The 128,036-nt window shown below is 44.1% G+C and overlaps 6 protein-coding genes and 3 long non-coding RNA genes across 42 annotated transcripts in view; 3 read left to right on the forward strand and 6 right to left on the reverse strand.

The window, feature by feature from the left end:
• The window catches only part of LOC127069741 (ras-related and estrogen-regulated growth inhibitor), a 6,976-nt gene extending 2,686 nt beyond the window's left edge, over positions 1 to 4,290 (reverse strand). For 2 of the 5 annotated variants that reach the window (XM_051007164.1, XM_051007161.1), the window contains exons 1-2: positions 3,817 to 4,290; positions 1,770 to 1,883 (exon numbers count right to left, since the gene is read on the reverse strand). In XM_051007164.1, the coding sequence (XP_050863121.1) occupies positions 1,770 to 1,866 (97 nt within the window). In that variant the 5' untranslated portion in view covers positions 1,867 to 1,883; positions 3,817 to 4,290. The other 3 variants (XM_051007163.1, XM_051007160.1, XM_051007162.1) reach the window with 2 other exon arrangements.
• Positions 4,291 to 4,475: 185 nt separating this feature from the next.
• Positions 4,476 to 7,010, reverse strand: LOC127069738 (uncharacterized). 2 transcript variants are annotated; one of them, XM_051007156.1, is made up of 6 exons: positions 6,435 to 7,010; positions 6,168 to 6,360; positions 5,767 to 6,094; positions 5,649 to 5,686; positions 5,279 to 5,580; positions 4,476 to 4,929 (listed from the first exon to the last, which is right to left on the reverse strand). In XM_051007156.1, exons 1-6 carry the CDS (start codon positions 6,478 to 6,480, stop codon positions 4,826 to 4,828), a joined length of 1,011 nt encoding a protein of 336 aa, XP_050863113.1. In that variant the 5' UTR covers positions 6,481 to 7,010; the 3' UTR covers positions 4,476 to 4,825. The 2 variants fall into 2 exon arrangements, with proteins under 2 accessions (XP_050863113.1, XP_050863112.1); XM_051007155.1 differs by having other exon boundaries at positions 4,803 to 5,580.
• A 101-nt stretch (positions 7,011 to 7,111) lies between these two features.
• On the reverse strand, positions 7,112 to 16,645 carry LOC127069730 (tyrosine 3-monooxygenase). Of its 2 annotated transcripts, XM_051007117.1 has the most exons (8): positions 16,520 to 16,639; positions 16,062 to 16,258; positions 11,981 to 12,092; positions 11,705 to 11,824; positions 11,563 to 11,622; positions 9,886 to 10,705; positions 9,058 to 9,421; positions 7,112 to 8,893 (listed from the first exon to the last, which is right to left on the reverse strand). In XM_051007117.1, exons 2-8 carry the CDS (start codon positions 16,125 to 16,127, stop codon positions 8,726 to 8,728), a joined length of 1,710 nt encoding a protein of 569 aa, XP_050863074.1. In that variant the 5' UTR covers positions 16,128 to 16,258; positions 16,520 to 16,639; the 3' UTR covers positions 7,112 to 8,725. The 2 variants fall into 2 exon arrangements, with proteins under 2 accessions (XP_050863074.1, XP_050863075.1); XM_051007118.1 differs by lacking the exons at positions 11,563 to 11,622; positions 11,705 to 11,824 and having other exon boundaries at positions 16,062 to 16,645.
• Positions 16,646 to 25,743: 9,098 nt separating this feature from the next.
• LOC127069739 (uncharacterized) lies at positions 25,744 to 33,130 on the reverse strand. The gene is made up of 5 exons (XM_051007157.1): positions 28,131 to 33,130; positions 27,699 to 27,816; positions 27,387 to 27,611; positions 26,952 to 27,184; positions 25,744 to 26,864 (listed from the first exon to the last, which is right to left on the reverse strand). The coding sequence occupies exons 1-5, from the start codon at positions 28,222 to 28,224 to the stop codon at positions 26,734 to 26,736; spliced, it is 801 nt and encodes a 266-aa protein (XP_050863114.1). The 5' UTR covers positions 28,225 to 33,130; the 3' UTR covers positions 25,744 to 26,733.
• Positions 33,131 to 35,634: 2,504 nt separating this feature from the next.
• LOC127069728 (probable G-protein coupled receptor CG31760) lies at positions 35,635 to 53,745 on the reverse strand. 9 transcript variants are annotated; one of them, XM_051007111.1, is made up of 18 exons: positions 53,721 to 53,745; positions 46,685 to 46,901; positions 45,938 to 46,174; positions 45,490 to 45,694; positions 44,125 to 44,359; positions 42,751 to 42,885; positions 41,833 to 41,980; positions 41,178 to 41,322; positions 40,945 to 41,077; positions 40,712 to 40,865; positions 40,520 to 40,629; positions 40,217 to 40,431; positions 39,992 to 40,157; positions 39,745 to 39,850; positions 39,521 to 39,664; positions 39,233 to 39,415; positions 38,758 to 39,030; positions 35,635 to 38,655 (listed from the first exon to the last, which is right to left on the reverse strand). In XM_051007111.1, the coding sequence occupies exons 3-17, from the start codon at positions 46,151 to 46,153 to the stop codon at positions 38,779 to 38,781; spliced, it is 2,547 nt and encodes an 848-aa protein (XP_050863068.1). In that variant the 5' UTR covers positions 46,154 to 46,174; positions 46,685 to 46,901; positions 53,721 to 53,745; the 3' UTR covers positions 35,635 to 38,655; positions 38,758 to 38,778. The 9 variants fall into 9 exon arrangements, with proteins under 9 accessions (XP_050863068.1, XP_050863067.1, XP_050863065.1 ...); XM_051007110.1 differs by lacking the exon at positions 53,721 to 53,745 and adding an exon at positions 53,687 to 53,703; XM_051007108.1 differs by lacking the exon at positions 53,721 to 53,745 and adding an exon at positions 53,150 to 53,643.
• A 2,888-nt stretch (positions 53,746 to 56,633) lies between these two features.
• Positions 56,634 to 101,152, reverse strand: LOC127069726 (dual 3',5'-cyclic-AMP and -GMP phosphodiesterase 11-like). Of its 9 annotated transcripts, none has more exons than XM_051007094.1 (16): positions 100,979 to 101,152; positions 92,016 to 92,120; positions 64,921 to 65,161; positions 63,415 to 63,793; positions 62,935 to 63,318; positions 62,586 to 62,834; positions 62,325 to 62,435; positions 62,133 to 62,230; positions 61,846 to 61,909; positions 61,248 to 61,483; positions 61,033 to 61,132; positions 60,477 to 60,731; positions 60,262 to 60,371; positions 59,734 to 60,139; positions 59,532 to 59,615; positions 56,634 to 59,420 (listed from the first exon to the last, which is right to left on the reverse strand). In XM_051007094.1, the coding sequence occupies exons 1-16, from the start codon at positions 101,112 to 101,114 to the stop codon at positions 59,241 to 59,243; spliced, it is 3,138 nt and encodes a 1,045-aa protein (XP_050863051.1). In that variant the 5' UTR covers positions 101,115 to 101,152; the 3' UTR covers positions 56,634 to 59,240. The 9 variants fall into 9 exon arrangements, with proteins under 9 accessions (XP_050863051.1, XP_050863050.1, XP_050863057.1 ...); XM_051007093.1 differs by having other exon boundaries at positions 100,889 to 101,150; XM_051007100.1 differs by having other exon boundaries at positions 99,965 to 101,121.
• On the forward strand, positions 84,384 to 97,787 carry LOC127069745 (uncharacterized). The gene is made up of 3 exons (XR_007783704.1): positions 84,384 to 89,074; positions 95,280 to 95,339; positions 95,398 to 97,787. It is a non-coding gene; the product is annotated as an uncharacterized LOC127069745 (long non-coding RNA).
• A 5,400-nt stretch (positions 101,153 to 106,552) lies between the features above and the next one.
• Positions 106,553 to 107,490, forward strand: LOC127069744 (uncharacterized). The gene is made up of 2 exons (XR_007783703.1): positions 106,553 to 107,065; positions 107,184 to 107,490. It is a non-coding gene; the product is annotated as an uncharacterized LOC127069744 (long non-coding RNA).
• Positions 107,491 to 108,674: 1,184 nt separating this feature from the next.
• Positions 108,675 to 121,600, forward strand: LOC127069742 (uncharacterized). Of its 12 annotated transcripts, none has more exons than XR_007783695.1 (14): positions 108,723 to 108,737; positions 109,333 to 109,384; positions 109,488 to 109,572; positions 109,745 to 109,895; positions 110,678 to 110,757; positions 110,838 to 111,657; positions 112,063 to 112,207; positions 112,549 to 113,368; positions 113,740 to 113,829; positions 114,008 to 114,093; positions 114,180 to 115,229; positions 115,323 to 118,783; positions 119,117 to 119,854; positions 119,934 to 120,185. It is a non-coding gene; the product is annotated as an uncharacterized LOC127069742 (long non-coding RNA). The 12 variants fall into 12 exon arrangements; XR_007783694.1 differs by lacking the exons at positions 108,723 to 108,737; positions 109,333 to 109,384 and adding exons at positions 108,958 to 108,973; positions 121,586 to 121,600 and having other exon boundaries at positions 119,934 to 121,432; XR_007783697.1 differs by lacking the exons at positions 108,723 to 108,737; positions 109,333 to 109,384 and adding an exon at positions 108,959 to 108,973 and having other exon boundaries at positions 119,117 to 119,176; positions 119,672 to 119,854.
• The last annotated feature ends 6,436 nt before the right edge of the window (positions 121,601 to 128,036 follow it).

The raw sequence follows: 128,036 nt of genomic DNA on the forward strand, positions 1-128,036 counted from the left end.
CCTAGACGTTTTTCCTCGAGGATAAGAACGAACGACGAGTTCCACCTGACGTCTTTCGAGTTGGAGCTTTTAAAAGCATCGACGATCTTTCGACCTCTCCGAGATCGATCTTTGTTTCGAATAGTAATTTAGAGTCGTAGTCGAATAACAAAGTCGAGCAATTCGCCTCGCGGATTCTTTTTCTTTTTTTTTTCCTTCGTTGAAAGATCGTCGATCGATTCGCTCCAATTTCAACGAACGCGTTCGCGCCCTCTTCGTTTATCTCGATATCTCGAGCTCGAGGAGAAAGAAGAAGCAGAGACCTAGTGACCCGCTTCGAGGTATACCACACTATTTTTACCTCGAACTCGAACCTGCCGCGGCGCCACAAAACCTTGCACGAGCGCTGCGTTAACGCCGAAGCGGCAAGGCGCGGCGCCTTTTCATCTCGAGATCGGGTGACAGCCTCGCGATTCGGCTCCGTCGACGATTCGTTCCTTGTTCCCTTGCCTCGTATCACTCTCGCGACATTTATCCCCTATCTCTCGAGCTTCGAAGAAAAATATTTCAAACTTTATTGTTTTTCCGACACGATCGATCACAGGCTCCCAGACCGCTGTTAGGATAGGAGAGTTTATCGGACTTTTGTTACGAGAGGTATCGGCGATAAAGAGTGAACTTGAATCTCCCCCCTCTCTCTCTTTCGTTATCATCTAAACGTAATAATTCTAAAAGGAGAAAAAAGAATCTTTGCGGCATATTAACAAAAAATGAAATGATGTCTCGAGCGGTCTATACTCGGGAGAAGAAGAGCGACCTTTATTACTTAATCTTTTATCGCTTCTCGTTAAAATACGATCCCGTTGAATTCCTTGTTGGAAAGGAATATTTCTCAAATTTCGTGCTCGCCAAAAGTACCCGCGTACGAGCTTGTCAAGACCTATTCACTTTGGACATAGAAATACGTAACGGTCGAAATATCGTAAGATCTTCGTTAGAAAAACACGAAATAGCGACGGACAAGAGTTCTCCGATGCGTGTTAATTATTCAAGTACATTTTCCGTGCACCTGTATAGTCGGCTATCTTACATTCTTACGATTCGTTGGAATTCGAAATAAAACATTATAAATAGAAGAAACGCGGCAGCGAGAGCAACCGTTGAGCCGAGCGATTATTTACTCGCCTACCTGTCTTTAGCACGTGCCATTACCAAAAATACACCCGGGTTGGCTGCTCTCAGGGTCCTCCGAGCTATCACGGCTTGTTTCTCGCTCTAGCTAACGTCGCAAGGGTTTTCGTCGCACTTGCACTTGAATCTGCTCATCCTCCTCTCGATCTCTCTTCGAGAAAACTGCGATCGAGTTTCGAGTTCGAACCAAGGATATATCTCGTATCTTTACGATCAATGCTCGAAGAATATTTTTAGGGTTTTCTTCGTCTTTGCGTTACTCGTCCATCAGACAAACTGTTAATTAATTTCGTCAAACGCGAAAACTCGTACGTCCCGCCTGCTCTTTTCCGCTATTAGTCCAAGGTCTTCCAAAGGCGCGCCAAATTCGCAAACGAGCGTCGTAAACGATCGTCTTTGCGGAAAAAAGAGTTTACCGATAAAGTCCGAACGAGCGAACGAACGATGTTCGAGGAGTCGTATAAAAACGCGTTCGACCTATCGAAAAGTTAAAAGTTAAAGTACCTTGCATTTTCGGTATTACGAAAGGGTACGTACACGTTCGTGTACATTATCGTCGTTTACTTAATTATTGCAAACAAAGTTAATTTCGTACTCACCGCTTTTTCCAACTCCGGGCGCTCCGATAACGGCCACCTTTACTTCGCACAGCGAACTCTTTTTCCTTCGGATACCCCTAATTGCATTTGACGTCATACTCCGTGCACTCGTCACTGCAAAGGAGAAAAGAAACGCGTCAAAGCGCGCGGAATCCTTTCGTTATCGTCGTTAGAAAGCGTCTCTCTAAAATGGATCGGATCGGCCATCGATTACCCATGCACGTTCGAACGACATTATTTTGTCTTTCGTAGAGAAGAAGAAAGAAGCACTTACTTATGTCGGGTCTTTAACGTCACGCTCTCCTCTCTCTCTCTCTCTACCCTTACAATTTTTATCTATTAAACTGAACTTTTGGAAGAATCTGTTGGACGATTCTCACGATTTATATCGTTATTTTTACTACCGCGTACGATACTTCCGATCGAAAAGAATCGAGTGGAGCTCAAACGCAAAGTTTCATGACAATCGTACCGTTAGTAAAGTAAATTTGTATCGATTTTATCGTCACGAACGTATACAGGAATCGATTTCGTTTTATCGACTTTATCTCTGAACGAGAATGAGGAGAGAGAGGACGCGGAATGACTGAAGAGTAAGAGGAGGAACGATCGTATCGATGACATTTCATACGATGTACTCGATCCCATCTAAGAGACTAGCTTCTAGTCCTTCTCTCGGCATTCCGTATTACGACCCATTTACAAGATGTTTCGTGTCTCTCCCATTCGAAATCGAAACGGAAGCAAGCTCGAGAGGAATATCTCGCGAAGGCGTTTGCTTCCTTTCTCTCTCTCTCTCTCTCTCACGTCTCTCTTATACACGATGCACGGTTTAAACACGGCGGCTCTTTTCCCAGGGCGACGCTCTGCCGGCCATCTTAACGACGCAGGGTGAAACGAAGGAGAACGGGAGGAAGGAAAAGAGGAGGAAAAGTAACGGAAGAAGGCAAGAGAAGAGCGGAACGGGAGAAGCAATTGGAAAAAGAGAGAGAGAGAGAAACAGAGAGCATGGGAGATCCGATGCGTTACATTAATAGAACGCTTCGCACATGTCTCGAGGAATCTTGAGAATTCGTTTCGTCGTCCAACAATGCGATGTCTCGCGAGAATATCATTCCCCGGAAATTTATGCGGGCCTCTTCCATCTCTCGCAGAATTCAAAAGGAGAAAAACAAAGAGAGAGAGAGAGAGAGAGAGAGAGAGACAACAATTTTACGAACACGAATTTACGAAACGTACATATACAACAAACGTATAGCGAAGGAAAGTCCAATATCAAAATACAAATAAATCGAAAAGATCAAAAGTAAGCCTACGATAAACATAGTCCAGACGAATGAAGTAAGAAAAATGTAATTAACGCGTAGACATTCGTATTATAAGTATTTAAACAGAAGAAGCTGCGATGTACCGAAAGAAATCGATTAGATACAACGCACGATAATACGGATTTGTAATTATATAAATGAGAATATAAATAAAAAAGAGATAAAAAGAGAAAAATATATCTAGAAAACGATCCATTTCCCTCAATCCTCGTATTTCCATGGCGATATTATCTTTACGGCGTACATAAGTAGGTACATACGTATCTCTTCCTACGATCTTCCTTCGTGTTATGTTCTCGAAAGAGCAGAGCGGATTTTCCTTGTTCGCGCGAAAAGTAAAGTTCACGCGAGTAGTCGCGCGTTTTCTCTTTCGCAAAGATGGTATCGCACGCTCCCATTCTTCGGGGACCCAAGAGTTCGCGATCTTGGCGGCGCGCCAATGGATCTAAGGAAATTTAGTATCGCTCGGCAGTCGATCGTGATTCACGCACCGAAAATCTTAATATTTGGAACAACGACTTTTGACTCGATACCGTCCGAGATATCGTCTCTGATTCATGCCGAGAAACTCGGCCGATCTCGGCGAAGATCTCGATCTCATCGGTAATTTTAGAATTCTATCGGAGCGATACTTAGGCACGTTTACGCCACGTTATACTCGCCAAAGATCGAAACCGATCGTCGAGCGGTTTCGTAGCTGCGTCGTTTCTGCGACTTACCGTACTTTGTATCGTCCTTTGCTGGATCGCAGGAAGCTCGTGGGAAATTCTCAGCTGAGATTATCGACGATTTCACAGAAAACGTTGACGTTGGAACGCGATCGGGGAAAGAAGAAGAAAAAGTACATCTTTCGGTGGAAGATGGTGCAAGAACGCGCGAGCGATGTTTCGACGAGCGAAAGTGGATCTCGGTCCCTCTCTCCGTCTCCCGATCTCTTTCACGAGTCGTTTGCGTCTCGTCGCGAGGTCCAGTAGCGTGTCACGTGTTTCCTGACAATTCCACGGGGACGGCGTTCGCGATCCGACGCGGTTCTTGGCCTCCGCTCGACTGTCTCGGCCCGTTTTCTCTCTTCGTTCGCTCGTCGCCGGAGACCGACGTCCTTTATTGCTCTTAAGCCACGAATACTAGGCGCGCGATAGCTCGCTTCCGGTAACTCGAGAGGGAGAGAGAGAGAGAGCACGCGAGTGGACGCGCGAACCAACCCTCTCGCCGATTCACGGAGTCGACTTTTCTCCGTTCGAGCACGTTCAACGCTCGCGCCAAAACTTTACGAGCGTGACGCATCCTCTCGCGTGGATAATTTTCACGAAAAACAAAGTTTGCTCTCGATCGAGCGAACAAATTTTGACCAAACGGAGCGACGCGCCTTGGTCGTTTGCTACGTTCTCCTTTTTCTCTCAACGTCGATCGACGAGTATCGGCATCGAGTATTTCTAACGTCGTGAAAACGATAGAAAATTACAAATTTTGAAAAAGTCCGTAAAAATATCTATTGTAGCAGCGCGTGACATAAAATTTGACAAGCATCGGAGAAATGAAAGCAAAGCGCGACTTTCGTCTGGTCCTATTTTTAATTTCTCGCGCGTGAGCGAGTATAACCTATGGCGATTGGTAAGGCAGGAGGTCGCGTTTATCGGCCGTAACCCGTTCTGCTTCGCGTTTCTTGCTAGAAGCAGAGCCACTCGTCCATGACGTCGCTGACTTTTTCGCGAGTCTCTTCCTTTCCGACTATTTTTCTTCCTTCCCCGACTTCGCCGAGAGACGTCGACAAGTTCCCGAACATCCTCCGAAGGTCCACTTTACGGCACGCGAGAAGAAGTTTCCCTCGGGATCTGAATAACCGACAATCCGATTCGTTAATCTTTCTCCTTTCTCGGGAAATTGGTTTGCCTCGTCTTACTTCTTTTATATCAGGAACGCGTCAACGCGAGAATATTTTGTTCGTTTGCACGCGCCTCTCTCCCTCCCTCTCCCTCCAACCCCGAACTCGCTTTACTACGATTCATTAAAAGATGACGATACCCCGTTGCATATCCGTCGTAATCAAAAAAGGAAAAAAAGAAAAAAGAGACTATTCTCGTGCGACGCATCGTCTCCCGTGCAGCGTTCTCGACGAGAATAAAGTTTCGCTGGAAGACGAGCTATGATATCCTCCGATCGTTCGCCGTGCCATCGACGTACTCGTCGTTGCTTCCTCGACGTCTCTTTCCTTCGAAAAGTTCGTCCCCGTCGCAATTTCATTTCCGCATTGAGAGTTCTCGTCGTCCGCTTCCGCTTCTAAACTGGTGTACGAGCTTTCGTTGTACGACCTCTCCGGTATCGTATCACCGTGCATTTGTCGTAGCCCCGACATTTGTCTCTTACGGACCGTCTCTCCTTCGAGATCGACGACCGATCTCTCTTCCCTCTTCGCGAAGAATTTGTTGTCCCCTATAATCTCTCGCAACCGATAGGTCGCGATGTCGGCGACGTTTTGGTCGAACCTAAACGAAAATATTGCGCGATCATTCATGTCCGTGACTCGGTGGAACAATCTTCTTCCTTCGCTCACCTGCCGCACGGCGAATCGTAATAATTCGTCGGTATATCCTGTAACAGACAAAAGGAGAATATCGTTCGGCGAAACTGTGCGCGCGAGCGAAAGAAGGGAGAGAAGCGAATGTATTAACCGTATCGACCGGCGCGTAATCTTCCTCGTACTCGAACGGGAATTTCTGACTCGGGTAGGAAAGATCCTCCCGATATTTAAGCGGATTGTCAACCGTGCGATGATCGTATTCCTTCTTCAGACGAACGGAACACACGTCGTTCCGAGTCGTAACGGCACGCCTCTGTTGGTATCGATTTTGTAGGAAAGGCGACAGCAACTCGAGGCAGCTCTCCGGTGGCCCGTCGTTCCCCATGAACTCGCGATAGCGTCGTCGATCCCGGCGACGACTTTGATACTTCCCATCTTGACCGAAGCGCCTCGAACGCGGTTTCGCGATCTCTCGATACCTGGAAAGTGATACGACATTCGTCGCTTGAGTAATCGTTCGAACGCGGCGGTCGAGCCGCGTCAAAGACCGACCAAGATGGCCCTTCGTTCGTCGAGATCTTGTTTTTCTCGCATGTACGCCTTCCCCGTTGATTCTCCTGCTCGTTTTGTAATCTTCGTCTCTTAACTCTCATCTTCTTTCGGTAATCACCGTCGGTAGCACGAAGCGCGAATTTCAATCCATCCGCCACGAAATCGATCAAGAAGCAACAAGCCTTTCGTACGTCTATGGACATATACGGAGATGTATATTTTTCAAACTCTCCTAAGTTCGTCGCCCCTTTTCTCTTCGCTACTCACGGGAACGAGACTCGGGCACGTAATAAAGCAGCACGCTGAGCAGCATGAAGGCGATCAGGGAAAGACGCTTGAGACGAGCTATCCAAACGAAGATGCGGAAGGTCTCGTCCGAATGATCTGGAAGCGAGAAACGAGGAACTCGAGATCGATTATCCGTCGCTTTCACTTACCGTCACCGTCATTCCACATCTTCGCGTCGGCGCATTCCAGCCCGACCGCGCCGAAAACGAAAGGCAGAAATTTCATAATCGCCTCGATGCTGTCGCGCCGCTGTTTTCTTATTTCTCTTTTCTTTTTCTTTCTCTCTTTTTTCTCTTTCCCCGGTTAACGTGGCACCATGCGCCTCCTTCCGAACCTCATCGTGTTTGCTGAAGGACAAGCGTTTACGAGAATACTCACCGAACGAATCGAGCTGACGTTTCTCTCCTTCCTTTCCTCGGTCATTCGACCGATCAGATTCGATAGTTTCCGATCGATCCATCGATCGCTACTCGCCATAACCTCCTCACTCGCGCTTGTTGCCAAAAGCGCTTATCGTTTGCATCGTTCTCGTTACACGATTCGTCGTTAGGAGAAAGCTCGAAACTTGTTCTCTTTATTCAAGATTGAAACCTTTAGCTGAGATTTTTCAACGGAATACATATGCGGGGGTACGCTTTGATTTAACGGACGACGAGTAAGATACACATCTTATATCTTTATTATGCTTCGAGTACTTTACAGTATAATACAAAGAAAATGCTTTATATAGCTCGACCATTTTGCTACGGCTTGACAAGTACGTAATACGCGTGCTGCGTACGCGTACGCACCTACGAGGGGATATTTGGTACGAGTTAGCAAGAACGCAAGATAGCGGTCGGTCGATGCGCAGGGTACACCAACGATAAGCGAAGATACACTAACTACGCGCAAGGGTTATGCTATATTTTTCTATTATGTAACGTCGATTCTTCAACGTCGGTGGATCGAAAGCTCATCTTTCTTCCTTTGCTTCCTTTTCCTTTGGTCTTGGCCGAAGCACCATAAGTAATATGCCTCGGCGTTGAGGACCGTCGACGCTTTGGAAAGCTCTTCCGAAGGATCGGTCCTATTTCGTACGCAAAAACGAACAAACAAAAAATAAAAAAAGAGATTTCGAGCGCGTTTAGTCTTAACTCTGCGACGCTTTTGTGCGAGGAACGACGGTGTTTCATCGAGACGCAAACATTGCGAAGTCGATAAAGATCTTATCGGCAAAGAAAACAAAGAAAGAAATACGTAATACAACGCATACGGTATTGTACGGTGGAGTAGAAATACGAGTATACGATAGAACGTAACAACGAAAAGTGTAGCCGGCGGGTACGCGCGAAAAGAAACCTCAGGTAGGATCGTCGAAGCTCGACGCTACGAGCTGCGCAATTAAAACGACTTTTCGCTCGAGATAAGTCGGACAGAAACGTAACGCGTGATTCCTAACGATCAACGGTGGTCTCGCCAATGAAACGGGGGTCTCGCTCGATCGAGACTTTTACCAATGACGTGGAAAATTAGATTGGCGTAGTCGACCTTCGTAGCGAACGTATCCTTCCTATTCGCACTCACTTTCGTTCGAGTATCCGTATTATAAGGACGTTAGTGTCCCAATTCAGTTCCTTTTCTTTCGCTTTAATGAATTTCCGTCGCGTACCCGGCTACGACTCCGCGATGAATTACGATTGCATCACTTTATACAAGAACGAGGACAAGCTCGACGCGTGGGACGGACGAGAATGATAGGAAAACAAAAAAAGATTCTTCGCCGTACCCGGAAGCTCTCCGAAGTAAAGGAAGAATCTTACGAAGCGCGGCGGGATAAACTTAAGGAACTCGAGAAAGTCCTAATTTCGATAACGATTTCTCTCTCTCTCTCTCTCCCCCGCCCCCTTTCTCTCCCATTTCCAATAACACATTCTGATCTCTTTCGCGAAACTTGGCAGCTTCGATCCTTTCGAACGTTACTTTTATCTAGCCTATCTGAAACAATGGCTAGGCAGATCGGTAGGTAATCAGCAAGAAAAACGGAGCAACGAGAATGCTACGGGAATGCTACGAGAGTGCAACGAGAGCGCAACGAGAGTGCAAGGAGGTTCCCTCTCGATAAAGCGTTCGTCGGACAACGTCTACGTGAAGCGCTATTTTCTGTATACGGTAGGTTAAGGATTAAAGAAAGGAAAAAGAAAAGAGAGGAAAAGGAAAGAAAAGAAGGAGGATAAACGTTCATCTCGATAATCGTGCGAAGTGAGAGTCGGTTCCTGAGCCGGTTTCTCTTACGCGGCAAAGTTACGTTTGATTTTGTCGATCGCGTTGGTAAGATGGGTCATGTCGGTATTCAGCTGCGAAAGTACTCCCTCCAACCTGTCGACCGTGTCGAGAACCTCGACGCGCTGCGTGTGTGGATTAAACCTGACCTCGAACGGCCGGCTCATGGCTGATACCTGAAACATTCGAGCGGAATGCTGTTTTGGTTCCGGCTCTTGCGAAAACGAGACTGTTAAGAGTAGGTAAACGAAACGTGTCAACGAAACGTGGTCGATCTTACGAACGCGTTTCGTGTACGGCATTGCATTTAATTATTCGATCGACGACGACGACGACTCACCCAACGACGGAACTTTTCCTTGGCATCTTCGAAACTCTCGGCGACGAAGTATATGGGCTGGTATTCCTGATCCTGATACTTTTGAACGGCTGTGGTCGATGGCTCGAAAGGTCGGTGCTCGCACTTGTCGCTCAGCGCATGGAGCAATTCGCCGTAAGCGGACAAGAGACCTGCTCCGTAAGCCTTCACCTCTCCACTCTCCATGCAGAGTCCAAATTCGACGGTGAACCAGTAGATGGTCGAGAGTTTTTCGATTTCCTCATCGGAGGCACCGAGCGAGGCCAAACCGATCTCTTGCGAGAATTGAGCGAAGCTTGGATCGGCCAGCAGAGGCATGTGTCCTAGGAGCTCGTGAATGCAGTCTCTGTTGATGGAAAAGGATAATGTTATTCGAAGACGACCCTCGGTCTCTCTCTCTCTCTCTCTCTCTCTCTCTCTCTCTTTGCTTTCCGACAGGGAGCTCGAACGATAGAAGCTACAAGTCGGTCGTTTCTCAAAATCAAGGGACGAACGAGAAAGGATAGTTCGCAACTGGGCGCAAGTGAGTTATCAACGACATCGTGTCGTTAAAAGCCAATTAGAGTTCCATTACCAGCTTACAGAAGCGTGGTAATTGCGTTACAGGACCTCCCTCCCATTCTCCGTTCGTCTCCCTCTCTTTTTGTACGCGTACACTCGCTGTACACGTACACCCACCCACACACACACACACACACATATATCGATCGAAGCTATCGCTGTCTCGTTCAAATAATAGCGATTTTATTCAGAAACATCGTACGACGTTCCCACCTCGTATCGTATCGTACGTAGGAGAAGGGTACTCACGGTTCAGGCGTGTGGTACGGACTGTTGATATGGCGAACGTATTGCGTGCTTTGGAAGACTCTAAAAGCGAGACTGGAAAGGAAATCCCTGGCGGTGAGCAGTCCAGCGGCTGGTCTTAGGGTGAATCCGGTATTCTTTTGCAGGAAATTGCTGACTTCCTGTAATTGCGGTATACGATGGCTCTCAAAAATCTTTTCCTCTTGGAGCTTCTTGAAGACTCTTTGATACTCGACGCAAGCGTGTTTGGGTACCAAATCGATGACGGTATTGAAGACGCGGGACCAAGTCTCGTTCTCAACCTCGGTATACGGGATGCAGGGAATAGGATCGCCGTACTTGTAGGCGAAGGCTATCTCGGCGATGACCTTCCTACGAGCGCGATATTCTTTATCGGCGAAGCCAGGATGGTTCATGTCGAGATCCGGCTCGTACTTTGTCATCAGATGATTGCAATTGTCGAGATCTGAGGCATGACGGGGGAACCACGGATCCCTGACGCTGACAGAATTGTCCGTGAGCAAAGTCATGCCGTCCAACGAGGAACTTTGCCTAAGATTTCGTATCAATTGAAGGAGACACTGTTTCGACATGTCGACCTTGACCAGGACATCGAATTGATGACCTTCCTTCTTCGACGGTCTCGATTCCACGTGAGTAACCGTACCCTTGAAATTCTCGATGGTCTTCAGGATCCTAGCGAGAGAGCTTATGCCTTCGCGCAAACGAAGGACCAGCGCGGCTTTTTGCACGACGTGCTCGCTCTCCGGACTCTCCGCTATCGCTTTCGCGAGCACAACTTCCTCTTCCGTCAATCCGGCATCTGTCGAGAACACAACTCTCTTTTATATCTCTCTTTTATCTTTTCGATATTTCTTTATTGGAGTCAAGCAAGGTTAAACGTTAAATAAGATTACAAGAATCGGAAAAAGAGAATAAAAATATCTCTGCGTTCTATAAAAGATTCTATCGAGAGATTCGATCATTTCCTATCCATCAAAGGACCGAGCGACCTTAATAGAAATTTCCCCCTCCCCCTCCTCTCTCTCTCTCGCTCTCTTTATCTCCGCCAGCATACTCGGTACCGTCAAGTGACAAAGCGACGAGCTATAATAATCGCGCGATTCGTAGTCCATTTCCGACAGAGTTTTCTCTCTCTCTCTCTCTCTCGCTTTGTCGTCAGCTGCAGCGGTGGGGGTGAGTGGTTGGAAAAGAAGTAAAGTGGTTCTCGTTGTCGAGCGCGGACGTGCCGACTTCGCGGACAGAGATGAAAATACGAGAAGGAATAACCGTTTTATACGTTTATAGCTCTCGAATGCCGAGTGACCTCGCAAGAACGTCGCGTCGCCTTTTAAAAAGGATCTCTCTCTCTCTCTCTCTCTCTCTCTCTCTTTCTTCGAACGATAATACGATTCTAAATGCACGAAGGAACTTGGAAAGAGTAGCGCTCGACGCAATTCACGCGAGCGAGTGTCGAGCCAGCACTTGACTCCACTCACTTTGGTCCGGTAAATATCCTCGACAATGACCCTCGTTTCACCCTCGTTTCACCCTCCATTTACCCCGACATCCTCTTTTCCTCTATTTCTTCGCTCGCTCGATCGTGCAAATTTCGCGATAAATTGCTAATATAATTTCTCTCAATTTTTTATTCTCTTTTTGTCGAAACGTCGCACTTACCGTCGTCGTAATCGTCGTCAGGCTTCCCTTCGCTGTCCGAGGAGGCCTCCGCTCTAGCTTCTGAAAGCGAGAAACGTAACGTGCTCATGCCAACGTGCTACGGACACATTTATTCGTTTTGTTTTGCTTTTTTTCTTTTTACCTCCTTCCTTGCTCGCGCATATCAGCGTCTCGCCCTGTTCCTCGTCGCTCGACGCGTCGACGTAAATCTCATCGTTTCCCTCTTGCTGCTCTTGAGCGGACAAAGGATCGGCGCTAGGGTCTGTTTAACGATAAACGCCAAAAACGTTGTCATGCGACATCGATGCTATTCTATTCTACTACGAGTAACGTTTGGGCGAACGGGGAAGAAAGATTCGAGTGCGTACTTAGAAAAAAAAGTTTAGAAAAAAAAAGAAAATCGATGAATGATACTTACCATTCGCTCGTTGCCGTGCCTCCTCGAGAACGCTTTGCTTGGTCTGTTTGACGACTAATGTTTCGAAACGAGCGTCGTCCACTAGCGAACGGCGCCGCGCTGGATAACCATTCTGCAAGAAATAAGAAAATATTTCAAACTCGAACGATGCGTCTTCGTAGAATCTTTGATTCTTATCGAACGACGAGAGAACGCTCGAAAAGGTCTTACGGTTCGTATCCACGCGAGAACTTTGTCGTCGAAAGACAAAAGTTCGTTTCAAGTCTCGATCTCAAAGGAGCGACCGATAACGAAGAGAGAACTAACGGAAATGAATTTCCTGGCCGTCCCCTTCCGGCTGTTGCCGAAGGATCGGAAATGAATTAATCCTGACCGTTCTAAGAAGCTCAAAGAGGTCCCTGGCGGCGAGTGATCCGCTTTTCTCCGGACTCGTCCTCTCCGTTCTTCTCTGATCGAGGAAATATTAACGGACCGATCGTACCCATCGGACGACGTTTCTCTCGAACGGAACGTACGCTTCGGAGTAAATCGATTTCAGTTTGGTTTTGCGCCACGATAAAGTGCATTGGCACGGTTTAAAGAAAACGTTTAGCAATCGATCGACGACGCTTGCTCTCGCAAACTGGGCCAAGTACTTTGCCGGCTTACGCCAGACCGTTGTTGCATCGTTGCAAGAACAGCGCGAGGGATCGAGGAGGACGAGCGCGCGTGGCCTGCACGCATTCATTTATACGATGCGTTTCTTACCGCTTACGGCCTATAACCAAAGCTATCCCACGTAATCCCTCGGACGAAAAAAAAAGAAGGAGATCGCGGAATGTCGCGTATGACCTTGAGCAATTGCACGAGCCCCGTGCTCGAGAAGAAAAACGGCCTCGGATCGAGCGATCACCGACGCAATAATGCCAGACGCAAATTAGCAGATTCTTTGCGAAACGCGGGAATGAGACGTTGTGTATCTCAACTCGTCGCTCCGTTGTAAAAATTCGTTTTATCTCAAGTCGAAAGGGTTTGCTCGCAAATCGCGAGGAAACGAAACGAAAGGAAATTTCAATCAGCGCGCGTTAAAAAATTGATCCCCGTCCGTGATGTCTCACGAGAGTCGGTAAGACGTGCCATCCCCGAGATCGTAATCGGGCACGGATCAACGCGATATCCCGCGATAATGCATATCTCCGGAGAGGAATAAAAACTGGCCGGCTCAAGGTGAGGCGAGATCGAGAAGCGCGAAAAAAGAGCAAAATCGAGAGAGCTAGATCGCGGTGACAAGTTGCGCGATCGTTATGCATAATGTATCTCGAACGTCGCCATTCGCACGGATAGATTTTTTTCTTTCGCAGAGCCGATATCCCTCGCGGAGAGCGAGAGAACAGAGGAGATCGACGAAAGGAATCCAATGATCGCGCCCGCGCTCGCGAGAACCGCTATTCAAATACGACCAATTAGCAGTCTCGAATAATTAGCATGCCGATGAAGGTGTACACGAAGGTGTGCTCGTAAACGTTTTAACGTCCATGTCCGGTATTATACTCCAATTTTTTTTCATCCGCTATCCTCCGCTCGCTTGTCGTTTTAACGCGAGACCGTCCCTCTCTCTATCTCTATCTCGCTCGCTCGCGCGCTCGCAAACACGTCGACGGACCAACGTCGACGACGTAAAACGTATAAAGGAGTAGCGTATTATGGGGAGCAACGTTCAGTGCTTATCTCTTCGCTGTTTTACAGTCCCCTCTCCCTCTTTATTCTCATATTTATAACGTATATTCTCAATTATAACGCGTCGAACGATTTTGCAACCAGGTATACCGAGCGGTCGCTGAATCGTGAAAGAAAAAAAAAAGAAAAGAGAAAATGAAAAAAATGAAAAAAGAAGAGAAAGAAACAACGAAGTCGATATCTCCGAGCGTACGTACGCGTGCTATCGCGACATTTCGATGGCAAAGATACATCGAGATCTCGATTGTAACGAGCCAAGGTCACGTCTTCGCGCACCCTAGCTCCTACCGGACACGATCCGATCGTAGCCCGATTCTACTCGATCCGATCGGGTGGCCAGATATGGGCGCGTGCAAGTTCCGTTCGAATGAGTCACGGGTCCACCACCGTTCTTGTCTCGTTATCGATAGTGCCGCCGGTGGTACGGCAGAAACCGATAGATCGCTAAAAAGAAACGCGAGTTACTCGAGTTTCGTTCGCGATCGCAAGAGCGTCTAATCGCTGGTAACGACGTTAAAGCCGCAGGCAGTAAGGTTGCACGTGAAATGTACGTACGTGTAGGTGGTTCGCACCTATCTACCACTCAAGGTCCGCCGTGTAATGACTAAACACGCGAGTATTAACGAGAACGCGTGATCCACGAACGAAAGGGACGTCGAGTCGCATCCGCCAAAGAGACTCTACAATCGCGTCCGCGATCGCGTCTACAATCGCGTCTACGATCGCGTCTGTAATCGCGTCTACGTTCGCCTCTGCGATCGCTAATCGTTCCTTTCCTTTCCGACGCGTTCGTTCTCTTCCAACGATCGTTACTTTTATTTTCTCATTTCCTCTACGGGCACTTAAGTTTCTTTTCGTAGGTCGTTCGCTAATTTCTCCCTTTGCGAACGACTCTCGTGGAAGGGAAAAAAAGAAAAAGAGCGAAACGTTCTACGAGGAAACTATCGATTTCTCGGTTAGTCGACATCTTTTTTTTTCTACTCATGCAAATTTATGCAACGACGGACACGGTCGTCGAACCAGACGGATTGATCCGACCGATCTACGTTTCCGATCTACGTAGGAAAAGAATCTTTCGAATTTTCCATTCTTTCCTCCTTTCGATGCTACTCGGTCCCTTTAATCGACGAATCGTAAAGTTTCGTCGACGACGATCGGAGGAGTTTTCTTTCTTCTTGTCGAAAGAAAGGACGATGGAGAGAGGAGTCGCGAATATCGTAATTGATGTCACGTGGTCGCAAGTAGAAAATTACATATAAACGTAGAATCGACGTTTCCTCGTAAGCAAAGTACTCGCGACCTTACGTAATGCATCCAGGCATCGATAAAATCTTTCTAAAGTCGAAAAGATTCGTCGTCGATCGAATAAGCTCGAAATGGACGGGTATATCGGTAGTTACGGTTTATTTATGGTTTGGTTAGTCATCGACGGAGATGGTCCCCCTTGTGCAATACGACTTTAAATAGACACAACGCCGAGATAATCCTTCCACGATAATCGAGCAACGAAAACAAGAGAAAGAAGGAAAAGAAACGTAGGCATCGTCGCTCGTATCGCGTATCGAACTCGTCAACGGTCATTACGCGTCGAACGCTAACGGACGCAATTTGTTTGCGTCAATGACGAGACCTTTGTAAAGATAATATCGAAATACGGTAAAAGGAAACGGTTTACGAGTTTTATCTCCTTTTGCCTTGCTTCGCGTAGCTACCTGAGTGTGCACGTACACGTATGCGCGTACGCACGTATATACGTACATATCGGAAAGCCGATTGCACGATCGCGATGTGTAACGCGTAACAACGAATAACTTTAAAGAAAGTCTTTCGAGAAAATAAAAAGACGAGATTTCATAAAAATTCCAGCGATAACGATCGTAGTAGGCTTGTACTTTCTCTACTCGCAGACCGTCGTCTTTTTTCTTTCTTCTTTTCTTCTTCTTCTTCCGTTTTCTTTCATTCGCGACGGAGCTACGCGCGAATTTCACTCGGAGAAGGCGGCGTGCGCGAGTATAAACGCTCAAAGAGCCATCTCTCGCGCGATTTTCGTCGATGCTTGCGAAATTTACCGAGACACGGCCGCGAAGAAGCGCAAGAGTCACGTAACCTAACGTTTCGATCCACACCCATTCGACGGGAATGCAACGTACGACCGAATTTACGCGCATTGAAATCTCCGAACCAACCGCTTCGAGGGATCGTTTCGACGTTCAGCGACCGTTTCTATCTAACGCGATTACTCTCGACTTTTACTCCATTTTTCTTTTTTGGATTTTTCTGAAAGAAAGATCGGCCGAACGAACGCGTTCTCTTACCTCGATATTCGATACCATCGTGTCGACGAAAGGAAATGTAGATCACTCACCTCGATGCTGTAAGACTTTTTAATGGCGAAGAGTTCGCGGTTCTTCTGAGCTGCTGCGACTGCCATTGCGTTCTTCAAACTCTCTCCTCTCTTCTCCTCGGAAAGCTTTGAAAACGACGTCTTTTTTCTCTCCCTTCGTTCGTCGTTTCGTCGTACGCGTGGCCTGATATAGGTATCAGCCCTCGCGAAGCAGTAAACTGCAAGAAGAGTCGTTTGAAACTCGTCGAAACTATCTGCTTCTTCGAGAGCGCAGCGTTTCCCTCACTGCCTACAAGACGGCAAAGGGATCTCGTGCCGAAGGAGCTTCGAAATGATATCTTTTCTCTCTCTCTCTCTCCCTTTTATTCGATTAATAATACGTTTTCGAGCTAAATTACGTGGGAAGTGTTTACTCTCGAAACGAACGAATAAAACGCTTCTAACACGTCGTCCTCCTTCGACCTCGATATCCGTTATACCTCCTTGTACGTTACGACTCGACGAAAACGACGAGTGAACACGAGAAAGACGAGACAGCGTGTGCCTTTGTTTCTATTTCGTAAAGTCCTCTTTGGACGAAGCGTACGAGCGAATGCGTCTACGGGGCGGATTGCCGCGGCATATAAACGTTGCCTCCCTTCACCGCGCCAGCTAATACCGGGGTCAGGGGTGCCCCCACCTCACCCCACCACGGGGTTTCGGGTGGTCCATCGACTACGGTCTCGCAGCCGCCGCCGCCGCCGCCGCCGCCGCCGCCGCCGCCGCCGCCACCACCACCTACTCTACGCTTCGGCGCATCGCGTTCCTCCTCCCAAACCTCTCTCTCTCTCTCTCTCCCCCCCTCTCTCCTCTCGTCCTTCTAACGCGCGTACTTTCCATCGCCCTCTCCACACCTATCCCATGGGACTCCCCGCGACAATTGTCACTTTTTCACCAATTCCATCTCTTTCCGAGTAAGAGAGAATCGATTCCGAACCCGATAGCGCAGGTTCGTTACTTCTTTCTCTTTATTCGGCCGAGATCACCTAGATAGGTGAGCAATTACGTACGTTTACGGAAGGCGAACGCAACGTCGATCGTTCGATATCGGATTAAACAAAATCTGCTGCTTTCACGCGTCTCGCCATTGTTCGACTAATTTCTCGCGCGAGAAATTCGTAACGGATAAGTATACCCAGTTAAAAGTTATCGCTTATCGGCGATCGATCGTATTTCGGCATTTTCCATTAATCTCGATATCTCTTGGATCGATTAATAGCGCTCTCCTTGAATATTCAATCTCCTTGCGACCGTGTATAATCTCTACGCGATTAAAAATTCTCGAGCCTACATCGGTTCCGCGTCGGAAAACTCGTGCTCCTCCTATCGTACGATCTGATTTACGATCGGATAACCGATAAAACGCGCTACTTACGAAAGAAACGAACTGATACGTAGGTAAATACGTTCTATACCCTTCGATCCTTCGACCTCTCCCTTACCCACTTACTTTTCTTCTTTCAACCTACAATTTTTGTCTCCCCCCGCCGCTGTTTCGCCCGATATTTGCGATTATTAGCCTCGATTCGGGAGCCGATATCTCGGAGGCTGCTAAAACCTTTCGAACGTTTCGAAGTAGGACCGTAGGACGTAGACGTATCCAACTACGAGGAAGATCAAACCTCGCTCGGCTTGACCCGACTGACACTTTCCCCGCGAAGATTTGAAAACTTTCTGAAGCTTTAAGGAGAATGAAGTACGCTGAAAACGAAGCCTCGTTAAAGATCCTAAAGCGCCAAGTCGTCGAAAGGATAATGCGTGAATAATGAAGGATTAACTGGAAGGGAGCGAAAAGGAGGTAGATGGTCTTATCGGGAATGGTAGTGAAATTTTCCTCGATCGTCGGCACGCTGCGACCGCTCGCACGTGTGCTCGTCGACGTCACGAATACGTCACGAGTCGCGCCCGGAGGCGTGTAACGCGTCTCGGGAACTCCCAAGAGCCTCGAAAGCGAATTCCGTTTATCCGACCAATCCGGTCGTACCAAGAATTCCCGAGGCAGTACTTACTTTCCTCTAGCGATCGAGTTTCGTCGAAAGAAGCGAAAGAAATATCCATCTCTTTTGTATCGTTTCACGTGGTGAGTCACGATCGGTAGCAGCGAAGTCTCGGCGAAGTAACATTCGATCTTTTTCACGAGTTCGCGTCGTCATCGAACAACGTTGCCTCTTCCACGAAGTTCCGACCGAGGAACGATCGTACGTTACGTCTGCTCGCTCTATCTCACTCCATCTACGTCCGCGAGTTATTCGGAAAATCCGAGCGCAAAACTTTTTTCCAGGAAAAATCGATAAATTTCGATCGAACGATTCTAGATGAGTTTGTAATATCGCAATACCGGCCATTGCGTCTTACCTTATTTCTAGGTCAAATCGAGAAAGCTAAATAAAGTCACGAGAGATGCGTTCGATCGGCGATCCTTCGTAGTCGTTCCTACGTAGTACGCGCGTATCTCGCGTCGTCCTATTTTTTGCCCGATGAGACGCCTTACGGAGGAGAAACGGGTGCTTGGACCGGTAATTGCCGCTTCGAGAGCGCTTCAATCTTCCGCCACGCGAAATTCAAATTTTATCGCGTTATCCTTCGCGTTTTCTTCGGGCTACTTCGTTTCCTTCCAATCTTTCGAAAGCCAAAAGGATCGATTTACGAGGAGAGAAAATGGAAAGGTAATTAGCTTCGCGTTTCCCCCGCTAAGATTCGGAAATTTCCACGAAGATCTATTTTCGCTCGAGACACATTCATGTTTCTAACGATCGCGCGTCGATGTTGGCACGAGAAACGTGACTACTGCGTTAGCTATCACGCTTTCGTGTATCAAGGCCGATGGAAACGTTACGAGACCGAACGGAGTTCGTTGTGTGCATACGAGTATCTCTACATGGGTAAGTCCGTTGAAACAATAACATTTTCTGGACCGACGGAAATTAGCGTGCACGCGTAAATCGCGTCCGCGTACGCGCGCACGTGCGCCTTAAAGAGCACGAAAGAAGCGAGTCCGACGCAACTTCCGGAAATAAACACCAAGGAGACGCTTAGAACGATTAGAATTCGTCATACGGCGAGCGTAATAACGCAGCCGATCTTTCGTGATTCATGGCGGATAGAAGGATCTACCTTTCAACGATCGCGAGAAGCGGAAAGCAATCGAGTACGTGGACGCGTTCGACGTTCGGCGGAATCTTTGTTCCGCCCCGCGTTCGACTTCCCCGATACAGTCGGCCGGCCCCGTTCCACCACGTTCGTCCTTTACCACGGGGAAAAGGAGAAAACAAAAAGGATCGTTGGTTCGATTCGTACGAGCGGCGTATAAAGCGCGTTACGTCGTCGGTTAGCGTGGATCGTAACGTTAATTATCAGGTAAGATCGCGGAAACGTTCTAAAGGTCGATTTACACGAATACGTGTATCCATCCATTTATCTATCCATCTACGTACGTACGTAGGCCTTTGTGCGCGCGTGCGCGCGCGCGCGCGCCTCTTAGCTCGCACTCGACGGGATGATATCGGCGTGCGATCGCCTCGTCTATCGTGAAGAAAGACGGTTCGACGACGAGGCACGTAGAACGATATTCGCTCTCGTTTAATCGTCGTTCGCCGTTGCAACAAGTTTTGTTTTTACTTCGCCGTACGTTTGGTTAAACGATCGAATCGTTAACGCTACGTAAACGAAGATATCATCGAGAATAAGATGCGCCAACGAGAGTGCCGACCCGACTCGGCAACGCTTTTGCGAGATCCACCATCGGCGACGCGCATTCGATAACTCGCGCGATGGTATAGCAATTATTTCCTCATCGCGAATCTATCGATCTCGAAAAGGCCTTGAAAGCGGTACGGATTCATCGCGGCAAACGCACCGAACGCCCGATTATGCTAATTCTTCGATAATCGAATCGCTCGATCGCTATCTCGCGTTTCTTTTTACGTTTTCCTTTTTTCTCCCTTTTTCTTCCTCCTCCTCCTCCTCCTCCTCTTCTTCTCCCTACCTCTTGGACGACTAGTCGAAATAATTCGGCGCTCGTCTCTTCTCGAATTCTTTCCCTCCTCTGACTCTCCTTCTCGATTTGCTTCGTACGGATTCGTCTTCCTTCGGGTTTCTATAAAACGAACAATAACACGTGTCGGTAGCGTGCGACGCGTGAACGAATAGACTCATAGGCGTGTCGAACGAAGAGTTCGATGAATATTCATTGGTAGGAGTGTGCCGTTCGTTCGATCACGCGCCTCCGTCCTTTGAGCGTTGACGCGTTAAAAGGCGCGTCTGGCAAAGGACGAAACGACTTTCCACACCCTCCTGGAAATAAATCAACTTTGATCTTAATCGCCGATCTTATAAGGAAATAATAGGATTGCTCGCGCGCGAGCGTTCGACGGCTTCCTCCGTCGATCTCGTCGAACGAAGTCGATTCTCGAACTCGTTTTCCGCGTTTTAACAAAAACTTCGTTAACGATCATTTGGATTTGCAAGAGTTTCTACGTTTTCCAAGAGACCCTTTATAATATAAATCAGTGCTATCTATTTGACGGGGATAGATTGTACGAGTTCCATCGATCGTTCTTTAATTCATAGTCGAGCACGACAAGTGCAACTGAGTTATAATCGGATCTCCGTGATTTATGTACGATACGACGAGCGATAGAGCGATAGAGCGACGGACCGATGGAGCGATAGAGCGATAGAGAGAGAGAGAGAAGCAGATACAGTTATTATGACAAACTTTATTCAAATGCCAATGGCAATTAATATTCATCGCCAGGGGTGTGCGAGTGACGAAGCGGTCAGGCAAGCGCGACTAGAAGACGCATAACTAAGTACTACGTACTTACATATCTATGCACGTGCATATACAGATAAGCGCGCGTCGGAGCGTATTTCGTAGCAAGAAACGATAAGGATCGATGAAAACTTGAAGCGGAATAAAATTAGTTTATAGAAACGACGAAAAAATTTCAAGAGACAAGGATGGAAGGTATAACGAAATCGGTGAAAAAAGTTTCGTTGCGTCCTTTTCTTACGCGGTTGAAACGCCTTCGTGAATAAGAAGAGGAACGCCCCACGTTTTTCCGAAAGTTTTCCGGAAAGGAGTTTTCTCCTTTGTCCGAAACGTTTCGGTGTGCGCTATCGACAAAGGAATATCATCGATTTTACGTGCCTCTTTCCTTTTCTCTTTTCATCGCGAATCACAGTCCGACATAATTTAACTAAGGACAGTGATAAGGTTGTGCTCGACGGTGCGTTCACCGAAGCGATCGAACGCGGACGTCGATTCGACCTCGACCAGAAATCGAGATCCCTACCTTTCAAGGACCAAAGCGACGCAACGAATCGACGATGGCTTCGCGGTTTAGTTTCATTGCTTTTTTCTTTCTTTTTTTTTTTTTTGACCAGACTAGATACAATTCTTTTTATTTCTCTCTTCCATCTATCAGCTGGAATCGTCGATCCGTCATCGACGATTCGTCGTCGATCCTTTTCCCATGTAAAAGACGTTTCTTCGTCTCGTTTGCTTGATCGTACTCGAGAAAAGTCGATAACTAGTCGAGCATAAAAAAGAAATAAATAGCAACATAATATCACAGATAGAATTCAATAGGATCAGATCGTTGGAGAATGTCTTTGCGGAACTTATGACGGCGGACGATCAAAGCCAAAGTGGGTTTCTCGGGGCTCGGAAAACCTCGATCTGAGTTTGACGGGAGAACAATGAGCGTGCCATTGGCAGTAGGGACACTCTGTCAGGCGACCGGAGAGGATTTTAATAATTACGAGAGCTCGCCATCGCGAGCGTGCGTATTCCATGGACAACGACGACGACGGCGGCGGCGGCGGCGACGCGACACGGAAAATCCCGAGGGTGCTCCTGCCCGAGTTTCGGCGCTTCGAATCGTTTCGATGGCCAAACGTCAAATGCCGGAAACGTAACATCATTTTATAATCTCTTTTAATTTCGTTCGGAGTAACGAAGCCGCTCGTGACGAATGACCGGTCGTTTTTCTTCTCCGAACGATCGCTTTTGAGGGAGACCTTGACTCTCTCTCTCTCTCTCTTCATTTCGGCGTTACCAAAGGACGCCGCTCTCGCTTCTTCGCCTTTCGGCAACTAACAGCAAATTTTTCATTACGTCCGTCGATCTCCTCTCCTTCTATTTCTTCCTTCCTCGAGCCTTTTCCTCCTTCGAGGACGATACTATACAATTTGCGATCGTGCATACCCGTAATTTCGTAATCGGGTCATTGTCAGACGCGAGAAGACCGTACGTACGGATACCTCTCTCATCGGACACGCGCATAATCGGTTCGACTTTCTCGTACGATTTAAAAGGGAAAACGAACAAATCGCAAGTCGATATCTATATGTCTACATATATAGAATTTTAACGAATGCAACTGCGTGAAATTGCCTCTACCGATATGGCGATCGAGCCCACGTCCCGAGCGTTGATTATAAATTATTAAGTAATTCGCGAGGAGACGTAATTGAGCGTATTTTAATTATTCTTATTATCGCAATATGGATAATTGCGACGTATTTAAAGAAAGAGAGATACAATTATCCATGACACAGAGAATCGTTAATGGCGTTGCTATGAGACGGCGACGGCGGCGGCGGCGGCGGCGGCGGCGGCGGCGGACTCAACGAGTTCAAGGATAGTTCACTTATGCCGTTCCGTTCTTTCTTTGTTTCATGCCTAATCACTAATCGGTGAAAAGTCATCGGAGCGTGTTAATTTTGTCGTTAGCCGAGTAATAAATATGAAACTCTCGCGGGTCCGCGTTTCGAATCGACGCGAGTCGCGTCCGATAGGAAACCAAAAGGATGATATTCCTGACCACCTCATGCCGTTTAAGCACGATTTATGGGACGGACGGATACGATAGCGATTGCCGTCGCCCGTTTAACAGAGATTAGAAAAGGTACGTAAGCTTTTCTCCTACATTTATTTCTCGCGTGCTCGCGCGTCTATATTTTTTCTCTCATTTTTCTCTCGCGCACGAGTCGCCGTTCCTTTCTGGAACGCGCATCTTTATTTATGAAAATCCGAAACGGCGGCCCTCGAATGTCCCGAGATTCGACGATAACGTCGGTCGGAGGATAATACCACCAAAGTGTAGTGCATCTTTCGAGAGAATCCAGAGCCCGCGCTAAGACCGCACATATATCATGCTCCGAGCCATCCTCGAGTAGCTACGCTATGAAATACGTCGGACGAGCCATCGAGCTTGAGCCCTTTCCATTTCTTGCCCCTAAGAAAGAGAAAAGAGACGAAAGAGAGAGAGAGAGAGAGTGGCTTTGGGCTCTTTCGAAATCGTTGCTCGATCTAGCAGCATGGAGATCGTTAAAGCGGGTTCGTAAGACGTTAAAATTCAATTATCGAGTATGAGATCCAATATCGATTATCGTTATTCGTTATCGTTATTCGTTGTCGATATTGGTTTCGTTAGAAAAGTCAAATTTCTTGGCAACGTTCGAGCCGAAGCCATTCTTCCCGTCGAAAATTGCTGACGCACGTCGACTAGAAAATCAATGATGACGAAACAATTTGGTACTCGGTAAGTACCGTACGACATATCCGTTATCGATCGTTGCTTTTCGAGTTTCCCTCGTCGCCGCACGCAAAATACGTATCCCCGTACTAATGGAATTCATTCGATCGAATTAACGCGAGTATGGCTGACGCGCAGAAATAATTCGATGTACCATAAAGCTTTTATACCGCGTATATGCCACGTAAAAGCTACACGTCCGCGTAGTTGTTCGCGGAGGTAATTAAGGTCGCAAGTTTAACGAACTCGTTTTCCACGTAGCCACCTACGTCGATTCAATTTCCAAACCTGTTTCCAAGTTCGATCGATCGTGCCTTCGAACTTGAATCGTTGATCGGTGCCCCCACGTTTATCCCTTTCCAGTCTTCTCTCTTTTCTTTTTTCGCGCGTTGGATTCTTCTCTTCTTCGCGACAAAGATAACGGTAAGATAACGTTGCAACGGCTGTAAAAAAGAAACGCGGCGTACGCTTTCGAACGACTACTGGGATATAGGAGAGGAGAAAGAGCATGGAAGAAATAGTGCGAGTCGCGCGGAAAGCCGATCGTACGGTTTTCGACGACGTAATTTCTCATCGAGAAACGGCATCTCCCGACGATAAATAACGACGATAATTAACGATCGTTTTGCGTCTCTAGCCGTATGTCTTCCGTTTCGTCGATCGAGATCCATGCAAGGCCGGCGATATGTATGCTCGAGACGCGCGTGTCGCAGTTACATCACCTTCTCCATTTACGTGGAAAAAGTTTATCTGCTTACTTACTCGAGTACTTGCGTGCCCTGTCATCGGCTCGCCTCAAATATTATAAATATTATTTCTCGCGTTCTCTCCTCCTTTATACTACGGTATCGTTGGAACATCTCGATCATTCGAATTTGCCAACTTTTTATTCGACGGCTCGCACCGACGGAAAGGAACTAAATCACGAGAAGAACAATTCTTTTCTTTCCTGGAAGTCGATTAATACCTACCTAGGTACGTAAATATACTCGCTTATGCGTCTCGCGCGAATACGAGCTTCCTCTTCGATAAAAGGAAATAAATTTCACGACAACAATTCTCCACGACGACGTCTCTTCCATTCTTCTCTATCTCCTTTCGATCGATTTTGAGGATCGAACTATTACTCGTTCGATCTCGCTCTAACGTTCTCAAGGTTATGCCAGAGCTCGATCAAGGCTAAGAATAGGTACGTAAATACGCTCGCGAGTTTTATTTATCTCTCATATAGGTACGTAACGCGTATATCCACGAGTGTGTACACGCGCGCGCGCGTGGCTAAGTAAGTACTTATGCGGGCGGGCAAATATGCTCATTCACTTTTTTCTATTCGATATATTTTTATTCCAAAAAAGAAATCTTTTCCTCCTGATCCGTGACGGCTGAACGACGCGCGAACGGAAAAGCAAAGGCATTTCATCCGACAAATCAAAGAAAAATCTATCGAGAGATAGCGGACGTTAACGGCCGACGTCCGAGTGGCTTAGGATGTAATTTTTCATGAGAAAAATCGTTTCTAAATCAACGGGTATTATCGATATTTTCGTGGCCAAACGATCATCTCGGAACGACGAAAATGTCGTGTCGGCAGGAAAACGTGCGCAAATGGTTAACCGGCTGGCGACGTCGAATCGCGAGGTGTTCGGCCGTAAGCGACGAAACCGCGAGCCTATGGGCATACGAGAGGGAGGGGAAGAGAGAAATAGCGACGTAAGAGCGGGATTTCCCGACTAGAGTGATTCGAACCTAATTCGAAGCGATTTCCACGCTACGCGCATCGGTCAACGCTTTCTAAATATACCTTGTTTAAGAGGAGAGAGCAGCGTACATCTGTATCTTTTAACGAAGAGGAGAAAAAGAAGAGAGACGTAACGATCCCCTGGGATCGGCTTGTGAAATATTCCTCGGACGAGACCGACGAAACATTTCTCCTTCGTCGATCGAACGAAACGACGACGCTTCTCTGCGTGCTTTCCTGCTGCATCTCCTACGCGAAACAAATACACTCGCCTGCGCTGCCGGAAAAAAGGAAAGAAAGAAATATCTCGAGCTAACGAAAAAGGACGCGCGTATCTTGGCGCGTCCTTATCCCAGTTACACGGGATAGTCGAGATCGATGATACGACCTTTCGACTGCGAAACGTTTGGTTTCGCGCGAATACACATTAGTTTATTGTCGATGATTCGTTATACAATATTACACTATATTATTGTTTCATTTGGTATAGAAAACAAAGAAGCGAACAATGAGATTGGACAAAACAACGACGTATGTAAGTAGTTACTTATTACGAGTCTACGCAGCTAGGAAGAGGAAGTTTAAAAAGGAATTTTTTTCGTTTCTTTTGTCATTGTTGTCTTTCCCAATGAGACGCGGTATAACGAGATAGAAATCGCGCTTCAAATAGGACTGTTATGGAAGTTACTCCTCCTTCTCCGAGGCAATTTCGAAGAAACGAATTCCGATCTACGGATAATACGGTACTCGCGTAACGAGCTGATTTTTTTTTTTTCGATCGCTTCAATTCGCCGAGCGTTTTCTACTCGTTACTCGATTCTCTCAATATCGCGGAAATTCCATTGAGCGTAGATCGAGAAAACGCGCGCGGTAATTCGAGAAGCGCCGGTCGACACGACGATTCCATCCCTTTTTTTCTCCCGATATCCGATGGAACACGAGTCGCGCCTTGGCGATAATTCGCGACGCTGCAACAATTTTTCACGCGCTCGTTCTCTTTCCTCTTCGCCTTTCGTTCGCTCGCGCGGCTGATGAAATTATAACCGCTGCGATGTAAAGGATAATCAACGACTCGAGTCGATATAACGCGGTAAGAATGCGCGAGGTTTCGAGCAGGCAAGATCGAACGGGAAAAAGGGTATAAGAAACGACGCGTTACCGCGAATGATCGTTTTTAAATCTTTCAAGAGCGCGTACCAACGCGAATTCGAGCAAAATCGCGGTCGCTCGGTCGCGCCAAATGAGTTTTCGGGAAACCCGATGACGGACGGATTTCCACTTTCAAAATTCCATTCTCTGTCTCTCGGTATCCCTCCAAGCCACCCTTCCACGATATCACGGTATATTAACACGAGTACAATTTATATTTATATCACTTGTGACATTGAAAGAGCTTCGACAACGTTTTTCGCCTCTCCTTTTTCGTTAAATATTCTTCTCCTCCCAAATTCGCGTAGTCCGTGGTCGACAAGTTTGCCGTATGGAGAGATTTATCCGATTCATCTGCGATAACGTTTTCATTATTTTCACAACGGATACCTTTCACTCGAATGATTACTCGGATATCGTCGCTTTCATTTTTTTTCTTACTGAAAAATAGAAAATATTTTTGTAGTACGATTCGTCCGTTATCGAAGTCTTTCGGATATTGCGTTGAACGATAGATTTTCGTGGACGTGGATGTATTCGTGGACGTGGTCGTAGGATTAATTTGAATCGTCGAACGATCCATCGAACGATCTGTGCGAGGTAAATGCGACGACGACGTCGGTGGAATATCCAAGTAGAACGTTTCGGTTTCGTCGCTCGTTACCATGCTGAGCCTAAAAGACGGATTACGATAATAATAAACAAGATCGTTTGTTGTGTATTTGCGACTGTATCGATCAGCCGTTCCGTTTCCAAGAAGGATCAGCTTTCTAACGCGATTAGATACAAATATGTACGACATATTTACGTATACTTCCTGGTAAAACGATCGTTAAGACTAACGATATGGTCTGGAAATAACTCCCAAGTACGTACGTTTTCCTCGTCAATGTCTTTTCCGTATAATCGTGTTTATCGTTCGGTGACATCACGAAAGAATCCCGTCTCGATCTTTTTAGCTCTAACTCGTCCGACGTTAGATCGGCGTCGCGCAAAAGCAATACCGATCTCTTTCGTGATTCCCCATTCGGTTGCCTTTCGATCTGGGCCGTTACTACCTTTATAGCGCGATCATCGATCGAGGATTCGCTCGTAGTCCATCTAAAAAGTTATTGAAAATCGTAGAAAGATACGATAGTGATCGCTAATATATATAGTAATTCGCTCAATATTTTTCGTTCGACTAACCGATTTGAAATCGATGGAGATTTTTCCTCAATTTCGAACCTTCGAGCATCATATCGAGGTTTACGAGGAGGTCTCGTGGGGGGAGGTTCGTTCGTACTCTTTGAAGATGATATTTTTTCTAGCAACAAAATAAATCGTGTTTTCGCCTTTAATGGCGTACCTACTTAATGGTGTATTTTTTTATTCGTACGAAAGGATAAAATATAAGATATAAGCTGTGATACTTCCCTTTGTTAGGATATGTACATTGATAATTATCTCTAAGTATACGAATTTATTCTTATACAGGTTTAAAACATTCGCTCTTCGTTCTTTATCGATTCGTTAATGACAAACTAAAACTCTTCGTTCGCAAAGGTTGGTTATTTTTCTTCTCAAACTGACTCTAAACTTATTCGCTCTGTCGCATCGCTCGATCCTATCACTTTTTACCTTTGTATTTTTCCTTTAAAACTGTTTTGCTGCAGTCACAAAAAGTTCCGGTTAAAATGCTTATTATTATTTTTATCGCTATGCTCATAAACATGACGTTATTTTATCGATTCTTATAGATTTTTATAATATTTTATAGATATCAAATATGTCACCGACGTTATTCCTTTCTATACGACGATCGCGTGCGAGGGATGTTCAAAGATTACTGATCGTTTCCAAGTATCGTACGCACATATATGTATGTGTATACACGATCAAGTGTATACAAATCGAAATTTGACCGGTCTCTCTCTCTCTCTCTCTCTCTCTCTCCTCTTCCATACATCTGTTTGTATACAAACGAGTTCGATCGAAGGCTGTTCGATATCGACGAGTACGGCCATAATCCTCGATCGATTTTGACGGACAAGGTCTTCTTTCAAAGACAAAGGTTTAACGACGTTTTCGAATTTTTGAAAAAGCTTTATTTTCTTTGAAAAGAATCGTGTCAAAAAAGGTTCTTCCGAAAGTAGTTTCTGACGGAGATCAAAAAATTTAATACTTTCTGCTTATTTTTTATACACGATATACATGAACTAAGTAATATTCGATTAATAGTGGATCGTACAATCGCGAGGTAGAGTCGATGGCGATCGCGACGACAACTTCATTTTTTATTTCTCATTTTCGTCAAGATTCTTCACCCGTTCGAGCGGATGCTCGTCTTGCGGCAACAACGAAGCCTCGTGGTAAGTGTATTTTTCTATCGAGCGTATAAGATATTTTTTACAATTTCTTGTTACGACAACGATACCGATAATTTCGTTTCTATTTTTTTTTGTTTCCGAAGAACGTTTCAAACGTGTCAGCGAAGCTAAGGATATTTATAATTTCTTTTCTTCTCTTACTCTTTCCCTTTTCCAAGGTAGATAATGGAGAAACGGATTCGTATGCGGTGGGGCGGTTCGTCGGCGAGGATTTTCGATATATCGACGCGGCTCGTCGTCGTCATGGTTTTTACACGAAAGATCACGTCGAATCTTTTCGCGTTATACGCTTTTTCTCATTACATCACACGCGATACCACCTAGACGAGCTTATACACCGATGCAATAGACGCATAGTATTTCCCTATTACGCTTCCAGTTGCGCTCATATTTTGCCGATATTGCCGATATCCCGTCGCTGGAGTCACATACTCTACGAGCGAAAGGCGCTGAACGATGTGTGAACGCGAGCAAGCGTGTACATGTTTAATGAACTAACGGTAAGGTAAGTATGGTCGGTGAAAATAATCGTAAAACAGTGGCGCAATATATAAGAAAGTATCGCTTTTAATAATTATCGATAAGACGTCGAGGAGAAAAGAATAAACTGTACTTTCTACGCCGACGCGAAGGCTCGCGTTGGACTAAGAATTTTCCGTGACGCTAATCGCGTATAATTTGAAAATAAATAAACCGAACAAAAACCGTGCGCGTCTTCTTGACGAAAGAACGAAAAAGAGCGACGAAAATTATCGTTGAATTCTGCTAACGGATACTATCGATATCGAAGATAAAGGAGAAGGAAAATTCATTCGCATACGATAGGAGTGATTAGAGAGAGAGAGAACTATCGGACTCGGAAAGCTATCGTCGAATAAAGGAAGATTGCAAAATATTTTCAATATTTCTCATTTTTTAATCATAAAACGGACGGAAAAATGTTTTAAAGTCGGTCGATGTGGGTTGCGTCTAACAACATCTGTCGATAAAAGATGCATATGAATGCATACGTGGGAGGAGGCTGGACAAGAAGAAATCGTTGCGTAACTCTCCGCACCTTCCGAGATTATAAAAAATGTACCGTTCGCGATCGTTGCATAGATTTTAACGCTGTGATGGAAAAAAAGATAAAAATATGGAATAATCAGATCGAATGAAATCAAATCAAATCAAATCAAACGAAGACAAAATAACGAGGCAAACGTAACGACGATAATAATACTGGTGGTAATGACTGACAATGAGAAAGAGAGCCAGGGGGAGAGAGAGAATAAGGAAGGAGCGTGACACAGAACGCGGACTTTGTGAATTTTGATAAACCCTTGGCCTTGAAAGTCTTAGCAATAGCACGGCTCGCTCCCGTTATTAGAGTACAGCCTTGTGATTTTATAATTGTATAGAATGGAACGTGTGTGCCAGCGAGAAAATAAACGAACCGAAACTGATAGACGGGAGGAAAAATAATTGTTTACATTTCATGCTTAATTGCTGACTCGCCAAACGTTAGCGTCTATCGTCGGAATATCCGCCTTTTTCTCGCACAGTTTCTTTTCGCTTTTTTATCCCTCGCTGCGGAACTTGTTCTCTCTCTCTCTCTCTCTCTCTCTCTCTCTCTCCCTCCCTCTCGACACAAAGGCACAATCGATCGAGCGCAGCCAAGTTAATCGGCCCGCAAAAAGTCGAAATCCTTCGACGTTCCATGCCAATTTCCGATCGATATTTTTACGACGACCTCGTGGAATGAATTTTTCATCTTTTCTTTCGGAAAAAGAAGATGAAGAAGAAAGATAGGAACGGATATCTTCTCTCTCGTATCTATTCCAGTAAATATCCGCTTCTCGATCGCACGGTCATAGAATCGACCGCGCGCTGATTCCCGAGTAGTCGATAAAATTGAAACGTACGAAGGTAAAAAGAGTAAGGATGCGAAGGAAGAACGTTCGCGTGCGCGTGCTACGTCTTAACTCGAAGGATTACTCGACCGGAGAATATAACGATCTAGGATAGATTCGGCCTCGTGACGTAATGCGCGAAAGCTGTCTAATTCGTCAGTCATGAGGTTATTGGAACGAGGTCGGGAAGCTATTAAACGCATCGTCGTTGGTCTCTTCTGGAAAAAGTATTATTTTATATATAGGAGATAATTCCGCGAATGAGAAATGTACGAAGGAAAACGAAATACGACGAGGCGACTAGAGATCGGTGATAGTCCGCGATCAAAGAAATACTTGCTACTAATTACGAAGCGAGACATCGAAGATTGGAACATCGCATACCACGTAATTATCGATTAATCGATTAGACTGCATCGCCGATAAAAGAAAAAAAAATCTAACGAAACTGTCGATCGTAGTAGATACGTATCTATCTAACGAGCATCGATTTGAAAGAAAATACAAATGCACGATCTTATGATCCAATCGGTAATACGCAGGAATAAACTGTAAACGACGATACGACAGGCATATCTAAGTACCTGGTAGGTACTTAACCGGTCGATTTTCAACGAGACGTTCATTTCTCCATTTTTCCGTTGACCGTTGGCTTGTCTAACCGTTTCGACGAGAATAGCGAGAATTTCGACGGAGGGTACGTACTTACGTGGGTGAACGGTTTCGTTAACGAACAATATATTGGCGAAGAACGCTAATAAACGAATAATAATGATGGAACGAAACGACCACGTCCGTCGTCGCGATCGAGCCTCGCGCAATTATGGTCAAGTGAGCAAAAAATATAATCGTCCCGCATAAAATGTTAATCAATTCGCAATTGGCAAGATCGTAACGTTTATTCGTCTCGCGTTCGAAGCGCACAACAGATCTCTTACTTCGTTCGGGAGCCAGCCACATTCTAAGAGAAAGTTGCGAAATTTTCGCGATAACTCTTTCGCGATTATTCAAATTATACTAATTATATGTGTATATATGCGCATGTATGTGTGTGTGTCCATATATAAATAAATACATGCATATTGTAATAAAGCACGTTTGCTCATATCGTCTTTCCTTCGACACGCTCGTGTCACGAGTCAACGTGTACGGATCTACGTAAGTAGGTGTGTTCGATGTTGAAATCAGAAATTCATTGGGAGAAAGAGGGGGAAGCGATGCAAAATGTTCCATCGTACAATTACGTATGATAACTAACGGGACGGGACGGGACGGAATTGCGAGAAGGCATTTGAAAGAGCCGAGTCTCCAAGTTCGTTTTATACGCAAACGTTTAACGACCGTTTAAACGCTCGTTGATCTCTCAATTAGCGCACTTTGAACGGAAATGTCTCTCACCGGTCGATTTTTATACGAGCGAGAGATTACCTACGTTTACCTGCTGCCCCTTATCGCTTACGTTTCACGCTACTCGACGAACGGAGTCCGCCTTTGTTCAGGTGGCGTCAATTCTTTTTCGTTGTCAGCATTCGGTAATGCGAAGGCGTTAAACGATTCCCGATTAATTCACCAGCGCGTTCGATCGTCACCGACGATTTTCTCACGTGGGCGGATGATACGGTATCGATTTATCACGGGAATTCGATCGCTTATCGATCCGAACAATTTATTACTCGGCCTAGAAAAGGAGGAATGCGACTTTTGCTTCGTTTCGTTTCGTTTCGTTTCGTTCCGTTTTGTTTCGATACGTCGATAGGTACACATGCAATTCGATCTACCGATTTGGAGCAAGGGCAGTATCGCCACACCGATACTTTCTTTTTGTAAAATCCTATGCTACTAGTCCATTAGCTCGCTCGCTAAACAATAAAGCGGCGGTCTCACGGCGAGGCTAAACTCAACGATCTGTTGGTAGATCACGCGCTTTCTAGAATGCACGCGCGAATCGATGCAAATTTCATCGAATCGTACGTACGTTGTTGCTTCGAATTCGAAAACTTCTCGATGGCATCGAATGGCGACGAGGAAACGAACGATACGATAGTTATCGTCGATTTACGTACGCTTATTTTCGCGCGTCGGATTGATTTTTCGCGCGAATACGTATATCGTGAAACGTATCTCGTTATCATCGGTATCATATCGGAAGCTAGGAGATGACGACGAGCTACGTAGAAGACCACACCTGCGACGCAAGGCTAGATTTTTATCTCTCTTTCGTTGCCGTTGGCACGTCGCCGGCACGAACGAGCAGCCGTTGAATATCTATCCGTGGTCGCGTCGACGATTCTCTCAAAGATCGTTGCTTTGCGACCCTCGCAAAGTTTAACTCGATCTCGAACGACGTAGGACCCGTCTCGCTGGCCGAAACGAGTCGGCCGAACGAGAGTTTTGCCAATTATTCGTACAATTCATCCAAGTCGAATCTACGCGTTACGGCGACTGCACGATTTATTATCGGGTCGCCGATGAAAATCTCGAGGACCCAAGGACGATAATCGAGCGCGCGTTATCCCGTACCGTCGTCACGTCGGATACCCTTACCCTTCTCCCATTCTTTCTATATACCTACTTACCTACCTCAATCTTCTATCTTCCTTCATCCCTTTTCCTGTTTCCTCCATCACGTACGTAGTACATATATACGTGGGTAGGTACGCTTTACTCCCACGTACGACAAGGATATGGTTTTAACGACATCGATCATAAAGCCGTCATTAGTCGGCGTACTCGCACGCGTTGGTAATTTATTACCTTCATACGTTTCGGCAATAAAGAACGTCTATTTTATCCGAGCCGGGTAGCCGGGAAACGTCACTCGCGGCATCGCTTTGCCGGATTATCGCGACTTTCTTACGCGCGTCCGCTCGCATCACCGACGCCGTTTTTACGTTAATAAGACTATTTTTGCTCTCCCGCGCGGACGATTCGCGGGATGCGGCGTTTATTCGTTATTGGTCTTGGAGGCGTAAAAGTAACCGAGACAATTTCGTGTTAAAATCGGACGAGTTTAATTCGCGTCTTACCCCCTTACCCTTTCCGATTTTCCCCTCAGCTATTTTCTAGTCACGCGGACGACCCACTTTTCCAACTTTTATTCTCGATTCTGTCCGTACGAAGAACTTTTACGTGTCAAGAGCGTTCGTTAACGATAACGTAAGTGCATCGGAGAAAAAAAATTCATCGTCGGAGTTTAATTCCAACGTTGGAGCGATTCAGCGCAGCGCATAAAATTTACGTCGTTTTGAATATGGATATTTAAGGAAACACGCTTTTCTACTTATCTTTTCTACTTTCAAGCGTACGCGTCGCACGGCTCGCTTTTATTACAATCGATTAGCTTATATCGAACATGGTTAACGAACGTCTCAAAAATCTTAGCAACTGAGAACACTAGGAGAGATTATTAATCCCACCTGTTTAGCAAATACCTGTTCGGTAAATACGCTACGCCCGTAGTACGAGCTATTTGACTTTTAATGGAATAGCAGCATTCCAAAGTTTAGCTCTTTTTCTTTTTCCTTCATTATCGGAGGAAAACATCTCGTACGTTATATATCAAGGGCGAAGCACATTATTATGCGCGTTTACCGCATACGGATCGATTCGAGTTATAATATTCTGTTGTATCGCGCGTACGTGCAACGATGCTGCACGTTCAACGTTTTCGACGTTCGATTCTCGCTCGAAGTTGGACCGGTTCCGAATCGACTCTTCTCGAGGCCCGAAGAAAAAGGGCCGAATGAAAAGGTGTCGATGAACGAAACGATCGACCGGGCTCCGTACGCAGTAGACCGAATATAACGTTATTTTCTCGAAGCCGACTTCGAATTAACAATTTAAATGGGATTGCTACAATATCACGTTCCGGAGGCCTGCCTGCGCGGCGACCAATGAGAAGGCGAACGGAGGAGGAAAATCATTTGTCGAGAGCGTGTTAAACCTCCTGGATTCAGCTACGCGCAGATCTATCACTATTTATACGTATTTGTCGGTCATCGTGTCATCGTCCATTGGCGTTTCCAAGACGTTTACGCGTCCAATCTTTCCTCTCCTCCGCTTGCTCCTCGTACGACATACCCCTCGAATTCACGTCGTTTTCCAGGCAGGGCGACGTTAACGAAATCGTTACACGTAACTGGCTAGTCCACTCGCCGTCGGAAAGAAAGAAAGGAGAGGAGGGATCGAACGGAAGGCCGAGCTACGAACACGCGTATCAGGAAGGATAAGCGGATTTTCTCTTTCGATCGTTTCTTCCTCCGTAAGAGCATACTTACGCTATAATACATATCGATATAATTGAATTTCTCCTCGAGTCTCCTCCTCCCATCCTTTTGCATTTATAATCGGATTTCTTTAAAAATAAAAATTAACTTCGTTCGTTTGTTTTCGAACGTAAAGGAAATTGAGCGTTCGACAAAAAATTCTCATTTTTTCAATTCTTTATTCCCATCGATTTTTATCAAGCGCTTTTTATCCTTTAAGACGATCTCCGACGAGAACGCGGACGCGTTTCGAAATATATCGAATCCTTCGAGGAGAACGACGTTACCGTCCGAAGTACTCCTCGTTCGACGACGGGAACAGCGAGTGCCATCTTTCGATCTCGATCGTCATTAAGGATCGATCCGACACCGACGTTATTATCGGATGGATCACAAGTTGAGTTTTTGCTAATAATCTTACATTTTATACAGAGCGTATATTTCAATAGAGTTGAACGTCGAATCCTCGTCGAGTATCGAGATTTAAGCGGATTTGCCGGTAATAAGAAAGATCGAAATATCGGAAAACTTTTTTCTTTTTTATCCGGACGGACGGAACGACGCAAAGGAAGGAAAGTGAGAAAAGAGACGAGAAGTATCTCATTTATCGTTATATTCATCGACATACAGTACATCTTTACAAATATGTTTTTCGGTTGTACGCGGACTTGTTGCCTTGGAACGAATTATCTTACGAAATTCCTTTTCTTCTTACTCCCGTTTCTCAAGTTCCCTCTCGACTCGAACGATCGGAGGACGATTATGTACCGTATTGTCAAATCGTTCATCGACGTTTCGACGTATGCGACGAGCGCATCTACGGGACTCTCCGTAAACGAGAATCTTACCGTTTGCGTTTCCTTTTCCTTGCGCCAAGTCTTGCGATAAGCGAGGATCGATCAACGAGTTTCACGGAGTGTATAATATTTTCGATCGCGTCAACGTTTTTTTGCATTTAAAAGGGGATCGACAGACACTAATCGACGCTTTCGTCGAAACGCGGAGGTATTCACGATAGGCGACATCAAAAGCGATCCTTCCTTCCTTCCTTCCTTCCTTCCTTCCTTCTTTCTTTCTTTCCTCGTCCCTTAACGCCTTTTACGCGTCGCGAGAACAAAGAACCACTCGTGAAAATCATTATTGCCGTCTGCCGTTGTAAAACCGTCCAAGTACGTACTCGAGCGTGCCTGCCCCACCATGCGTGCGTGCGTGCGTACGAGAGAACGACGTTAATTCCTTTTTCTATTTCACATGTTGTGTATCGGGATACTCGACGGAAAATTTTTAAAATTTCTTCCCCCGAGAGAATCGTTACCGCGAGAATAATTGTTTACGCCGTTCTGCCGTAATTAAGAAAGAATTAAAGTGGACGACAAATTTACATATCACATTTATTTTAACGTCCACTTTGTCACGTTCGTTCGCATTTTCCATCGGATCGAACAAAGTCGCCAAGTTTTCCCTTTCTTTCCTTCTCCCTTGTGTTCCCTTTCTTCTTCCTTTGTTCTTCTTTTTCGCAAAATATAAGAAAACGTATCGCTCGATAAGTATCGATTGGATACGCGCCGACGAAACGAAACGATCGTACTTGGAGAGATCGTTGAACGTCGAACGTCGAGGTTCAAAGTAACGATTAAAGTGGGAACGAAAACGACGATCGTCTCGTAGCCTACGCAGAGACACGTTGCGTTGTCTGGCTGTCTCACAGTCTCGCTCGATTCCTCGGAGTCGAATCGGATTTGGACGCGGTTCTATCGTCTTTTATCGTCCTACGACTAAGCTATGATCGCGTTTTTATAAGCACGTACAATAATTCTTTTTTATACTTTTTACTAACTGAGCGACATACGCGCGCGTGTATACTACAGCATGTTTCGTTCTCTTAATCGTTAATTTATTTATGTACTTATATACGTCGCGAGCTTTGGAAACTATGTCGGACAAAAGAAAATCGCGGCGATCCTAAGTTCTCGGTTCACTATGTAGCTTGCCTCTCGTGACGTAGTTGCGTATGTCGCGGCAGTCGACCGACCCGACACATTCGTCGTCCAATACTCGCGACCAGACTCTCCTTACAGTTTCCGCGATAAATTTCCAAATTGACTTGCTTCGCGCTACTCGAGCCGTCCCTTCGTTCGACCTTTTCGTAAAAGCTTTTCGAACACGTCGATCTCGATACGCGAACGTTTTCTCGTTCTCCTTCGTAAACGTAAACGTTAAGTCGCTCGTCCGAACTTACGATTAGTGGAAGATGGAGATCGAAGCGACGTCGGTCCGCGTGCATCTTAATTCATCGATTCTGTTCGACGAATCGATCGCCGAAGATCGTCGGACCGATCGTCGTCTATACGTCGTATTTATCTGCGCGCGTAATTACGTGCGTGTCTGCGTAGAGTAAGCACGCGTCTTGTTACGCGCTTACCCACGTGAGCACAGCTGCGAGTCTCTCATGCGCGTCGATTAAATCGCATAATCAACAACGACGATATAAATACGATACATATCTTACGTTAGATAGAAACAGCGATATATCTTTGCTCTTTTATTCGTTACTTTTCTCAAATCTTTAGATTGATTAGTGCAGCAGTTAAGTAAACTCTTACAAAATTGTAAAGCAACGAGGGCCGACGACGTCTTACGTTTTCTTTTCTTTTCTTCTTCTTTTTTTTTTCGCTTTTTCCCTCTTTCATCGAAACGATAAACGCGTGATTTTGCAATCGATAAACGCAAGAAGAAACTTGCCGGACTTTTCCCCGAAATCGAGCACGCAAGCGATTATTGTCGTAAAATGATTTGTACTCGTGAGATGACATAACGATGCATGCTCTCTTCGACGTTGCAATCAATCGTTCGATAATTTGGTTATCGCGAGTCGGACACGTTCCTAAAACGAAGAAGGATTCGAATCTAGGATTACGGCGTTATACCTCGTAATCACATCGGGGTTACTCGACTTTAAGTGAAGATATAAAAACAAAGCGGCGAACAACCCTTTCGTCGCTTCTACACATATTGTCAATGTACCGATATCGATTCGATGCTCGGATCGAACGCGACCTTTCGCTCTCCTTCCCTTTCTCTTCTTATCCTTTCTCTTTATTCGACCACACTCGCGAGTTTACCTTCGAACGTAGAAGGTGGATATTAGAAGGCTGCTGTTCGATAAGAAAAGATCGCACGCGTGATATGGTTATATCTAGATATAAACTTTCAACGATTTAATCGAATATAAAAGTTCGCCGTCCGTTCTCGTCTTTCCCAAAAGAACGAAAGTTGACGCTCGTCGACGTCGCATCTTCATCGATACGCATCGACCGTTCGCAGAAAATTCTTGAGGGAAGATCTCTCTCCCTCTCTCCCTCTCTCCTGCCTGTCGTCGAGGAGCGGCGTCTCGAGAGAGAAGAGCCGATCAGCCAAGGTTTCGAAGGAACGCGACGTACGAGACGATACGACCACCGTGGGATTGTCCGTTCGAAGGGAAGCTCGTCTCGGTTGAGATCACCGAGGAGAGAAACCGTTTCGAGTCTTTTCCCTTCCTTCCTCGTGCGGACGTGCGAGAAGATATTCTCTCGTTTGACTTTTCAGCCGAATCGATGTATTGTCTTCGTCACAACCATATCTGCGACGTTAAAAGAAAAAAAGGTCAGTCCTGTCGGTACGAGAAAGAGAAAAGATATTTGTTCGATTCTTTAATTCGTCGGGAACGAAACCGTTTAGTCACCTCTTCGCTGTTGACCACTAGTCAGACCTTTTCGCAGCTCGAATGCGGCAGCTCCCTCTGTTCCGCCTCTTGCTGCTGAGCGGCAACCTTTTCCTTTTCTCTGCCCTTCTCTCTGGCCCTCTCCTTTTCCTTCTCCTTCTCCCTCTCCTTTCCGGCCTTCCTCTCTCGAAGCATCTCCATTCTTCGTGCTCGATGCAAGCTCCCCGACGGAAAGGTCGAATCTTCGACGGCCGCGGCCGCGGCCGCTGACGCACCTCGTTCCACCGCGCTCTGCTCGATTATTTAATTTCAATTTATTTTTCCTCGATATGTAATCTCTCCTCGGGTGTAAGAAAGTACCATCTAGATTTCGGGCCGTTACCAGACCATTACTACTAGCCGATTCACCTAGGTCGTTTACCTCGAAGGAGAGAGGAGGCAGGGCAGGAAGAGATAGAGGAGAAAAGAATGATGATGGGTCGACTTAGGTACATACTTTTAAAATAAAACTGGCGGTCGAGCTCTTGGCTATCGGACTTTGCGCCGCCGAAGGATGACCGTGGGTGTGACCATGGGCGCTGAAATATCCACCTACTTTGGGCTTGATGTGCCTGTTGTGCATCTCCATGTGAACGATTTTCATGAACTCGATCTGAGCCGCCAACTTTTGTATCTCTTCCTGGAAAGAGGGCAAAAGAAAAAAAAAAAAAGATAGAAGGAACGTTTCCTTGATCTAACGCCTTACGCGAGATTATCCTTCGAGATATCGAGCTCAAATCAGGACCTTCAGTTCCTCGTTCTCCTGATAGAGATCGGTCGTTTCTTCGGGCACCAAGCCGATTCCGTTTAGCGAGAAACTCGCGGTGACGCCTCGAGCTCGCGCCCGGCTGTCCCATTGATCGCCTTGTCCTCGAAGGACCCGAATCACCTGAAAGAAAAAAACAAAAAAGAAACGTTGCGCCGTTAAATGGTTAGGGGTAAAGCTAGCGTCGGCTGGTTCCCTGGTACCTTGGGTCCGAATACGAGAAAAATGGTGACGGACGTCGACAACTGAGTACGAAGGAAACCCAGCGAGTACTTGATGTCCGGTCCGGCGTGCGGGAAGATGAAGAGGCTGCGGAGGAAGGGTAAAACGGTTTGTCTCTTTCGTTTCACGTGCAAAAGGGGGAGGAATTCTTTGTTACGTTCAACTCTTTCTCTTTTTCTTTTTTTGCTTTGCCCTGCGTTTCAAATGTTTCTTAGAGAGTTTACATACTGGATGGAGATCATGACGATGTTAACGGCGGCTATGTTATATATGGCGTAGCTTATCAGCCGTGCCTCGTTGAAGAGACTCTCGGCGTTTCGAACGTTGTAACAGACTTTTATGCCCCAGGCGAGAAATAGAATCTCTCCTTGAAACGAAACGGCCGATAGAGTTCCTTGTTAAAGAAACGTTTAATCGTAAATCGTATCTTTCATAAGTGTATCGATTAATTACCAATGGCTAGACTATGGTCCCACCAATTGAAAGAGCATTGATAAAATTTCAGACCGTAATTATCGGCGATCACTTCCGCGTACGGTGGCGCACTGAGCGTCCATGTACCAAGGTATATTAACATGACCAGTAATATCGGTACCATCCATTGTAACAATTGCTTGTCCGTCAGTTTGACCTTGTGGGCGCTCTTAACGCGATAAGTCAGCGATACTCTGCGAAATAGAAGAAACGGAACGTTTCGATCGTAAGCGTATCGTTCGCTCGCTCGATACGTCGTCGGCTCGTGTTCGAACCAATTACCTCCAAGTCTTCATCAGCAGAGCGGTGTAAGAAATGCAGAAGCCGAGATGCCTCGTCCACTTCGTGGCTATGCACGAGTACATGTCGAGCACCGGGAATATGGCTGCCATCTACATAACAAAAAAAAAAAGGAAGAATGGAGTACTCGAGAAGGTCGTGTTTTCGTTTAAAAAAATCGATCGAAATCCATACCTCGAGATACATTATGGCGCAACCCAGAAGCGTGATGGACAGGAATATAGGCGAGGCGACTTTGAATACTTTTAGCTTACGGTGTTGGTACATGTAGGCCACGAGGACGACGGTGCCGAAGACGCAAAATATGGAGAATGCCAGCAGCGTGATCCTTGAAACGATATCGTTGATTTAAAGACCGCTTTCGTCGCGCGAATTCTTTCGTTGCGCGTTTAATTCGTTCGAGATACCTAAAGGGCCAACGGTAAGTAGCCAAGCAAGGCTCCGGTCCTTTGCACTTGGCACATCCCGGTGCGCAGCGTAAACATCGAAACGTTTTGACGTAAGAGTCGCTTATATTTTCTTGCATCTCCTTCCATGCCGCTGAAAGAAAGGGGCATAACGTTTTCTTCCTATTACGCGTGTGCGTGTAGTTTCTACTTGTCGTTAATCTAGCCACCGGTACTTGATTCAATCGCCCAACCTTCAACGAGAATCCCATCGAAGCCAGTCCGTTGGAGATTCGTGCCGTAGAAACCCTGTCGACACTTGCAAACGTAAGCGCCCTTCGCCCATCCAGCTCCGACTCCGTGCTCGTTGATCTTACCGTTCGGACTGTGATACTCGCACTGTAAATATATTTCAAGTTTCTCCGATTCTTCGAGTCGCCGTATATATCGCAGCGAGGTAAACGTCTAAGCTAAATATCGTCTATTTTGTTGTCGTTGGAAGAAACGCGCGGATATAACGCGACAGAGACGTCTTTAATATTCGTTTCGAAAGCGTCGGCATCCAATTACTATCTATCGCCGAAGACGCATACGCGCTTTTACGACATTAAGATAAGCGTCTTAACGTTGGCTAATGTGGCTTTGGAATTCCTCGTCGTACCGAGACGTACTGCGTGATCGCGATCGGGCCGAGCGCATGCTGGATGTACCACGTATTTGGAAAAAAAAAAAAAAAAAAGATGACAGATCTCTTCTTCTTGAGGAATCTCTTCTTGTCGTTGGGACAAACGGGGGCATTGTTTGCGGTCGAACAGATGAGAACGCGCGCGTGCCCTCGGCTCTCGCGAAAAGCGACGAACGAGAGACGACGGTCGAAAGTTCGCTCGTCTCTGGTAAAAATTTGATTACCTGCGTTGTATCGTCCTGACACTTGTGGGTGCCTCTAAAGGATGCTATTTGATTACTCGACGATGCGCTATCGCCATAGGGGGATGCATTGCATTGATTCACCTCCAAGCCGCTGATATCAATATCCATGCTCAAAAATTCTCGCACACTTGGGGAAATAAACAAAAGCAAGATTTATTTCTAATCGGCATCGAGACTTCGAATAAAGCTGGATCTAGAGGCGTGGATCTAGAGGCGCGGATCTAGAGGCGTTCTTTACGTATACGGGAATTAGCTGGATCGCCTTATCGTGACATTTTTCGTATACGATAGGTACGTACGAAATTGCGTTGTAACTAACGATTACGAAAGGAACAACTACAAACAGCTATTTGGCAACCATTTAAACTTCGTCCCGAAGGACGTAGAGGAAAGGGAAGGGAATCGGTGGAAAGCCGATTCGCGCGAAAGAGCGAGATCTCCGGCCGAGAGAAGGGCGGCGAATCGAGGCACCGCGCGAACCGGTTCTTCAACGCGAGCGACGACGAGGACCGATGTCGATTCGCCGATCGGATATTAACGAACACGATTAATTCGTTCGTTGCCTTTCAATCGTCCATCTTCGTCGCCTCGCGATCTTCCCTAAAAACGTTCGCGACTTTTCTCTTAATCGAAAGTTTATCGAGACGAGAGAGCTCGCTTAGCTCGAAGTTTAGCTTTCCACCGAGACTCCTCGACGCATCGAGTTTCAGAGTTTCCAGTTTTCCTAGGTGTAAGGGATCAAAGTTTAAGAAACTAGAGGGGAGTTACTGGGGGATAAGTGGAAGAAAGTATAGGGGCGGGTTGAATTTAAGCGGAAGGAATATAGGAGATAGCGGTATACCTCGTCGGCGGAAGAGGAAAGAGGGGAAATTTGGGAAGAAAAAGGGAAGTACGAACCCGTGTCGAGAATCCGGGGGGCGCACGTTGACGCTGTACGAGATGAGCCATTGGCGAGTCTTGCAGGAGAAATACGGGATGGTCCACCAACCCCTGTAGGATTCAATCGGCGGTGACTGCATGAACTTCGGTGACCTGGGATCACACGCAAACGCCACACAACCGTCATAGAAACTTCGATCTCTTTCAAACGCGCGTGCTTCGTGCAACGACGCGACCCCGACGTCGATCGCCGATTTCTTAACCCCCCAACAGCCCTTTCCCCTCGACTCGACCCTCCCAAGCCTCCTGGCACTTTCTCCGCGATCCAACCCGACGCGGGTACCCTTAACGCGCGAGATCGACTCGACGAAATCGTTTTCGCTGCCTTTTACCACCTCGCGACTCGTTCCCCACGCTGATGAAACGTTCAACGTTCAACGTTTGTAATTCAACGTATTAATGATTTTCCACGAATCGACGGTACGCCGTAGATGACGCGTCGCGTCCGATCGTTATCGGAACGTTGCTTGTCAAAGAGATACGAGCGAAATAACGTTACTCGCCGTCTTCGTTACATCGAGTTTCTATGACCTGACGCTCGTACGGGATGATGAAGGACGATGAATGATCGTGGAGAGCCTACGAATCGTTGACGATACTCGTTTCTTCGGTAGAACGTACTCTTTGCGAGAAAGAAGATATTTTATGATCGGTGCTAAGGACTCTAAATCGTTTACGCGGACTTTTACTTCTTTTCTTCTCCGTACAGGTACGTACATTCCACCGTTCGGGGAAGATGCAAGATTTTGATACGAGAATGTCTGGTGCTGGATAATGAACCGATTCGGCAGTGCGTGTGCGTGCGTGCAGGTTAATCGTTCGAACGGTTAAAAGAAATAGAAAGAAGGAGACAGGCTTTTCTCGAGTTCGATCGTTCGCGGCCTGCAAGATTTATTCGAGAGAAATAATGTCTTATTTGACTCGGTGAAGAAAGTCGCGCTCGCGCAACGAGCATCGATCGTTCGATCGAGAAAAGCTTGCCAGAAAGACATTGGGACAATTGGAAGAGATCTAACGCAAATCTTCCATTGCAATTTGCCTTCTCTCTTCCGAGTCGACGTTGATTTTCGGACGGATGTTGAAAACGAAACCAAGAGCTTATTTTCGAACTTTCTTTATTCATCCTCGACGCGTGAAAAATGTCCATCTCTTGGTAGTTTTAAGCATCGCTTACTCGGTTACTCAGAAAATAAGCCCTCGAGACGAGAATAGAGATAGAATGAAGGGTAGAGCGAGACAGATATTAATAATAAAGTGTCGTGCACGGGGAGGAAAACGAGACGAAACGAAAGAGAGACGGAGGGAAGAATCGTGGAAGGAAGACCGTCGAACCTTAATCCCGAGCTAGCACCAGCATTTTCGAACCAGGGTAGACCCGGATCCGGCCTGGATCCTGCCTGCAGAGCGTGGCCTTCGACCTCGATCGGTTCGCCCACGCTTCCGGGACTCCTCTTGAGCCACACGGCGTTTATCACCGTCCCGGTAGATGCGTTCAATGCGATCACTCTTGCCTCCACAGCGTCGTTCACCGAAAGGAGCAAGGACTTCGCCAAGACGTCCAAAAGACCTACGGACGTATCTCGTTCGTATTTCCTGAATCTTTTCAAAATTAAAACATGCCAATGACGATCGACGAGCGCTCGCAGACGACTCGCGTACGTCGCGATCATCGGAGAAAGGAAAAAGTCCTCGAGAAGGGAGAGAAGCTAAAAGGCAGGAGCGTGTGGTTTTCGGAGTACGTGCGCGACGCAGGTGGTAAGGTGGGGCTTCGAGTCGGGAGAGATCGATAGACGGCCGAGCATCCGGTCTGTGCACACTCTCGTTACCTTCTTCCTTCGCCTATACCATTGAAATTCTGTTCGAACGAGAGAAGCCAGCGAAGTGGCACGTGCCTATTTTATATTGTCTATCCTCCGGAATAATATTACCGATTGTATAGTCGCATAAATAATGCGCAACCGCTTCAAGGCTGGACATGGAACCTCTACGCGAGCACTCTACGCGAGAACGTTTCATATGTTTCGTGGAATCGCTCCTAAATATCGCAAGATTTAGCGCATTACTTTTTTTCTTTTTTTGCGTTTCTACGAGCACCGGTTTGGAACACGAGTCGGATTAATCAAGAGAGTTCAAGAGAATCTCGCTTTCGTTGTCTCGAGTCAGTGTCTCGAGAGTAGGGTCTGGAGCTTCGCCGGAAACGAAGCTCCGATGAAAGATGAAAGTCGTCGAAGCGTCGTTCGTTTTTAAAAGAACAAAGAAAAAAAGAAAAAACGAAGAGAATTGAAAGAAGAAATATGTCCAAGCGTACGAGCAACAGGTGACGCGCAGGTGTCGCGAAATATAAGCAACGTGAGAGAGAGAGAGAGAGGGAGGGAGGGAGGGGGAGTAGGCACGGTGCCCAATTCTACTCGAACCTTCTCGTTCTTCCGTCTACCCTTGCCACGCCCCTTGCCACCATACCGTTTTAGTCGGCTCATAGATTTTCGGGATGAATCGAGAGAAAAGTGTGTCGGAAAAGAAAAATGAAAAGAAAAAGATCGAATTACGACCGACGCTTCGATGACACGTTCTCGATGAAAGGAGAAATAGTAAGCGAGGAAGGACGCGCTATTTATGTTTCACGGATAAAAGTTTGTGGAACGAAGAGGCGATAGAACGCTTGCACATAAATAAGTAGACGTAAATACACTCGCTCACCGTTGTGTCGTGCAACACCGGAAGGGCCGAGGTTTTGAAGCATCATGGCCGTCATATCCGTTTTCTGACGTGCCGTGTCGTAACGACGTGGATCGAGAGACGCGCCGGCTGGCAGCGACTTGAAACCTGCCGTACTCGCGCACTCTTCCCCCAACGATCCGCTGGATGCTGCCTCGATCACGTCCAGAGCTTCCTCTATATCCGGCTGCGTGTAAAAATCGAACGTTTGTCGAATGATCGCCGATCGAGTGACGGCGACGTTACCCGATGTTGCGTCTTAGACAAGTATTGGACAAGTAACTTGGGAAATGGATATAGTCGGCCGTAAAAACGACGTATCGCGTAAATAATTGAATCGATTAATTAAGTCGACTACGTCTAGACGCAAACGACTGGATATAAAACGTGTATGACAGACGCGTACGATAACTCTTTCAGAAAGATTTACTTTTTTTTTTTCGAATTTACTGTCCATGACGGTGGTAATGGTGGTGGTGGTGGTGGTGGTGGTCGTCGTCGTCTTCGTCGTCGTCGTCGTCGTCGTAAAAAACGACGGCGTCGAGGTTGTACCAGCTCCCGCCATCGTGACGTATGCCATCATCGTCATCGTCGTCATCGTCGTCATCGTCGCAGGAAATAGAGCCAAGAGCCAGGACTTGCCCATCCCGCGTCCTGCTCATTTGCCCTTTTCAGTCAAAGCGATAATAACAGACTAGATTCGATTTTTTTTATCAAAGTTGCATCGATCGTCTCGAAGAGAGACGGAGAAAGAGAAAGAGAGAATGAGAATCCTCTCGTCGAACGGAGCTTTTATCCGTTAATTGGATCGGCAAAAGAGCCGACAAACGCGATTCGAAATCTCTATACGCGTACCGTTTCTCCGATAAAATATTTTCAAAGAGCTCTACGAATATTCCGTATTGTTATACTAATTATTATCGTAATTTCAAGTCATCCATGCTCTGATCGACGATTACGAGTGCGAACTTTGTCCGACGATAAGAAACAAAATTTTTACATCGTGTAAGAGAATTTCCATATATCAGCGCAGACCTTTGAAAGATTTCTTTACGAGAGATAAATGTCGTTCGACCATACGATTTCGTTCTATGATTTCGGAAAAAAATAATTTTCCTCGCGCATAAACGAACGAGAAAAATCGATAAAGATGACGTGTAAATCATGAAAATTTTACCTTCTCTAACGGGTGACCGGTTCAAGTGGTGCCGAGCTTCAGGCCCGGCTCCGTGGGTCGCAGGTAAAGTCCTGCCGGTAATATCCTCGACATCTTTCCACCGCTGCTAAGGTCGTAGCCAAGTTCTTCCTTTCTCGAGGTAGGAAAAACGCAGAAACCTTCGATTTTCTTACTTATCCTCGGCGATCGTTGGGCGAATGAACGAGGATGAGACGGTCTGTTTGGCAGAGAAAAATTATTTCTTTCTTCGTCTGAATATATTCTCGAAATAATAGGTACGACTTTTTCGTTAAAATAAATCCCATTTGGAGATGTATGCTCGAACGAAAACCTGATACTTTTCTCTACAATGCGATCCTGTGAGAAATTTTGCAAACGGAGCCAAGTACGAAAGGCGTGTGCACATCTGTCGGCGCACACCCGTCGACCTATATCCAACGCTCAAATCTCGAAAGTTACGTTCCATAAATTATTTACATAAATTTTGTCTACTTCCGAAGGCATCATTCATCGCGAAGCATTTTTTTTGTTCGAGACGAGAACGACCTTCGATACACTTTTTTTCTCCGTTCTTTTCTTATCTCGCATCCCATTTCTCTCGCTTACAATGTAATCGTACCGGTCGTAAAGAACGACAGTTCTTTGAAGCAGAATCTCGATATCGTAGTACCGTTGAAAATGAAGCGCGGCGACAAAAGATCTCGTTCGAACGGTTACCTCGTTCCGATTAAACGTTTCGCAATTCGAACAATTTCCGATAATTCGGTGAAGCGAGACCTATAGGTACCTACATACGGCTGCTGCCAAAAATTGGATTGCTCGTGTCGATTATTAACGTCACGTAGTGAATTAGCGAAGACGAATCGAGTTAGAAACGGTTAAGGACGCTACCCGATGAAAATCAAATATGGATAGCAGGCCGAATCGGTGAGATCAATTTGTTCTCCTTCGAGCGAATTTCCCTAAGTAAAGAGCTATCGATTTCGAGGGATGGGTTTTATTCTAAAACCGCACGAGACGTTTTCGAGTTCCTGCCAAAGTCAGCGGCGGATCAAGTACCTGTAATACGCTTTTTGCGATTTCGCAAACGAAAGGCCACGTTGTCGTGTTGTACCATACGCTTAAGCAGACGCACGTATGTAGAAACGCGTATCACATACTTATCAACAAATAGATCGTACGCGAAAGCATCGCTTTCGTACTTACTAAAAATCTTCCACTTGACTTTATTCTCAGGTAGATGGACGCGCGACGTTTTATCGTTGGAGTTATCCCGTTGGTGTATCGGATATCGCGCGGTATCGAAATAGACGCGAATATGATTCGATATACGTTACGAGTAGAATGGATCGAATCGAGATGCCGTGCCGTGCCGTCCTGTGCCGTGCTTGTTAAAGGTTGGCTGAATCTCACGAGTCGTCGATCAAAGAACGTCGAATGAATATGTACGGTTAGCGCGCGATTGTACGCGTCCACCTTCACACCGATTTTATAGAAGGCCGATCGGAAAGGCGCGAGAGAATCGAAATGTCTATCGCTCTTTGTCTATGGTCGACGCGGTTCGATCGATCGACCAACTCTTTCTCATCATTCAACGATATAGTCGAATCTCCGACAACGACGATATCCCATTTTTATTTAAATTTATTCAAATTTATTTAAATTTGCAATTTATCTTATTACTCGTATCTACGTTTGCTCGAGCATCTTTTCTCTTTCCTCCGAATTTTCTTTCCTCCTTGCTCACGAAACACGACACTTTTTTACTCGATTAGAACGAGGCAAGAGCGTCCTAAGCATTGGCAAATATTTGTCAAAGGCTGGCCTTCGTAGTGGACGTTCTCGAGCGAATATCGATAGATACTTGTATACGTACGTACGTATCGAATTATATTATAGGACGTAAGGGAAAGTGGGTTGACCACGACTCTCGCCGTACTCACGATGTTATCCTAAAGTAATAAAAAATGCCTGGAGCGTATGAATTTTTCGTCTAAAATAGCTATACCGATATTAATACAAAGGTAGCGATAATATTCGTTGCCATTGTCGCGTGATCGAAAGTAATGGTTTTCGCAAATTTTTATCTTCCCAAATGAATATCATTGAAAGAGAATTGCTACGATAATTAACACGGATCATTAGTTTACAAAGGTACATACGTCCCTTCAAAAGCTTCGGTGGAGGCAATAACGTAGCTTCGGTATCGACGACGGCTATCGAATTACAAACGATACTAGATTGCTTCTTGCCCAGAACGACTTTCAATTCGATCTGAAAATAGAATTTCTCGTCTCACCTCTCTCTCTCTCTCTCTCTCTCTCTCTCTCTTTCTCATTCCGTCTTCCCTCTCATTCGCTCTTTTTCTTCCGCGTACCGTATCATCCTCTCCCTGAAACGGCTCAAACTAATTTCCCCGATGCTTCTGGCGCAGGCACCTTTCTGGATGAGCAATAAAGCGCCAAGATGAAGGTCGACGGCAAGGATTTTCGTTAATAAAGAATGGACGTTAGTCAGACGATATTCATTCCGATACTTTTCGGAAAGTAGACTGGCTGTCCCGTCGCAATCCAGTCTTGCTTTTTTGTTTTTTACAAAAAATTTTCTATACTCGTTTGAGTGGAACATTTACAAATCGATAAAAAAATAAATACCCATTAGAAAAAGGAAAAACGTTTCGCGAAGGGTGCTCGTTTCAATCGTCTCGTCTCTTCCGACGAGTCGTTTGTATGATTTATGAAATTTTTCAGGCCATGCCGAGGTCGCGTCATCGTTCGTACGCGAAGTGGCGGACTATAGCTGCCGAGTCGGAACGATCGATGCAGCTACCGCCACAACCAGTGGGCTACCGCCCACACAGCCACCCTCTGGGTCCACGTCTCCTCGTCTCACCCTCTTCCTCTTCCTCTTCCTCTTCCTCTCTTATCCTGTTACATCTGTCTATTCAATTGTCTACATCTTCTACTTATTAGTTTCCATTTATGCGTATGCGTACTTACGTACGTAAGTATATCGATGTAATCGATTTAGTTTATCCGACTAGAATTTTTTTTTTTTTAGAATTTCTTCTACAATTTTTTCTACCTTCCTTGCGATAGAATTTTATTACGATATTTTATCAAAAATAGATCGTTCTAAGTATATCGCGAAGGAAACGGTACCTAATCGCGTGGTGTATAATGAATGCCCTGGACAAAGACGTTTTCATCGAGGGAGAAGTTTCGTTATATAAAATGAAAAGAACTTTTTTCTCAACGTGGGCCGATAAAAGTTTAACTAATGGGATAAACGTCATCGAAGAAATTTGCGATTACGTATCCTTGACGCAGAGAAAAAGAACGAGAGAGAGAGAGAGAGAGAGAGAGAGAGAGAGAGAGAGAGAGAGTGATTGAGGCCTTGCGTGAAAAATAAATATATTTGAAAGCTTCCACAATTCATTTTCACTTTCTTCCAAATCGTTGAGAATCCTCGTTCAATGTACACGTATAAAATTGAAACTTGAAAAATTCAAATAAATTTCAGTGTCAAGGATCTCCCAAGTTTGCTTTACAGGACTGCTTTCATCGATCATCGGAACGAGGTCAACATTGTCTCAAAGATTTATCGTGAATACGGAACGAACGAGCTTTGTTTGTCGTCCACATTTACAAACGTGGAACGAACGTCTCCCTTTTATTCCCCTTTCTACGTTGGTAACATTTTTAATACCGCTGTCACAAACATTCCAGTGTGAAAGAAGGATGATTTCAAACAACGTCTTCTATGCATCTTTTCAACATCTCGATATCTATTCCTCTTTCATTTTCATCCAATTTCGTGTAACCACCAATTTCCTCTATCTATCATCTCTATGTTTTCCTTATCTCGTCAGTCTATCTTTTTCATAAATTCTCGTTATTTTTGTTCTTTAACATTTTGCGAATGGAAACGAAGAAAAATCTTTTCATTGAAATAAAGAAAAAAAAAAAAGAGGAACGGTAGAAGAAAAATTCGAACTTTTTTATATAGAAATGACGTGGCGCGAGAGACGTAAATAAAAAAATTCAACTTTTTTCTGCCTTTTATTTTATTTTATCCAAATAAAGAAAATTAAAGAAACAGCAGAAAAAAAGTGGAATTTTTCAGTTCGCGTCGCTCGTACCATGCCATCTTCATACGCGAACAATAGAAGGAATAATTGTCGATAACAGCTTTTTTCATCATTCGCACACACAAACGCAAGCTCTCGTATTCCCTTCGTTATTTTTATTCCCTGCATCTGCCAGTTTTCTCTTTCTTCTATGCGACATCGCATCATATCTCTCTCGCTCTCTCTCTCCCTTTCTCTCGTGCATGCCACACATCGTATAACGTGTATATATAGACACTCGATAATTATCAGTCGATACAATTTCAACCCTCCATGCTGGCGAACCACCAGCAGCGTTCTCCGTCGTCTCTGTATAGTTTCATGCTGAGTCGTCTTTGGTAACGCCCATGGCGAGGGTTGTTCGACTCGTAGTAAATGCATGCCGATCGAGGATGACTGCACACAAGCTTCTCTTCCTCTCTCTCTCTCTCTTTTTCTTTTCTTGAATTAGCTCATCGTATCGTCTCACCGTGGGCGCTACAAATTGAGTACATTGCGCACCTCCGTAGGAGTCTCTCTCTCTCTCTCTTTCTTCGTTTCTATCTCCCTCGACCTTTCTCGATTACCTCACGATTAGATTTCCAACGACGTCCGAACACGCGAGCTTGCTTGGCCACTCGAAAAAAATGACGCTCCAAGTATAATCGTTCGTAATTAGAGCGTAATTTCGAGTCTTTTTGGAACGTCGATTAAACTCTTGTAGGAATGGACTAATGCGTTATATCGCGAGCGATAGTAATATCTTTCTAATACCTAGTTTTCGAATGTTATTCGTTCGACATTAATTTCGATATCGTCTCGATAAAAAGTGGATATGATAATTGGAATTCTCTATATGATCGAACGTATCTTTAAGATATATTTTTTTGAGATAGTTCCACTTTTGGAATATTTGCGTGGCCGATAATGCGTTGAGAGAGAGAGAGAGAGATTCTAAATATTCGAGGGTCTCAACGAGAGGCAGCTATTAAGGTCAACAACGGATTTTAGGAAAAATCGATAGGCCAGTTAGAGCGTGGCAGTGGATATCTATCTGTTAAGCCTTCATTTTTTTGACCTCCAAGTCAAGTGTATTTCTTTCCATTCAATTTCGAGTAAGGATGCTTCTCGCTTACGCTAGTCTACGAATATTTACGAAAGAGGATAACTCTCTGGCGTATTTAAACTTAATCGAAAATAAGTACATCGATGACATATTATTACGTTAATAAAGTAGGATAACGAGGGAAGAATGTTTACGGAATGAAAACGGTTTGCACCTTTGGACGTGATAGAAAAATAGGACGTAATAGGAGCGTAAGCAAATTTATAGTTTTCATTAGCATGAACGCGCCGATGACGGGCAATTTCGTAGCTCGCTTACTCCGTGTCACCAATTCGCTCAGCGTGTATCGCCCATCGAAATAACGAAATATTTCTTTTCCCTCTTGGCGACTCGCACTAATTTCACTCTTCGACCTATTTCGCGCGCGGCCGCAAAGTTTTCATTTTTTTTTTTTCTTTCCTTTTGATTCGGTGAAAATCGACAGATGCAATATCCAACGGGAAAGTAAATAACGGAGAGGAAAACAAAAATCCGATCGCGGATTATTCGGTTCTAGTTCTCGTTCCAGTTCTCGTTCGAGTTCCCGTTCCAATTAGGTTTTGAGATACATCTTGTAAAGTACATCCGAAGATGTACTCAAAAGTTTTACCATCGATTATGCAAACCGATAGCGTAAACGTTCTAAGAGATCGCTACGAAATTTATTTAAGCTCGCCGGAAAACACGGAGGGAAATTCTTTCGATCATACAAATGATCCAAATTGATAACGAATAGACCAGCGAAAGAGAATTGTTTTTGATTCGTTAAAATATTTTTTCCTTTCTTTGAAAGTCGACGTTTCAATGGGTGAGGATTACGAGCGTGCACGTACATATATATGGGTATATATATCTTTATGTACATACAAAGATATCGGTCGATTAAAATGGAACGATAAACGCTTTTCCCGATGACAGAGATCATCGAGAAACTGTTCCAAGACAAAGAAAAAAAATCGTCGAAAATACTCTATAATACTACCGACATAAACTGTTGCGCATATTCGCGTTTCTTCGAAGCACTTTCGAACGCCACGACACCTGCTCGTCGTTAAAAGCTCAACGCTTCGGAGATTAAAGAGTTTAAAAAAGTTGGGCGCAAAAGCGAGCGCGTAAATCGATAGAAGCCCGACGACTTGTCAAGATGAGAAAATACGATTGGATATTACGAAGGTTGCGAAAAAAAGGAAGATCAATGAAAAAGTAAATCGTCAGTTGGTAACACTGAGCGATAATATCAACACTTACATACCATTGGACACATGCCATTTTTCAGGCCTAAGCTCCATTCTCCCAACTTTGTATCACCGATGGAGCCCAACAGGTACGCGTTAGCATAGGACCTTCCGTTCCGAGATCGAAAGAGACCAGAGTAGACGGCGTTGCTTCCCTTTCGACGTTGACACGCGCGACGCGAAAAATTGCGAGGATTAGCACGAGGATTCGCATGCAACGACGAAGCGGACGAAAGCGGGACGAATGGCGGCGGGGAGAGGGGGGGTGGGAGAGTGGGATTGGTCGGGGAGGGGAGAGAAAGAGAAAGAAAGAAAGCTAAAAGGGAAGATGGAGAAAGAGGGATGCTAGAGAAAGATATGTAGAACTCGTAGAAGGGTGAAGGGAGAAAAAAGAGACGAAGAGACGAGCCACGATCGGTGCAGCTGCAACGAACGAGGACTCGTTCGTGACTGCTTAAAGCCCACTCAGCTGTGTAGCTGGGACCGGGGCGTGCGCCCTCGCGTGCGCCCTCGCGTACGCCCTCGCGTGCGCCCTCCGAGGGATCAAACTTTACCTCTACTCGTGGAAATCCACGGGGAACTGCTTACTCGGTTTCCCTCTCCACTCCTTCATCCACACGGCTCTTTCGTTTCTTTTGCCTCGTCGTCGATCCTCTTTGGCAACGACGGCGACGAGTGCTGTGTCCAAATGCGAGAGCTACTGCCTTCCTTTGCTTTTACCGGTACACGGAATTCTCGAGAGGACGCTCTTCGAAAAAGAAACGAGAGAGAGATAGTCGATATAATCCGACGTCTCTCTCCCTCTCCCGGCTTGCCTCGTCCCACCGTCGTTGAGCTTTTAATACATTTTTCCAGTGGTCGGTCGAGTGCGTTCTCCAGCGGTAAATTGTTTTTAAATAGTCTTTCGAGTACCTACGCATCGTTTGAGAGAAAGACGATACACGCCAGCTCCAAGTCGAATCCTTTGAGTACGCGATTCGCTCGAGTAGTCCGACGATACTTTTTTTCCAATGCTCGTCCCTACCCGTTTCTTGCTCGCACGCTCGACGAATTTGACGATAAAACGTTCGCGTTCGCCATTAGACTAATAGGCGAAATTGCCGTTATCCGATGACTTACGGTCAAGTAGGGAGATCATTAAAGCTCGTGAAAAATTCTTTAATCTTCTCTTTGCGAAACACTTTGACGTCGACGCGGCTACATCGGATAGAATTGAAAATACTTTTGTACGAAAGAAGAGGTTATTGTTCGTTAACGGAATCATTTACAAAGATTCGTTCGAACTAATGTATTTGATTGTTCGATCGCGGATCGCGATTACTAACGAGATAGATCATTAAAATGATAATCGACGAGTAAAAATACTTAGGTATGTGCTCGAGAAACGAGCAAACGAAAACGTTGGCAGCGTTTGGCCACCTAAGGATCAGTCGACATTCGTGTAGATGATATTATCTAGGGTGAGAGCTAAGAGATAATGACCGAAGGAATCGTCATTAGCGCCGGCCAAGGCGAACGCCGTTTATTTACGTATAGGCGAGATCAGTGTCGTCAGATCTCACGAAATCGTCGTGTCGTACGTGCGTCGATAGCCGACGATCTTCGACGATCTCCGACGATCTTCGACGATCTTCGACGATCCTCTAAACTTCGTGCTTAACGTTTTCGCTAGAGTTTACGCATTGGGCGACCAAAGATCTCGGAAAATTTCTTCTCTTCTTCGAACCTGTCGGTGAGTGTCAGCTCGTAAGAAATCTCCTCTTGACGTTATCTCTTTTATTTCAAATCTTTTCCCTTACATATATTTTCTCTTCCCCTCGTGACAAACGATAACGTTTGTATTCATTATCGTCGTCTTTCCGATTTCAGATATTCAGTTTAGGAACGAATCGGTCGATCCACTATGTCAGTTGACATTAAACTTTCGAGAAACGATGCTCAACCTTGGGGCCTTCGCCTTTCCGGAGGAGTGGATTTCAGTTTTCCTTTGACAGTCGTCAGGGTATGATTTAATGGACGAGCGTACAATTTTTAGTTGCCACGCAAGTCCAGGTTCTTTCTTTCGTTGTATCGATGCAACGTGGATGATTATTTTGTCAAGTACGACGAGCCTATTTTTCATATTTCAACGTTTATGCGAAAAGATAATTAGTTGATCGAACTCTACAGCAGAGTATTGATATCTCGCACGATCCACGATCGTTCTAATACCCGTACGATGAAATAGTTATGCCACAGTTGCGGTGCTCGTCCCTAAACAACCAACGAGAAAGGGCGAGACGAAGGGAGAGTAAAAAAAAATCCTTCTTTAATACGTTTAATATATTAAATCTCGGATCGTAACGCGACGTTTGTACTTTTTGTTGCGAAAGGTAACGATCGGAGGGTTGGCCGATAAAGCTGGCTTACGAGCGGGTGACGTGGTGATCAAATTGAATGGAGAACCTATGCATCAGCTGACACATGCCGACGCTCACAATAGACTTGTCAATGCTGGCAACGATTTCGAGCTGACCGTCGCACGAGATCGTATAATCCGTAACGTTCCCCAACAGTAGAACCATCTTTCACCGTTCCCTTGTATCCCTCTTTCCTCCTTTCCTTCCCTTCAATTTTCACGATCGCATTGTACGAAAGAAATAAACGCATATTTGAAATAAGATCGTTCCAAATATTTCGCTAGACGAAACGACGGCTTAATAGTTCTCACCGAGTAGAAGAAGAAGAAGAAGAAGAAGAAGAAGAAGAAGAAGAAGAAGTTGTTTATCGAGGCATGCTCGCGCGGCATCTGGCAACGCTAATCAAGGTCCGTTCGGACGAGCTTGTGACATTCTTGTTTCGCCCGACGTGCGCTCGATTGACCTACATCGTGCGGCACACAATTTGTCAACTATCGATCCTAACTCGAAACGATCGCGTCGTGCCTGGCAACGACAACGGCGTGCTTTTCGACCGCTCTCTCGTCCCTTCCCTCTTCTCTTCGACTCGTCGACCACTCGAGCGAACCTTTTTAAGATCCAATTAGTTGATCCACTTTGAACGACAAGAAGCAAGCGTTAAGTGCACCTTATCCGCAAACCTCGATGCCCCTTCCCTCTTTCCAAAGAAAATCGTCCGTTCTCGAGAAGCCCGCTCGTAGGTCTTCGTTTCGATCGAATAATGGAGATGGGAGACAAAAGGGCAGCGTTTATATCGACAATCGCGATATTAACATTATCGCGAATAATGTTATTGCGATATTGGCAGATTAGACGAGTTTTTTGCGGGAAGACGAATTTTCTCAACTTTTTCTTTCATTTCTTTTCTTTTCTCTTCTCTTTTTTTCTTTTTTGTTTTATCAACGAAATCCCACCGTCGCTCCTTATCCTCTCGTAATCTCTCTCCGTAAGAAGAGAGCCAAATTGCAATCTGAGTTTCTTCGATCGATAAATAGTATCTATCGATCATCCTCGTACTTGCGTCGTTGAAACCTTGGGCATGGGCAGAAAAACGAAACGACAGTTGTTCGCGTGTATCGCACATAACTTAGTTTTCTTTTAATATATTAGATATCGTTCGTATAATATATGACTTTCGTGCTACCGTTAAGCGTGGCGCGATAAACGATCGTGTGTGTGTACCGTGTGTCGCATGCCTTTCGCATCGTCTCGTATCAATAATTTACAGAAAAATTATACAATACAACATCCCGTTTTCTACTCTTTCATTACGTCATAATGCGCGCTCGATTACACTCACACAACGCATCTTCTTCCAAATATGACATATTTCTTATTTCTTTTTCTTTATTCTCGCCGTGTCGCGATCGGCGAGAGAGGGACAAAGGTTTTGGGATCGATAATAAAAAGAAAGGACATTTTCGTAGATGCAAGAGGAACACGTAGAAAAAGAAAAACGCTAACTAAGACTATAACGTATTCGTATAAGTAATAACGCTCACACACGTAGGCGCATCTCTCTAACTAATATTTTCATCGACTCTTGAAGTTTCGTCCCCTTTGAAAAATTCGATTTAACACCTGTCGCAAACGAAAGATGATAACCGTTGGTCCTTACGATCGATCGGTCGTATACGATCATTCCATATCTTTCGCAGAGTCTCTTTGAGGTGTGCTTGGAAAGTCAACAAAAAATCGACGTTCCTTCTTTGATTTGACGCGGTCTTGTCTTCGATCCGTCAATTATATCGAATTGTATCGAGTTATATCGAACTCGAAAGGTTACAAGAATTATACATAGATACGATAGGATAAACTTATCAGATCCTTGAGCCCGATTATTCCAGATATTATTTTATTATTATTACTATTATTATTATTGTTATTATTATTATCACTATTTAATATTATCAATATTATTAATATTATTATTAATATTATCATTATTATTATCATTATTATTATTATTATTGTTATTATTATTACTATCATATCTATTATCATCATCATTATCATCATCATCATTAGTATTTATTAATTTTGACAAGCTTATGGAGAATGATATGTTCGATTTACACGTGACACACTCCGTTGGTTCTCTTTCTACTTCTTGCGGAATTTTTTTGTTTTAATAATGCTTGAACAATGATCGAAACATGATCATCGTAGGTTTCATCTTTATTTTCAAATGACTTTCGAAAATTTACGATGGATTCTCGCAAATTTATTTCATACATGTTTCCTTTCCTTTTCTTTTCTTTGTTTTTAATACCATCTCTCACTCTGTCGAGTTTGCATTTATTCGTCACAAACCATTTTAATAATTTTTTCAAACTAGAGAAAACTTTAAAGATTACATTTTTTAAATCACATCCAATGCAAGTTATTATGGCGATACGATTAGAGACATGATGAGAATTTTTTAAAGCCTTATTGCAAAGGTAAGACTTTCCAAAAAGATAGCTATAGACGTATACATCTAACGTTATGTCTGATCATCGTCTTGATTCGGGTAATCGTCATTACTTATATTCGATCCAACATAAAAGATATACCATCGTGACTTAACAAATGTATGTGAGGAAAAAGGAAAACCGTGCTCTATATTCAAGGATCGAGACGTCTAAGAAGTACAATCCAGCCGCCAAAATTTTTCGAGATAAAAAAAGAGGGAAGCGAGGAAAAGAGAAGAGAAAAGAGAGACACTGATTCTCTTTCGCCTTAGTCGAAGGATTCTAACTAACGGATATGAGAAGAGACGACAAGTACCGTTCTCGTCGTCGCTCTGCGATCGACCTCGATATATGTAAATGTGCACTTTGGTATACGAATATACATACATACATACATACATACATACATACATACATACATACGTATTCGTGTATATAATTACATGTGCACGCACGCGTACACACACACACACAGACAGACAGACAGACAGACAGACAGACAGACACACGCGCGTTCAGTGTCATTATGCACATCGCGTTTGCGTCCATTGGTTTTCCAAGAGATCCTTATAAATACAAACGAGAGGAAAAACGAAAACGATCCACGAACGATCTTTCGCGATCACATTTCGTTTCTCTTCTTTTTTTCCTTTTTTTCTCGTATCATCTTCTCCATCCTCTCTCGAAACATAGAAATATTGTCATAGTGTATATAGGTACAATACGGGTCAGGTACAAGAGTAGCATCTCAGGATCGATTTGTCTTATATCTTTCTCTTTTCTCTTTCGAAGAGAGGACGAAGATCGTTCTTTTATCACGAACCTTCTTTTTATCTCGCGAGTACGAGAATAATTACAATTTTATTTTTATCGATCCTTACATTAGACAATGTTCGTTAATCGTAACGAACAGAGATATAAGCGATTCTTTATCTTTTTTGTTTTTCTTTTTACTCGCCGAAGAAATCACAAGAATAGGAAAGATTCTTTGACCGCAAAGGAGAAGAAAAATGTTGCGGCCATGAATGAAAATTTCTCGATAGATTTCTCGAAGCGGCAAACGACAATTTTCGTTCGTTCGTTCGTTCGTTCGTTCGTTCGTTCGTTCGTTCGTTCCTTCGTCACTCTTGTCGATGATCGAAGCGCGAGGTACGATCCGTTGATCCATTTCTTTGAGGCATTAAACTTTAATCGCACGTGCACTGATGTATCAACGGCTATTGGTCCGCTTGTTCGTTGATCTCTTCGTTGTCGTCGTCGGATGGCGTCGACGTCCTGTCGTGATTCGTGCAATTTTCTGTTTGGCACTTGGACTCCGCAATTTCTAACCAATGTCGCTTGTTGTTTCTGACACCTTCGACCAAGGGCTCCAATTTGTCCGATAGTAAAGCGAATGCCTAAAAATATTCTTTTGTAAATGTATGCCATTTCGGAAAGCACGGCGAGTATCGAGTATTTATAATCACATTTCTCAATTTAACGTATATCATCGAACTATGGGTTCGTACCTCGTATATGGGGAGGCAAATCGAATCGATGAAGCCAACTTGCATCATCGGCAACTGATCCTCTTTCTCCCTATTCATAATATCCTGTAGCAAAGATCAAAGCCAATGATACAATTTCTCTCGCAAAAATCCTATCGTAGATAATTCTATCGTAGATATTGTATCGTAGAAATTCTCAAGAACGAAAAGAAAAGATCCTTACGATTGGCGTAATATTTAACGTCCGCCTTTCGATGTCGCCCTGTTCAAAAAATTCACTGCTGACCAACTCGGCCACTCTCTTCTCGACCTCCCAAGGTTTCGTGATGGCCGCCAAATCGCATACGGTCATCAACATACCACGCAAAAGTTCACGATGATCGCCGTATGCCCAATTATAGCCGCCACCTCGCGCCAAGCTGAAAAAGGCTCCTCTCTTTCGAAAATAGACGGCAAGATCGGTCGATAGAATAGCCTCCTCGAGGACCTTGACCACTCGAGAATATTCCTCCGGTGAAAGATTCGACAAGATCTGATTACCCTGACTGCTCAGTATCATTAGACATTGATCGAAGTGGTGATGTTCCATCGTGGAAGTTGAATAAAGTTGCGCCAGCGGGGAAGAAGCCCTTGATAAACGACAAAAGAATGAAAAAAAAAAGAAAAAACACACGTGTAATCGTGCATCATCGTTCGAACGAATTTTAAATATTTCATCGATTTGATTTATTTTATTTTTTTAGGTACGTACTTGATTTGAAAAGAATTGTTGGTACCGCGATGATCGAGATCGTGACAGAGACAGGCAATGATCAATGCGAGACATTCGATTTCACCGAAGACTTTCCACCACTGTGTGGCCTGTGTGCGAATAAAAATACAAAGTTCCACAATCGAGCATAGAATACGGACGCGAATGTAATACGTAATTCCTAGTAATACGTAATACGTAATCGATCGACTCACAGTCAAAATGGCAAACATCATTTGAGCGACATTGAAGGCGTGTCTCCAATTGTGATAAGTTACGTTCCGATAGTTCTTCTTAACGCTGAGTAACCATCTACAAAGTACGTCGTAATCTATGTGAAAACGCTCGACAAAGTCCAGGTCGAGAAACATTCTTAAGCAAGCCGTGAGAGTCTCGTCGTCCTCCATATGTATGTCGTCGAATTTGAAGTCGTGTAATTGAAAGTGCGCCGAGGATGGCACTCTTAATCCCTGGAAGAATCGAAGACAACGAATTTACCAAAACGCTTTAATGAAATAACGCGCGAATAATCCAATAATATCGTCGATATAAAGTTAATCCAATATCGCGCAAAATTCATTTTATTGACCGTTATGGTATATGGATATTTCATGCGGGTATTGTCGGAACCAATCGGCCGAGCTAATCGGTCTATCGTTCGACGACAAAATTTCTTCCACCTCTTTCCTTTTAATCCCTATAGCGAGAACCAAGTATACGCTGTGGGTATAGATATGTGCTTATAGAAGAAAATCCCTCGGAAGAACTAACCCTCAGCCTTTGAGCATCCTCCAAAGACGCCGACGCGTGGTAACTCAGTACTTCCAAAGTAACGCTTTGTTTGGCCATCGCTATCACAGCCTTCTCGTACCTGCGAAAGAAGGATCGTATAGGTAAGGTCCAAATTAATCGAGAAATAGAAAAACGCGGATGACTCGATAATAAACTCGACAATAAACTCGATAAATTCTATTTCACATACTGACATGTGCGTATTGTGTATCCCCATGCCGCAGAATATGGCGAACGCCTCGACGAAGTTCTCGTCGTTTTTTGTAAAAGAAAGATCGTCGAATTTGTTGATGAGTTGTATAACGCCGATTATTTGTCCGGATGAATTCTTTATGGGCATACAGAGTATGGTGCGATGTCGAAAGCCCGTACCTTCGTCGACGGACGGATCGAATCTTGGATCTTCGTAGGCATTCGGTATACTGACCGTCTGAAAGAACGTATCGACCTGTACGATAATCGTTACCACCTCACGATTACGATATAATCCATTTATAATACATGTCCATGACGCAATGCATATATATATATTTAAGTAATTTATTGAAAGCGCGTGTTATATTTGAAATCGATCCAAATCAAAACGTGGAACGTGCTTCAAATTCGATCGCGTCTAAAACTATTTTATTGTTTCTTGGTAGATACGATTAAACTGTACGTATCATCAGCAAGGCGAAGAAAAGAAAAACTCAAGGTGAACCATTCTTTAAGATCACTCGAGATTACTCGTCGTTCTACTAATGTTCGTGATTTTTCATAATTCGATGATGGAAAGAGAAAGTTTAATCTCACCTCGCCTGTCGTCGCCACGTATCCGGTGATGCCGACGTTTATAGGAAATCTACTCTCGAACGGACTACGAAACGACAAAACGGCAACGTTAGATGTATGAATCTCGACCGTGGTACATTTTTCTTTCTTTTGCTTTTCTTTTTTTTTTTTCTTTCTTTGCTTTCTTTTTTTTCGTCTCTTTCTCCCTATTTTTTCCTCTTTTCTTTCTAATGTCTTTCTTTCACTTTTCGTAGCAATAGATATCGTAGTAACAGATAAGAACAAGAACAAGTTTGGCCTTTGCTTACCTCGTACGAGAATCGGAATCTTCGCCCGTGAGATCGTTCGCCTCGAAGTCGAACACGCGAGAGAAGCTCCCCTTCGATGCCTTATGCACCAATAATACCTATCGACAGGACAAAGAGAAAACCGTTCGTTCCATTTTGACGATATCGACAACGAAACGTAGGAAAGGACTCTCGAAATTTTTCAAATCGTACCTGAACGCGCTGACATTGTATCAACGATTGCGTGTGGGTTAAGATCCTCAGGACCATGTGTTCTATCGTACTCTGCTCCTCGAAGATCATTCTGGCTAGATCCAACAGCACCTGCGTCGAGCGACGTCCCTTTATTAAATATACTTGTGCGCGCGAAAATATTAACGTAATATTTTCAAGAATTTTCGATAGATCGAGCGAATGTTAGAAAATGCAACAGTTCGCCGTTGAAGAAGGTTCTTTCGTTCGCACAATACGTACTTGATTCCTCTTTACTTCCAACTGACTCTTCTCGTAAAGTTGGGCATTCCTCAGACCGATTCCGCAGAATTGCAAGTAACCGGCAAAGACCTTTTCATCCTGCGCCGTGAATTGCGCCTCTCCGCCGAGCTTGTTGATGACCTGGGCGACCCCGACGACGTCGCCGTTGCAATCCTTGATCGGCATACACAGCAACGCTCTCGTTCTGTACCCCGTAAGCGCGTCGATCTCACGATTAAACCTCGAATCCTTAACGAAACAAGCAATTACGTTCGATCCAATCGAGCGAACCGACGCAACTTTGTAAGATCGTTCGATTTCGAGCTAATTCGAAGCTAAAGATAGTAACCTTGTAAGCGTCTGGTATGTTGACAGGTTCTCCGCTTTCGGCGACGTAACCAACGATCCCGGTTCCCCAAGGTATCTTGATTTCGTCCTTCTTCTCCATCTCGAGGAGAGTCGATCTCGAGCAAACGTCGAAGAGCTTCGAGACGAGACACCTGCTCTTGGAATAGGTTTGACCGCAATCCTGGTTGCCGGACAGTCGGGAGGTTCCATTGTCGGTATTGTTAACGCTCGTCTCGTGATTTTGCAAGGAGGGTACGTGCCCGCCACCCCTCTCGCCTTGGACCAGGAACAACGAGCCGCGATCGGCGTGGAGCAAAGTGCTCACGTTCTGAAGGATCTTGTGGCACAAAGATCTGACGTCCAACTCGTTACAGATGTCCTTGACCTGTTGGGACATTCGAGCGACGACACGTAAAGAGGATATTTGAAGAGGATATGTCGTAAACCAAAGAGCGTACCGGATATCCAACGAGAAACGTACCAGCTCGAATATAAGATCCTTCTCGTCCAGATGCCTCAGCTCGTGCCTGGATCGTCTTTGGGGCCGAGCAGAATTAGTCGAGCCAACCGGCTGTCCGCCGGATTGATCCGCGTCGCCGGAGGAAACGCTCAGGAAGGTCGGCGTACCGTCGATCGTATTGACGATTGGCTTCAAAAGGCCACCTCGCTCGAACTCGTGAGCGGAGATCTTCCTGACCGGCGTCGTGGCCCCGGAACCGCCGCTGGAGGCACCTCGGCCAGAGGACGAGGAACCGCCGCCGGGGTGCGTTGGACTCGACAATTCCATGCAGCTGCTCGACGACGACGTTGGCGTCGCGTGCGACACTAACCACATGTCTACCGTTTGCCGTGTCACCTTCCTGCCCGAAATAAGATCGTAATATTGATTAAAATCGAACAAGGAAATCGAACGAACTGACTTAACGAGTAGCCGAGGACGAGTAGCGCGGAGAATCGGGATTGCGCGCAGGAAGAGTTAAGGGCAATTTCCGATAACGTATTTCGCTCTCGTCCCGGCATTACGACGCGGATGCGCGTATTGCGCGTCGGCCCGATTAATTTAGCCGTTTGCATAATTGACAGGAACGCACCGTGCGACAACGCATTCGGCATGCAAGGGATGACGCGTCGCGCAACGTCGCGTAAGCGTTATTCTTCAATGAGAGACCGAAAACCCTCGTCGCTCGTGCATCCGAGTATTTTCTATTTAACGCAAAATTAGTCGTCGTCCTCTCGTTGTCGTCCGAACGAAGGAACGAATTTATTAACCGTTGGCCACCGTGGCATATAACGCGCGCTGGCCCGTAACTCTCGAAAACTCGTTAGGGTTTCGCCGTAACTGCTCTCTCCGCGAATTAATATTAATACGGCATCGAATTTACGTCGGAGTTGGTTAGACGCAAATTCTTGTTTCCTCGGTCCCTACTGTTTCTCATCTCCTTAATCATTAATTTGAACGAATCGAGTCAAGTCCGTCGATCGAACCAACGATTTACTCGCTTAAGTAAACTCGTTGCGCGAAAGAAGCGACTTATTTGATAGTTTTACGATAACGAGGATAAAAATGGAACGCGGAATAGACGCCGTAACGCGTCATCGCGCAGGGCCCATGGCTTGACCGTCGATATTCCTAACGTCGAAGTCATTCTATCGTAGACGACTGCGGTAAGTAAGTGAAGCACCTACCGAGTCCGGTCTTGGACTTATCGGTGCTTTGGTCGAAAGTAACGAACGTGCCTTCTGGTCGGTACCTACGCGCCGTCTACCTATCGCTTCGCTTCGATATTATTTCTAAAGCTTATCGAGGAAAGTTTAATCGTCTTATCCAAGCAACTCGATCTCGCGCTATCGGCCAACGAATCGAAAGCATATATATTGTTTATAAGAGATAAATATATTGTTGTAAAGAAAAACAAAAGAGAAGAGAAAAGCAGAACAGCGAAAGAAAAAGGAAAGAGAATAAAGCGCTTGGCCTGCGTGCACGAACCTGAGAAAATAATCGTTGACGAAGTCGGGGTGCTCGTCGAGCCAGGCCTCCATTCGAGCGTATTCCGGATCGTAGACGGTCGTAGTCGAGGTGTAATAACTTCCCGTGGACTTTCCATCTTGCACCTGTTGCAACATGCCCTGACCCGCCATAACGCCCTGCACCCCTTGCACCCCCTGCAGACAAGGAGCTGCCGTCTCCGCCGTCATCCTCGGCTCCTCGATGCTCCGCAAGTGCAGGCCTGAGGGAACAAAGAAATTGCTTTCGGTCAACGCGATCCTTCCTTCCTCTTTCGCTTCTTCTTCTTCTTCTTCTTCTTCTTCTTCTTCTTCTTCGTCTTCTTCTTCTTCTTCTTCTTCTGCATATTCTCCTTATTCTTCATTTTACCAGATTTCGAGAAATGGCGCTGTCAGTCGAAGAAACGAGCAACCGGATTTTAATTTTAATGAATTTATTCAGGAGCAAGGAGGAAGCGAAAGAGCAGTTACCTCCGATCTACGTCGTATCTTTGACTTTCCTTCCCTTTTAACTTTGGCATCTTCGTACGAGAGAGGACGCGTCGTTTAATTTCATGAGAAATATAGGCCGATCCAATTATTCTTATCTACTTGAGCGCGGTGGGATATCGTGACAACGATCGTTTCACAGTTGGATCAAACGAATGTTTATTTAAGGACAAGTTTTAATTCGAATCGCGTTGAATCGACGAAACTTTCTCTCTCTTGTGTATATATATGTATATTTTTATATACGTGTATAAAATCTTTTGGTTCGTTATCGAAACTTTCGTCTTGAACGAATGGACGTAATAAATCTCGATATTAGGTATAACTTGGCGCTTCGTTAATAAACGAAAGTGGCTCGGCAAAAGCTGTCGCTCGCGTTGCCTAGAACGAATTCGCACTGTCGACGTGCACACGCGCGCGCATATATATACGCGTACGCGTCGCGTACCAAGTTACGGCGCATCTTTAAAACCTCGAGTCTTGTGTAAACGAGATAGGAGGTAAGGTGCACGGAGTTTCGAGTGCCCTCCCTTAGCTGCGCTCGGAGCGAGCCTCTTCCGCGTACCGTTTACCTACGCTATCCTTTTTCCTCGATTTACACAACCATCGCTCCCTACCACGAATTTCATAGATAAATTACGCTCGGCGATTAAACCAGACGAATTCCTTGACTCGCCTTCTTCGTAATATTTGCGTTTATTACTATTCGCGACTGTCTCGATAGAAGAACGATCGATGAAATCGAGGTTTAATGATTATTTCCATATTATTTCTGGCAATCTTTATGTACCAACGTATAAGAAAACAAAGGATATATACGTATATGGAAACACAACGAGAAACAACGTGATAGAAACGACATCGTTCGATAAGGTTGAAAAAGAAGAAAGATGCCATGGTCGGTGGGTTAAACGAGGTTTAGGAAGGAAAGGTGCCACGTCGTAAAAACCATTTGGCTGCCGATTTTAATTACATTTTCCGTTTCTTCCTCGGTTTCGAGCGTTCGATTAAAATTAATAGGCCGCGTTGTCCCGAAGTACGCGATACGAATGCTCTGCTCGTAGAAACAGAAGGAATAGAGGAGCAGGAGAAGGAGAGGAAGAGGGCGACGGATACTCTTAAAGCGATCGATAAGGAAATATAATAAATATTATAGTTGCACGGTCGGAATAATCTATTGCGTTAACGAAGCGCGATACGTCTTGGAACATTATCTCATCTATCGGCTTCTCTTTAAAATTCTTATCATTGCTTTATCGCCAGTAATATCATTAAAACCGTTGCAAGCGAATTGCACGACGATACGCCAAGTTCATAATTATGTACGTATTTATAAAACGTATTTGCCTAAAAGTGATACTCTAACAGCGACCGATGCGAAAAGACAGAGGGAGAAGGAATTCGTGATAAAGAGCATCGAGATAAAAATAAGATCTTGGGAAGTAATTCGATCGATCGGTTCGTTGAACCGTTTTATATAATGCATATTACGGAATATCTATGTACCCATTGGCCGTGGAAGATGTTCCCAGGTATTTTTATCTTCTCTTCTTCCTCGCACATTCACGATAATAAAATATTCTATAAATTCGACGGGATATCGCGGCGTCGCGATCGATCCTCGAGTGAATTCGCCCCGCGAACCGAAAAAGTGATTACGTGTATTCACTTTTATGCGTTTACACGGTTCTTTTTTCTTTCTTTCAAATATCTCCTTCACTTTTATTTTGCATTTCTTTTTCCCGGATGTCAAAACGATCAACGAGACTATTTCGCGTCAATTACAAAAATTTACAGGAACAGGAGCGATGTAATTACGATATCATCATAGATACGAGAGAGGAAAAAACTACGTTATTGTAATTCGCGTAAAGCAAGGACGTCCGATCGGCGGGCCAACGGAGCAAGTAATGCTGCGGCCCAATGGAAATTTCCTGCGGTAGCTTCGATCGCTGATCATCCGGTGCGGAGACCGAAATGCTTTATGGATGAAAAAACATCGATAGCGGCGGAAATCTAGCGAATGCGAACGACGTCTCGCACGGTGATAGGGTTGCATCCATGTGCGGAGTGCCGACACTTTATGTCGCGAAAGCAGGCGGAATGATTTCTTTATTAAAAAGAAGAAAAAAGAACGAAACGTTTGTACTTGTACATATATTTGCTATATCTTAATATTTTTTTTTGTTTTGTTTTATATGTACGACCCAGGTAACTCCAAAAACTTGGACATCCCTGGCACAAAGTACGTGTTATTACGCGCAACGGGTAATGTGCATAGAAGAGGAAGGAGGCTATAACGAGGTCGTTTATTGGAAAAAGCTCTGTAGCGAGTCGCTACGATGACAGCTAATTTAGTCGATAATTTTACAACTGGACCAATTATCGACTCTCTTCGGAGATGGGGATGGGGATTGATGGTTCAACTTATTTTCCTACAAAGTCGATACGTTATCTCGAAAGCTTTTATCACGCTTGAATAGGCTGCGAAAGGAAAACAATTTTTGATATTCTGGATATGCACCTACGGATCTTTGTCCGAACGTCAGAGGAAGGTAGACGAAAGAGCGAGAGAGAGAGAGAGAGAGAAAAGACCGGTGATCATAAAACGCGCTACTTCATCCGTGAAAAGAACGAGAACGCTTCGCCGACGATGAATTAGCATGGGTTTTTTTTTGTCGAGGAATAAGCCAGCCACGTAGGAAATTTACCGAGTAAACCGTGTCGTGTTTTTCCACGGATCCTGACGAGCGTGCTCTTCTGCCTACGTATCGAATGCGTACCGGGGGAGAAACGAAAGAAATGAGAAAGCCAAAAAGGGATCTGCTATGTAATATTTTTAAATGCAAAACTAGGAACAAAATTGTTTTGGCGGAAGGCCAATATCTTTAACGATCGGAGAAAGGACGAATTTCCGACTGGTCTTTACGCTATGAGAAAAATGTGTTATCGCGATCGACTATAAAATTAAGACGTAACAATTATGTGAAAAATTAAGATGAAACAATTTTAGACCAATTACTTTCGGTGCGTTTACTCGAACAGAAACTAAACTGGCTATCGTGACGTACGGAATATAATCGCATTGTGTAGAAAACGCTTAGGACAAGTACGGAATTGCAAGATACAAGCACGTTGTCCGATTAGAGATCCGCTACGTTATCGGGACATGGTGATATGCGAATGGTAGTTTTGGATATGGTCCAACGCGCGCGCGACGGTGGCATAGCCGATCGAACGCTCGAAAGCACAATAGAGAAGAGGAGACTCTCTCGTTTCAAGTATTAGATCGTGCCAATTACTCGAGCTAATTAATAATTCCATTTAATTATCCAGCGTGCTGTACGCGCGAAGGACGGACAAATGCGCTTTATCTCTAATCGAGCAAATATAACTTTTACGAACTTACGACACGGCCATAGGCGATTCGATCAGCGATCGAAATAACCAAGTTCTTTCATCGGGAAGAAAAATTAAGAGACACCGCTCGCGTAATTATCTAATATCGTCATAGGGGCATTGATAAAATGACGAGAAAAAGACGTTGATCGGCGAATGTTCATCTTATCGAGCTAAGATATCTTGGCACGACGAGAATAGAATATAATATAATTGGAAGAGCGAGATTTTGCGTGGACGCCCAGCGGAACGGCCCTCGCAGGCGGACGGTAATGCCGATGATAGGTGTAACAAAGGAGCAGTAAAACCGCAACGACGGTATAGGAGACAGCGAGCGACTCGCGGCCTTCGCCTCGGCTCGGAACGACCCGATGGCGCCAAGCTGACCTATCCGTTTCGCCGACGCACCTTGTAGTCGACTCTCTTACATTTTACTTTTCCTCGAGATCATAGAGTCTGCCTACGTCCTCTCTAGTACTATCTAATGGGAGAACTGAATTCACTCGAAAGCAACTTTTTCCCGGAGCTCTCTTCCTCGAGCGAAATGTACGCACCAATGAAAAGTAACTCTGCGAAAAAATCTTTTCTCTCTCAAGGAAGGACGAGCAAGCAATTCGTTCGAAGAAGAAGAAAAGAAGCAATAATCGAATCGTGCAGCGAAAAGGGCTGTAGGTACGACTCGGAAAAGGTTAGCCGCTTTAATCGGCTATTATTTCCTACTTTCCCCATAGTTTTTCGAGCGTTAAGAACGTATCTTCACGTCAGCGAGCTTACGCCTTTTCGAACGTCAAAAGGAGAGATAAGAGAGAGAGAGAGGGAGAGAGAGAGAGAGAGAGAGAGAAAGAGATAGGGTAAATGATAAGACATTCCGCTTTCTCTCGTCTCTCTCTTCCTCTTATATTTAATATGCTTGACCACCATTCCATGCATCCTCGCGTATTGTCGAAAACCGAACGAACGAGCGTACGAGCGAGCGAACGAACGAATGAACGAACGGACGAACAAACGAACGAACGAACGAACGAACGAACGAACGAACGAACGAACGAACGAACGAACGAACGAACAAACGATCGAAGGAACGAACGAACGAACGAATAGCAAGGCACGAAGCGCTCGAGGCGGCCTTCGCTCGGCTTCCATCACGACCTGCTGGCGCCAAGCGAGCAGATCTATCTCTTACGAGTGAGACTCCCCGCGACTTCTCTCTCTCTCTCTCTCCCTCTCCCTCTCTCTCTAGAGAGAGAGAGAGACCGAGCGCAACCAGACGGCTGACTCTAGTCGCGCGTTGCCGATGCCGTCGCTTTGCTCCGTTGCATCGCCCTTGTTTGCGTTGTTTCTTCTTCTTTTGCTTTTGCTTTTGTTGCCTCGGTGAGTCTTCCCCGCAGAGTTTTCCACCTCGTCCCCTCTTCCTACGCGATAACGCCTGGCGTACTTTCGACGATAACGATGACGCAAACGTGGTTTCTTCCACGAAAGTTCGTTGCTTTTTGCTCGCAATTGGTGTCTGCTTCCGGTTGAAATTTCATCGATTAAATATATCGAATATCGTTACGATCGACGTACTTATACACTTGACCAAAGGATGGAGAAAACTCGATACTTAGGAATACTCAATACTTGGTAATCACCTATCGACGTATATACCTACGGTTAATTAGAACGTAGACGCATAGATCCTAACGAGTCAAGTTGGTCCATTGTCCTGTTCATTTAATAGCACGCGCATTAACGAGCACCCCGTTGATATCGCATTACCCTCTCGAGAAACCGAACGATGATTTATATCTAAGTACGTCGTTGAAAGCACTCTGTTTTGCCATCGCGACGACGTACGTCGTTCTAGCCATTTCGATGATTAATAAACGCTTATCACGATATGTACCTACCTACATATTCGCTTACATATACGTCTATCTATGTACGCATGTATGTACACCTACTTCCAACAGCCGATCCTACTGGGAAATTTCGAGAAACACGAGAGGAATAGGCTACGTCCAACGATAAAATGATATTTTTCTGCAAGTGTATTATCTATTTCCTCTCCTCGTTCTTTCGCGCGGCATTATCTACGAAGCGGAATGAAATAATTGTTTGATCGTGCAACGATCGAACGATCGTTGTTCTACTCGTATATCGAATATGTAATGAGAATCTCTCTTAACGTTACAAAGAAAAAGATCCTTTCGTGTACTTGGGAACGACTAAACGCTTACGAGTCGTATCGCCCTTCTGAATATCGATTCTTAAAAAAAAAAAAAAAGACCTTTCGACTCGTTCCTCGTTAAATTCTACGTTCATCAAAAATGCCAAAATACTCCAACTAAGTACGTGCACACGTACCTATTAATGAATTTGAACGAAAGAGCAATCAGATAACTTCATTATTCGTTAAGCTTTTGGATTAAAGTTTGCGACGTGGATTTATATCGTTTCTTCCAATCGCGAGTCTAAATTCCTTCGATTAAAAGAACAAGAAGGCAATGGTTGAAAGGAAAGAATAGAAGGAGCAGCAAACTCTTGCCGACATCGGCAAACTCGCTGGCAACAAACTCGTAAGCGTACAAACGGCTGGCGTTTACTTCGCTACCGCCGAACTGACCTATCTCTCGTACCGCGACAAACACACTTTACTATGTTTTCTTCTGTTCTGCATCGTGCAAACCTTCGCGGTCTGTACGCTACTCTTTCTACTTAAACACCACCACCACCACCACACCTGCTTTCTCCTTATCCTTTCTCTTTATCACGTCTTATCAATATCACTATCTTCATAAATATAATCAAAAGATAAAGATAAGTTGTACCGACCTCTATCGAGGATCGTTCTACGTCACCGATCGTTATTGAACACACCTTTGTAATAACAGGAGTCAATTGGCTGTAACTTTGTCTACAAATTTGTCCATTTCTTCAAAAGAATATGTCCAAATAGAAAATGTCATATCGATTTTGACATATGGGAAGATCATTTTCTTCGTCATTCTTCGAGAAATCGTCATCGACGCTCGTCGTGCGAAAAGAGGCAATCGATCGTATCTGCTGATTCATCATCGCGAATCATCGTGGTGCAACGAGCGATCGAAACAGAGATGGAGGGAGAGAGAGAGAGAGCGAGAGAGGGAGGGAGGGAGGGAGAAAAAGACGTCATCCTTTCCGATAGGAAATTCGATAAGGCTCGAAACAACGTATAAATCTTTTCACGAAGCAAGCCGTCAGATTTTTTACCGGAGTACAGCCGCCTTACGAGACCGCGTCGCGTCTATCGATTATCTTCGTGGACAGTACGTCAAAGTTTTTCTGTACGAGTAAAAAAATGAGAAAAAAGAGAACTACGCGCGCACACGTGTGTACGTGTATGTGTCGATGTTTGCACTTTCTCCCGAAATTTTTCACACGACCGGACGATGCGATACAAATTCGAAAAGTTCTTTATCTCGCCGAGCGAAAAATTTTCTGCGTATTTTCCGACACGTTAGCGAGCGAAAGCCTCTCTTCATACGACACTTACAACGGCGCACATAGACACGCGTATTCTTAATTCGAGGCAAGGTCGAAGGACTCGAAGGTGGAAGGACGAAAGGAGGGACGAAGAAGGATTTATCGTCTTTCGGGCGTCGATCTTTCTTCTGTCAGTCGCAGAGTCCTAACTCATCCCACGTGTCCCCCCTCTCTCTCTCTCTCTCTTTCCTTCTTTGAACGTATACGAAGAGGAGGCCACCGAAACTTGCTTTTGAACCGGTCGCCCTTCTTCCTTTTTATCCCGCTATACTCTTCCCCCCCCCCTCTCTCTCTTTTTTCTCTTACCCGTTCCTCTCTCTCTCTTCCTTCTTTATTCATCTTCACTCTGTAGTTCGCCTTAACGATCTTCTTCCGAGGCAAAGCTCGCACCCTTCGTCGTCGTGTCAAGTTCAAAGCTACTGTATTCCGTGCTCTCTCTCTCTTTCTCTCTCTCTCTCTCTCTCTCTCTCTCTCTCTGTCTCTCGCTCGCTCGCTCGCTCTTCCCATCCAACGATCGGTCTTTCTGTCCTCTCCCGGCTACCATAGTAGTTTGTTCCACGACACTTTGAGCCGATATTGAGTGTCCGTCGCGGTACGACCGTCATGACGAAACGATACGCGCTAACGTTTATGTAACGCACGGCAAAAATTCAAGAAAATAACTACTTTCAACTTTGGCGATTACAAATTGCTTAGTATTTGTAGTCCAAGGCGAAATGGTTTTATGAAAAATTCGTAGCATCCTTTTTATATTGTTTTCTAAGCTTGTCGTTTCCATCTGTTTAAATTTATACACATTCCGAAAGGAGTAAAGCATATTTCTACTGTGCGAATGAAAAAAAAAGTTTGCGTTTTTAAGTATCATCGGAACGAACTGTATATTTTCTATCTCTCTTTAAACGAGTTCATTCTTTTAGCCATTCGCGTACATCATTATTAGCTAGCTGAAGTATACGTGTACCATTTCGTGACCATAATCGTTGGAATGGAGAAGCGTATACGTCCGGTACGCGTCTTTTTAACTCCGTTGAAGGATACCGATATAAAATCGCAAATTGACGAAATGAGGATAGACGAGTAGATAGATGGAAGGAGAAAGGGGGGCGGAGGGGAGATAGGAAACAATCCGCGCGACTCGGGTCTAATTAAGAAAGATAAGAGACCTATCGACGATCGGCGTTTATTGGCCGACCGAGCTTGACCTTTCGTATCGCGATTCTCTGCGTGTTATCGAAAAATCTATTATTCAGTCAATAATATAGCACGGCAGACTGGATGGAATAGATATGGCAAAATTTGGCCTATTTTACACTCGCAATGTTCGCAAAAGAAAAGGAAAATTCGAGGAAAATCAATGAAAAAGAAAGGGAAGAAGATTTAGGAGAATTCGCCAAACGCCTTCCGAAAATCTTTCTTTCTTTCTCACGATTACCGCAAGCACACGTTCGTGAAAGATTTGAAGTGATTATTTCTTTTTTTTTTTGTAAAACAATGGTGCAGAGTCGGCAACGAAGGCGATGGAGCGAACAGTCGGGGTAAACAACTCTTAGCGTTTATTTTTCGCAGAACAGAGCGAGAGAATACGACGAAAGAAGAAGAGAGAAAGAAAATCTCTCTTTTCAACGCTAGCGACGCGCATGCACCCGTTGTTCCGTACGTGTATCCATACGGGTGAGTTTCAGTGAACGACAAGCCGGAGGCCAAGCACGTTCCACGTACACTACTAAGGAGTCTACGCATCGACTCGTCATATGATCGCTAATCGTCGTCGTCATCTACCTCGTCGTTTCCATTGAGTAGTTCGACCTATACGAAAAAACTTTTGACAATTCGATCGAATCTATTTTCGCGAATGAAAGATAAATGCTAATTTTATGATCAACCATGAGATATTAGATCTAACGAGAGACCTTGAAGTACCGACGCTAAACGGAAATGTCGGAAATGAGAATATTCGATAGGTATCCTCGAGAGCTATATCGAAGAGTCAAAGGAGTACACATGCTCGCGACTTTTCATCTCGTTGCGTAATCGATTAAACGTATACAAATATCGTACGTGTATGTATCTGCCGAGAGTCTCGCTAGGAATAAATACCTAGGAGAGATAACGTGAAATTGCGTTTCGAAGAAAGAAATCGCAACGAGCTAAAAAACTTTCTCTCTTTTCTTTCGATCGTCCATTAATCAGCGGAAATGAAAAATAAGAGGAAAAGGTACGATAATAATCGCGAGTATAGGTATACTTAAAAAAACGCAAGGAATTGAAAAATCTTATCGATGACTAAGTCTTGCGTCTTGAAAATCACTATTGCGCGAGGCGCACGTGCACGTCTGCACATGTTGGTCGCGGAGAGGATGCAAGAGGATGCAAGAGGGAAGGCTAGTGCACCGTCACGCCTTCACATCCGCAGCCGCAGCCGCAGCCACATTTGGAGCGTTCCTAGTGTTGTTATTGCTCCGTTTGTTCTCGCTATCGAAATTACACAAACGAAATTTTTCGAAGGATGGACGTGCATACGATCTAAAAAGAAAAGAAAGCAAGAAACCTACAAAGTTGCAATCAAATTCGCTACGTTTTATTTAAATTAGCTAGTTATCAAAATAAATCAACGCGTCCATCGAAAGTTATGACCACTAACAAAAATATTCTTTCTACTTGACGGTAAACAGAATTTGCGAGTTTTTGGATTAAAATACTGATAAATGTAGGATAACTTAAAAAGAAGAGTGTAGCAGAGACGCGTATAATATCCGTACATACTGCACTACACATATAAATGCTTCCGTCTGAGGAGGAAAGCGCATAGAATTAGAGGAAGGGAGGGTGTGGTGGTAGACGCAGAGGTCCAACGTCGAGGTCCACTTTCGGTATGCAAGAAGAGAACGCGTCGCACGACACGCGGCTATATTAATCCCAAAGCGCGCGCGCGCGCGCGAGAGAGAGAGAGAGAGAGAGAGAGAGAGAGAGAGAGCAAGAGGCTCTCGCGCGTGGCCGCTTGCAAGCGCGCTAACGGCTGTCGTCGTCGAGACTCGGACGATTCTTCTCTTCCCTTCATCTTCACTCCCTTCTTCATTCTCGAATCGAATCAGCCAATCCTGATCTTTCCGACGAACAAAACCCGCAAATCTTTCTCTTCGACATCGAACCGTGAAAAGAAATTCCACGACTATCGATCTACGAATCAATCTACGACGAAACTTTCACAGGATTCTTTTCCTCTTTTCTTATTCTCTCTTTCGAAAAGAATTCTCACTCTCAAAGTCCCATTTTCTTCGTCCATCTCGCAACAAACTCGTGATTACTTACAGAGTCTGATTCTTTTGATCGTCGCAAAACTCGCGGAGAGATTTCCCTGAAGAAATTGAAGAGAGTTCCGAATTAAATGTTATATTCGAGAAAGGTAGTTTTATTTCAAATTCTCTCGTTGCAATAGCACCGTATCTTTTCTCTTCTCTCGTAAATACTCTTCCGTTCGTTCGATACTCTCGTTTTATTTATCAAAACAACCTGATAACGTTCGCGAAGGAATCGTTCGGTTGAAACCAAGTTCTCTGCAAATTAAGCGATCGTCGAACAACTTTGTTGTTTGCGGAACAATTTCCCGTCGCACGATACGTTCTTTAGATTCGCAGAAGAGACGCGTTACCCGAATCGTCACGAACAAACGCTCAACTTTCGATATTAATTTTGCATTTTTTTTTTTTCGGTCGAAGAAACAATTTAATTCGTTATTCGTCCAATGAGAGCACGGAAAAATCTTTTCTCTCTCGTATCGATTAGTCGGAAAACCGTACGACGCGAGAATTTCTTAATCTTTTTGCCCCCCTGTCAAGCACGGTAGCAAGGTAGTATCCTACTCGAAAAGCAAGATATCCTTTCAAACCGAACGGTCTGCCTTTTTCCTAGATCGTTTCTGACATAACGATAACGAGCGAGAGAAAGAGAAAGATTGTACGTTGGTCCGAGGTAGTCGAAAGGAACTTGCCTCCTTTCCTTGGAAGAAGATTCTAAAACTTGGGTATACGCTCGCGGACATACGCGATAGCGGCTTATCGTCGTAGACGAACAGCGACGCGTATTTGCATTTTCCAAGGTAACTGTCGGCGCTATTTCATTGCGCAACTATGCCGTCTACCGAATAAGTCGTGTGCCTTCGCAGCCTTTCTTCCTCACTTTTGAAGATCTCGCACGAATTACGTTTTCCGTACCACGCAGATAGTCTAACTTCTTACCTATCGTAAGAGATCGTTTTTCCTTCTTTGAGCGACGAACCGAGCAAACGTTCGAGCATAAGACTATCTTACGAAATTACGAATTATTACTTATTTACCACGTTTACAATCCAATTCTATCATCGAATTTTGCTCGTTCGTTCGTACGACTCGAATGCGCCCACCTCGTGACTTTACTTTGAAAATTCTCGCGACATCGAGCACGAACTTGCGCGCGGTAACGGGTACTTATCAAGGTGTCAGTCTCTAAGCAACTCGAGGATTCTTCAAGTCTTTCTCGTAACGGCGGAACAAATTGAAAATTCGCGTATCGACGAACCCGTCGTGTTTCGCCTTTCGCCTTTCGCCTTTCGCCTTTCGCCTTTCGTGTTTCCGCGATCCGGCCAATTCGAACGGTTCATCGTTTTATTTACACCGAGCAAATATTTTCTTCTTCATAGCGAAACGGTCGAGTCGTTCTGTGGAACGTGGAAGAGTGTTTCGGGAAAATAAAACAAGTTCTACGCTTCCCCAAACAGGTAGATCGTGACTAGACCGTTCGATCGGGTTCCCGGAAAGTCGTTCGAAAGGAGCAGCCTGCCCGATACGTATTCAGCTTGCAAATTCCAGGCCGCCGTGCCGTGCCGTGCCGTGCCGTGCCGTGCCGTGCCTTGCCTTGCCTTGTCTTGCCTTGCCATATCGTGCCGTGCCGTGCAGTCCGGTAGGAGGATCGTTAAGGTAATAACGATCCTTCTAAAATCCAATTATGATCTCTGCCTTCGCCGCTCGGCGAGCGTCGTCAAAAATATCCGACGGTGGTACTTTGCATTCGAGCTCCGCTACGTCGACTCTTCTCTAAAGCGAATATCACGCCAAAACGAAAGCATAGTGAAATTAAAGTGAAATCGAGTCTAAACGGTCGCTCGAGAGATGCTTTCGGTGGTCGGTATTTATGTTTATTATTATATCGTTATAAATGAAGTTCTTTTTTTACGCAGAAGAATAAAACAACGAAGAAAAGAAATTCGATCGTCGTCGAGATCAAAATCGCAAAATCATATCGCACCATCCGGATCATTATAGAGATCGCTTGGGACGCGAGGCGTAACTCGTCGGAACGACAAACGTCGCACGTGTTCTTACGGCTTTAACAGAATTTTCCAATTTATTCGCGTGAAAAAAGTTGCATCTTTTCTGATCGATACGGTCAACGATCTCGATTTTCGTATCTTCCCTTCCCTTATTCCCCTCCCCCGGCTGTCCCTTCTTCCGAGCATATCCATCGATAACTCCTCGGCTTCCTGCTTTCGAGCTGCATCTCGAGCGAAACTGTCGTCAATCATGAATCATAGACGGGGTACGTGTTTGTTCTTATTTCGCAAACGATCCGCTCGTAATGCTCGAAATGCTTACATAATTACGATAACGAACCAAAACCAACTGCGTCGTTTCTCGACTGCAAATGTTTCATCTCCATGGTCAATACGCTGTGTCTTTGACGTTGTCTCGATCGGCAAACTTTTCCTTCTTCGAAGGGAGAGAAATGAAAATGTATTTTCTGATCTCTCTCTCTCTCTCTCTCTCTCGATCTCGATCTCGATCTCGCAATGAGCACGGAGAAGTACGGGGAGGAAGCGGGGAAAGAGACGCGATATCTCGTGCCGTGGGTTTTTCGAAGGTAAACACGATGCGCGTGGAAAAATATTGCGAGCATCTGCGAGTACGCACGTCTGCCGATCGCTCGATCGTCAAGAAAGTAACGATGATCTTTCCTTCTTTCTTCTTTTTCCTCGTCATTCGTATCATTATTCATTCTTTCGGGAAAGAATTCTCGATAAAGAGAGAGTTTCTCCAAGAAGAAAGAAACAAAAAGAATAAAAGAAAAGGAAAAAAGAGAAAAAGAAGAAAGCGGCGCGCAGTACGTCTCTTATCGTATCCCACGAAAGGAAATTTCTCGTGAACGATGCAAATTAATCGGGAATCGCATTTTTCCTTATAGGTAACTCCAAGGTTCTTCGGTAATCGAGCTGACCCTTCGACAACGATACGTCCTTATGCCAGCGCGCACGGACTCCGCGATCGGGCAGGTTTAATACGCTCAATGTCTTCCTCCTCTCCCTCCTCCTCCTCCTCCTCCTCCTGCTGCTCCTGCTCCACCTCCTCCGCCTCCGCCTCCGCCCTCGCCCCCGCCTCCTCCCTCCTCTTCCTCGCGATAGTTTGCTGCACGCTCAACGAATCAAACTTATCCCTATCGTCCTATCGTTGCGATTACCAATTCCACTTCGTCCGTTAAAAGCGCCCTCCTCGCGAGCTCGTTTATGAGCTCCGTTACGAGCTTGTGAAAAATGTCATCGGCTTCGTTTCGTTTACGTCGAGGATCCATCCGCCGTTCTTTCGGAATATTCCTTAACGAGCGTCGTAAATCTTTCGTGCGCTCAAATTACTCGACGTTAGAGAAGAACGTCGAGATCACGTATCGCTCCTTTCTCGTCTTCACCGTCTAAGAAAGCGCGAAATGATGCGCCGGCTGACTACGAGAACGTTCGAGCTTTTCGAACGTTTTCGAAGATCTCCCAAGGAATCGCGTTACAATCGAGTTACGTCGTTCCTCGTCCATCTATCCGTCTACTCGAAGTTATCGCGAACGGAGTATGGGTTTTCACGATATCTTACAGTAACCTGCCGAGCTATTACGCTATTACGAAGCGAGGGCCGCTAATGGGGGCCCATGCTGTGCACGACGGAATGACGTTACGACCGTACTGCGTGCGCGAGCACGCACGTTGACTCTCCTCCACCTGCCCTCCTCGTCCTCCTCCTTCGGCACCTCCTCGACAGACTCGAACGCCGACGCGAGACAGAAAAACGGCCACTCCGAAATGCAACACCTTCGTACGTGACGTCTCGACGCGGCCGATCTCTCCCACTTATCCTCCGTCGATCGTATTCTCGCATTCCCAAACGCGTCGTATTTACTCAACATTTTATACCACCATTTATTTCGATAGACGGAGGAAAAAGAAGAAACGGAAAACGGTTTGTTTTCAATCGAGATATCAATTAACGACTCATTCACGCGCATCCACCTTCCTTTCCGCTGGCCGATCCTTCGGTTTACTTGCCGAGCATCGAAGAATTTCATGATCGCGCGAATGAGAACACGTCGGTCCGATTAAAATTTTTTCGTTCCAAGATTTATATCGCGCGTCGGCGATGCCAAGGATAGGATCGTTGCTATGATCTCCTTCCTCGCTTCCTCTCCACTCCTCGCATCGCTTTTCGAAACCAAGAACGACTTTTCTAATTCGGATTTGACGGAGGACACGCGTAAATTGGTTTTTACGGTTCATGATCGATGCTTTTAACGCGTCGTTATCGAGCGCCCTGACAGATGACCTCGTTGTAGGAGGCTCGTCTCGTAACGTCCACACTCTCTTACTTTCACTCCTCGATGAAGACGCGCGAATGCGAATGATAACAATGCGTTGCGCGTTACTCGCCTTAGGACATTACCGTATTTTATATATCGCTTTTCATCTATGTTCGATCGATCGATCGACGCGTATTAAACGAATCGATGTAAATTATCTTTTGTGTTTTCGTTAAAGCGATCGACGTTACGTCACTTTTTCGAGTCGCAGACAATTTCCAAGCACGAGCATCTTTTATCGCGCGAGGTCTTAAGTTACTTGCCGTTAAAACAATAGCTAGGGAACGCGAGCGATAGCGATGCAAAGTGACAGCCCGTGTCCGTGATACGACGATAATAATAATGACAATGACGACGACGGGAATCAGCGTACATATGTACGTCGACGAAACGTAAACGTGGTCGAACGCTCAACGATGCACGAAAGCATCGAGCGTTGAGATTCGATTGAAACGTAAAAGGAAGTCTTTCCAAGGCAAAGGAAGGAAAGCGAAAGAAAGGAGTAAAATAGCAGAGGAGGAGAAAGAGGAAAAAAGATTCGAAGCAAGTTTGAAATGACGCGCCTACCCTTAAAGGCAAATGACTCGAAAAACTCAAAACTCGGAGAAGACACGTGCTAGTGGAAGATAAGAAGGTAGGTGAGAACCGAGGCGTATTATTTTTCGCAACATCGAAAAATAACGTTACTAAATCTTTGCGATAAGAGAACGGCTTCTTTTGCGTGACGTTAGAGATTGAAAACGCATAGACGCGCTTACGTGCATGCAAGTACATACAGGTAGAAAGTTGCGCGCGAGCATACGAGTACGAAGAGTGGGATCGGATGTTACGACATTTTTGAGAATCGATCGGGAATAAAACGCGAACGGAAAGGAGGTAAGGAGAAGTGAAAAGAGAGTATTTTTTGTTTGGAGCCAGGAGAAGGTACTGATTATAAATAAAAGCGGGGTGTAGCCCCACCCCCCTCCCTTACTCGTCTCAGAGGGAGCGGCGGTAGTCGGATGGTAAGAATAAATCAAGGATAACTAGACGTACACGCGCGATGTTAACGACCGAAAACGGAGGCGTACGTTTGCTCGATAAGCATGAATTAAAAAATAAATCTCTCGAACGGACTACTTTTCTGATATCTAGTATTTTCTCAGGCGGAATTCATCGGTCGATCTACCTCGACGAAAAGTATCCTCTTACGCTCACGTGTAATTACGTACGCGAGGCTTCGAAGAACTTTCTGCCTTTATCTATCGCCGTGGTGGCAGTGACATCAGAGCACAAATAAAAGAGCACACGTAAAAATAACAAACGTGAGCTTCCATAATCTTTACCGATACTACGGTCTTATCGTAAGTAGTTACGTTCTAAATCTCTTTCGCTCCCTCCTTTGCGTTCTTTCGGAAACGAAAAGTATCCTTTCCGAAAGTCAACTTGCATACTTTTCGTCGTCGATCGCCGACGAGCACGATCGTAAGGAGCTCCAATGAGTTTCTTCGGTTTGAAATTCTCGGGAGTCTCGCGATTCATTTTTATCGGAAGGAAAGTGCGGTAAGAAGGAAGAAAGAGACGACGCGTGATTCGACGTTAAATATGTATTAGGAACCACGATCTTCTTATCTTACGCCGTGGCTTTCGATCGTTTGCGGTTTGACGAGGAGAGAAGGACGTTGCGCGGAACGCTTTATTATTCTTCCTTCGCTTTGGTGCTTTTGGACTTTGCGCCTGGCCTCGTTCGATATTGTTTTTAGCCCACGACCCGTTCGCGAGTAATAAAATATTAATCGTCGAAGAGAACAAGTCCAACGGGAAGATCGTCGACTCGCCTATCGCCAAAAATAAGTTGGCCGCGTGCGATAGACTTCATTCAATGGATATTTATGAAGCTGAATTTAACAAAGAAAGAAAACTAGAAAGGTTCTCTTATAAAAGAAAACATAGTTTTCCTAAACGTCTCGAAGCTCGAATCTCTTCGAGCTTCTCTCCTTCGACGTGGACAAATATGTACGTATATAGGAGGTAATCGAGTTAAATAATTACTTGATTCTGCGGATGCGCAACGTTTATTAGTACTACGTCATTCTCGTCCACTTTTATACCTACGTAAGTAGGTACGTATAGGTATGTATCCGTTCGATGCATCGTGGCGCGGGAAGATCAAACGAGTTGGTACCTCGAGAAAAAGGAAAAGAAGAAGAAAAACAGAAAGAAAAAGAAAAGGTAAAAGAAAACTTACACTTACATTGGTCGAATATCTTAAGCATCGCTTTCTTCAGCTGCATAATCGCGCGCTGATCGTGTCGTTGCGCCTCGACGAAGGAAAAAGAAAGGGAGATAGGGTGGATTCGTCGATCATTCGCATATCCTTGGTCGTCCCCGTGACTCGAGCAACGACGGCTTAGAAGTCGATTTCATTCTCTTTTGGATAGACCGACATCGAGAGAGTAAAAGAAAGGACAAAAGGGAAGAGGAACTAAGCCAGATAAGAAACATTCAAGGAGCCACGAAACTTTCCACGGAACATTGCAATTTCTTTTCGAGCGTTGCTACTTTTGGCGCCATCTTCGACACTCTCTTCTCCTCCTTTTTTATTTTTCTCTCGATAATCTTTTCTTTTTTCTTCCTTTCCAACTAAATTTCCCTTCGTCCTTATACTTTTTTTTCGAGTGGCACTTTGCACAAAAGACGAATCTCGAATGCGCGCGCGAATCGAGCGGTCTCTCTCTCTCTCTCTCTCTCTCTCTCTCTCTCTTTCTCTTTCTCTTTCGACGACGTACGTCGGAGCTCTCCGAGGAAGTCGTCGTCACTTCCGGCGCGCTGGAATCCGCACGATGAATGAACTCGTTCGTGTAATCACTCCCACGTACCGAACCGACCTCTCGGGGCAAATTCGCTCCGATAACACCCACGTGGCCTCGACTCTCTCTCTCTCTCTCCCCCCCTCCCTCCCTCTCTCTCTGTCTCTCTCTCTCTCTCTCTCTCTCTCTCTCTCTCTCTCTCTCTCTCTCTCTCTCTGAAACGATCGAGCGAATACGTGGGATCTTCCCGTGATTCCCTCTTTCCCAACGAGTTAAACACTGCTTCTTTTCTCTTTTTCTCTATCTCTCTGCACGCTAAAAGATACGCTTTGGTCTCCACGTCGAAGAAGAGGCGAGTTTTTCGATGAGTCGAACGACAATTCGACAACGATTTCGCTTCGCTCTTTGTGTCAAATTCCCCAAGATTTAGTTTAAAAGCACAGATATGTAACCTCCTAGCGAGAGTTCCAACGGTGATTCTCGAGCCGCTTGCGGCGTGTAAACAAAAACCCGTCGATCGATTCGAACGCGATCGAACGACGAACAATGGGATCCTTATAGCATCTTCGATTTTCAGTAAATTTCTTAACGAACTCCACGATCGGTTACGATCCTTCGAACTTGTTCACATTTATTTTTTCGTTCTGTAGCTTCTCTCGCATAAACGACGAAGAGAACCAGACGATAAAACTAGAGCAAATGACAAACACTAAGACGAAGAAAAAAGATTGGGAAAACGTTCAAGCAGAGTGGTCTAAAAAACCATGACGATTCACTCCTCTGCTTTCCCATTGGTCGTTGTCTCTAAGAACGAAAAGCAAAAGTAATAAATAATATGTTAAAAATGCGCAATAAGGAAGTCCTCGCATCGCACACGTGCCCCGTTTCGAACGCGAGCTTGATCGCGACTGCAGAGCGAAGTCGAGTCGAGTCACTGTTGCGCGCCAGACTGAGAGGCCAGCGCAACGACACAACGGACCGACAGAGGGAGAGAGCAAGTGCGATGCGTCAGAAGCGAGGCTGATGCTTGCCAAGAGAAGGTTCGAAAGGCGGGGAGTATTTCAGGCGGTGTGATCGAGAGAGAAAAGGAAAAAGGTATGCTCGGTGAAGAGGAAGAGGGATAGATATCGCGAGGAGCCAGGTAGAGGTAAGATACGCGCAAGAAGGCGCGAACTTGCACGTCTAGCGATGGCAGCGTCGAAGAATTGCATACGAGCATTTTCTTCGTGACGAGTGTGCAGAATTTTGTAATTTCTCGTTTGACTGATGTTTCGCGTACGAAAAAAAAAAAAAAAGAAAGAAAAGAAAAACCCGTGCTCCGTGTATCCTTTCCGTCGCGTCGAGTCGATCCACAAAAGAGCGAACGCTCTTTCCCACCCGCTCCATTCCTTTCCTCCTATTTTTTCAAACGTCCCTTTACCACGCCTTGTGAAATGAATCAAAAAGGAGTACGCACGTGCGAAGAGTACGTACGTACGAGTTAAACTCCGAGACGACGAAGAAGCTTATTTCCTCCCATCCGCTTTTCGATCGAGAACATCGCTCGAGATTTTCCTCTTCCTCGCGCGCAGATAGTTCTCTTCTAGAATATCCCCGAATTAACTAACGCGCCTTTCCTAGGGAAAGACCCGAGATGCTCGTGCTATTTAAATTCATAGCGGATATGGAAATAACGAGCGGAAGATAAGCGCAGTTTCCTATTCGTTCGGCTCGTTGCGTATCTACGCGACTCGCGTTACACCCTGTCGCTCTCTCTCTCTCTCGTCGCACTTTCTTCTCACGCTTAACGTTAATCGAGATGAAATTTTATCGTTCGACTCGTTACTTCGGTCGGTCGGTGAAACGTTGCCGAAAAGATATCCGAAAGATGGTTGGTTTGGTTCCTTCAAACGCGTTCGCCGTCGAGTCCGGAGAGAGTAAGGAGAAGGGCAAAGAAAACATATTGGTACACCGCGAGAGTTTGAAAGCTCTCCAAGTTAGTTCCAAACGAACGTCCGAAAGTCGTTGCTTCGTCGCTCGTAGAAGGAAGGAAAAGTCGCGATTACGGAGAAACGGCGCCATTAGTCCCGCCTCCTGCTACCAAACCCCACCACGACGCGCTCCACCGTTGCTCCGCCGTCGCGTCGATCTTTATCACACGACGTTACGATCTATCGACGTCCGGACCTCTCGTTTCACGCGACCTCTGCTCGCTGGTCCGTACATGTGCGTCTCCATCGGATATATCACCCCGATTAGCACGATCGATGAATTTTATTATTTTTTTCGAATACTTGGGAATATCGCGATGGAAGCTTTACATAATTACGAGATCGTCGGATTATTTATTTATGATGCGCGTCGGTCGTGGACGCATTTTATAGTAAGTAGGCGCGAGGCCTACAACAGCGTTACATCGTAATTCCACGTTACTCCTGTGCGCGGCGCTCGTTTCTTCGCGACGCGATACGTCGACTATAAAACATCAAACCTTTCGTTTCTCCCTTTCGTCCGACGGACGATCGTAAAAAAGAAAAGAAAAGCGAAAAGGGAAAATCGAAAGAATTTAACGTGCTTTAGGAAAAGTCGTTGTAATTTAGGAGAAAATCAAAGAGCGAGAGCGACGAGAGTCTCTTGCTCGTGCGCACGCTCGCGCGCACGCCCGCACTTACGTCACGCGCGCAAGGCCTTCGCTAATCTTCGATAAAGTAAACACGACTTTTATCGTCCCGCCGGTTGTCCGTGTCGCGTAGGTTAACGTTATGGACGATCTTCCTCGAGGGTGAGGAGGGAAATCGACGAGGAACGAGTCTTACGTGTACTAGCCACGTTGTAACAACGCGCTGGCGCGAATACTTTTTTCATTTTTCTTTTGCTCTTATAAAACTAAACCGGGCTAGGGAATAGGGGAGGGAGAGGAGAATCTAGAGACCGTTCGTGTTTCTTTCAAACCAAAGCAAACGGACGTAAGAAGTCGAGCTCGGCAGTGTTCCAATGAAATGGCAAAGTGCAATGCCGTCACAATAGAAAAAATGTTATATTGCGAAGAAACAAAGAGCGAGCGAGCGAGCGAGCGAGCGAGAGGGGGCAGAGAGAGAGAGAGAGAGAGAGAGAGATGGTCTTCCAAGTAAGTCGAGTTTTGTCAAGCGAGGGAAGCGTTATCTATTCCGTTGCTCGCTGAGTGTACGCTGGCGTCGCCTCGTGCACGATAAAGACGCATACGCATATTTACATAAGTATATGAGCGCGTCCGGGTGAGGAAGGATAAGAAAAGTAAAAGGAGGAGAAAAAAGGAAACGCGTTAAACGTAGGCGAATTAATACCAACGAACGAAGGAAGAAGGAAAACGATTTATCGTGTCTACCATGGCTTCGGATCCTTTCTCGGTATAAGGCAATAAGAATTAATTACGTGAAAAAAAAAGAAGAAGAAGAAAACAGATAAAAGAGAGATAGAGTACATGTACGTATCGAGTGCTTGTCACTTCACGATTACTTCCGACTCGACCGCGGCGCCGGTTCTTTCGATAGTCGTCGAATCGTGTGCTAGTGCGCGATCTCGAAAACGCTCGCTCGAATCTCATCTTCGATTCCTCTTTTTCTTCAACATCGTTTCGTATGAAATCATATCGAATGTAACGTGCAACTTGGTCCGTCCAAAGTACAAGACATCTAATAATTTTTGTCTGTTTCTTATTTTTACGTTAAGCGTAGACGTCACTCTACTCCACTTCGTACCCGTAATGATACCCGTGTCTCGATTATTTTAAATTCAAATCTATTATATATCGCTATATATATATATCGCACAGTTTACGATTAGTCGTTCATCGCACCGTTTTAATACCATTATTATACACGCTTTTCCGTTAAATAAGGCGTAAACGTTGAGCTCGCGCCCACGTTAAATGTTTCTCGGGAAACACGATAAAAATATCGATTACGCGCGTTCCTTTAGAATCTATGCGGTCGCGGAGGAGCGACGATCGTAAAAATCATTCTCGAGACGCGAAACGGTAAATTCGGTTCTCAGCTAAAATAGTAGTTGCGAGAATTTTGCGTTGGCGAATCAATCGAAAGGTTATTCGCGATCGAACGAAGAAAATAACGAATAGGTCACGATATAGACCGCGTATTTGTATATTTCCATGAAAAAATCCTCGCGTTTACATGTCTCCGGTGGAATCGTTCCATTCTCCTTTTCTCTTTCTCTCTCTCTCTCTCTCTCTCTCTCTCTCTCTCTCTCTCTCTCTCTCTGTCTCTCTCTCCTCCCTTTTTTATTACTTTTTCTTTGTTTTTTTTCCAAAGAATTCGATGCTTACTCGATATTATCCGTTAACTCTTTTTCATTGATCTATGCAATCTTATATATCGGTCGATCTTGCACATCGGCGAACGAGCAAGAATGGAAGAAAAACGGATATCTTGATTACGAGGAAGAGAAGAGGAAAGGAAACTGTTGCATACGACGGTAGAACGAAAAATACAAAAGAGAGATAAGGATATCGCGTTCGTCACGTTTTCGCGCGTCGTATGTACTTACATACGTACGCGTTTCGAGTTTGCATGCCTTCGTCCGTTGTGCTCTCCTCGTCAGTGCGTTCGCGACGGCGAACGGAAGAGAGGGAACGAGAGAGAAACGGGCAAAGCCAGTCGAGTTTTCACAAGAGCGACGCGCACGTGTGTATGTAAGTACGTGCGCGAGTCCAAGTCAGCCAAGTTATGTAACCGATGAGGTAGCGTTCGGAGTATCGTGCCGACACGTCGGAGCTTCGCTCAGCACTACCGTCGCGCGTCGTCTCTCGAGTAAACTGTTCGAAAGGGACCAAAACAGCATCGCAATTTTTCATCGATGCAGCGAAAAAGTCGTTATTTCTTCTATCCATTGGAATATGGAATATAAATGCGCGCACGTGCGCTTGCGCGTACATACAAACACACGCACATATTGTTAGACTCTAAATTTATCTTTCATGGCCACCGAGCGATATTACAGATACGTAGATTTACGATACGTTCTTGTGCATTTTTTTATAGCACAAGAGAAAGTGAATAAGAGTAGTTGTGCGGATAAAAAGACATCATAACGTATGGAATATGATCGGTCGAATGAACTAGTTACCGATACCGTACGAATTTGAGTAAAGATGTTTATCGAGGAAAATGTACGACACGGTTCGTTATAATAGATATTAGAGTATAACCGGATTGAGAGATTTTCTGTAATCATTTTCAGAATTTTGACGCGCTTTCGAAACTTATCTTGATAAATATATCGAAATATCGTGATGCTTCTGTACGAAGAGTAAACGATTAAGGGGTAGAGGGGAGACTGACCGCTCGGTGGCCTTCTTTCTCTCGAATAGAACGAAAAGGATGAAAAAGGAGGAAGAAGCATGGGCGGCATTGCGCAATCGGCGAGTCCGTGTTGCGGATGTCGTCGCTCTTGTCAGCTAGAATAATGAGAAACGTTGAAAGCGCGGGCGTTGTCCGGTCGCGTCAAGATCCTTCGTCTGCAGTTCGAGGATTACCTCACATTTCAGGAAACGTTGCATTAACTGCATTCTCTCTCTTTCTCTCTTCCTTCTGCTCCTCCTCCTCCTCCTCTTTATCGCCTCCTCGTTGCACGCGCACTTTATAGCAGGAGAAAAAAAGAGATAGATTTTTGTCGCTAAACTTATTAGTTTTCAGCTCCGAGGGAAAATAATGTCGATAGCTCTAAAGCTCTCCTTTTGACGAGAACGCCTCGTAACGCTTGATGGAACGTTATCTTTACAATTCCTCGAAAATACCTTCTTCTCTTTCTCTCTCTCCCCCTGTCGGTAAGTTCTACGTTCCGGTGCATCAGTGTCATTGTCAAGTAGAATTTGCCAAAGCATTCGGAAGCAAACGGAATCTCGTTTATAACCGATCATCGAACGCATACGATGATATTTCTCGCGACAGAAAGAAAATTTCTCCTAAGAGAAGCGACGGCCGCTGCGAATTTCTAATCGGTCTGACCATGAATTACCGATTCCATTACTTTTCCAATTGAGTGTTAAGAATTCGGTAGGTGTATTAAACTGCATTTCGAGGCGATCGTAGCAGTTGCATCTATCAAAAGAAACCTAATGAAAGTTTTCCTCGAAAGAACTCGATAGAGAGAGAGAGAGAGACATGAAATCGTTGCGACTCGCAGACGCCAAGATTTGTTCCACGTGACTTGTCGCCTCTCGTTTCCGCTTTCCAGTCGCATGACGGACTACAAGGAATGAAACCATTGACGCGTTTCCGGCCACAGCGAGGACAAACGTGACAACGTAGAAGAGAAGAAGCGACGTTTAAATCAAAGGTAACGAAGGCTTCCTCTTCTCATTGAATGTACGAAAAAAATGAGAAAAGGAAAGACTTTTCTTCGTTTCTCCTTCGATCTATCTATCTCCTAAGAGATTTTCGTGTCCGACTAAAGGATCCCTTATTTTCTTAGCGAGATTACTTTTCGTCTTTCTTAGTTTAAAATTTAAGCGTTTAACGAGCGTGCCAATTTTAACGAGATCGTTAAGGACGCACGTACCGAAGTGCTCGGAACAGAAGCCACAGGATACTTACAATTAATCTAGCGATTAGCCGCAAAAACGCGCGTACGCTCTGATTCCACATTTCCGCCTTAAAAGAAAGAAAAAAAAGGAGGTCGTGAAATCGCCGTTTCGTTTCCGATGGAACGACTAAGCCGGATGGTACGATGACCAGATAAAGAAACGTGCCGAGGAAACAAAAATTGACAAACCGATAGTAGCCCGTTCGCTTCTCTATACGATATACCTTCGAACAATTTTACGATGATATATTCGTGTTTGCGATACCAATTTTCTACACTATTTTTCTTTTCTTCCTTATTTCTTTTAATCTTCTCACGTCTCACGTATATTTTGCTCGCTTTATTTTGCAACGAGATAACGTCACGTTAATAAATAAATAAAAGAATTCCATATCGCTTTTCTCGAGCTTAAATTCGTGATAATCGAAATTCTTCTGGTGACTACGAGCATTCTTCCATCCAACATTGCAAATTGATACTTGAGATTGAACCTTTCAATCTGAAAGAAGATGACGTTTATTAAGTGTCAAGAAGCCACAACGAGAACGTTCCTCATCAAGCACAAGTATCTCTCTCGTTCGTAAATATATCTTATCGCATCTTCAAATCATATATTTAATGGGTGCCAACATCACGATCGTACAATGATGCTGATTACAGTAAGATAAATGGGCAACATATATATCGCGATATGCGAAGAATAATGAAAGTAAACAACAAATAAGGAAAAGATAAAGATGAAAATAGCGCTACGCAATACGATACCGTATAGCGAAATAAAATTCGTCGGCATATAGTTTTATAACTAAAGAACCTCATTTCTCTTGCATTACCTCGTCGATACATCTCTCCGTTATACGAATATATGCGGACGCAAGAAGCTTTGTGAGATGCATTTATTCATAACTTCCTCTCTTGTACCAATACCAATATTACGGTTTCACGTAAATCTCTTCGGAAACGAATTCTCCTTGTTCTCGTAAAGTTTTCAACGTTGCCAATTTCTGTTGAATGTAAAATTATTGACTTATAATCGATAATCAAATCAACTTCGCTTCAATTTCGAACCGCTAAAACACCGAATAGATTTATGAATCGTTTCGAATAAGGACTTGAACGAGGATTTGAATAAAAATCCACATAGTAGAGTAGAGTTTAGCAGGAAACAAAATCGAGTAGTAACGTAAGTATCGCTAATAAAAAAAATGTTACGATAAAAAGCCAAAAGTCGAGATTCCATTTGGACAGAGAAAACAGAAAAACGGATGTGGTAAGAGGAGTCTAATTCCTTTGAGATTACGAATCGCAATCTTCCTACGGTCAACCGACCTAAAGACGATTAAACATAACTTGTTGTTCTTGCACGCGATTACGAGAGAGAGAGAGAGAGAGAGAGAGAGAGAGAGAGAGAGACGCGGAAACGACTGCGACGAAAATAAAGAATTACCGGGAAAACTACAACGCGATTATCCTCGGCGATATCGTCACCGTGCTCGCGCCGTGAGTTTGTCATCGTCGAAACGTTCATGGTACTCGTCCAGGTCACGAGGTCACAATAGTATCATACTCTCACTGTCTCGTTCCGTCTTTGTTTATGTTAAACGTTAGGTAACTACATATAAGTTCACGATCATTTAGAGTCATCTCTTTTGGTATCTTCTTATTTTATTCATTCTTATGTCGTCATTGTTCGTGTTAAGTTATGACGTTTTCCATTGAAACAAACCTTGGTCGGGTTAACTTTTGATACAACTTTCTATCTTCGCATCGAACGAAAAAACTTGTACAGTGATAATTTGCGAAATGAGGAAGACGAGCTAAGAGCCGGCACACGCGTAACGATTCACCTCGCTTGAAAAGGATTCATTGAGAGATGCAGGATTGACCGGCCGAGGTTAATAAGTCGGGGTCAAGTGCACTCGTATCGGATTAGCCGGTCGCGGAGAAATTGACCTCAGGCCAATTGCATGGGTTCTCCGTTCGCGAGTCTGCCAGATGTGGCGAATAACTAGAATAAATAGACTTTGCAGGTCAACCGGAATGTTTCATAACTCCCGATCTCTAAATTGTTCCTCATCAAAATACTCTTTGACGCGTCCATCGAGCATCGTCAACATCTCGTAGAAGCTTTGGCACTGAAGCCATTTACCTATTTGATAGGAAACTTACCAACGGATCGACTAAAGGGATTAATTAAAATTTCTTCGCGTCAATTCCCGGGGACTTGTTACTAAAATTGTCTTCGCAATCCACAACGATTAATTTTCAAAAACAACCACCGGCAAAGCACGGAACTTGGAAGTACGACTTTCACAAAGGAGATACGAACGCTCTCGAGTATTCGAAGAAGAGAAACAAAACGAAATAAGCTCTTCGAACCGACCCTTTCGTATCGCGGTTTGTCGGACAATCGATTTTTTCGATTCGATTAATACTTAAATCTTGTGTCACCAATGCGATAAGCATTGGTCAGTTCTATAATTGGAATCATTCTTTGACATCTTCGAATTCCGATTGGTAATCGCAAAAATTTCACGAAGAGCTCGATCAAATTTCGACCTGATAGCGATCTTATATATCGATTTTCTTTTATATTGCGAGCGGAAACGTTTGAAATGGAAAGAGAGAAAGGCAGAAAGAGGAAAAAGTAGGTACTTGTCGCGCGAATCTAGTCGAATGCAGATTGTACACTTACCCGGCTTCCTGCGCGAGCTCCACAGCACAGGAGGATGCGCGGAGGCGGCGACGGCAACGGAGGGCTTACCACCAGAGGCAGCCAGCTTGACTGCGTTCGGAAAACCTGCGAAAGACGGAAAATCCGATAAAGAATTTATGTCAATTGTTAAATCAAATATCAACGTCTACCTCGCTAGCTAACGCGATTACGCGTCCGCCGTCTTTCGTGCGCTTTCGCAACAGTAGTTAATACCCGTGTGTATATAATACGTAATAAAGACACATCTCCTTCGTATTTTCAACAAAGAGTTTCTTTCTTGATCAATATCTCATTACGTTTGAGAGAGAAATTTGTTTATTTATTTTCTTGAACGGTAAGAAAAGAAAGATAAAAGCTTTCGGACGAAAGTCGGTTTTTGGTTGGATCTACAAGGAGAAACGTCTCATCTCTAAAAGGTTCGTTTGTTAGTTCGTTCGTTCGTTCGAGAGAGAGAGAGAGAGAGACTAAAGTAATGAAAGTCGCAAAAGGTAGCTAGGCAGGAACTATTCGTTTCGTCTCGATGAACGTACCAGGTTTATCTTCAACGGAATTTTTGCCTAAGCCCAACTTAATTAATTCAAGTTATTTTCTATTTGATTGTGAGATGCGAACAAAACGGTACCCAAGTGGAATGGAACGTCGAGACAATTGTTAGAATAACCTTCTCCTATTTTTCAAGATAAAAGAGCTACGTGATAACATGGGAAGGAGGTGCCGTACCGCGGTCCTTTAGATCGAAACAACGGAAATTACGACATTACTTTCGATTCACTTCGGTGATCGATAATTAATCGTTGAATGGACATCTTTGCGAGTCTTTCGCCGCAATCCCCTACGTACATAGTTCAAAGTCGGGATCATTTCACGAAATACATATCTGATTACGCGATCATACGCAGAACAACCGTTCGCAATTCGATCGTGTTATCGCGAAACACGATCGTTGGCGCCAGTCGATATACATAGGTACGTAACGTATTGTTACATGCTTCTGACAGTCACGTGGGCGATCCACAGGCGCGAGCGTGCATTGAATGTGACCAATGAGAACAACGATTACGATCGACAAGGGACAGAGAAAAAAGACCATCGTCCTCACCATCGATCGTAATGCCGCGGCAGAAGAATGAAACGCGAATAAAAAGTGCCAATTATTTTTCTCGATCGTATCTGTGAACGATACGCAATGCGAATTGTGGATTTTCAATACGATTTCTTTGAATGTGAAGTAAAGCGCTTCGATGAAATCGATCGCGAAACGACTCGGTGTCGACAGTAAATGCATTGGGGAGACGAAACAAAAGTTTCCTGTCCCTCCTGGTTCGTTCGATCGTGCGATTCCTTTTCTACCGATTGGTTTCTTCATCGCAACGACCGCAATAAATATTTGTGCAAGAGCATGCGACGACGACGAAATGTTAGAAGCATAACAGGATACATAATGCATGGCCTTGCAATTCGTGCAAAAGCCGCTCAAATTTCCGTCCGTGCAGCTGACGTCTTTCGAACGAACGATTTTTCATACACGCGAAACCGATCATACGTCAACGTGACGCGGATCGCGAACAAATCGAAGGAAAGTTTTATGGAAATTACCGGTTCTCCCCAATCGTTTGCTTTTCCTTTCTTTCTTCTACGATCGACGTACACAGGTATATCTAAACGATCCGTAAAAGTTCTTACTTCGCCAAATATCAATAATAGGATCGAACGTGTTTGAAAAGAAATAAAGCTACCCGGCTTTAATAATCTTCTGGTATTCGCGATTAATTTCATTCCTATTTTAATCTACAAAATCGTCGAAACCAGATAGAATAGTAATCAAGTGATTTTGAATATATGGTAACGTGTTAGTTGATGAGAAGTAAGAAATATTGCGACTATATTTTCTGCAGATACCATCCAAGATTTTCGCATCGAGGTTAACGCCGAGTACGCCGACGGCCATATCGTCGCGGGTCATCGGATTCTTCTGAATTCGCACGGATGTTCCTCCATTCACGAGTCGCGCTCGTGAAAGGAGATCGTCAAAGAAAATCGCGAAGGGGATCGTCACATTCGCGAGTATTCGTGCGCGAGTTTACGTGCGAGTTTACGTACGAGTCTCTAGGTGAGAGTCTACGTGCGAGTCTACGTGAGAGCCTACGTGAGAGCCTACGTACGAGTCTACGTGCGAGTCTCTACGTGCGTAGTAAATATATATCTACGATCGTATATCTACGATCGACGAATTCAAAAGGCTTCGGACGGAACCTACAATGGAGGACGCGCTGCGACCATTACCATTGCCATTACCATACTCAATGATGGATACGAGAGGACGTTACGCGCCTGATTCTCCCTACCAAACGAAACCTTGACACTAGCTTATTCACGAATATAGTCCCAAAGCGACGGATCTATCGACGAGACATCAACAACATCACACGCTATTATTCCCTTTCATTTTGGATTCTGGCTTTACGAAGAGATCGAGGCAACAATGAGACGTGAAATTAACGTGAAAAAGGATAGAAAAAAAAAACGATACTCGATATTCGATATTCGATGTCGTATCGATCGTGCAGCGAGACGTCGGCTTGACTTTTAAACGTCGAAACCGAGACCGATTTGGGTATTAAAGTTTGAATTACATTATGCCTACTATCGCAGATATAATGAAGCGTAACGAGAGTTACGTCATGTGGAGTCGTAACGTAATATGTACCGTAATATGTCATCGTACATCCGGTGACAGCGTAAAACAGTAGGCGTATTCACTTTGCACGGGACTCACCGACATGAGTCGTTCGAACTAACGAATCCCTCACTTTTGCCTTTCGATGAAGAATCGCTTGCACGCGTTTCCTTGTTTCTTTACTCCTTTACTTCGTTTCTATGAGAAAGATCAATTATCAAATTTACATACTTGTAGATATCGTTTGCACCATAAAATAATCCACCGACCGCTCCAGTAAATTGATTTACTTGCGGGTTGTTTTATCGATAAAAGTTCATAGGTGTGATAGGTATTTTTACGTATTGCGTGTGTGTATAAGACGGACACCGAAAGCTGACTAGAGAATAGCGAATATTCTATAGGAAGAATATCGTGTACGTGCAACAACTGAGGGGTACAATAATTCATTTCTCGTCAGTGGCGCCGGCGCATATTTTTCTCCGGTTAACAATAACACAGCGTTATAAACCTATGATTTCGTTCGTACGCACGTCTTGATAAACCGTCTTGCATTATCCTTATAGATGTATGGCTGGAACGTGAGAACGCTCTTTGAACTCTCGAAGGCAAGTGCCACATCGAAGGTGAGTGTTACTGTTAAAACGGTCATGAGAAATGGAGATTATACTCATCTACTGTTAGGGTCGATCTACTCCAATAAATAGCCGAGGACGACCGTGAGATTCGCCGAGTAACGAGTAACGAGAAACGAAAAACGGCGAAGGATTTTAATCCGTCCTCTCCTGTCCCCGATCATCTACGTCATTGCGGTACGTGATTTTACAAAGAGAAGCGAGGCAAGCTGGCAGACAAGCAAAACCAGGCAAGGAGGCCGGCAGGCAAGCAGACAGGAAAGCAGGCAGATGGCGAATGGAGTGGAGCGTTTTACGCCTGGCTTCTCGAAATTCGAATTAGGAATCTTTCATCGCGTTCATTCCACTACATCATTCTTATCGATCTTTAAATTGAATTTTTTCGTTGAATTGCTTTTAAATCGAAGCGATCTAACAACGAATAAAAACGCTCTATGGAATACCGAATACATACTCATCATTTTTATCTATATACTCAACGATGATATATCGTTGCACGCTGCGTTCTTCTTATTAAGGGCTCTGCAACCAGGCCTGACCGCTCGAACACTCGTACTTTTTTGTTCAATTATAAAACATGTGTTATATTGTCTAAATTCGTATTTTCTTCGATATCAAATGAAAAACGAAATTACTTGAGCGAGATAGATACAATTTTAAAGGAAATGACAACGCGCGAACATATTACGAGGATAATCGTAAAGGATTCGTTCTTTCGAATGTCAAAATGAATTTTTTCTCGAAGCAAAATCGACTTTAGGATCGACGCGACGGGATAATTTTCGCTCGGAGCTCGTCACGATCAAAGAAGCTTGCTAAGTACGTTGACAGAGGAACTAGCGCACGCGAATTTATACGACTTTTGTTTTGGACTGAAGCTTTTATAAATGCTCCTCGCAGGCAGACAGAAAAGAGAGAGGGAGTGAGCGTGTGAGCGAGAGAGAGAGAGAGAGAGAGGAAGACAGTATACAAACTCGAGGAGGAAAGAGGAACCATCCGGACCGGATGCCAGTCTATGCGTCAGAAGACCCGTGGAAAATTACTGTGAGCCATATGACAAAGTACACGACCGTACACGTTCGTACATATACCCTACATAGGCCGTATGATCTTCCGCAAGTACGACATTTCTCTTTGATTTTGTACAAACCATCCCAAGTTCGGAAGTATCCTGTCGAGTAAATAGCTGGTAAGTAACTGATATTTACTATGCATACAAGTTGCTCGCCTCGAGAAGGAAGGTATCTCTTCTCGAGTAGAACTCGGAATTATTAACTTTTCGCTATTTCGAGCGAAGCCTCCGCCGTGTTCATATATGTAGGTATACAGAGGCTACGTCGATTCTCCAACTTCTCTCTCGATTAACTTTCAAAATTCTACTGAAATTCGAATTGAAAGTCGAAGAACCGGATTAGCGACGGGGAAGAACCAATAATTGGTCGAGTAGAGTAAACGATGGCGACTCGAGGAAAAATTGTATAATGGTTGGGAATAATTATCGCGCTACGGATTATCATCTTTCGCGTAAACGAATCGAATATAGAAACGGAATCGTTTAACTCGTTATACTTCCATTTCGAAGATATATTATACTTTATAATCGAATATATAGAGCATGTAGGGTATAAAAAGGCATAAAGAGGAAGAACGAGAAAAATGCGAACGAGTTTCTCTTTTCGTGCAATTGCCGTTTAAATTTTGGAAATGAGAAAGAGAAAGAGATAGAAACATTTATCATCGATTTTTCTTCGAATAACATTATTGATTCGATTAAGGATTAAGTATATGTACTACTTTATACTACTTTATATATCCACGTGTGGCGCGCGCGCGCGCGCGCGCGCGCGTGTGTGTGTGTGTGTGTGTGTCCATGCACGTATACGTACGTATGTATATGTACGAACTTACAAACTTACGACTAGAGCTTGAAAAACAATGAGTTACTTTGCATATCTCGAATCTCCAGGTTTTCCTCTTTCCTCTTGCAAGTCCTCCGAATGCGTCCGGTATTAATTATCAACAAAGCTAATGACTCGAAGTAGGGTCACGAGATGCTTGTCAGCTAGAAGCAACTACTAAGAGCCCTATGAGAATCTTTACTACATCGATTTATCCGTACTATTATATGTATTCAAACGCATTTATCTGAGACCCTTTACGTAACGGTAAAGTATTTACCAAAAATAAAAAAAGTCTTAGATAAAATAAACGAGATAATCGACTTTTGTAGATACAGTTCCGTACTTACTACAATTTCATGACAAGTTACAAGAGGAATCGCAAACAGGGGTCAATGTCTTTCTTGTCCATAATAACAAATGATCGAAAATAAAAGATTATCCAACGACAAAAGGATCAACCCTTATCGTGTTATCGTTAATAAATAAATAAATATATAGGCGTACGGAATAGCTTTTATATTTATATACTTGTATCATTTTTCTCTTTCTTTCTATCATTTTTATTTTCGCATCGTGCCTCTGATGGGTCTTTGAAGATTATCACGAACCTTTGCGATAGCACGAACAATGTTTTAGATAACGCTAGATAGAGAAGGAAACGCGATAAATAGACACGAAGGTAACGATATCGAACAAAATGAAAGAATACATAGAAAGAGAGAGGGGGGAGATAGGGGAAAGAAAGAGAGAGAGAGAGAGTAAGAGAGAAAGCTATTCGTTTTGCATTGAGTTAGCAAATATAAGTTAGGAGTTTCCACCCACGAGCTTAATATTTCAACTTTACCGACAGAGCTTGTACCTTCACGCGCAAACGAATGTCGTATCAACATACATAATTGTAAAATAATCGTAAAACATACACGCGCATAATGATTCGTTTTCAAGTACACACGAGACCGTCGACAAATGTCAACGCATGTACTGTACTACATGCTTACATTGTTGCGCAATTCGCAATGAGTGACAGAAACTTATAACCGCTGTTAAGCGGTTATAACCGCCGAACGTGTCGCTTCGGCTCGATGATCTAACGTTTTACCGTGAAACTTTGAAAAAAATGTTCTTTTCTTCCCTTACTGGTAGACACAAATGAGTTCGTTTAACCTTGCATTCGAAAAGTTCCTTAATATCTGAATAATATATAATTTTTTCTAAAAATTGCATCATTCTTTATTTTACTCTTTGCATATTTCCCAGAAATATAATGCAAATTCGTTGAAACGTTCAAATTCTATTAAATGTCACGTAGGCACAAGAATCGAGAGAAAATAAATAAAATAAGCAATAAGTAGTAAAACGAGAACGACATACAACGATACGTTCCTAAGAGAGCTTCCCCATTTCCGTGCACGTCCTTAAAGAAAGAAAAATATTTTCTTAATGTTAGGTCTAATCCAAACGACTGTTAGAAGTAACGCGCACACGCAGGGAATCGATTTCAAGAGACCTATAGAGAAACATTCTCGTTTCGAGAGAAGAAACTTTGAAAGTTTAACTAGCGACATTATAAGTCTAAAAGCGAAAGGATGCCGTGCAACGAAATTCAATCTTCGAAATTCGATTTCATCCTTCAACGGCAGCATAGAATTCTTGCGAGAGAATTTTAAGATAATTTGTCGAAGACGTGGCTCTCCAAGTTTTGAAAATAATCATATGACACAACGAGCAATGTATGTATCGGTTAAATTTTTTTTATACAAAATTTCAATTTTTTTTAAATATCTGCGATCATATGTTTCTCCTTCCCTTCTTTATACGATACGACGAAAGTTGGAAAACACATATGCAAAACATAGGTATACCTATGCAAGTACACTTGCTTGATTTTCCTTGTAAAAGGTTTAAGTCGTAACTACGATTTCGAGCATGGGTGATACTTATTGCTCTCTTTTTTAAGCCTTATCGAGGTATGCTCGAGGGTAGATCTCCATGTTCGAGGATAAAGTCAATTTCTCTCTCTCGTTCCTGCTTCCTCCTCGTATGTTCAATCTCCTTTATCGTTCCCTAATCTGCAGACACCAAGGATTCCGATGGGACACTGCGTCATGCAAAATGGTCTACGAAAATCAAGGAGGTTCATTTAAATTACCGTTTCTTTTGCCTTGCTTTTACCTCACAGTCAGAAAGGTACAAGCGACACCGATTAGAGAAGTTTCTTTTGCCTTTTAAAACGGCCTTCAAAGAATGACGACATGATGAATTTACGTTATTTGATCGATCGCACGGATCCGATTTCTCTTTTTCCAAAAGGAAATTTTTTAAGTATACGCGCCAAATTCCAAATTCAGACAAATTATACAGCGAGCCGAGAAGCGCAGTTTATCGACGGATAAGCGCGTTTCTCGGGTATTCGCCATTGATCTGTTCGAGATGAGTCATTAGTCAAACGTTACAGAGTTCTTTATTTTATTTTCTCTTTCTATCGTACTCTTTAAACAACAAAAGATAGAGAAAAGCATACACGACACAAAGAACAATTCTTCTCGCAAATTAGCGCGTTGACGCTTGCCTCGCGACGTAAAAGATAAATTGACTATAAAATCGAATCTTTCACGGACATCGAGAAGGGCAATATATTTGCATAGGTATATGTATATGTACGAAAATATGTAGTATAATTGTCTAGAAAATCGAGAGGATAAATTTTTGCCATACCGTTATAACAAAGACGAATCCACGAAAATCCACGTTAATCCACGTTAATCCTAGGTGTACAATACGAAAGATCCTTTGAGTTTCGTTGCTGAAAACCTTGAAGGTATTTACTCGTAGCGTGAAGAACGAACCGATCGATATCTCGACAAACCTATCTCCGATCGTATCTACGTCACGGAGTTCGATTTTCTACGCATAAATTCGTAGACACGATATCGTGTTGGTTCGTTGTGCTTTCTCTTTTCTTCTCTCCTTTAATCTACCACTCCTCCTTTTCTACTTTTCACGACACGATCGATATTTTCCAACTCGTTGGTCCTGTCCAACGAAGAAATCCATTTGCTCCTTTGTTTACATAATATCCCTTGTCGTTAGAGCCGTCATATCGTTACAATGTCATTCATACATACATACATACATACATACATACATACATATATATATATATATATATATATATATATACACGCACAAGTATACATATATATGCTCTGGCGAGTATTTCACATTACAGTCCGACGTGCCTTAACGCGCGTGACTACGCGAACATCTAGCCGCGTTATCAAGAAGAGAAAAACCATCGCGTCGTATGATCAAGGAGAGGAAAAGAGAGTCGATCAATTCGATCGATCTTTCGTGGATCGTGAGAAGGAGGGGCTTCGATCGAGGAAGCGCGTCGGTGCGCAGCGACCTTCCACCTTGAATCTCTCTCTCTCTCTTACTCTCTCTCTCTCTCTCTCTCTCTCTCTCTCCCTCCCTCTCTCTCTCCCTCCCTCCCTCTCTCTCTCCCTCTCTCTCTCTCTCAAGTTTCGCGTCGGTAGAAAATTTCGAAAACTTTTTTGTCAAAGTACGCGATCACGTCGATTTAGATATTTGCTGTATATTCTCACGAAAAAATTCGATCTTCGAGGTAACACGGCCTACCGAAATATTCGCTCGATATCCACGTCGTATTGTCTATCTCTTCTTCTCTCTCTCTCTCTCTCTCTCTCAAAGCCATATACACGCACGCACATATACACGTTTTGCTCGTCTTTCTCCCTCCAACGACAGCCGTTTTTCGTCTTCGTCGTGCGCACGCGAGAACCGGCGAATCCTCGGCAGGAGAGACGAAAACCTGAAGCAGGCGAACCTGCCGCACGGCCTGCATGCACTGACTCTCGTCCGGCCGTACGACGCGACGGAACCCGAACCCGCTGTGTACGACTCGTGGAAGGCTATACACGCTCTCGCGAGCAGGGCCGTACCGAGGATCCGTAGCGCGGATACCGAGTATCGAGAGAAAACGAAAACTCCTTTCTCTCTTTTTCTTTCTCACTCTCAAGAAAGAAACGTCGATCGGACAAGATTCGACTCACCGTTTCTCTGCCGCACCTATTTTTTTCTTTCTTCTTTCTTTTGAATTTTTCTGACTTTCAAATATTTCTGCAAATACTTTTCTTTTGTTTTTCATTTTTTTACGAATGATCTTGATTTATCGTCATGAATTTCAAAAGAATCATTTTTTATCTCTTTCTTCAGTTTACGTTATTTATACGATATCTTTACCATCTAATACGCACTATGATGTATTAATAAATGGATTAATATTATAAATGGAATTCTGATACAAATACGAAAGCATATATTGTCATAATAATAAAAAAGAGTTAACGAAGGAGATACATACACGTCCATGGGTGGCAAAGAATAATAAAAAATGCATTACCGACGATCGTGTGGTTTGTGTTATATTCGCACAAATGGCCGTGCTAACGACGATAAATTTTCAGAACAGTCAGCGAACATGTACAAATATATCTGCATATTCATAAATTTGTACATTTAATGAAACAAGAAAATAATTGGGAAAACCGATGAGAACATGCCGAGAGGCGAAATCTATTTTCCACATAGTGCCGATATGAAGGAAGAGAACGGCAAAACCGATTGGCAAGAAGTTCCTACGCTATTCAGACAGGGTCTTGACCCATTCTTGATTCGATCCTGGCTATAGTGCGGTAGTCTAGACTACGCGCCGCGCTACAATCCGCCAGCTGTACGTTCGTGCGAGTACGCTCTAGAGCCTTCCCTCTTCTCTTCTGTGGATGGCCTCCTTCGAGTGTGTACGGACGTGTACGTGTACGTACAAATGGACACAGTCGAAGCACCGTGGAGAAAGAGTACGGTTACTTCCCTCTCCAGATGACAACCGCCGTAAAATGCACTCTTCGTCGAGGCACGCGTATGCGAGGGCGCGCGCGAGTATACCGAATGAAACCAGGTGTCTTTTCAACTTCCAAAAATATATTACAGAAGCACGATATATACACCGAGAAAGAGACCTTATGTAGACTCACAAATACTTTTTTTGGAGTCACTCCAAAAACAGCATTCTTTGTTTAACGATGAAATGCGAACGATAGAAACACATCGACAAGCGCTCGCTCGTACGCTTATTTTTAGTCGACAACCAATCTTACTTTCGCGCTTTTCTCTATGGTGATTGCATCAACGAAAAATACTTTTTCCTTTTACAAGAAGAATAATAGGAGTGAAAGAAGTTTTGCTGATTCGTTGAATTTCCTTGGAGCTTCTCATGTGCGTAATATCGCTGAAATTTTCAACAAATTTTCTTTCTCTCTTTATTATTTTAACGTTTATACGGACAAATTAAATTCGTACAGCGTGAAAGTAAACCAACGTTAAATGTGACTATCCATTTTGATCAGTTTTATTGAATCGTTTAAAACTACCGCGCGTTTCCATGGCGCCTAAATACGTGTGGACAAATAAGTAACTACTAGTAGCTGTCGAAGAGGATCTACATAACCAGTTGCAGCTAACTCACGGTTTGACACCTTACATCAATCGACGAGTAACACCATCGCACGGAGTACAATGAAAACTATTGGAATGCTTCACGTCTTAAAGCTTATCGAGAAACGATATAGAGATCAAAGAATAATTGATATCGTAGAACGTGAGAAAATAATTGAATAATCATTATTGTATATGCTTGACACACACACACACACACACACACACACACAATATACACATTCATTACAAATTACATCGGATTAAAATTTCTGTAAATAGATATACATCGAAGTACATTTTTTCTAAATATAAGTACATGGAAGTATATTTCCGTTAAATATGCGCTATATCGAAGTAGATTTTAAGTTTAATCAACTCTAATGTACTTTCTACACACACCACATTTATATGCACACTGCTGCATGTGCTACATGTATCCCTCAACTAAATTTTTTTCTCGATGGGTAACCGTTCACAACCAATTAAGAAACGAGAAACATATTACAAATTATTAAATGAACAAAAACCGAAAGGTGATAATAATTTGCGCCTTAAGTTATAATTCTTAATGCAACACACGAAAATTATTATACAGAAGACGTAAAAGAAGGATATTATTGCGTTCTGATCTGCCTGGTGGACGAGCATTTTGTAGCACGTACCGAATGAGGATATACGAAAAAACAGAAAACACGATGTATCAAGCCGTGTATCTTCTTTGCAAATATCGGCTTCTTTGCGTTTTGTAAATTTTTACATGCTCGTGATTACGTACTGCAATATTTTGACCCTCTCGGAACTGCTTCATCTCGTATATCTGTAAGATAAATTAAAATTCATAAATTAGTTAAGACGTATGATAGATGTTCCTTTATTTTAATTGTATAATTACCAAAGATAAACGGATGATCTCATTTTAAACGATGTAGTATGTTTGAATGCTATAGCTTGTCCAACAACCAATCAAATAATAACCAAGACGATATAGATCGAGAGAATCACTTTCATTTCTATGATATATAATTGAAATTTTATAATGAATTTTATAAATACCGAGAAATTTCTACTGACGACTATTACTGACAATAATAAAATTATTTATACCGTTTGGGTTGCGTGACAAAGTTTTCATTGGGATGTATAAAGTATAGAGAGAGCGATTACCTGTTGTATGATACTTATGTAATACAACTTGCAAAAATCAAATGACATGAGCAGCGTTAACGGCGCCCTTTTATAGACGAGATTCACGACATCCCATTGAAAGGCCAAGTTTACTGAATTTTAATTTTCTATAGCTAGGACCTGCGAGAATAAATGATTTTCCTGTTTTAATTTCCTTTTTTTTTTATTTCTTTTTTATAGCTAACTAGATATATATTCGTCAAACTTATATTAAAGAAAGAAATTAAAATTGTTTTGAAAAATTTTACATACATACGAGTTTATATTTCCCTGTAAAATGTATCACCTCATACAATAATTATTTAATTTCTGGTACATCTGTGTAATCGCTCCACGATTTCTGTCGCCACTTGTAATGGTAAAATGAGATTTCTCCATATTATTAATTTTATATTAATGTTCTAAAAGCACATATTATATAATATTATATAATATCTTAGTTAAACGTTATTAAGACTCAAACTCAAAATATATTTTAATCTTAAAACTTAAATCAAAATAAGTAAGAATTCAGAAAATAAATAAAACCACAAACGCATTCTATCATATTTTGTACACTCTAAAAGAATGTGCATATAAACACTCGAATCACTTTACTAATAAACTTAGTTTACATTGTGCATTATTATCCGCGATATTATTTTACATTTCTTTTTTCTCTGAACTTCTAACCTCTAAGGACGTGTTTATAGATGTTTATATATTTTCATCATGTTTATATTCTTCTTTCATGTTCAAAAATTTGTTATTTTATATGGTACCTCACTCTCTTATATTCACATAATGTATTCTTCTCTGTTATTTCTTGTTATTTCCCTGTAAACTGTTATAAATTCTTTAAAAATATATTTACTCCTCTTATTTCAAAAATAGCTAATTTTTGACTTGTTCTTTAACTCAATGAATTCAATTATATTATCATATAACATTATATTATTATTAAGAGATATATTACATTTATTAAGAGAGATAGAAATATTGATTAAAAATAAAAGTTTATTATATATTTTTTGAACAGTCCTAATCTATGGACAGACAATAGATTGAAACAATCTATAAATCGTACTCATTTACACAAGCGCATTTACTAGAATATCTAAGTAGATATATAAGCTAATCAATGAACCTATTATTAATACTTTGCATTTAAAAAATTATAAAATACCACATAAAATTACAAAACCCATGATACATCTTACGCTTGTACTCTTTTATAAGACTATTTTTACTTTGTATTTTTAATATATTCACTTTGCTATATTTGCATGTATAACAAATTATATATTCTTTAAGCAACTACAAAAGAAAGTGCGAAGAGTCAATATGCTTAATATTAGATATTCAATATATTAAAAATTCTCTTAATTTGAAAGAAATGAATTTATAAATAAATGCAAAAACTATACACACACATATATATAATGCAGAGCATCAGCAAAATATAAATAAAAAAATAAACAGAAATGCTGAATAATTATAAAATTTGTTAAAATTTTGCGTAATATCCGAGTACGGGGAGCTTTGCACTCCTAAGTGAAAATAACAATATTCGTTTTATCAGGTCCTATTTACTTATAGTTAAATCCACAATATGTATAAATATATGCCGGTCCATAACCTATATTTACGAAATAGAACGATGTTCACTCCACGCACACTCCACGCTTCACTCACATATCACCAAGGTGCAAAAGCCTACACTAGAGAGTATGTCCCAAGGCATCATCGGTATCCTACTTTAAACGCGTACGTTCTTAACTATATTTATTAATAAGAGATACGTATCAATCGACTGTCTAATAATTATTGCATTAATGACTAAAGCAAAAAAACTAGTCCATACTAGTATACATACATACTAGTACATACGAAACTTCCATATAATATATGGTAACTCGACTATGCAAAACGATATAAATAAAATAATATATTATTAGTCTAATATTTTAAATATTAATCTATTAGTATAATTATTTTATTTGTATTTATTTAAAAATTATCGGGGAACGATATACAATGAATCGCCTAACATAAAAATATACAGATGGAAGGTACACTGGGCGCGATCAATAATGCCATGATAACCGCCAATGAAAGAGAACTTAAAATTAAATCGATACTAATAGTTTCTCATCTTATACAGTAACACTTGGGACATCCATAGAAAGCACAGGGGGAAGAATAGGAATTAATTAGAAGCTGAAAATCCTGATCTAATAATTGATTAACCTATTCTAAGGCCTACGGATTATGACTCTACAAGTATCTTTGTTTTTTTATTAGCAGTCTACTAGATTTTATTTTTCTTTCTTTTTTTTTTTTTTTCCCCAAACAAAAACTCTATTGAGACTTTTCTTTTATGAACAAAATTCTTACTTTCTCGTATATATTTTAAACGCATTGAGGACGCGCCTTGCAAACGCAGCTTCATGAAAATCGCGCGTATAGCTATCATTTGATGTATAGGAAGGGAGTGTACGTTAAAATTGTCCTAATAATCTGTAATTAACAAGGACGATACAAACCTATCTCTGGCCGGCTACAAACTGTAATGGTAATGGCGTCATTTACATCGTGAGGGTCTTCATCGATTCACGCGGCGCATGCTCTCTATATGATCTTAAATATATTACACCATACATTAAAAATCGATAAAAGATTCAACAATTATAATATTGTGTTTCCATCTTTCTCTGTGAATTTCATTGCATAGGTGACGCAATGCGCATGCACGACGGTCCACTAAGTCTCCTTGATGCCGTTTATTTTATGATAGGTTATAACCAAGCTTCGTTAAATCCACTCGTTAATAATAGATAATTAAAATATTTTATCTAACCTACATCCCTATTTTATATACTAATCGATAGTTGAAAATGTGATTTTCACGAAGTGAATTTCAAAATGTGAATATTCGCAAGTTGTGATATCGTTTCGTTTAAAAAATATCCACAAAAATAAAATCGGTATCTTCTTACGCTTTCTATTTCGAATTATCTTGTCTTATTTTTGACAGTATCGGTACTTCTTTCACTTTTTAACGATGTAGCAATTAATAATTTGCCATTAATTATACTTCATATATCGTATTTCATTTGATTTTCATATACACAGGTACGTACGCACGCACGCACGCACACACACACCTATGCATATCTCCGTATATGATTATTTCCTAAATAAACATACGCAATTAATTTTATGTCCTATTAATCAATGTCACATTTTTTAGGCTTCCAAAAGTTGTACGTGCTGGAAAAGAACGGTAAACGGATAGAGAAAACAATTATATATAGATATACACGCGAAGCAGTTTTACATCACATCAAGCTTATTATTAGATAGGAAATCGTCCTAGGATATCGATATGGAGACAATTATTTTACGTTTTAATATTATAGTTTTATATTTTATAGTTATATTTTAATATCATATATATTTGTCGTCATAAGATTCATCAGTAACAAAAAAATTATTATTCCGAAGCTCTGGAAAAAATTTAAAGAACCGTAATAAAGCGTTATGAATATCTCTTGCAACTTGAGTTTCATTATTAATATAGCCTTTATCATTCCTAACGAAGTTATATCCAGTACCAATCGGATTATTAACGTAAATTAAGTTAAGAAAAATACTCTAGGAATACTTACGCGCTGCAAGCGTTGTTAGAATTATGCCTTGTCTAGATAAAGCACGTCCAGACAGCTGCCGAGAGGAAGGAATACTGCGACTAACGCGTTGTAAGGACGACGAATGGAGAGAAGTCGTGCCAAGGTCGATCTCTCCGATCGTCCCTCGTTTATTTACAAATACTTTTCACTACAAGATTTTCCAAATTCTCCGAATTCTATACCATGTATACATACACACGTGGTAACAACAATTTATCACGCTCGACCGGTTTTTCTTTCGTTGTTTGTGCCGGAAACAATAGGTAGAGGAACCTTTAAGCTATTATCTATATGCTAATGTTATCTTTCTCTTTCTACGAAGAGCCTCTTGTATGTATTCAAAAACAGAGAGACAAACTTACGTGCGCGTAACGAGACTTTGCTATAACGACGATTTAAACGTTTAAAATTAACCTTATCCTTTACTTTCATGCACGAATTATCGTCGAGAAAACAACATTTTTTCACACGATTTTTTCAAACAAAACGAAGCGTGTATTCGAAAGTTCGGAAGAATCGTATTCTCACTCGAATATTCGTCCTCGAAGCGATCTCGTTCGTCAAAATCGTTAAAAAGTTATACCTGTATTTATCGTTGGCGTAAACCAACATAAAACAACGAGCGATGGACCGTCAACAAAAACGGACCTTTCAACGAATCGGATGGTTACTCTTTCTCTTTCTAAAAGCAGAAACTTCAAAATCAATACTTTCCTCGTACTAACATCGAAAATAATATACATTTATATGAAAAATAATCGTACGCGGGCGCACGAACATTTTCCTTACAAATATATTTTCACGTTTACGAACTTTATTTCTACAGATATCAAATCGAAATGATTAATTTTCACAGTTTGATGCAGCAAGATATCCGTTTAGATAGTTTTTAACTTCGTATATCATATTTTTAATGTTGCGATATTTTCATTCAAATAGATCGAAACAACAAGCACGTGGGGAAGCCATTGAAAAGATGACGTAAGGCGTACGCGCGACGGTCCATAGCTTCCTTCCTGCCGCCTAATCCGCCATTCCAAATCGTTTCGTGGCACGCGTCGCAACCGAGCTTCGTTCGTTCGTTAATTGCAGTTAATTAGAATAGTTTATTTGACGTGTACCATTATTTTATATACCGATCGAACGTCGAAAAAGCGATATCCGCGGGTAAATTTATTAACATCGATCACGCTCAACTACGAAATATGTTCTACTGCGTTCCTTAACCTAACAACCATACAAGCCATCGTTATTTTCGATTATAGAATGCGAAAGGTACGACGTCTGGATTTTCATCATCAATTTTACTTATTTACAATAATAAATGGTGTTCGACATATAACGAAGACTGGTAAGCGTTAGTTGAAAAAGATTATTATTTATCGTCGCAATAGTCGCTACATGAACGTTTAGTTATACAGGCGTCAAATTGAAACGAATAATTTTTACAGTTTGGCGTAACAAGATATCCGTTTAGATAATTTTTAACTTCGTATATCATATTTTTAACGTTGCGATATTTTCATTCAAATAGATCGAAACAACAAGCACGTGGGGAAGCCATTGAAAAGATGACGTAACGCGTACGCGCGACGGTCCATAGCTTCCTTCCTGCCGCCTAATCCGCCATTCCAAATCGTTTCGTGGCACGCGTCGCAACAGAGCTTCGTCCGTTCGTTAATTGCAGTTAATTAGAATAGTTTATTCAAGGTGTACCATTATTTTACATACCGATCGAACGTCGAAAAAGCGATATCCGCGGGTAAATTTATTAACATCGATCACGCTCGACTACGAAATATAACTTATTCTACCGCATTCCTTAACCTAACAACCATACAAGCCATCGTTACTTTTGATTATAGAATGGGAGAGTACGACGTCTGGATTTTCGTCTTCAATTTTATTTATTTACAATGAGAAATGGTGTTGGACACACGACGACGAGTGGTAAGCATTAGTCGAAAAAGGTTCTTATTTATTATCGCTGTAATCCTTACTCGAACATTTTATCAAATCGTAACGATTAATTTTCATAATTTTATGTAGCAAGATATCCGTTTCGATAGTTTTTAACTTCGTATATCATATTTTTAACGTTTTGATATTTCTATACAAATAGATCGAAACAACAAGCACGCGGGGAAGCCATTGCAAAGCTGACGTAACGCGCATGCTCGACGATACAGCTTCCTTGTTGCCGCTTAATCCGCCATTCTGAATCAGTTCGTGGCACGTGTCCCAACCAAGCTTCGTCCTCTCGTTAATTGCAGGTAATCAAAATATTTTATTTAACGTGCACCATTATTTTATATACCGATCGAATGCCGAAAACGCGATTTTTCCGATAAAATTTGTTAACATCGGTCGCGCTCAACTGCGAATCGTAAATTGTACCGCGTTCCTTAACCTAACATAACCATATAAGCAATCGTTATTTACGATCGTACAACGGAAGAGCTACGACGTTCGCATTTTCCTCATCAATTTTACTTATTTACAATAATAAATGGTGTACGACACACAACGACGACTGGTAAGCGTTAGTTGAAAAAGATTATTTTTTATCGTCGCAATAGTCTCTACATGAACGTTTAGTTATACAGGCGTCAAATTGAAACGAATAATTTTTACAGTTTGGTGTAACAAGATATCCGTTTAGATAGTTTTTAATTTCGTATATCATATTTTTAACGTTTCGATATTCTCATACAAATAGATCGAAACAACAAACGCGGGGAAGCCATTGGAATGATGACGTAACGCGTACGCGCGACGGTCCATAGCTTCCTTCCTGCCGCTTAATCCGCCATTCTAAATTGTCTCGTGCCAAGCGTTGCACTCGAGCTTCGTCCTCTCGTTAATTAGAATTATTAGTTAATTAGAATATTTTATCTAACGTTCACTCAGATTTTATATAGCGACGAATACCAAAAATGCGATTTCCGCGAGTGAATTTATTAATAACGATCACGCTCAATTGCGAAATATAACTTATTCTACTGCGTTCCTTAACCTAACGTAATCATCTAAGCCATCGTTCTTTCGATTATAGAATGGAAGAGGTACGATGTCCGGATTATCAATTTTACTTACGTACAATAAGAAGTGATATTCGAAACAGGACGACGAGTGGTGCGTAGTAGTTAAGAAATATTGCTATTGTCACTAATCTTTTCGGGAAAGTTTAGTTAATTCTATATTTACCTTTTCAGGACGTAAATTCTGTGAATTTGTTCGTCAGCGTTAACGATACAGTGTGGCCCATGTTCCTAGAAAGAAGCAAGATTGATTTGGCTAGAGTTCAACAAAGTAGACGTCTTCCGTTTAAGTTTATACATTCATTCTTCGATTAAGCAGTGTTCTTTCAGCGAAACTTCTTTTAGTAATTTGCCGTCAGAGTATATTTTTTGTTCGATTGTACATTTTTTGAGAAGTGCGTTTTATATACGTGGAATAGTTGATAATTCGGAATTCATTCAAATTGATTAACGTTGATGTAACATTATTTCTTTAATTTTACATTAGTGGATTTTATATGGATTCTTTCAACCTTCATCGTCGTCATGTGATTAATAATCGACATCATCAGGATAGGGAGGAGTTGTGCACGGTCGTCACCGCGCAGTTGAATCTTTCTAGACGCAACCCACTTTTTATCGAGCACTTGTTTATGGTCGAGATTTGTCTCGTACCATTTTCTGTGCATTTACGCTGGTTGCTCTGCCTTCGTCCAGCATTATAAAATAACCGAGGACATTCTACTCTCCTCCTTATTTTTTAGACCTGCTTCAGATGTCGTTAATTGATCTCACGTCGAGGACGATCGATGGGAAAATCTATGTACGCGAACGCGCTTAATCTACATTATTTTAACGAGTCGACGTCCGTCTTGGAATATCACTGCGAAATAAAAATTGTAGACTTTTCGTTGATAGTACATGACAGAACGAATACTGCTTAAATCACGGAGTGGATGTATCATTCGACGGATCGTTTCCTGATTGCTGTAATGCGGTTGACAGTTCTTTAGCCGTAAGATATTTTTGAATTATTCATACTTTTACTGCAGCTGTATTTCGTTTTGTATTCTGCAGTTTATTTTATTGTGGGTTTCTCAGAAAACCGATCTCTTAATTTCATTTTTTTTTTTCTTTTTTTCAACCATTAATAGTGCACACCTGCACTCTACTTAGATATGATCTTAGAAGAAATTCTACAAGATATTGTATAGAAATGATCTAGGAGAAATATGTAATTGCATGCAGGCTTATGTACATTTTCCTTAAAAATATAGTTTTCACGCTTAGGAGTTTTATTTTGAGAGATATTAAATTGAAACGATTAATTTTCATAGTATGGAGTAGTCGGATATCAATTTAGATAGTTTTTAAATTCGTATATCATATTTTTAATGTTCCGATATTTTCGTACAAATAGATCGAAATGTTACAAGCACGTGGGGAAGCCATTGCAAAGGTGACGTAATGCGCAAGCGCAGCGGTCCACAGCCTCCTTGCTGCCTCAGAATCCACCATTTTGAATAATGATTGGCACGTGTTATGACCAAGCTTTTTTCTTGCAGGTAATTAGAATATTTTATCTAACGTACGCTCTAATTTTATGTACCGATCGAATGTCGAAAACGCGATTTCCACAAGTGAATTTATTAACATCGATCACGTTCAATTGCGAAATATAACTTATTCTACTGCGTTCCTTAATCTAACATAATCATCTAAGCCATCGTTCTCTCGATTATAGGATGGAAGAGGTACGATGTTCGGATTATCAATTTTACTTACGTACAATAAGAAGTGATATTCGATACAGGACGACGAGTGATGCGCAATAGTTAAAAAATATTGCTATTGTCACTGTAATCTTTTTGGGAACGTTTAGTTAATTCTATATTTACCTTTTCAGGGCGTAGATTCTGTAAATTTGTTCGTCAGCGTTAACAACACAGTGTGGCCCATGTTCCTAGAAAGAAGCAAGATTGATTTGGCTAGAGTTCAACAAAGTAGACGTCTTCCGTTTAAGTTTATACATTCATTCTTCGATTAAGCAGTGTTCTTTCAGCGAAACTTCTTTTAGTAATTTGCCGTCAGAGTATATTTTTTGTTCGATTGTACATTTTTTGAGAAGTGCGTTTTATATACGTGGAATAGTTGATAATTCGGAATTCATTCAAATTGATTAACGTTGATGTAACATTATTTCTTTAATTTTACATTAGTGGATTTTATATGGATTCTTTCAACCTTCATCGTCGTCATGTGATTAATAATCGACATCATCAGGATAGGGAGGAGTTGTGCACGGTCGTCACCGCGCAGTTGAATCTTTCTAGACGCAACCCACTTTTTATCGAGCACTTGTTTATGGTCGAGATTTGTCTCGTACCATTTTCTGTGCATTTACGCTGGTTGCTCTGCCTTCGTCCAGCATTATAAAATAACCGAGGACATTCTACTCTCCTCCTTATTTTTTAGACCTGCTTCAGATGTCGTTAATTGATCTCACGTCGAGGACGATCGATGGGAAAATCTATGTACGCGAACGCGCTTAATCTACATTATTTTAACGAGTCGACGTCCGTCTTGGAATATCACTGCGAAATAAAAATTGTAGACTTTTCGTTGATAGTACATGACAGAACGAATACTGCTTAAATCACGGAGTGGATGTATCATTCGACGGATCGTTTCCTGATTGCTGTAATGCGGTTGACAGTTCTTTAGCCGTAAGATATTTTTGAATTATTCATGCTTTTACTGCAGCTGTATTTCGTTTTGTATTCTACAGTTTATTTTATTGTGGGTTTCTCAGAAAACCGATCTTCTTGATTTCATTCTTTTTTTTTTTCTTTTTTTCGACCATTAATAGTGCAGATCTGCGTTCTACTTAGATATGATCTTAGAAGAAATTCTACAAGATATTATATAGAAATGATCTAGGAGAAATATGTAATTGCATGCAGGCTTATGTACATTTTCCTTAAAAATATAGTTTTCACGCTTAGGAGCTTTATTTTGAGAGATATTAAATTGAAAAATTTATATCATATTTTTAATATTCCGATATTTTCGTACAAATGGATCGAAATGTTACAAGCACGTGGGGAAGCCATTGCAAAGGTGACGTAATGCGCAAGCGCGGCGGTCCACAGCCCCCTTACTGCCTCAGAATCCTCGTTGATTGCAGGTAATTAGAATATTTTATTTAACGTACACTCCTATGTTATATACCGCTAGAATATCGAAAACAATTTTCGCTGGTAAATTTATTAACATCGATCACGCTCAATTACGAAATATAACATATTTTACTACGTTCCTTAACGTAACATAACCATCTAAGTCATCGTTACTTTCAATTATAGAATGGAAGAGGTAGGACGTCCAGATTTTCGTCATCAATTTTACTTATTTACAATAATAAATGGTGTTCGACACACAACAACGACTGGTAAGCGTTAGTTGAAAAAAATAGTTATTTATTGTCACTATAATATTTTCGAGAACGTTTACTTAATTCTATATCTACTTTTTCAGGATGTAGACGTGATTTCTTTCGTTATTGTTGACATTACATCGTGGCTAGTTTTCTTAAAAATAAGCAAGATGAATTTAGTTACATTCAAACAGAATTGACATCTTGACAGTACGAACGCTACTTAAATCGTGGAAGGAAGCGTTCCTTGATCTAACAACCAGCTAAGGAATCATTATTTTCGATGATAGAAAGAAAGAAGTATAAAGTTCAAAATTTTCGTCATCAGTTTTACTTATCTATGATAAGCAATGGTATTGGACACAGGACGACAACTGATAAGCAATAGTTGACATATATTATTATTTATTTTCACGTTACCCTTTACGATAACGTTTAGCTAATTCTACATTTATTTTTTCAGGTTATAGGCATTGCGATTTCGTCCGTTATTGTTAACAATGCATCGTGGCCCGTGTTCCTTGAAATAAGCATGGTGAATTTAGTTACAGTCGAACAGAATTGACATCTGTTTACACATTCATTCTTCGATTAAACAGTGTTCTGTTAACGATACTTTTACATCCGAGTATATTTTTCTTCCGATTACATTTTTCATTTAATATACATCGAGTAGCTGATAATTCAAAGTTTATTCAAGTTGGATAACGTTATCGTAACTTCATTCCTTTAATCGATGAAAAAATCTATTTAAGCGAACGCGTCTTAAATAACACTATTTCAACGAATCATATGGTCTCTCTTGAAATATCGCTGCGAAATAGAAACGATAGGCTTTTCGTCGATAGTATACGACAGAACGAACACTGTTTAAATCGAAATATATGTGTTAATTGGGTCGTGGATTCCCGGATAGCAGTTCCTAAGTATCACGCTCGTTAGAGCAAGATGGTTCTTTATTCTCTTGTCTGATGAGGAATACTTAACATTTTGATATTTTTATTATAACACTATTTTTATTAACTTTGTTAATTTTTTTTTTTTTTCTTTTAGGAAGCCTATGTTGCAATTTCGTTCTACTGTTTGGATACGGATAAAAGAACAATTCAACGCTCTAGTTGGAAATGGTCTTTGTAAAATTGCGACTCATGGTTAGCATTGTTTAATGATATTTTAGTATTTTTTATCGCCATGTACTTTATTATAGGTTTCAATACTGCATTTTTATTATTTTCCTAAAATAGGAAAGCCACCTTCCTCTAGGATCTATCATGAATATGAAGATGAGAAAGGAAAGGAAAGGAGCCAGGAAGATGCGATGGAAGCAATAACGAAGGATGGAATCTTGAAGAATCTTCCATTGGATTAAAATCAGCAGGAAAACAACGCTTCCTTCATTTTACCGAACCGAAAGAAGACTCGCCTCTCCTTCGTTCGTATTGCTTCTTTAAATCTGCTTAAGCTCCAACGTTCTACGTAATTCTCGGCGATTTTGCGCACCCCTAAGCGTTTCTGCGTGACACCCTAAGCGATCCTGCGATACCCTAAGCGTTTCTGCGACACCCTAAGCGTTTCTGCGATACCCTGAGCGTTTCTGCGATACCCTGAGCGTTTCTGCGATACCCTGAGCGTTTCTGCGATACCCTGAGCGTTTCTGCGATACCCCGAGCGTTTCTGCGATACCCCGAGCGTTTCTGCGATACCTCGAGCGTTTCTGCGACACCCCGAGGGTTTCTGCGACACCCCGAGCGTTTCTGCGACACCCTGAGCGTTTCTGCGACACCCTGAGCGTTTCTGCGACACCCTGAGCGTTTCTGCGACACCCTGAGCGTTTCTGCGACACCCTGAGCGTTTCTGCGACACCCTGAGCGTTTCTGCGACACCCCTGAGCGTTTCTGCGACACCCCTGAGCGTTTCTGCGACACCCCTGAGCGATCTTGCATGATACCCTAAGCGTTTCTGCGATACTACCTTGAGCGTACCTTGGATACCCTAAGCGATCTTGCACGATACCCTGAGCGTTTCTGCGACACCCTCAGCAATCCCTAACGTCGTATTCTGTTTAATTCTCAGCGTTTTGCGTAACCACCAGCATTTCAAACGATTCCCCTGCTTTAGTCTTGCGCATAATTGCGATGTTTTACGAAAAATTACAAGATAGAAACAAATTTGTTAGAATCATTGTTATAATATTGTTGGAGTTTATAGAGCGTTGAAAAAAAGAAACTTCAATTGGAAGGTAGTACATCAGTTGATTTTTTCTTTCCGGAATGTTAACATAAAATTGTTTTATACTTCACAAGATATTACGTGCGGTGCAACGTTTAAGCGGTTGTATTATTGTTTAAATCTTATTTTATATCGACCAATCATATATTATAGATTCTTTAAATAATTGTAAAGTGATAGAAAGCATACATAAACTTGGGTGCGTTAAGAAAACTATTATTGAAGTATAATTTTATATCGAACAAACGTATATTGTAAACCGTTTAAATAATTGTATAGTGATAAGAAGCGTATATAAACAATGGTGCGTTGAGAAAAATATTTAAATATAATTTTAACTCGAGTAAACGTATAGTATAGAATGTTCAAATAATTAGTTAAACTAATAGAAAGTATACATAAATTCTGATGCGTTGAGAGAATTATCGTTTAATTATAATTTTATACCGAACAAACGTATATTGTAAAATTGTTTAAATAATTGTAAAGTGATAGAAAGCATACATAAATTTGATGCATTAAGAGAATTTTAGACCACCGTTGGGCGTATCGAAAACCGTCGTCCAGTATTTATCCGTAACAACAAACATCTTTTTAGACAATTCTTAGGATATCGCGTGACCCCAGCTTCGCGAATAATTGAAATGCTCATATACTAAAAAAGAAAAAATATTATTTTTATCATTGTAATAAGAAAGCGTCGAAAAAAAGGAAGGCAGTATGTAAGCAGATTTCTGTTCTGCGAAACGTTCGATTAAAATTATTTTCTACGTACTACGAGCGGTATAAAGCTTGAGCGGCGGGGTTGTATTCTGTAAATATTAGTTTGATACTACCGAGCGTACATATGTAGCGTACATTGCTTAAATGATTGTAAAACGACAAAAAATAAAAATGATCTAGGTTTAGCGCGGTTCAACGCGGTCCAACGCGTGTACCGGAAATTTTAGGGCATGGTAGAGCGTTTCAACTACCGTGAATCCATTCGTGCGTAATTAAGCGTGTTGCGTAATTCCGAACAGATTGGCGTAACCCTTAGAAATATTGCGTAAACCCCTAACCCTTATTTAGGTAAATTCTCTGGCTCTGCCAGACGCAACGCAGCGATTTCGCCCACTACGTGGTTTGGCGTAAGTATCCATTTGGCAAGGTATGGTTTTTTTACACGTAAGTCCTATCGATTTTTCGCAACGTCCGACGTGGACACCCAGAGTTTTGTCTTTTTCAGGTTATCTGCAACCTCGGAGTTATTCATTTACCTACATACTATCGAGATTACTGAAGCGATGGTATTTTTTTTTTTGCATAATGTTAAGGGCATTGCGTTGTTTTGAACGAATGCGCGTAATCAGTAGTTTCTTTTTTTTTTTGTATGAAGCCCACCGCATCTATATAATCCTTACAAATTTTGTGTAAACCTTTGCGTGTATTCAGCCGAACTTCTGTGGTCTAACTTCGGTGTAATCCAGACGCGACCCAACGATTTGCAGTAAGTATTTTTCTCACTTAAATGCCTTTATGTTCGTTCCGTAATTCTACGCGTGTTGCGTAAATTGCATAGTATCTGCAACCCGCAGCTCATTTTCCTAGGTACCAGCGAAGTTATTTAAACTGCGGCATTTTTTTTTCATAGTTCGGGATATTTTCGTTTTATCCGAAGAATCCGCGTTTTTATATAGCCTAACGTCTCTGTGTAAACCGTGGCGTGTATTTAGCTTCATTTTAGCGTGTCTACTTAACTCTAACGTTTCCACATTATCACTTAGTTATCGACCGTATTTTTTTTTTTTTAACGTGATCTCTATTCGTCGCGTAATTCTTCGCGTATATAGTAATTTGGAGGGTATTTAGAGCCCTAGCTTATTTTCCATGATACTGGATGGGTTACTTACCCGACAGAATATTTGCATAGTCTCAGGGGTACTTCCGATGAATCGTTGCAATGTCAAACTTCTTTACAACGCCAAGCGATTTTGCGAAACCTTTGCACGATTTGAAAGCCCTAGTGTAACGTAGCGTAACGTATTTTTACATAACGATCCCGAGATTTGTCGAAAGTATTTCTTTTTTTCATAATGGTTGTCGGAGGTTTTTCTTTTTGACATTCTTAACAGCTGCGTTATTCGTAGAATACTCTAAGCAGCTTATTTTCGTAGATACTAGCTAGGTTATTGAAACGACAGCATTTTTTCTTTTTTTCTTTTTTATAATTCGTAGGGCACTCGTTAGATCCGATGAATCTGCGTAAATACTAGGATTTTACTCGATGACCGTGTACTTTCATGTGTATCTGCAACTATCAGCTTATTAATCGAAGATATTACCGAGGTTATATGATCGACTGTATTTATTTTGCGTAATCTGTGGGGCACTCGCGTTATTTCCGAAGAATCTGCGTAAATACTAGGGTTTTCAGGAAATGCAGCGTTTCTGTGTAATCCTTGTAGATTTGGCGTCGGTAATAGGGCGTATTTAGGTAGCCTCCGAGAGTGCGGCGTAATCCGATTGTTTCCGCGTTACCACCCTGTGATTTCGCGTAAGTACTTGCATTTATACGTAATACTTGTGTAAATTCCTGTCGGTTTTCGATAACTCGTGGATGACCGTGTAGTTCCCGTGTATTTACAACTGTCGGCTTATTAATCGAAGATATTACCGAGGTTATATGATCGACTGCATTTTTTTTTGCATAATCTGTGGGGCACTCGCGTTATTTCCGAAGAATCTGCGTAAATACTAGGGTTTTCAGGAAATGCAGCGTTTCTGTGTAATCCTTGTAGATTTGGCGACGGTAATAGGGCGTATTTAGGTGGCCTCCGAGAATGCGGCGTAATCCGATTGTTTCCGCGTTACCACCCTGTGATTTCGCGTAAGTACTTGCCTTTGTACGTAATACTTGTGTAAATTCCTGTCGGTTTTCGATAACTCGTAGATGACCGTGTAGTTCCCGTGTATTTACAACTGTCGGCTTATTAATCGAAGATATTACCGAGGTTATTTAATCGACTGCATTTTTTTTTTGCATAATCCGCGGGGCACTCGTTATATCCGACGAATTTGCGTAACTACTAGCATTTTCATAAAGTCCGGCATTTCTGCGTAACCTACAGATTTTACAAAAATCTAAGTACGCAATCTACAGCGTGGGACTTAACCCCACTGTTTTCGCTTTACCATCCGGTGATTAGAAGTATTTGTCCGTTTTCTTTTTAGGTAATCCCTCGGTTTTTCAATAGTTCCTAACGTACCGACGTAGTTCCTAGGTTTATCAGCAATACCCAGGTTATTTTCTTAGATACTAGCGAGGTTACTTAAACGACATTTTTGGCCTCCGAGCTTTCTCCGTAATCTCATTTTTTTCCAGGATATCTGTAACGATCAGCTTATTCTAGATATTAACGAGGTTATTTAGTCGATAGCATTTTTGAATAGTCCCTGAGGCGGTTGCATTATTTACGTAGACTATACGAACTACCAGCATCTTTATAAAGCTCATCGTTTCTGGGTAACCCTTACAGATTTTGGCTTATCCGACTGGCGATTTGAAGTAAGTATTTGTGCTTTATTTTTTATTTTTATGTAATATCTGTCTTCAATAATTACTAATATACCGACGTAATTTCTAGGTTATCCGTAGTACCCATCTTATTTCCCTAGATTCTAGAGAGGTTACTTAAACGACAACATCGTTGCATAATCCCAGGGGCATATTCGTTATTTCCTACGAATCAAGTAACGACCAGCGTCTTCATAAAGTGCAGCATTTCTGTATATCCTCATAGATTTGTCGTCAATCCTAGAACGTATTTAGGTGGCCTCCGAGCGTCAGGCGTAACGTCATAGTGTCCGCATAAGCGAATAAATTTGTTTTTACCTAATGCTTGTCAAAATGCTTGTCGATTTTGCATAATTCCTAAATGTCCGTGTAATTTCCACGGTATCTTCATCCACCAACTTACTAATCCTAGATATTAACGTAGTTATTTAATAAACAGCAATTAGCATAGTCCGTGGGGCGTTTGCGTTATTATCGAAAAATCGGCGTAACCACCAGCATTTCCATAAAGCTCGTTTCTATGTAACCCTTACAAATTTTGCAAAAATTCTAGTACGTATTATGGTGGTTTACAGTGGTTCGACGTAATTCCACAGTAATCGCATAAAAACCATCCAGTGATATGAAGTAATTATTTTTCTTATGTTCCTCTCTCTTAGGTAATCGATTGGTTTTTCCTGTTTATCTGTAATGCCCAGCTTATTTTTCTAAATATTACGTAGAATCGAAAAATGACAACATATTTGCATAATCCCAGGGGCACCGCCATATGGGTGTGAACGTAAGTGTGTACGTACGAATGAGAGCGTAGAGTGCCTCTACCGGCCATTTTCTAAAACAGGTAGCAGGCCTCCGTAATTTCCGTGTAATCACTCTCAGACTGATTTTAGTGTCTAATATTTGTTTCATTTTATTGTATACTATTTGCCTGATTTTATTGTATAATATTTGTCTCATTTTAATATATACTATTTGTTTAATTTTATTGCATGATATTTGTGTGATTTTATTATATAATATTAAACAGAGGAGAAACTATAAGTAGACATCAGAATTTGAATGTTTGTGATTGATCATTTATACGACGCCTTTGAATAATCGTCTAAAACGAAAACGGTTACATCAAGCTTGCGTCTTTATTGAATAAGAGACACGACTGAGCTTCAATGACATTCCGCCTGCAGTACGTCTGATTTGCGTTCAGTATTCTATCAGACTTCCTTCTGTTTCATGTTAAATTATGCGGCATAAGCTGTGGAAAGATTGTAAAAGAGACGTATAAGAACTGTATGAGAGTTGTGCAAAAGTTGTGTGAGATGTCCAAAATGTGTGTAAAAGTTGTGTGAGACTTACATAAAAGGTGCGTACAACTTGTGAAAAAATTCTGTAAAAGTTGTAGAAAAAGTATTATCTGAAGGTTGTGTCTGAGGTTGTGTCTGAGGTTGTGTATGAAGGTTGTGTTTGAAGGTTGGGTCTGAGGTTGTGTCTGCAGGTTGTGTCTGAAGGTAGTGTCTGAAGGTTGGGTCTGAGGTTGCGTCTGAAGGTTGTGTCCGAAGGTTGCGTCCGAAGGTTGGGTCTGAGGTTGTGTCTGCAGGTTGTGTCTGAAGGTAGTGTCTGAAGGTTGGGTCTGAGGTTGCGTCTGATGGTTGTGTCCGAAGGTTGCGTCCGAAGGTTGTGTCTGAGGTTGCGTCTGAAGGTTGTGTCTGAAGGTTGTGTCTGAAGGTTGTGTCCGAGGTTGCGTCTGAAGGTTGTGTCTGAAGGTTGTGTCTGAAGGTTGTGTCCGAGGTTGCGTCTGAAGGTTGTGTCTGAAGGTTGTGTCCGAGGTTGTGTCTGAAGGTTGTGTCCAGGGTTGTGTCTGAAGGTTGTGTCTGAAGGTTGTGTCCGAGGTTGTGTCTGAAGGTTGTGTCCGAGGTTGTGTCCGGGGTTGTGACTGAAGGTTTTTTCTACAGAGTATGTTGCGTCTGGGTTGCGTCTGGGTTGCGTCTGGGTTGCGTCTGGGTTGCGTCTGGGTTGCGTCTGGGTTGCGTCTGGGTTGCGTCTGGGTTGCGTCTGGGTTGCGTCTGGGTTGCGTCTGGGTTGCGTCTGGGTTGCGTCTGGGTTGCGTCTGGGTTGCGTCTGGGTTGCGTCTGGGTTGCGTCTGGGTTGCGTCTGGGTTGCGTCTGGGTTGCGTCTGGGTTGCGTCTGGGTTGCGTCTGGGTTGCGTCTGGGTTGCGTCTGGGTTGCGTCTGGGTTGCGTCTGGGTTGCGTCTGGGTTGCGTCTGGGTTGCGTCTGGGTTGCGTCTGGGTTGCGTCTGGGTTGCGTCTGGGTTGCGTCTGGGTTGCGTCTGGGTTGCGTCTGGGTTGCGTCTGGGTTGCGTCTGGGTTGCGTCTGGGTTGCGTCTGGGTTGCGTCTGGGTTGCGTCTGGGTTGCGTCTGGGTTGCGTCTGGGTTGCGTCTGGGTTGCGTCTGGGTTGCGTCTGGGTTGCGTCTGGGTTGCGTCTGGGTTGCGTCTGGGTTGCGTCTGGGTTGCGTCTGGGTTGCGTCTGGGTTGCGTCTGGGTTGCGTCTGGGTTGCGTCTGGGTTGCGTCTGGGTTGCGTCTGGGTTGCGTCTGGGTTGCGTCTGGGTTGCGTCTGGGTTGCGTCTGGGTTGCGTCTGGGTTGCGTCTGGGTTGCGTCTGGGTTGCGTCTGGGTTGCGTCTGGGTTGCGTCTGGGTTGCGTCTGGGTTGCGTCTGGGTTGCGTCTGGGTTGCGTCTGGGTTGCGTCTGGGTTGCGTCTGGGTTGCGTCTGGGTTGCGTCTGGGTTGCGTCTGGGTTGCGTCTGGGTTGCGTCTGGGTTGCGTCTGGGTTGCGTCTGGGTTGCGTCTGGGTTGCGTCTGGGTTGCGTCTGGGTTGCGTCTGGGTTGCGTCTGGGTTGCGTCTGGGTTGCGTCTGGGTTGCGTCTGGGTTGCGTCTGGGTTGCGTCTGGGTTGCGTCTGGGTTGCGTCTGGGTTGCGTCTGGGTTGCGTCTGGGTTGCGTCAGGGTTGCGTCTGGGTTGCGTCTGGGTTGCGTCTGGGTTGCGTCTGGGTTGCGTCTGGGTTGCGTCTGGGTTGCGTCTGGGTTGCGTCTGGGTTGCGTCTGGGTTGCGTCTGGGTTGCGTCTGGGTTGCGTCTGGGTTGCGTCTGGGTTGCGTCTGGGTTGCGTCTGGGTTGCGTCTGGGTTGCGTCTGGGTTGCGTCTGGGTTGCGTCTGGGTTGCGTCTGGGTTGCGTCTGGGTTGCGTCTGGGTTGCGTCTGGGTTGCGTCTGGGTTGCGTCTGGGTTGCGTCTGGGTTGCGTCTGGGTTGCGTCTGGGTTGCGTCTGGGTTGCGTCTGGGTTGCGTCTGGGTTGCGTCTGGGTTGCGTCTGGGTTGCGTCTGGGTTGCGTCTGGGTTGCGTCTGGGTTGCGTCTGGGTTGCGTCTGGGTTGCGTCTGGGTTGCGTCTGGGTTGCGTCTGGGTTGCGTCTGGGTTGCGTCTGGGTTGCGTCTGGGTTGCGTCTGGGTTGCGTCTGGGTTGCGTCTGGGTTGCGTCTGGGTTGCGTCTGGGTTGCGTCTGGGTTGCGTCTGGGTTGCGTCTGGGTTGCGTCTGGGTTGCGTCTGGGTTGCGTCTGGGTTGCGTCTGGGTTGCGTCTGGGTTGCGTCTGGGTTGCGTCTGGGTTGCGTCTGGGTTGCGTCTGGGTTGCGTCTGGGTTGCGTCTGGGTTGCGTCTGGGTTGCGTCTGGGTTGCGTCTGGGTTGCGTCTGGGTTGCGTCTGGGTTGCGTCTGGGTTGCGTCTGGGTTGCGTCTGGGTTGCGTCTGGGTTGCGTCTGGGTTGCGTCTGGGTTGCGTCTGGGTTGCGTCTGGGTTGCGTCTGGGTTGCGTCTGGGTTGCGTCTGGGTTGCGTCTGGGTTGCGTCTGGGTTGCGTCTGGGTTGCGTGTGGGTTGCGTCTGGGTTGCGTCTGGGTTGCGTCTGGGTTGCGTCTGGGTTGCGTCTGGGTTGCGTCTGGGTTGCGTCTGGGTTGCGTCTGGGTTGCGTCTGGGTTGCGTCTGGGTTGCGTCTGGGTTGCGTCTGGGTTGCGTCTGGGTTGCGTCTGGGTTGCGTCTGGGTTGCGTCTGGGTTGCGTCTGGGTTGCGTCTGGGTTGCGTCTGGGTTGCGTCTGGGTTGCGTCTGGGTTGCGTCTGGGTTGCGTCTGGGTTGCGTCTGGGTTGCGTCTGGGTTGCGTCTGGGTTGCGTCTGGGTTGCGTCTGGGTTGCGTCTGGGTTGCGTCTGGGTTGCGTCTGGGTTGCGTCTGGGTTGCGTCTGGGTTGCGTCTGGGTTGCGTCTGGGTTGCGTCTGGGTTGCGTCTGGGTTGCGTCTGGGTTGCGTCTGGGTTGCGTCTGGGTTGCGTCTGGGTTGCGTCTGGGTTGCGTCTGGGTTGCGTCTGGGTTGCGTCTGGGTTGCGTCTGGGTTGCGTCTGGGTTGCGTCTGGGTTGCGTCTGGGTTGCGTCTGGGTTGCGTCTGGGTTGCGTCTGGGTTGCGTCTGGGTTGCGTCTGGGTTGCGTCTGGGTTGCGTCTGGGTTGCGTCTGGGTTGCGTCTGGGTTGCGTCTGGGTTGCGTCTGGGTTGCGTCTGGGTTGCGTCTGGGTTGCGTCTGGGTTGCGTCTGGGTTGCGTCTGGGTTGCGTCTGGGTTGCGTCTGGGTTGCGTCTGGGTTGCGTCTGGGTTGCGTCTGGGTTGCGTCTGGGTTGCGTCTGGGTTGCGTCTGGGTTGCGTCTGGGTTGCGTCTGGGTTGCGTCTGGGTTGCGTCTGGGTTGCGTCTGGGTTGCGTCTGGGTTGCGTCTGGGTTGCGTCTGGGTTGCGTCTGGGTTGCGTCTGGGTTGCGTCTGGGTTGCGTCTGGGTTGCGTCTGGGTTGCGTCTGGGTTGCGTCTGGGTTGCGTCTGGGTTGCGTCTGGGTTGCGTCTGGGTTGCGTCTGGGTTGCGTCTGGGTTGCGTCTGGGTTGCGTCTGGGTTGCGTCTGGGTTGCGTCTGGGTTGCGTCTGGGTTGCGTCTGGGTTGCGTCTGGGTTGCGTCTGGGTTGCGTCTGGGTTGCGTCTGGGTTGCGTCTGGGTTGCGTCTGGGTTGCGTCTGGGTTGCGTCTGGGTTGCGTCTGGGTTGCGTCTGGGTTGCGTCTGGGTTGCGTCTGGGTTGCGTCTGGGTTGCGTCTGGGTTGCGTCTGGGTTGCGTCTGGGTTGCGTCTGGGTTGCGTCTGGGTTGCGTCTGGGTTGCGTCTGGGTTGCGTCTGGGTTGCGTCTGGGTTGCGTCTGGGTTGCGTCTGGGTTGCGTCTGGGTTGCGTCTGGGTTGCGTCTGGGTTGCGTCTGGGTTGCGTCTGGGTTGCGTCTGGGTTGCGTCTGGGTTGCGTCTGGGTTGCGTCTGGGTTGCGTCTGGGTTGCGTCTGGGGTGCGTCTGGGTTGCGTCTGGGTTGCGTCTGGGTTGCGTCTGGGTTGCGTCTGGGTTGCGTCTGGGTTGCGTCTGGGTTGCGTCTGGGTTGCGTCTGGGTTGCGTCTGGGTTGCGTCTGGGTTGCGTCTGGGTTGCGTCTGGGTTGCGTCTGGGTTGCGTCTGGGTTGCGTCTGGGTTGCGTCTGGGTTGCGTCTGGGTTGCGTCTGGGTTGCGTCTGGGTTGCGTCTGGGTTGCGTCTGGGTTGCGTCTGGGTTGCGTCTGGGTTGCGTCTGGGTTGCGTCTGGGTTGCGTCTGGGTTGCGTCTGGGTTGCGTCTGGGTTGCGTCTGGGTTGCGTCTGGGTTGCGTCTGGGTTGCGTCTGGGTTGCGTCTGGGTTGCGTCTGGGTTGCGTCTGGGTTGCGTCTGGGTTGCGTCTGGGTTGCGTCTGGGTTGCGGCTGGGTTGCGTCTGGGTTGCGTCTGGGTTGCGTCTGGGTTGCGTCTGGGTTGCGTCTGGGTTGCGTCTGGGTTGCGTCTGGGTTGCGTCTGGGTTGCGTCTGGGTTGCGTCTGGGTTGCGTCTGGGTTGCGTCTGGGTTGCGTCTGGGTTGCGTCTGGGTTGCGTCTGGGTTGCGTCTGGGTTGCGTCTGGGTTGCGTCTGGGTTGCGTCTGGGTTGCGTCTGGGTTGCGTCTGGGTTGCGTCTGGGTTGCGTCTGGGTTGCGTCTGGGTTGCGTCTGGGTTGCGTCTGGGTTGCGTCTGGGTTGCGTCTGGGTTGCGTCTGGGTTGCGTCTGGGTTGCGTCTGGGTTGCGTCTGGGTTGCGTCTGGGTTGCGTCTGGGTTGCGTCTGGGTTGCGTCTGGGTTGCGTCTGGGTTGCGTCTGGGTTGCGTCTGGGTTGCGTCTGGGTTGCGTCTGGGTTGCGTCTGGGTTGCGTCTGGGTTGCGTCTGGGTTGCGTCTGGGTTGCGTCTGGGTTGCGTCTGGGTTGCGTCTGGGTTGCGTCTGGGTTGCGTCTGGGTTGCGTCTGGGTTGCGTCTGGGTTGCGTCTGGGTTGCGTCTGGGTTGCGTCTGGGTTGCGTCTGGGTTGCGTCTGGGTTGCGTCTGGGTTGCGTCTGGGTTGCGTCTGGGTTGCGTCTGGGTTGCGTCTGGGTTGCGTCTGGGTTGCGTCTGGGTTGCGTCTGGGTTGCGTCTGGGTTGCGTCTGGGTTGCGTCTGGGTTGCGTCTGGGTTGCGTCTGGGTTGCGTCTGGGTTGCGTCTGGGTTGCGTCTGGGTTGCGTCTGGGTTGCGTCTGGGTTGCGTCTGGGTTGCGTCTGGGTTGCGTCTGGGTTGCGTCTGGGTTGCGTCTGGGTTGCGTCTGGGTTGCGTCTGGGTTGCGTCTGGGTTGCGTCTGGGTTGCGTCTGGGTTGCGTCTGGGTTGCGTCTGGGTTGCGTCTGGGTTGCGTCTGGGTTGCGTCTGGGTTGCGTCTGGGTTGCGTCTGGGTTGCGTCTGGGTTGCGTCTGGGTTGCGTCTGGGTTGCGTCTGGGTTGCGTCTGGGTTGCGTCTGGGTTGCGTCTGGGTTGCGTCTGGGTTGCGTCTGGGTTGCGTCTGGGTTGCGTCTGGGTTGCGTCTGGGTTGCGTCTGGGTTGCGTCTGGGTTGCGTCTGGGTTGCGTCTGGGTTGCGTCTGGGTTGCGTCTGGGTTGCGTCTGGGTTGCGTCTGGGTTGCGTCTGGGTTGCGTCTGGGTTGCGTCTGGGTTGCGTCTGGGTTGCGTCTGGGTTGCGTCTGGGTTGCGTCTGGGTTGCGTCTGGGTTGCGTCTGGGTTGCGTCTGGGTTGCGTCTGGGTTGCGTCTGGGTTGCGTCTGGGTTGCGTCTGGGTTGCGTCTGGGTTGCGTCTGGGTTGCGTCTGGGTTGCGTCTGGGTTGCGTCTGGGTTGCGTCTGGGTTGCGTCTGGGTTGCGTCTGGGTTGCGTCTGGGTTGCGTCTGGGTTGCGTCTGGGTTGCGTCTGGGTTGCGTCTGGGTTGCGTCTGGGTTGCGTCTGGGTTGCGTCTGGGTTGCGTCTGGGTTGCGTCTGGGTTGCGTCTGGGTTGCGTCTGGGTTGCGTCTGGGTTGCGTCTGGGTTGCGTCTGGGTTGCGTCTGGGTTGCGTCTGGGTTGCGTCTGGGTTGCGTCTGGGTTGCGTCTGGGTTGCGTCTGGGTTGCGTCTGGGTTGCGTCTGGGTTGCGTCTGGGTTGCGTCTGGGTTGCGTCTGGGTTGCGTCTGGGTTGCGTCTGGGTTGCGTCTGGGTTGCGTCTGGGTTGCGTCTGGGTTGCGTCTGGGTTGCGTCTGGGTTGCGTCTGGGTTGCGTCTGGGTTGCGTCTGGGTTGCGTCTGGGTTGCGTCTGGGTTGCGTCTGGGTTGCGTCTGGGTTGCGTCTGGGTTGCGTCTGGGTTGCGTCTGGGTTGCGTCTGGGTTGCGTCTGGGTTGCGTCTGGGTTGCGTCTGGGTTGCGTCTGGGTTGCGTCTGGGTTGCGTCTGGGTTGCGTCTGGGTTGCGTCTGGGTTGCGTCTGGGTTGCGTCTGGGTTGCGTCTGGGTTGCGTCTGGGTTGCGTCTGGGTTGCGTCTGGGTTGCGTCTGGGTTGCGTCTGGGTTGCGTCTGGGTTGCGTCTGGGTTGCGTCTGGGTTGCGTCTGGGTTGCGTCTGGGTTGCGTCTGGGTTGCGTCTGGGTTGCGTCTGGGTTGCGTCTGGGTTGCGTCTGGGTTGCGTCTGGGTTGCGTCTGGGTTGCGTCTGGGTTGCGTCTGGGTTGCGTCTGGGTTGCGTCTGGGTTGCGTCTGGGTTGCGTCTGGGTTGCGTCTGGGTTG

This window comes from Vespula vulgaris, chromosome 16 (genome assembly GCF_905475345.1).
Source record: "Vespula vulgaris chromosome 16, iyVesVulg1.1, whole genome shotgun sequence".
NCBI classification, from domain to species: Eukaryota; Metazoa; Arthropoda; class Insecta; order Hymenoptera; family Vespidae; genus Vespula; species Vespula vulgaris.

Bases quoted from the DNA above. Each gene is read 5' to 3' on its own strand.
- LOC127069738 (XM_051007155.1), bottom strand. From the start codon at position 6,480: ATGCTGCTCAGCGTGCTGCTTTATTACGTGCCCGAGTCTCGTTCCC. The intron at 6,095-6,167 runs GTCGGTCTTTGA...ATCACTTTCCAG, and splicing joins ACGAACGAAGGGCCATCTTG to GTATCGAGAGATCGCGAAAC. The intron at 5,687-5,766 runs GTTAATACATTC...TGTCTGTTACAG, and splicing joins ATTACGCGCCGGTCGATACG to GATATACCGACGAATTATTA.
- LOC127069730 (XM_051007117.1), bottom strand. From the start codon at position 16,127: ATGGCAGTCGCAGCAGCTCAGAAGAACCGCGAACTCTTCGCCATTAAA. The intron at 12,093-16,061 runs GTGAGTGATCTA...TATTTCTTGCAG, and splicing joins AAAAGTCTTACAGCATCGAG to AATGGTTATCCAGCGCGGCG. The intron at 8,894-9,057 runs GTGAGTCGTCGT...CGAATGTTTCAG, and splicing joins AGGAAAAGTTCCGTCGTTGG to GTATCAGCCATGAGCCGGCC.
- LOC127069739 (XM_051007157.1), bottom strand. From the start codon at position 28,224: ATGTTTATGAGCATAGCGATAAAAATAATAATAAGCATTTTAACCGGA. The intron at 27,817-28,130 runs GTAAAAAGTGAT...TTTTGTTGCTAG, and splicing joins TTTAAAGGAAAAATACAAAG to AAAAAATATCATCTTCAAAG. The intron at 26,865-26,951 runs GTAAGAAAAAAA...ACGTTATCGCAG, and splicing joins AAAATATTTTCTATTTTTCA to ATGAATCGGATAAATCTCTC.
- LOC127069728 (XM_051007111.1), bottom strand. From the start codon at position 46,153: ATGGGCAAGTCCTGGCTCTTGGCTCTATTTCCTGCGACGATGACGACG. The intron at 41,078-41,177 runs GTTGGGCGATTG...CCTTTCTTTCAG, and splicing joins CGATGGGATTCTCGTTGAAG to CGGCATGGAAGGAGATGCAA. The intron at 39,031-39,232 runs GTATGTACCTAA...TAAATAATCGAG, and splicing joins CCGCCAGTTTTATTTTAAAA to CAGAGCGCGGTGGAACGAGG.
- LOC127069726 (XM_051007093.1), bottom strand. From the start codon at position 101,114: ATGCAGGCCGTGCGGCAGGTTCGCCTGCTTCAGGTTTTCGTCTCTCCT. The intron at 92,121-100,888 runs GTAGGCCGTGTT...CGTCTTTCGCAG, and splicing joins GATATCGAGCGAATATTTCG to GTTTTCCGAACGCAGTCAAG. The intron at 60,140-60,261 runs GTACGTACCTAA...TCGTTTATCAAG, and splicing joins AACAATTCTTTTCAAATCAA to GGCTTCTTCCCCGCTGGCGC.